The sequence below is a fragment of the Anthonomus grandis genome, chromosome 2, assembly GCF_022605725.1.
Source record: "Anthonomus grandis grandis chromosome 2, icAntGran1.3, whole genome shotgun sequence".
Lineage (NCBI taxonomy): Eukaryota > Metazoa > Arthropoda > Insecta > Coleoptera > Curculionidae > Anthonomus > Anthonomus grandis.
In genome coordinates this window covers 24,807,068-24,914,874 of record NC_065547.1, presented here as the reverse complement: position 1 = coordinate 24,914,874, position 107,807 = coordinate 24,807,068, and the positions used below count along the sequence as shown (strand labels likewise).

General features: G+C 33.6%; 2 protein-coding genes across 6 annotated transcripts; one reads left to right on the top strand and one right to left on the bottom strand.

Moving 5' to 3' along the window:
* Positions 1-18,270: 18,270 nt before the first annotated feature.
* LOC126750470 (uncharacterized) lies at positions 18,271-33,385 on the top strand. Its single transcript, XM_050460100.1, has 5 exons — positions 18,271-18,410; positions 21,634-21,661; positions 24,190-24,278; positions 24,339-24,495; positions 32,819-33,385. The coding sequence occupies exons 1-5, from the start codon at positions 18,375-18,377 to the stop codon at positions 33,289-33,291; spliced, it is 783 nt and encodes a 260-aa protein (XP_050316057.1). The 5' UTR covers positions 18,271-18,374; the 3' UTR covers positions 33,292-33,385.
* Positions 33,386-37,653: 4,268 nt separating this feature from the next.
* On the bottom strand, positions 37,654-86,823 carry LOC126750105 (glutathione synthetase-like). 5 transcript variants are annotated; one of them, XM_050459612.1, is made up of 11 exons: positions 86,371-86,822; positions 73,089-73,232; positions 72,898-73,005; positions 59,831-59,961; positions 59,727-59,769; positions 59,434-59,672; positions 58,295-58,393; positions 58,017-58,229; positions 57,710-57,829; positions 37,927-38,034; positions 37,654-37,877 (listed from the first exon to the last, which is right to left on the bottom strand). In XM_050459612.1, exons 1-11 carry the CDS (start codon positions 86,590-86,592, stop codon positions 37,748-37,750), a joined length of 1,557 nt encoding a protein of 518 aa, XP_050315569.1. In that variant the 5' UTR covers positions 86,593-86,822; the 3' UTR covers positions 37,654-37,747. The 5 variants fall into 5 exon arrangements, with proteins under 5 accessions (XP_050315569.1, XP_050315566.1, XP_050315567.1 ...); XM_050459609.1 differs by lacking the exon at positions 72,898-73,005 and having other exon boundaries at positions 86,371-86,599; positions 86,658-86,821; XM_050459610.1 differs by lacking the exon at positions 59,831-59,961 and having other exon boundaries at positions 72,878-73,005; positions 86,371-86,821.
* Between the last annotated feature and the right edge of the window lie 20,984 nt (positions 86,824-107,807).

Below are 107,807 nucleotides of genomic sequence, written 5' to 3'. Positions count from 1 at the left end.
TTTTGCAAAAAACCCGACCATTTTTCGTTATTTTTAACAAAAGCCGCTCTAAATTGCAGAATTACCAACCCAAAATTACAACATATTTGAAACATAGAATTCGGGACACAAATTATTCTATGTACGCCAGAAAAGAATATGTAATATTGGCAACAATAGGAGAAAAGTTTAGGGAAAAAATTAAATATTTTGAGTTTTCCATTGACTCCTTAAGAAGATGGATCAATAGTATAGGCTTCAAGTGGAAAAAATCAAATAACAGAAAATATTTGATAGACTTGCCAAATATTGTTCATAAAAGAATCAATTTTTTAAGGGAGTATATCAAAAATAGAAATGTAGGTCCGGAAGGTTTCACTCCAGTTTTCATTGACGAGACGTGAATTTTTAGCAAGGGATCATTTCGTTGTAGCTGGCAAGATGACACCAAGTACACGGATTTAAGGAAAAACAGTGAAGGTAAAAATTATCTGGTTATCTTTTTAGATTTTTTTTTGAATAAAAACTATTGCCCTTGTAAGGGCCCTCTAACTTCATAATTTCATCTGTTTCATAGTTTCATATAATTTCTCTCTAAGACAATATGGGGGAATTTAACTCCATACACTACTCGTATGTGCACAGAACATTACTTATTAATTATATTAAATGTATGTTCTGGAAGAATGATTTCTAAAAGAAGAGAATTGAATTATCTTTTATTTTTAAGGTCATCGTTATATCGTGGTCCACGCCGGAACCAAAGATGGCTTCATCAAGGGTGCAAATTTAATATTCAAGAGTGGATTAAAGACGGGAGATTATCATAACAATATGAACAGGAAAAACTTCGAAAACTGGTTTAAAACTCAGCTGGTTCCAAATCTTCCCCCAAAGTCATTTATAATCATGGACAACGCAAGTTACCATTCTGGTTTATTAGAAGAAATCCAGAAAAAATTTTGGACAGAGCAGAGACTGACCGAATGGTTGAAGAAAAAGAATATTGGCTTTCCAGAAAAAACTACCTCCAAATTGTTATCCCGAATGTGTGAAAGCATTTTAGGCAACAAATATTTTTCACTTTTTGCTTCTTCTTTTATTAGCTCCGCAAAATGCAAGCATTCCATTGAGAATGTGTCTTCCAGGTCATCCTTATAACATTGCTGTAGATACCTAGCACTTTCAATTAACTCTTCTTGGGTACTTTCTTCTAGACGAAAGAAAAAACGAAATTTTTTAAAAACACTTTCGTATGCTTCACACCTTTTTTTTAGTTCCATAGCAAGTCTGTCCAGAATAGGAAAATATGTTTCAATTTTTAAGTGATCTCTTGTCAAAACCGTGTCGGCCTCTCTTTTTTTATCTGGAAAAACTTTGCGTTTTCGATTTCTTTGAAGATCATCATCACATTTTTTGGCTTTATCAAGGTAAGTCACGAACATGGTGGTATTTAGCAAAGACCTAACAAAATTTATTAGGGACAGAAGCAGTTGATTTACGTCACCTGTATTGATGTTGACGCTTTGAAGGAGTTTGTTCATTTTATGAATACGTTCTAATACGAATTCCCAAAAAAAAAAGCCATGAAACCATTTTCAAAGCGACGTTTAATTCCAGCTGCCTCTGAACGAACCGTTAGTTTCTCGGCAGTGGCTTCTTCAATTGCTGTCAAAGCCTTAAGGTAATCGCTCCAATTTTCTTGCAAACTAATCAGAGCATCATGCTGAGCGGATCACCTTGTTACATCTACCCGTTAAGGTACTTTAGCTTCCAGCGACGTATAGTATAGTATTTCCCAGAGACGAATAGTATTTCCCAGCGACGAGTAGATGCCGAGAAAAAGGTATAGAGGTTCTGCAAAGTATCAAAAAATTTCATTCCTTCCCTAGTACATTCTGCCGAGCAGACACCAACCAAATTCAAAGAATGCGCAGCACATGGGACGATTTAGGATCCTAGCTTGTAAACCACTGTAGCAACCAGACATGTTACTGGCATTGTCGCAAGACTGACCTCTACAATGATTTAAATCTAAATGGTGTAATTCCAACTTGGAAATAATGGCGTTTTCTATATCTTCGGCCTTATGTCCCACATTTGGAAAGAATACAATAAAGCGCTCCACTGGATTTCCGTTCGTAACATATCTAATAATAATAGATAATTGATGAATATGTGACACATCAGGAGTTGAGTCAATTATAATTGAATAATATTTGGCTTTTTTTATTTCTGCCATAATATGATTAAGAACGTCACTGGCCATAAGTTCAATAAATTCTTCACATATTTGGGGTGACAGGTAAGACGTTCTGCCACTTCCAGGATTTCCATGTTGTGATATGTGCTTTGCTATGAACGGATCAAATTCCGCTATCAGCTCTAAACACACCATAAAATTGCCATTATGTCTATTACTAAATTTCTCAACTATTCCTCGAAATGGTAGTCCTCTAGAAGCCAATTTCTTCGTAACTGCCACGACCCGCTTTAATACATTCTTCCAGTAATCTTCTTCAGCTTTTATCTGCTGGAATAACAAAGAATTAACTTGATTTTTCTTCTGCTGACGCCGCAGTAAAGTTATTTAACATCTGCCGTGTTCTTTGGAGTTTTCCTGCAAATTTAAAATTTTATTTACATTACTCCAATCGTTATCATCCATCCAATACCATCAGTAGCCATTTTTGAAGTACCTCTGAAAAGCCGACATCGAATACAAAACAGACTTTTCTTGGAAACCGAATAAATTAAGTATTTTCATGGTTGGCTTCTCTTCATTCCCTCTCTCTTCATTTCTCTCCATTAGCAAGTTTTCGATTAAAAACGTTTTTTGTCAGGCACCTCGTTTTGTCGCCAGTAACACTTTTTGTGACTGAAAAATCTGCGTCATTATTTTGACAAGTTTCATTTGTTAAAGATAACAAATAGTCGATCGTGCACTCATTGATTTTCCAATCGGCAGGATCCTTACTTGAGCATCCTCATTTTCCGACGCCGATGATCCTGATGCTTCTAGTGGTTTAGATGTTGATTCTAAAATAAACAATATAGTTTTAGCATACCTAATAAATTAACAGTTCACATTAAATTTTAAAGCGGAGGAATATACTTACCCAACCTAGATATACTATAGTGATTTTTTAAAATTTACACTGACGTTTAAAAACAAAGATATATATTTTACGTATATTTTCATTAAATTTTATTTAAAACTACCAGCACCGGCATACACAGGTTTGCTATAAAATATAATAAATATTTTTACCAATACCAAATTTAGGTAGTTTCAGCACAATACATTTTAATTTTTTAATAATTGCTTTTGTTATAAAATATCCATATTCCATACTATTAGCTTATATTTACTATAAACTCATAATTAACACAAAATACATAAATGTTATTTTACAATAATTTTTATCCAATATCACATTTAAAGCGTTTTTTTTAACGAACTACATTTACCAATGTGTACGCACCTTTAATGCGGTCGTCTATTCAGTCATTCCTATTTATCACTCACTTCTTATCATAACCATGCAGAGCGTCTTGTGATGTGATTTTCAAGCCACGGAGCAAAAAGAGGCATACGAGAGACAGAAAGAGTTTTTTTGTTGTGTACTTTATTTTTACTGTTGTGTATATGTACTAAATATTAATTTAGAAATAATTTTTTTAGATTTTTACAATCCCACCACATCAATTAATAAATAAATAATTATATATTAATAATAAATTAATTCGTATAAATGCCACTGAATATTGAATATACCTATTTACCTAATATCATAAGTTTACCTGCATAAGTTTCGATCGTTTTATCGAATTATATCGGCACAATTGGCAGTTATCTCAGGAGAGCAAGCAACGGGGTTGGAATTATGCTCACTAAAGGTTGAAGGTTTATTTAAAAAAAGTCTTTAATGTTTCTTGTTTTGTCTAAAACAGCCTGAACCTTTCTTCGTTTTTCTTCAGCAATGGCTTTGTACTGCGCCCCACTGAATCGCTTTCATCCGTCACTCACGATAGTTAAATTTAGCTAACTAAATTTTTGCAAAACTCCACACAGCACAAAAATAGGAATTCAAAAACGATAAACCTACAGAAAATCGGGCAGACGGCGACGGCGCGGCATATAAAAAGGGCTCGCATCCAATATCGATATTTTATCGATCGATATTTCATTATGTTATTTTTAAAAGTTTTCTTATAACTAAAAATAATAAACCCATCAGTTATTCTTATGAAACGGTTTATTTATAACAAAATGAATATAAACAATACATTTTTCAATTAATTAAATTTAAGAAGATCAAATTTTGGATTCATCTGCATATCCGCCTCGATTTTTAATAACAGCTTCACAGAGTTTCGGTAGTCTTCTAATTAATTTGTCCACAGTTTCCTGAGGTATCTTGTGCCACAATTTCGACGTGTGCTTGGGGTCATTGTCATGTTGAAAGATGAAGTTTTCCCCAATTATTCGAGTACCAGAAGGAAGTACATTGTCACTTAAAATTGTTTTGTAACCCTCTTTTCGAAGAATTCCCTCTATTTCAATTAAATCGGCCACCGGAGATCCTCCGAAACAACCCCACATCATCACCGAACCACCACCGTGTTTAACTGAGGCTACCATACAGTTCTCAGCGACCCTTTCATTGGCATAACGGCGAACAAAAACTCGCCTCTTCGTTCCAAACACCTCGAATTTCGACTCGTCACTCCAGAGAACCTTCTTTCAGTCATGAATGGTCCATTCTTTGTGTGATTGTGCCCACTCAAGTCTTTTCTTCTTATTAACATCCTTCAGTAGCGGTTTTGAGACAGCTAAACGTCCTTTAAGACCAGCATTATAAAGTCGCCGTTTTACTGTTGAAACACTGACCGCTTTTTTATTTTACGTTCCTTGTTGATTTTTGCTGTGATTGCGCCTTACCGCCCCTGACGGTAAGGCGTCTATTGCGTTTGCTTATAATTATAATATTTAAATCCTCCTTTGAACTTGTTGCCTTTGGCTTTCCCGATCGAGGTTTGTTGCTAATAGTCCCTTCTCTGGTGAATTTCCTAACATTATAATCGACAGTCCGCCTTGGAATTCCCAAATCCGTCGAAATTTGACGGTTAGTCTTTCCAGCCTTATGAAGTCCAATGATAATACCTTTTGTTTCTACCGATAACTCTTTTGTTTTAGCCATTTTAAAGAATGTTGAAAAACCAGCAAAGAAACGGTGACAATCGTCAATAAGCATGCGAAATTATTTACCAATGTTACACAAAATCAATTCTTGAAGACTAAACACCTTTAAATGTTTCAAATTTCATCGGAAACGAGCTGTAAACAGGATAGTTTTTTAGAAGAAGTGCCTATTTTCACTACATTGTTTGTTATTTGCAAGACTATTTTTAAATACTCAGTATTTTTCAACGAACCATAGTTGATAGGTATGCTGTTTAAGCATATATGCAATTTACAAAAGAGATACAATCTAAATATAGGTATAAAGATAAGATTTTTGTATCTAATTTAAAATATGAAAAAGTATACATCGTGGGAAAAGTATACTTTTGAGCAGTAGTGTATATATATTATAATAAAAATAATAAAATAGATATTGTTTAAAATATGCCGCCTCTCAAGTTTTGCCGCCTTACGCCTGAGCGTAATTGGCGTAATGGGAAATACGGCACTGAGTCAACTGCTGCTAGATTATTGCTCTAGTAATTTAGAATAGATTTATCTACGTTGATTGCAATAACTTCTAACGATCTTTAAAGCCGCAAACACAGAATACAAATATATATATAATATAGGACCTAAAGCATTCAGTGGGAGCTTTCAAACGATGTATCGTATGATCCCCCTCTGTATTTAATTTTTGGCGGCGGGGAGTCATTTTGAAGTTTTGCAAAATGAGCTAGGGACCAAAAAGTAGTATTTAGGTTGCTAATGATGTATGCCAAATTTCAAATTTTTATATAAAAGCATTCAAAAGATAAGAGGGGGGGGGCAGCCGCACTGTTGGAGCTCTCTCCGCTAGGGGTCGATTAGAGTCTAAATACGGGCGCGATTTTTTAGACCCAATCATTAGTAGGATGTAAGTACAGTGTAAATAAATATTTCTAGTAGTTCTAAGTCATTGTGTTTAGTGTCTACGCGTGTAATAAATCCATTGACTATTTTTGTGTATCGAATGTTTCAATTTACGTCTTAATAAACCACAAAAACGCTACAAACTGTAAAGATGCTTTTTCCATATAAATTGATTTCTTCAGTATAAATTTCTCAAAACTAGTATAGATAAAAAAATTAAATATATATTTTTGAAACAATCTTGCAGGACCTTAAATCAGGCACTGGGAATGAAGTAGACAGATAAGAACGATAGACTCAGGGTTTACTATATTAAGCGACTTCAAAACAGAACAGGAACTTTAGATGATGATGTCTGTATAGCTAGAAAGATGCATAAGACCTAAGAGACTAAACTATTAGAGAATAGCTTAGGTTTCAGTGCTCGTCGTATCGATCAGTTCACATACTCTATAGCAACCCTAAACAAAAAACTGCAATGTGTTGCCTATTCGACATTTCAAGTCGAATACTTGGTATTTTTTAAGGCCAATGTCGTTGATAATAATCAATTCATATTTATCTAGAATGTTTCACATGCATCTTTGTACGTTTTCGTGTTATAGGTAGAAATAATTTTTTGACCCCTCACCTGATTTTTATTGGTTTATTTTGTATATTTTAGTCTTTTTCATAATTTTATGTTCAATATTTCTTTATTATTTAATTTTTAGTGCCCAGTTTCTTATTCTATAACTTCTATAAAACTGGTTGCAAACCATCCGCTTTTAAGTATTCAAGATCATTACATTTTACGAGCTGAAAGAGTGATCTTTATTTTTTAGTATTTATATAGAAAATATAAATTGAGTATTGATATGAAGGTAGTGTTTGGGCTAGTATTGATTCTTCAGCCCGTTTAATATGCTCTCCGAAATTCTCGGATTTTTCATCTAGAACTTTCGGCACAGATGTAAAAAACGGGAAATCAATTTTCATTTATTCCGATAATCTTATCATTTAAGTAATACTTATCTAAAGCAGACGCCTAATCAAAAAGGTTACTTATAGAGAAAGGGGCCTTTTTGATTGGTGTTAGCATCAGATATTGATCAGAATAAATATAACATTATTCAGCTTTATTTTACATAGGTATCTAAATGAGTTAATTTACTGCAATAATCAATTAACAATAGTGTACTACATAACACCAATTACAAAATGGAAATAAAACAATGTTTTGCTTTAATACATTAATTATTTAGTTTTCCTGAAAAAAATACTTAAAATGATATAAGTAATTTACAATCATTTATTATAACAAACTATATAAATTAGAATTAATAATGTTTAAAAGTATTTTGGTAGCACTGTTAGAACTGCTCTAATTTTTAAATAGATTAGAAAAGGCTGTGAAGATTTTTGTGCTATTTTCTTATCATACATCTAAAGAAATTACCATTAGGTTAATAATATCCCTATTTTACTAACACAAATATACAATTCAAAAGAGGATGAACTATCCTTGTTTCTGTTTCCTAAAGAAAAATTAACCAGATTTTAAAAACTAATTAAAAATGTTATAACAGTATTATCCAAAGAAACAATATATCTTTTCTCTCTACAAAACAAAATAAACTCTTTGAAAATTAAAACAACTTATTTTAGTATAAACATATATCCTATTTGTTGGTCTCTTATAATGCTAATATTTCATGGAACTATAATATTAATAAACTTAAATGAAAGACACATGTCTACATAAAATAAAAAGAAACTCTTAAAAAAACACAAGTTAAAAGAAAAACATTCATTCTGAAGTTATATGATAAAATTATTAAATAAAAAAAAAATAGGCAGTGCAAACCTTATAAATAAATTCACTTAATGATTCATATGAAAAAAAGGACAAAATAAATGTTTAAATAAATATGCATCGTAGTGTAAAACTAGCAGTATCAGCATTATTAAAATTTGTTGGAGAGAACTGATAGGAAAAAATTCTATAGCTGAAAGTCTGATTAAAATTTACATTGCATATCTCTCTCTCCAGGTTTTTTTCGTAATGGGGACTGAAGGAATTTTAAAAAACCTTTTCCTACTATGTTTATGCGAATCACTTAAAATATAACTATATAATAAATAAATATAAAATATACTTAAAATAATAAATATAATATACTTAAAATAACTATAAAATATAAAATATACTCTTACATGAAGATAAAATTTTACATGTATATATCTAATTTTACACGGTTGTAAACCTCTACAAACGCAAGTTTTTTGGCAAAAAATTATTGAATTGTTTGATAATTCGTTTTAATAGAGAAATTGTTTGTAGAGGTTTGCAACCATCTAAAATCGATTTAGATATTTATTATTAATTGTGTAATAAAGTTTCATTCGAATCCTTTGGGAGTTTTAAAAATTTATAGTCGTTTATATTCTATAAATAAAATCAGATTTTTTTACCAGAAACTTGGAATTGCTTCCTGCAAATCAATTACTCCCAATATTGAAAGGGAAACTTCTTCTTTCTTCGTGTCCCCTAAGTTCCCACAGAAGACGGTTAAGGTCTAAGCTGCGACGGCTATTCAAACCACTTTCTGTCGCCTCGTCTCTAATATATTTATACTGAGGGGTTCACACCACAGAACACAAATATAGAGAAATGTGTGTTGCCTAATGACAGAAATAATAACAGACAGAAATTCTGTTAACAGGCCTGGGATTCTAAAATCACGATTCGACACGATTACTCGATATGACTGATTCTAAATACAATTTTCAGTCGTGAGTGTCTTGCGGATTGCCTAGTTTTTAATGATTTGTCGACGACACGCTTGGGTATATCGTCTGCAACAGGCGATGTATCTTTCTCCTTATTTAATACGTGTATAATGTATCACCATCTTTATTTAAAGGTATTTGGTTCAGTTTCTCAAAACCGAATTATTTTGAATTGTCCGTCTGTGTTGTTTATAATAGAATAATATATTGAGTTGTTGACAGAATATTTTTTTTTTATATAAACCCTTTATAATTACAAACCCTCATAAAATTATCTATATTTTGATTCTTATATATGGTTGTACCTGTTAATGTGGAAACACTGTACATGGAAGGAAAGTAAAACTTGTAATAGTAAAAATAGAAAGAAAATAAGTGTTTTTATGGCGGCCCCACTAGCGGCCCCCTAGTAGTGGTCATTTACTTTTCTTTGAATTGGCAGTCCAGGTATATTTTTAAGTTCGTGGGTTCACAGTACACAGAGGAAAAATTTGTACACAGTACACAGAAGAAAAAAAAACAGGCAAAAATTTAAATGAATATCACGATTTTCATGGTATTAGGATTTATAAGATTCAAGATTATCAGAATAATAAAACAAATATTTTAAAGTGTATGCATCTATTCCAAGTTGATTGAAACTTTGTCTCAATTTACGTGAGGATTACTTTATTTTATAAATTTTAACGAAATTCCTCAAGAAGTACCAGAAAAATCACAGATCTAACGCAGCTATCTTAAATTCTAACCTATATGTAACTTTCTATTTTGTATTTTTGTAAACATAACCTCTCAAAAACTTTAATTGTTTTGTTTCCTTACAGTTGGCACAACTAAAATTTGTCAGAGTGACCAACATCGAAAGGACACAATCACGCACAATGGCGGCCCCCTAGTAGTGGTCATTTACTTTTCATTGAATTGGCAGTCCAGTATATTTATAAGTATAGTATATTTATAGGTATATTTATAAGTTCGTGCTGCCACCCAAGATGGCCGATTCATTCTGTCTAATTTTTGACGTACATCAAATATGATAATAGTGACGTTAATGACATTTTAACTATTGCATTTCACCATACCCTGCGCTGGGATTCTAAAATCACGACTCGATCTCGATACGATCACGACTTCGAATTCGATCGCGACTCAGTCGTGACGACAAGGATGATTCTAAATTTCAATCGTCGGCTAAACTCGTTTTATTCGATTTGATTTAGGTTTCTTGGTATATATTTGTTATTTTCCCTAATATTTGACAGATGGAAACGTCAATTGTCTTTTCTATTGATAAACAATAAACACCAAGAATTTTAATTTAAATTTTTTTCGCCTTCGTGTTTTTTTATTTAAATATATGCCTATATTATTTCTTTAAAATAAAAAAATGTCGTTTAAAACCACCACTATCCATTGGAAAATAATAATTCAATTCATGGAAAATCGCAAAAACTTGTTATGTTCATCCACTTTTGGTTTTAATATGGCAACATGAGTGCAATCAATAGGACCTATAACACCAGGGAAATTAGATCTCTCGAAAAATCATACACTTTTATAAAAGGTAAAAACACAAAATCTACAGCATCATAAATATATATAATTGTGTTTAAATACATAAAATATTCGTGATGCTGTAGATTTGTGTTTTTACCTTTTATACAAAAAAAATTGGATCTCTATAAATGTTAATTTATTAATTTCTCTCATGTCTTATATTTGAAAAATTAATCGGTCAGCAAGGTGATTATCAATAATTTCAGTAATTTTATGGATCCAATGACTTGTAGTAGTTTCGCTAATTTCAAATTTAAAATCTTGTCCAATGCTTCTTTGGTAACAATATGTGGCATAAAATTTTGATATATGTACTAAAACTGCCCATTCAATGGTAACTCTACTTCCTCTGCCTCTATTATTAACAGAAGGTTGTGAAAAATAGGGTCGATTTAAATCTATTAGTTGTTGTGTTTAAGAAAGCTTCTTGATATACTAATGAAAACCTGGTATCATAGATAATATATATAATAACTAAAAATGCCTGGTATGACTTTGGTTTGAATTGCTAAAAAATAAATGAAACAAATACGTTTAAAAAAGGATGCTGTTACATTATGCACGTATTAAAAAAGGAAGAAGCTATATCGTCTGGTGTATACGATATACCCAAGCGTGTCGTCGACAAATCGTTAAAAACTAGGCAATCCGCAAGACACTCACGACTGAAAATTTTATTTAGAATCAGTCATATCGAGTAATCGTGTCGAGTCGTGATTTTAGAATCCCTTAGAATAGAATATTCTAGAATTATTAGAATAGAATCCCTTAGAATTTTTAGAATAACTTTATATAATCCCTTATCTATGGTATTTGACGATCGTATTTTAGTTCTCTTTGGGTGGTAAACAAGCCAAGCCTCGTGATTATCTCCCAATTTAAAATTTTTAAGTAAATTTATAGCTTTTTGTAGGTTTTTTGAGTCCTGGGTTGATAAATTATTTTACAAACGTGCCAACATCGAATCATCGTGCAACTACATAGAGCAGGAGACAGGTAAGTTTCAATTATGACATACCTAAGTGTTTTCTAATAATGTTTAGGTGCATCTTGGATGTATTATCATTTTCCAGGATGATAATACAATAGATTTAATCCTATTTTGGACATATTTATGTCACTGTTCTCAATTTAGCTTTTGTTTTACAATTCAGTTTTAATTCTTGAACCTTCACTGGGAAAATATCAACTATTTCTTTTTCCTTATCTTCATCTAGATTAAGATATTAATGCAAATATCCTTTATGCACTAGTTTGTATATTAGGAATTGCCCAAACAGTCACAGAAATCATAGATTTTCTTAATTTCCATTGAATCCATCCTTACAAAAATCTTAGTCTGTCATGTAAGTCCGACTAAAAATGTCACCAATTATCGAGTTTGCTCCAAACACTTTTCTGGTTCTTGGGTAGAAATGATATTCACATGGAGTAGAAACACCTATTTGTTCAATTTAAAGAAAATAATGACACATCAAGATTGTCATATCCTTCTCAAAAACTGATTTCCCTAATCGACTTAATCCACCTTAAGCTATGCACATTTATGGATAGCCATGGTCATTTAGTCAATTTAGAGAAAAAGTTTTGGTTGGTTTATAAATATTTAAAGGATAAAATCAAAAGCCAACTTTAAAACCACAACGACAATCTTTAAGTGTTGGTCATTCTAGAAAATAGAAAGTTTTGGCAATCTAAAATGCCTTCAAAATTTGATCTTGAATATCCTCATTTAATACTCATGATATACAATCAGAATAATTTTATTTTTTAACTTTTTAGCTAATGATACTAAGATTTTAGTATGTAATATCTTATTTTTTAAAGTACCTAAATTACCTAAGATATTTTGATAGTAAATGCTATGCTGTTTACAGTCTTATTTTATTTACTGGCACATAATTAAAATCATGTTATAAAAATCCTATAAAGTATTATTAAAGTTTACAGAATAGAATACAATATAATAGTATTCTATTCTGTAAACTTTGGTATTATTTAGAACCTTAGGCCGTCGTCCCACCAAAGATACGCGACGGCGACGCGAAGGCGATACGATTTCGCCTGGACAGATTCAGACGACATGCAGTTGCTCCACCAAAGATACGCGTTTCGTGTTTTCTCCGTTTAGTTCAAAATGTCATCGAGTGAAGACGAGGATGTGGTTGCAATGTATTGGTATTTGCGGAATAGAAAAAAAAATAAAATGGCAAAAAAAAGAAAATGGTGTGTGCATCCTTTTATTGAGAAAAATTAAAAAAAAAATGTTTGTTGCTGCTAAGGAGCTGCACAGACATCCATTAAAATCCAGTTCAGCATTTTGTTGTGCCATAATAAACAAAAAACAGAACTTCGAAAAATTAAATAAAACGCCAACACACAGCTTGAATGTTGCTTCGCAACTGACACGTCCAGTCTCCCGGCAACACGAAGGCGACACGCTTTTGGATGTGTCTTCGGCGCAGCGTTGGTGGGGACAAAATGATTTTAAAACATGGGTTCGACACGAAAGATACACGCTGGCGACATCGCGGAGATGTGGCGTCGCTGTCGTGTATCTTTGGTGGGACGACGGCCTTAATTTGTAATCATAACTAATGTGATAATCAATACTTACTAATAATAAAGATTTATGTATTTGGGATCATTAGGATGAAATACTTATTAGGAGATTTAATTTTAACCCAATAAAAATAAAATATTTTATACAGTATACACAATACACTGTCTTAATATGTTTTCTTATGTTTTATGTTCCATACTTACTGGAGACAACAGCACTGACTTTTGACATCTTTACCCAATTGTGACTAATCAAAAATCAAAAGTCATATTTTGTTTTTATTTTCTTATACTAAAAAATTAAAATGGAAAAAAACATGCATATAAACTTGTACATGTGTATTTGTGTTATATCTAGTCATATTAATTAACTTATTTACAATGAAAAGCCAGATTTATTTCAAGAGATAAGTTCAGTTTCTGTCTTTATAAGAGTTATTTTGTTTTCCATAATATGTAGATATATATTATTTTGTTACTATTGTATAGATGGTTAAAAAATATATATGTTTAATTTTTTATTTAGGTATGTGTGTTACATGTTTCTTATAATGTTTTATACACTTATGGAAACAAAAAAAAGCAGATGATTTTTTTTGAAAATCCAGAAATTAGTATTTTCAGTTAAAATATGCTTTATACCTGCAACAATTCTATTTTTTACATAAAAAGCTCTTATTAATACCATACTTACAGTTTGCAGTATTTATTTTGAAAATATTGTAAATTTTTTTATGCATTTTAAAACCCTTTGTTAAATTTATTTTATTTCATCTTTTAAAGTGATGAGGTATGTCTGAGATGCAATATTTTTATTTTTTTCTCAGCAAAATTAACGATTTTAATTAAATGTGGGTATTTCTAAATTGATAAGCATATTGTTTTTTTGAAATGAAATTCTATTTAAATATATCTTATCACTCGTCAGTTAACGCGTCAACTTTTGTAATTCTGCAAATTACTTGAAATTTAAATATCAGGCTCAAATTTCCCGCCACATGCCACCCAAGATGGTTGCCCCCGTCTCTGTCAACAACGTCAATAAAGCTGTCAACAGAATTTCTGTCTGTTCATTAGGCAACACGCATTTCTCTATATTTGTGTTCTGTGCCCACACCCCAGTGTGTACTGGGTTAGGAGTTCTCAGTTTGAGGGCACAGTAGTCTGCTTCTCCCACGATGCATGCGGCTGATACCGGTTAGGGGTGGGAAGAGGTCTGGTAACCGTTTTAGAAGGAAAGGAATGCACAAAGAACAACCATGTGTTCACTAGATGAAAGATGACGTCCTACAGCAGGGCCTTGAAAACTTGGGCGATTTACGGAATACTGAAAAAGCTTTTACTCCTCGACATATAGATGGCGGTAAGAGAGGAAAATTAGCTCCTCGAGACTACACGAGTGTCAAGCATCTGATATGTCATATAAAATGCGGTTATTTTTCATACGATCATAGTCCTTTAGCTTGGAGACGCTTTCTTTTTACTTCTGCCGAAAAATTAAGTTTTAATAATCAGATTTTGCGAAATATCTTAACAAAACTGATCTGTTCTCATATTTGTGACAAAATTTAACAATAGGCGAATAAATCTTCGTAAGACTGCAATGTAAGTACACTCGAGTAGTTTCGAGCAACTGCAAGTACACTTTCCTGTATTTGCTCTAGAAGAATAACTGTATGTAAAAATATGTGTTGTAAAAACAATTATTCATATTCAAATAGCTTAACTTTAAACTCGCTAAGCCTGTTAAATATTGTAACATGGAGCCTCAGAAGTCGATATCAAGTTATTAAGATTGAAAATTGTATCGCAAAGATATTGGTTTCTTTATGGCGTGTTTAGAAAGCGTGAATAGATATCAATTTTTCTGTTGAAATTTAATTGCTGCAGAGGAGCGATTGTCAACGCGGCACTTGGCGAGTGTTTCAAAGAGTCTCTGTAAAATAGGAGAAACACTGCACAGATGAAATGTACAAATAATCACAATAAAAACCTAGAATATCTTGCAAATTCATTTTATTTGACAAACACAAATTGTTTAGAAGTGGAACAAAAAGTGGCTAAAGAAATCTCTAATCCACTAGCATACTTCAGATTTATATAATGCTCTAGATAAAAATAAACCTGGCCTCTACATTTTTGTAGACATATCGAAAGCATTTGGTACGGTATCAAATCCTATAACCATTAAATCCTATTAAATAAATTTTAGGCTTATAATATAAGAGGAAATTGTAAGAGATTGTTAGAAAATTACCTCACCACTCGGTATCAGTATGCAAAAGTAAACGGCAATAGTACAGGGCATTAGTCGTAAAGTAACTTGTGGACTCCCTCAGGGAACGGTGTCAGGTCCGCTACTCTTTATAATATACGTTACTTAATAGTCTTTTAAAAGTAAATTCCAATGGGGAGATTGTAAGTTATTGTGATGATACTGCAATTTTGTATACAGCAAGTACGTGGCAAGATTTAAAATACACTGCTGAAAGAGATTTTAGATATATTTCAAATTGGTTCCAGAATAATCGGCTTTCACTTAATGGAAAGAAAATAAAATATATTAATTTTACCTCTTATAATGATAAGCTTCCTAGAATGGAACCGTTAATGGGTAATCCAAAAATCTCGATTCCTGAAAAAGAAACCATTAAATATTTAGGAATTATTGTAGATCAAAATCTTAAATGGAATATTCACATTAAATACGTAATTCAAAAGCTCAAAGGTCTGGTATATCCAAAATGTACCTAAAGACTTATTTAGATATTAAACACCTCGTGATAATCTACTATTCGTTAATACAATCTCAACTTACTTACGGAATAATCAGCTGGGGAGGAGTTACATATTCTCATATTAAATACGTTTGGAACCAGTAACTCATCCCCATGCTACAAGAAATCGCGGAAAAAAGTTATAGTTCCAAAAAAGCAAAAAAATATTGGACAAAGATGTTCTACATTTATTGATCTTAAGGCGTTTAACATGATTCCATATGATCTTCAAAATGTAATAGGAGAAAAACGCTTTAAATCAAAACTGCAAAAATGGATGCAGTCAAGTCGCCAAATTTTACATGACTTAGTGAACAATAAATAAAATATACTAAATATTATTAAAACTAAATTTTTTTTTTTAAATCGAGTCTTATTAATAAAACCAAAGTTAGATTAAAATACACTAAACTTGACCTCGATGAACCTAATTGTGACTTTTTCCACAAATTGTGAAACTACATCCCAAATTTAGACGTTTTGTGTTTGTAATTTAGAACTTTTTATTGCAAGAATAATACCTGTCCGGAAAGATATTTTATGTAGTCTAATGTCCAAATGCCATTTATAATTAGTTAGCTTTAGTGTAGTAACAAGAAAAAAAACACACATCACTTCACTAACAAGTTTCCAATGAGAGCAACTTCTGTGATTTTTTTTGTTTATTTCTAAGTATATACTTATTTGTGATATATTGTAAAGTTTTGGCAAATAAACGTATTATTATTCTGTTGATTTTCGATAAGAACCTCAGCTGTTAGAAATTTCACTGCATGTTCTTTCAAAAAAAGAACTCTAGTTCCCATGTCAGACGGTTAGGATTTTTGCATATATTTTGTATGACTCAGAAAACTTATCGGTCTGTAATTTGCAAGGTGTGTGTTGTCACCTATTTTATGTAAAATGGTAATTACGGCATTTTGCCATTGTGAGGGAGTCATTGCTTTTAGGAGACATTGTTTAAAAATAATTATTAGGGCTTTTATGAGTCCTTGATCACCCTTTAAAAGTTTTTTCCACAATCTGTCTTCGCCAAGCGCTTTATTCAAATAAATAGTAGGAAATAAATACAGTGTTAATAATGTTACTATACTGTGAACAATATATCAATATATAATAAGTTAGTTGAGTTTTGTGTGCATCGAGTCTTCGACTTCACACCTGAATAAACGATAAAACCACTACAATATTATTCAAATAAATATTGACATTATAATTTAATTGTCTTTTAATTTGCCCTTAGACCATTTTGATGTATGTATTTCTATGAAAATTTGCAATATATCTTGTTTTTACTTCACTGGCATTTTCTTAAAACTCTACTGCACTACCTGTATTTTATAGTAATATATTTAATTAAATAATTTAATTTAAAAAGTCTTGAACCATCGATAACTCAGAAGCAGTTGAAGATAGACATACAACCTTGTTAAAAAACAGTTAAAATTATTATAAAATACAAAACTGTAATAATAACTCCTAGGATCCAAAAATGATACATATAGTCCTATAGTTGGAACCACGCATAGTTATGCGTTAGCTAGTTAAATCTGTGGTTGGAACCTTTGGTGTGGCACTTAAATTACAAGACAATTTTACCACTAACCAAAACTCTTTATCTTACTCTCGACAAGTTTTTCGCTAGCAAACGGCGGTAGCATCTTCGAGACAAGATTAAAACTAAACCAAAACTACTTACAAGTGGCCTTATATGCTAAGGATGTAGTAATGTATGCAATGAAGCATGTCCGAACAAATCTGTAACACTAATTAAACAATACAAGTGACTATAAGGGATTGGACCTTTATCTCTGTTAAGAATGTTTTTTTTTTATTTTGGACTATTTCTAAACTTTGGTATGCATCTAATTTTCTACATATTGTTAGTAACTGGTTTAAGTAATTTTAAGTTGTCTATCCCTACAAAGTGACTAATATTTAAAACATGTTCAGCCAAACTTTACTTTTCAATTCTTCCATAGTTCACATGAGTTAATTAAGTGTTCTTTAAATCTCACTTTAATTGATCTTCTGGTTTGTCCTATGTAATCTCATAGATCCCGGAGTTTTTATTGGTTTTGATTTTATTTTTTGAGTTTTATAATTACTCTTAGACCTAAAAAACACCTAAAATTGATATAGAATATAAAATATTTATAGTACTTTATATAAGAACTAATATAAAAAAACTGAACTTTATATTTTAGAAAGTATTGCATAACATACAGTATCCTTATATTTAATTGCATTTCATATTTACGATTTATGGCTACATTAAATAAAATAATTAGTATAGCCAGTAAACCTTTTTATACCAGTAAATCCCCATAAATCGTGTGGTATATGATGTATAATGAGATCATAATTAATTTGCATTTTAATAATAATAACATTGAATTTCGCATTTTAAAAGGATATGCCAAGGTTCTGCTTACCAATATGTAAGATTTTGTTAACCTACTCATAAATAATATCCCGTTAATGCCAACTATTATCTCATTGTGGGAATAAATTCATCTATCCGTGCTATTTTTTTCAGTTTAGCATTTGTTGCGCATTATTAATAACTGTGTGTGCATAGTATTTGTTTTTATTATACCGGCAAGTGAGCCTTGAACATTATTATAATGAGAGAAAAGTTGCTGATTTTGTTCGTTGCTTTGGTAAGATTTTTTTGTTTATGTTATGAATTATATGAAGTACTTGTTGAAAAATTACATTCAATGCACTTTAATAATAAATGTGGAAACTTCTATGTGAATTTAACAATATCAACTACTTAAATAATATTATGGTGGAAGGCGAATTAGGACACCATCTGCAATATTAACTAAGGATAATTAAATAATACCTGATATTAGCAATAACAAAATAAAAATACAATTTCTCATAACTAAAAGTAACATATACATGAAGTTGTGTCAGGATGCAGAATATATGGATAATTATCGGGATAGCATGGCTTTCTTAGATACAAATGGATATGGTTCACAAAAAAAGAAAGATACAAAGAACATGACTACTCTCGAAATCATATTTCTTAAAATAATGTGTATAAATAAAAAAATATTTTAAAATTCAAAAAACGAATTTATAAAACAAAAACGCGTCAAATGTTTTTGCCAAATAGAGCTTTCGATGTTTGGAATTCGTTACCCGTAGATGTCATACCTGCTCCGTCTGTAAACTGAATCATCTGGACAGATTGGACATGTTTAGTGTTTAAATTTGGAAGATTTATTAAAATATATTTGAATGCGTACTTAGTTAATAAAGCTATACAGAATGTTAATTCTTGGCTTTTATCTAATAAAATAATAACAATAATAAATTTACCAATTTTTATTAAGTTTTTTAGCAGTATTGAGGTAACAGAGACATTTTATGCAACCTCGACATGCCTCATACATAAAAAGTAACTTAATAATATAAGACCTTCATTATTAAAACATTTAACTCATAACCCTTCTCTTATAACATTTCATAAAAATGTAATTCAATTTTTAAACAGCATCACCAATATATCATAATATAGCTGCTAACCTATCCATTTTTAAAACGGTCATGACTATAAATTTAAATTCTTTATTAGTCTATAAAAAATAAATATTAAAATAATATCTTAATAAAAAAAACTAGAATTAATTCAGAGACATTAATCTATTAATTTAAAAGTCGCTAATTTATTTATTAATCTATAAAAATCACAATTGAAGATATTTTTTAAGACAAACGGTTTGTCACAAACCTTTGTATAAAAAAGTGTTTTAAAAACAGTCAGACACTAAATGACAATACACTAATTCAAAAATATATTCTGATTTGTAGTAAAATTTTGTTATTTGACCAACTAAGGGTGGCGCTGTAAAATTCTTCTAGAGAATAAAAACTTTGTTGATAAGAAAGTCTTGAATTTTTTCCTTAAAGAGTTTCTTAGGTTAATTACCTGTTCTCGTAGTTTAACGGGAGTAACAATAAGTAAAAATAATAATAGTAATGGTATTTACTTGTGAAAAGATCAGGTTAAATACGGTGCAGCACAAATTCTTACCATAATAAGAGTTCACAAAAACATGCGTAAACACTAGCCGTTTGACAACATAGATTATGATTAATACTTCTTAGATAGGAAACCCCCATAATAAGAACACTGAAGTGCCAATAGAACACTAAACGCCAATTGACTCCCGGTCAGTACCTCGTCCTCTGAAGGTCGAGTAGTACTGACCGGAAGTGATTTATAACATTAAAAGGCTAGAATTAGCATTGAAAATGAAGTAAATAAGGTCTTTGGTAAAATATATCCACCAGCTCAGCCTCATCAAAATGTATATTGTACTAAATGTATATCATCAGTAAACATGATTTTCGTATAACAAACTTTTTAAGTGCTGCAAAAACATGTAGTTTTATACATTGCCCAATTGAAAACTCAAACTGACATTGAACCAACAAAAAGACATTAACTTCATAATTTAATATCTCATATCTATCCAAGATCTTTTATGAATTAAAACAGTTATGAATTGTAATTTTCGACATGCAATGGCCCACCACCCTTAACCAGTGCTCCGTCAGGAGCAGAATATTTGGCCACTCAAGATCTTTTAATAATGCAGAAAGCTTATCAACCTTATTTCTAACAGACTGAATGCACGAGATAGAACTTTTACCTGAAAAAGTTCGGTGTTTCTTTTCCTCGGGTTGTATATTCGCCATCCCATTGCGTAGGGAGCTAATCGTACAGCCTTTCCGCTTGGCAAGAACTTTTTGGAGGCTAGCACAGTCTGAATGTCTGGAATGCTTTCCAGTTCTTCACAGAAGTTCCTTCAAGAGTCCCTTTTTGCCTGCATTAACTGCTTATTTTAGTCAGTAAAAGATGTCCTATATGTTTCCCATCTTCCTCTGTATTTTATTCTAACAGCCTTCATCTTGTCAAAGTCTTTACTCCACCCTTTTGATTTCCGGACTGTTATTTTCGTAGTAGAACTTTCAGTAGAATGTAGTCAGTTTCTCCACGTATTTATTTAGTTTGTTTCAGTTATTTATCTTTATACGAACTCGCATTATCTCGCGATCGGGTTGTTCTTTAAAGTTTTGAAATCGATTCTTTTTGGAATTCTATAAGTTGTTATTTCCCGGTCAATTCCCGTGATTTGAAAACAAATGTATCTATGGTCCGACCAACTCTCGTTCATAGATGTATGCCAGTTTTTAATAGAATTATTTATGTAATTATTACATATAGTTCAGTTTATAACCTCACTCGTTTGCATTGTTACAAAAATGGAGTTATTAACTTTGTTTACTTAACTTAAGTATATTATCCTAGGTATATAAAAAATCTATTATACCTCAAGTAAATTATTGTATTTAAAACTTATTGAACTTAAATTAAATTAAGTATATCAAACGGTATCATTACATATTTGAGTTCATATTTCTTTTAAATACGTGTTTTACTATTTTCTTCTTCTTTTCAATTTTTGAGCGTATGAGATAGTAATTTCTAAATTGATTTTTGCTATAAGTGACGTAATACCCAATAAAATAAGTAACTCTCTACATGTCATATTGTTATTCAGAAACGTGGTATTAATCACATCTTTATAAATTATGGCTTTTTGTTGTTATCTAAAGTCTTACATTACACTTAAATAATATTTTCGGGCTTAACTGTCCTCTTTGTATTATATGTATATTAATAAAGACTAAGATTTAGGATTAAAAAATTACGAGCACTTTAAATTTCAATGAATATAATATTCTTAAATAAATTTTAGACAATGAAACCGATTTTTTTTCCGAGAATTTTATATAAGAGCTATGCTAACCCTCAAAAACCTATTGTTAATAAATAACTATAATCTTATGTATTAATTTCAGACCTGCAGCAATGTGTCAGGCTGGTATGGTAAGTTATAAACCATCTTCAATGATGACAAAATGTTTAAGATGCGAAGGTCATTGAATAAGTCCTTAGAAAAGGTTGAAAAATTAAAAAAAACTTTCAACATAATCTGAACTCTCGCGTTTTCAGCCGTTTTTTTTTAATTTAAATACCTCCGAAAAATTTTTTTTGAAAGCCATTATTTCAAATTAGAAAAGTCACTGGAGGAGAAATCTGATAAATACGGTGGATATTGTAACTATTGGAACTTTTAACCTGTAATTTTGGCCATCGAAATTGCATAAGTGTGTATAAGATTATTGTCATGATGTAAGAGGATTTTTTTCTCTTCAAATGTAAATCTATTTTTTTACATTTCTTGCTCAATCGGTACAATAACGACGCATAATAGATTCCAAGAGACTGTGGCCATCACTTTGCCGGCCAATTTCTATCAAATACTGTCTCTTTGTCTCTAGGATGTAGCAGTGAATGCCTGTTTCATTCACAGTTATGTATCTTCAGAAAAACTGCGCAGGTATGTCACAGAACGGCGTCAAAATAACCTCAGAGACGACCATCCGATCGCGTTTATTCTCCTCTGTCAGTAAATGAGGCACCCATCTTGCTAAAACTTTTTTCATAGACAACTTTTTGTTCATAATTGAAGCCACTGTATCTTGCGATATGCTGGAGGTTTTAGCTAACTCTGTATCTGTAACTGCAGAGGGTGATATGAACACCACTGGACATAAGCCTCAGTAGGCTCATTGTGCACCTGTGTTAAAGGAGTAGAAGACGTCTCCTTCAGCTCATTATCCAGTCCCGCGAATTCGTCGCCGTCGCCAAGGAGCCTCTTAATATCTATATCCCACCCTAGAATTCTGCTATTTATATTCTATTGATGAGAGAGCAGGGCAATCGCAAATTATGTGCTCCATTGCCTCTTCTTCGTGGTTGCATGCTCCACAGCTAATTTCAATCTGAAAAGACGGCCATTTAATAAACAGTGACCAATTAGGAACCTTATAAGACGTAGTCACCCTTTAGTCAGGGATAATTAGCGGATTGCCTCCAGTTTGTCCGGGCAGTTGAGACACTCTTTGGACAAATCGTAGGCTTGAATATCATCCTATCGATTTTTAAAAAGCGTATGATTTTATTAGTCGTTTCATATTAACCATAGTCAGACTCACGAAGGCCTCGAGCCCTACTGGTTAAATAGCGACGATCCTGTTATCAAGGGAGTCGGCAGCCCGATTTCTCTTGTTGTCGTTGTGCTCCTTGATTCAGCTGACTTCCACCCTGTTTTTGGGAGAAAATTTCAATGCGTACTGCGCAATAACTGGTCGTCTGCAGTCTGTGTGGATAATAACGTTGTTGTTCTGCCGCCAGGGTTAAGCCATTTATTTCATAGTACCTCATGCTAGCATTGCACACACAATGCTAGGCATTGTGTTTAATTGGAGGTTTTTGGAAGTATACTCCACAGCCCGAACCTGCTTTAGTTTTGCAATCGTCCCAGTAGAGTGGTAGCACATTGTTTTGAATAGGACGACCTCCTTGATATATATGTCCAGGTGCCTCAGACATAGCATAACTTTCAAAGCCCTGGTTGGTACGGTTCTCATTAATTCGCTAGCTATTCGAGAGCCATTCTTTGAACATAGTCTAGTATGGGACGAATCTGATCCATTTTACGGCCACAGATAAAAGCATACGTTATCAAAGATCATAAAAGCGAAGCTCCAGGTCTTGCCTATTGTGAGGATACCCTGTTTGTAAGAGATATATGCTTTCTGCTATCTCTTTGTAATATAAAAGTTAAAAAGGTAGATTGCTATCTAGTGCCACAGCTAGATACTTTACTTCTGATGCATAATTTAGTGATATGCCTGATAGTTTGGGTGCCAAAAAGGATCCTATTTTTCTTTTTTAGTGAATGGCACCATTTCAGTGTTAGAATCGCCTTCATTCGTTTGCAAAGCGATTGCTCAAATTCTGCATAGGCTATTGTGTGGTGGATATCTCTAATGGATATCTCTAACTATTAAGCGTACTTTGGTTCGGCGATTACTTAAAATCATATCCATAATTTTGCCAATTTTTTCCAAAGTAGTAACTTCTAGTGAGCGTCGCGAACGATTTTTATCCTTTGTGGATGAACGGAAGCGTTTAAACTTATGTATCCATTGTAAACAGTTGCAAATACAAGAGCATAGATAGAGCGAAGATACAAGAGCAAATGTGCCGTGAACTGAATCCAAATCAGCTTTGATTTCTTTTGGTATAAAGCCGATATAAAAAAAGAGAAAGTAAATATGAAAATGTTAAATCAGCACTCAAAACCCATTTTTCTCCATTGGTTTAAACAAACAAAAGTTGTCATTTTAATAGACCTATGAAATAGCACATCGTAACGGATGAAGCTGAAACTTTAACAGCTTTCTAAATAATAGTGCTGCTAACTAAGAAACCTTATTCTTAGAAAAACCATCTCTTGGTTTTTGAAAGACTTATTGAGCGACCCTCGTATTGTATTTTTTTAATAGATTCTTCTGACGAGGAGGACCTGGCATCGTTAAGGGGCCTAGGCGACCGAATAAGAGCCGAAGTCGCGGAAAGTCTTCGACCAATGCACGTACGTTTCCTTAAGCATATTCCTCAATAATCAATTTATTTTTTTTCTTATTAATTTTAGATCCAACTAAGGCAACAACGGGAGGAATTGGCCGGATTGGGTGACAGAATATCGCAACAAGTTTATGATAGTTTAGAACCTGTTAGAGCATTAGAGCTTAATATGAAGATGAAAAATGGGGTGGGAGGTGTTACTGTTGCGACTGTTCAGCCCTCAGGTAAACTTATGAAAGCATTTCTATGCTTACAAATAATACTCTTAAGGTCTTAAATTCTGAAAGAGATTTAAGTGTTCCAGTACTGAGATCCCACAAAAAGTGTATTTTACTCGTCTATTTATACTTTTAAAATCACTGTTCATTCTTAACTAATAACATAGATAAGTCTATTTTTAGAAAAGGTTGCGACCTATACGTATTCACATATTTATTTAATACATTTGCGGAAATTTTAATTTTATTAAAGAAAATATACTTTTAAATATAATATTAAACATAAAAAAAAGAATAAATTATATGTGGTAGAAAAGGGTCTTTTCACCAAAGTTTTCTGGTTCCTTTTTCTCAAATTCACTCTAGGTTGGGGAATATCCCCAAAATTCCTTCTGCAGTGACTTAGTATATAAATAAAATTTGCTAAACAAAATTCACATTCTGTTGTTATTATTCGGTAATAAATCAGCAGAAGGGTAATGAGATAATATCGATGATAACGATCCAGAGAAAAGTTCTTGTACTTTTTGAATATGTAATGGCTGCTGTTCTTTTTATATTCCATGGTCTATATCCTTAGATCCCCTACATCTAAATTAAACGTTTAAGGGTATTATTTGTAAATAAAGGTAAAAAACAGAGTCCGATAACATGGAAAGGACTCCATAAGAGCTTCATCCTCCTGATATCTGGAATAAGTGAATGATCCTCCCGTTCCCAGGGGGAAGTGTGATTGCCTTTTGGCATGAAATATATAATATTAAGGAAAAAGTCGATTCTGAAGTGGAGCCAATATAATTAAAAAGTTAGTAGTGGAAGTCTTTTCTCCACAGATATAATGCTAATCCTCTAATTTCAGGAGTGATTTCGGCACTCAGTTACTTAGCACACACACAAATTCTAAACAACAAGGGGGTTGATTGTTATTAAATGTTACTAGTATTTACGAAAGAATTACGAAAGAATTTGAATAACATTTTCCATAATCTTTGATGAAGAAGGTAAAATAAAAATATAGCGAAGATCATTGAATTCTCTCGGGTGCCTAAATTGAGGGATTATATTTGCTCGTTTCCAATTTTCTGGAAACACACCAGAACCTTACAACAATACACACTAAGATTTAAATTTAACTTATATACGCCGATTGCATTCGATTTAATATTTTGAAATATCTTTACAAAATCCCTTTGGTTTTTTTGTTTTGTTTTAGAAGAAAAATATTTATTTAGTTCATCTACGTCAGAGGTGTTTAGGAATATGTTATATTTATTTTTAATTATATTTAGTTTTTTTTAATAAATGGGAGTATTGTAAGTGATCCAGCCAGGGTGGGTAAGGCTTAGTTTTGTCTTTTACAGTAGCTTACGGAACATGCTTGTCAAAAAGACAAATTCAATTTGAACTTAGAAACTCTACCTTATCAGGAAATATTTTCGATCTTACTTTGAATAAGAAGTACGCTATCAATAGATAGCAGCTAAGACGCCTAAATTTAAAATTATATGATGGTTTGTCACTTTTATTTTTGGTTTGAATATTGCATCAATTTATGATCAGAAATTTGTATAGCACTAGTTCCAATATCTGTAATTATTTATCAAAGTTTAAGAATAATTTTTGTGGTTAGACATAAGTATATTTTATAGACGTAACCCTAGATTTTAGTTTTATATTCCTTTCTTGTGTTATTGTAATAATAAATAAGGTATTGTTTAATAAATTAATATTTCTTATTTTACAGTGTCTTGCAGGTACTTAGTAAACTTAGTTACAAATAATGGCACTACTTTAAGCACATTTATTGGGGAATTAGAAGTTGAAGAGAATAGACGTGCACAAGGACTAAATCTCGAATAATAATTTTTATAATGTTGACATTTACAATCGCTAAACTACAATCAGACAACTGATAATTAATAAAAAATATAAACCTGTAGTAATAAATTATTATTAAGTATGTTTTACATCTTTATTAAGCAAAATGTGATTACATTTTTTAAAACAAGTCATCAAATAGTATATTACTCTGTGCATAACGCTCGCCTTTTATATAAAATTCTGGCAAAAAATCCAAATAAAACACAGTACAACTTGACCTATACAAATGAAAAAGTGTAGCCAATATACATGGCATGTCAACATTATCCACTGAATATCCCTAGGCGTAACTAAAATCGAAATGATTGAGAATCGCTAACAAACGCGACTGTTATGACAGAGTCGCTTTGAAATGAAACAGAATCAGTCCTCAGATAACGTATATTAGAGAAAAAGGCAACAACATCACAACGCCGCTAAATCGCGTTAATTGATACCGTTGATTGACGCGCCAGTGACGTCGTCAAAGAATTTTCACATGATAAATATTTAACAATAGATTATGCTTTAAATTATAAATCATATTACCGTTTATGAGCTCTTTATGCGTTTTTTTAACGTACTTCATTAAAGGTACCTATATAATTTATATAGATATTTATATATTCTCCAAATCTGTGTATCCTCTCAGAACAAATCATTAAACAAGGAACAAACAAGGCAAGAAGTCTAAGGAGCAGTTAGATGTGCTATACACCGATTGTGAGAAGGCATTTGACAAGGTAGATCACTGTGTGCTTTCAAATAAATTGGTTGGCTTTGCTTTTTCTAAAAAAGCTTGTAATTTCATGAAATCTTATTTATCTGGGAGAAATAACGTGGTTAAGATTGGTAATTCTCTATCAGATCAATATATGTCAACCTCAGGTGTTCCCCAGGGTAGCAAGCTTGGTCCCCTGCTTTTTGTTCTTTTTATTAATGACCTGCCTGATTGTGTCTCCTCATCTGTAAGTCTGATGTATGCTGATGATTTTAAACTATTTAAAACTATTGCTGTCAAGGAAGATGCTGTAAAATTAAAAAATGACCTATGTTCTGTGGTTGATTAGTTCAAGGTTAATAAGATGTCCCTTAATGTTCAAAAATGTGCTGTGGTCACTTTCACTCGTAAAGTAAATATCTTGAAGACTGCTATATTGATAGTACCAACATTCTTAGAAAAAACGTTATTAGAGATTTGGGAGTAACTTTTCAGACCAATATGAAATTTAATTGTCAATATAGTGAAATAGTTAACAAGGCTTATCGTTCTTTGAGTTTTGTAACAAGAAACAGTAGACATTTTAAAGTCAGCACTATCATTAGACTTTATAATGCCCTTGTTAGGCCACATATGGAGTATGCCTCTACTATCTGGTCACCTGAAGCATCATCACATTCAGACATGATTGAGAAGGTACAGAAAAGATTTTTAAGATTTCTGTATGTCAGAAAGAATAAAGAATACCCATATATGGTGTCATACAGGGCAATGTTAAAAACGTTTGACTTCCAGATGCTCTGTAGCAGAAGGCACAATCAGGCAGTCATTTTTATATATTTCATTATAAATAATGTTAAATACTTGAGCTGTGATCTAATTGAATACATTTCTTTTAAGATATCAGAAACTAGATTAAGAATGAGAAAATACATCCTATGATTGGCGGCTGGATAACCCAAATGCTAAATCATAGGAAAGTAGCAGCAAATCTCAACAGCACAACGGTTAAGGCCAAGGTGTGCAGGGGAACACCGCAAAGGAGCGTACTGTCACCGCTGCTGTGGAACCAAGGTTATATACAATATATATACAAGTATCGGACAGCTTGCTGACATGACTGGAGAGGCAGCTTATCCTCGCTATAGGATATGCTGACGATATAGTCATCCTTACACGAGGGGGTAGTCAGGCTCATGTATTCGAAAAAATGCAAAGAGCCCTGACTACTGTCGAGCACTGGTGTGAGGAAGAACAACTAAGGGTAAATCCCACAAAAACTACTCTGGTTTCCTTTACCAAAAGAAGGAAACTAGAGCCCATTAGAAACATAAAATTTTATGGAGAAAATCTGCGACTTGAAGACGAGGTCAAATATCTAGGTATAACCCTGGATAAAAAACTCAGCTTCAAGAAACATGTAATCCAGGCTACAAATAAAGCCACAAAAACTCTTATGTACTGTAAGAGAATGTTCGGTAGATCATGGGGACTGTCACCAAAAATGGTACATTGGATGTACACGACAATGGTTAGACCCATCATTACATACGCAGCACCTATATGGTGACATGCGGCAGAAAAGAGGACTGTAATACAGATACTCAACAAAACACAACGAATAGCATGTCTGGGCATAACAGGAGCGATGTCAACAACGCCGACTGCTGCCCTAGAGAACCTGATAGGACTAAGCCCGAAAAGACTGCTGTCAAATGGCGCAACAATCCTATCGAAAGATGGGCACAATGCCTTATTTGAAAAGATACAGGACCTTGGGCGCCTGGCCCTAAGAACAGACAGAACCAAGGTCACATACCTAGACAAACCTTTTGTCATCAAAGAGAAAAGGGGACCACTGGACGCAGAAGCGGACAGGCTCAGGCAAAGAGGTTACTCAGCACACGGCAACCAAACGATCCAAGATCGGGGTAGCTGTGGGCATGGTGGAGGACGAACAACAGGGCAGACAACTTATGCTAAACCTGGGCCTCGAAACAACAAATTTACAGGCAAGCATAATAGGAATACAAACCTGTGTCCAACTGATGAGAGAAGGGCTGCCAAGAGGCAAAACCTTCGCAATTTTCACAGGAGACCAGGCTGCAACACTTGCACTACAACAGTTCGAGACTAAGTCAAGGACTGTGCAAAGCTGCTGGGAGGATCTCAGGAACCTCGCCGAAGCGCAAAATAGGCCAGAGATAATCCTAGCAGAGAATATGGGCAACAAAAAGGCTGCAAGAAGGGCTATCCAACTTGCAACCCAGCGAGCCAGCAACAGCCTGGTAGGCCCTGAACTAACATGTTGTGTCAGCGATAAGACCTGGAAGAGGGAACTCGGCAACTGGCTAACAAACCAGAACAAATTCTACTGGGAGCAGCTGCCAAAGATGGAACAATCCAAACAACTTATAGGCAGCCCACCCTTCAAGAAGGGTGAGAACATACTGGGCCTCTCCAGACAACAACTGCGAAGGGTCGCAGGGCTATTTACAGGCCATGCACCCAGCAGGAAACACCTGCATACGCTAGGGAAATCAGTTACCTCGCTATGTAGGGGATGCAATGAGGAGGACGAAACAACTCTTCACATACTGTGCTTCTGTGAAGCATTTAATCAAACCAGGGCAACATTCCTGGGGGAAGAGAAACCCTCACCAGAGGGTATAAGAAATCTACCACTGGGCACAATCCTGGACTTCCTTGAAGCTACAGAATTGAAACTGTGGGACTAAACATATGGGACACAATAGGACTGCTTCAAGCCACAAGGCACCACCCAGCGGTGGAGTTTTAGTGGGTATAGGACGAAACAGACTCGACACTGAGTCCCACACTACTGGGGGCGGCGCCGCGTAACCAGTGTTTATAAAGAATTTCTCCACCGACCCCAAAAAAAAAAAAAAAGAATAACTAATAAAGAGCTTTTTTATATAAATAATTTTAATACTACATCTCCAATCAATAATATGTTAAGGATTTGTAACAATGTCTTAAATGGCTTTGAAGATGTAGATATATTTAATATCAGGGTTAAGGAAATTAGGAGGTTGCTTGAGCATCGGGACATCATGTTTTACTTTTTCTTCTTATCTTTTTTTCTCTTAGGTTTAGTGTTATTGTTGTGAAATTATTTTAATATGTTTTTTGTTTATTTTTTTTCTCCTGTTATAGGCTTTACATGTAATTACTATTACTACAAAAACACTCAAATGCGACCTTTTTCCTTTTTCAACCAAAAATTAAAGAAAAAACACAGAACTTCACAAATGCCGAATGTAAACACAAAGCCGTTTGACAAGATGACATTTCGCAAGAAGACATCAGCTTTTGCTTGCGGTGTTGCCATTCCAATTTTTTTCAGAAGCGATTTTACGAATAAGATGTTAATAATTTTTTTTTGCATGGAAGATGTTATTTTTGCGCTTAGAATAAGATATATCTATTTCTACATTTTATTTTTAATCCAAAATCTAACAGCAATAAGCTGAATTACCATTATTATATATGTTAATATATAGCTGAAAATTTTCTCTTTTGAGAATGTGTGTAAGCTTGACAACAGAGAATCAGTGAATATGTTTGCAAACAAAACACCCCCATTGCCCCTGAGCATATGTTGAGCTTAAACAAAGTTGTTGTTTATTAATTCTAGTCTTTCAATGTTCTAGAAAAATTACACTGGCGAAAAAACGTAAATTAAGAACTCTTACAATATGTTCCACTATATTTTACATCTTTACCCATATTTTATACTATATCCATTACATTACTAAATAAAACTGAGCACATTTCGAAAAAAAAATTCTCAGTACGTAGCTTATAGAATATTTCCGTAGCCTAGCCACTACATTTTTAATTTGCCAAAAATATTATACACGCATATCGTATGTCGGGTAAATTTTATTTTATTATTGAGCACATCTCATTAGAAAAATAAACAAAAATAAAAAACACGATTTCTTTCAAAAATAAATTAGAACTCATCAAATACATGTTAGACTGTAATTCGGTTGAGTTGATTTAGATTGTCCACTCTGTGTATATGACCATTTCCACTTTTCACGTAAATAGAACCGTTTAGACACCACGCACTTTTTCTACCAAGGAAACCATTTGTTTACTTATAGATGCGCGAACCTCGTTACTTACTATGCGCTTGATTTCGTCCAAGTCAGTTCTCGTCAAAACCATTTTACTTTCTTCTGGCAACTGAAGCCGTGTGTTGTTTTTCCAGGAAAATGAAGCCATTGCTTACTTCTATTTTAGACAATCCAAGCTTTTTTTTACTTTCAAAGAGTCGAAGTCGTTACTTCAAGGCAACTAGAGCAATTATTTATGTTTTTTTGCAAGCTATAGAATTGCATCTCTGGACGAAAAAACAAAAAATATGAAGGCATTAGCTAATCAAGGCCATTTTTTGCTTTTTTCCGGCAATTGCTGCTAGATTATGCTCTAGAGAACCTTCGTTATTTCTGCTTCTTCTAAAAAATAAAGCCGTTTTTCAATTATATTCCAGACAATCAAAATCATTTTTTTTCCATTGAAGAACACAAAGCCATTTTTTAATACAACAAGTTAACTAGTGCAATGTTTTTGGTATTTTTTCTCAACCAACCCAATTTTTTTTGTTAATTAAAGCCATATTTTCTTTCTTTTAGTGAGGCAAAGGCATTTTTTGGTTCTTTCAGGTAATTGAAGCATTTTCGTTTTTTTTTAAGCTGTTTTTTATTCTTTTCCGCAATCAGAGCAATTTTATGCTTTTCCATAGCATGATGCCATTTTTTTTTAACCAATTTTTTTCTTTCTTTCGATGATTTTAAGTAATTTTTTTCTTGTTTAATGAAAAGTGAATCGATGCCGTTTTTGGCTTCTTCTAAGAATTTTCTTGTTTCTTCCAGGCAATCAAAACAATTTGCTTCCTTTTGAGGCAGTTTTTTGCTTGTTACAGACAGAAAAAAAAATTTTGTTTGTGTCAAAGAAATAACGGATCGTTTGATTACCCGGAAAGAACAAATTTATTACCTGTAAGAGGTAACAAATTACTTTGATGACCGGAAAGAGTTAACAATTGCTTCGAAGGATGTGAAGAAAACAAAATTGGCTTGTATTTATCTGGAAGATAAATACAAGCCAAAAGATGACCTCGAATATGCAAAAGAAATAAAAAATAGCCGCGACAACTGGAAAAAAACAAATATAATTTCTCTGACGATCTAGAAGCTTCGATTGCCTAGAAAGAACGAAAATATAGGCTCCAATTTTTTGGGTAAAAGCAAAAAAAGTTCAAAGTAAATGCTTTCGAGTTTCTGTGTAAAACAAAAAAAATTTGTTTGGTTCTTCCAGGCATATAAAGTAATTTCATTTCCTTAAGAAAGTCGTAGTAAATCGGAAGTATTTTTTGCTTCGTCGGGACAATTGGAACATTTATTTTTCTTTCTTCAGGCGAAAAACTATTTTTTGTGTGTTCCAGCCAGTTGAAACAATTTTGTACTTGTTCGATGCGGTTATACCTATTTTTTGTTTTATTCAGGGATTTGAAAACATTTTTTTGTTACTTTTAGGTAATAGAATTTTAAGCTTTATCGAAACTTTTTGAAATTAAAAAAGTTTTTTGCCGTTTTAAATATGCTAACTTCAAATATTAAAAACCTTTCCAAACATAAATTCCTAATATTTAACTCCACTTCTTAGTGGAGTTAAATATTATATATAATTAATCTTAAAATCTTATATAATTTTCAGGACGGGAATTCCTTATAAAGAACTATCGCCGTTACACCTGCAGCACCAAACTGGATCAAACAAGAGGCACTTGTTCAGGCCAGCTCACCCAATTTACAATCACCAAATCTAGCCCGAAAACTGAGTGGTGCTATGTGAACAACTACAGCCAAGTGAATAATCGCGTTTGTCTCAGCTACAACGGCGCAGTATCAATCGAAGCATTCAATAATCAAGTCAATTGTTTTACGAACGACGGCAGTCCGGTGCTAAACATTGCGATCGAGGATTATAAAAAATTATGTTCGGAGGTGAGGAAAAGCACTGAGTACCGATATGTTCCGGATCTGAATGATAAGAATCACGTGGAAATTCCGAACGAGAACAAACATGTTAAATGTGAAAATCAGGATAAGGATTTGTGTATTTTCCGGGAGGATAATAGCGTATTGAGCTTTTATGGGGGTTCGGTGATAATTAATAATGTAGCATAATAACATCCTAAAACTAAATAACCTTTATATTATATTTTTTAAGGCAAGAATAAGTTAAATATATTAACTTTATTAAAAAATTATTTTTTTATTCATTTGTGCTATGAGTTTTTATGCCAAGTTTTTATTCTAAGTTTGCCTCTTCTAGGCAGTTAGAAAACTTATTTTTTGACATTTGATATTTAAACATTGGAAACTAAGTTTGAAAAGCGAATAGTGACACCTGAAAGTAAAATTAGTAATTTATAAAGTCAAAATCAAGTCCTACTCAAACAAATACACAGAAACAGCATCTGCGTTGAAACCACATTTGCATCTTTGGTATTAAGCAAAATGAAAATACGACAGTGATAGAAAAGGTGGTCGATTTATTTCCACGTAAACTATACTTTAAATAAAAACCAAATAATATTCTACTATCGCATTAATTCAAAAAACCCGACATCCATCGGCAGTACATACACTAGTGCTGAGCTAAAATCGAGAAAAATGCTTCGTTATGGTCATGTCTATTCAAACCACTTTCTGTGTCCTTGTCCACAATACAGGGTGCCTCCGATTAAGTCGGCACTATTGGTATCTTTGTTAATATTTAAGATACAGGGTCGGTTAAATTAGCAAACTAGTAGGATTTTTTCTGTTGATTAAAATGGTGAAAACAGAAAAAAAATTGAACATCGCGTTTTCGAGAAAATGTGAAAAATGTACTTTTGTTAAATGGAATCCCCTGTATATTTTTACATAAATTAAAAGATAATAATTTTCTTAATAAAAAAGTTTATTTACACTAATAGCCTAAACCTAAAAATAACAAAGTTATAGCGATATTAATTATTTTGTCAAATTTAGGTAAGTTGGCTTTGAAATAAATAACATTAAGTAAAACTACTAATTTACAATAAATGAGCAAAAACATCGCTATCTTGTTCAATACATTTCTGAGCACACTTAAGCACACGTCTTGTCGCTTTTAAGATTGATCTTCTATCTATTGATCCAATTATTTGCCTAATATATGTTTGAAGTTCATCAACGGTTCTGTATTTTTTTTTATACACTTCATTTTTTATGTAACCCCAAAAATAAAAATCTAGAGGGGTTAGGTCTGGTGACCTAGGTGGCCAACGAATCGGGCCATGTGTCGCAATCCATTTATCGTCAAACAGTCTATTAAGTAATATTCTTACATCATTTAGTTGATGGGGAGGTGCTCCATCCTGTTGAAAATAGATTTGTTGCCGTCTCTCCAAGTTAACATTATCCAAATAATCTTCCAGCGCTCCAGATAATATGAGATCAACAGATCTCCTTCCAGTCAAAGTACCATCATAAAACACAGGTCCTATTACTTGGCTTCCTATTAAGCCGCACCAAACGTTTATACTAAATTGATTTTGAGGATTTCTGGGATCAGTAAGGAAAAGATTTTCTTGGGACCAATAGTGTACATTTTTACGGTTAAACATACCTTTGTTTGAAAAATTAGCTTCGTCGCTCCAAATTATACGGTTTAAAATATTATCATTAGCTTCATATGCATTACGTAACCAGTTGCAAAAAGCAAGTCTTCTTTCGTTATCGCCAGGCAACAATGTTTGTACTGGTCGATACTTATATGGCACAAATTTGTGTTTCTTTAAGACCCGCCAAATTGTTACTAAGCTCACACCGTAAGCTCTTGCTAAATCTCTAGTTGAGTTTTCCATATGAGCTTCAAAATATGCCAAAATGGAAATTTCAACATACTCGCTTACTATAAATTGGTTCCTTCTTCTAGTTCTTTTAAACACGTTTTCGTTACTTCTAAATTTTCTGTAGAGAATTAAAAAGTATCTACGGTTTGGCAAGTTACGAGTCTGGAATCTCTGGCGGTACTCTTCTAGCGCTCTGTCACTATTTTTTCGACATACAAGGTAACATTCTAACATATCACATTTTTCAATATGCGTAAAAGGAATTTTACTAATTTAGATTTTACGAAAATCACAAACTTTGCTAACATGTAACTGTCAGTATTTCTTTATTTAATAAAATCTCTATGGCTACTGTCATTTTATTATTCAAACAATGATTTATTTGTTTTGCTTTCAAAAAGTTCAAGGCCAACTTGCCTAAATTTGACAAAATTATTAATATCGCTATAACTTTGTTATTTTTAGGTTTAGGCTATTAGTGTAAATAAATTTTTTTATTAAGAAAATTATTCTACCGAAAGATAAAAAATTAAAATAGCGCTTTAAGACATAACAGTGCTGTATGCAACCGCACAGCAAAATGAGGTATACTGATTGTGCTGTGCCGAAAATAGCAAATCAGGGATCCGCCGCGCCGCCTCTCAACCAGAAATTAAGCGAGAAGCGGTGTTGCCATTTATAATAAAAAATCAAAAAAAAGTAGGTAAGAGTCGAATAAGCATGCTATTTACCACGCCAGCCCAGACTTTTGATAAAAATCTATGTTGAAAGTTAGATCTTTTTACAAAATCCGGATTTTCTATTGCCCTGTCATAGACTTGTTGTGGAAATTTTGCACTTCATTTCGTACAAATGTCGCCTTGTCTGTACACAAAACTAATTTCGTACAATTTTCACTTCTGCCGAACTGTTTTAAAAGCCACTGTCAAATTCGCTTTTATTGGCTAAGGCATATTATAACCTGGATGACTTTTTTAATGATAGGTTTTAACCTTGGACATGTTGGAAAGTTTTCTTTTTTTCCTTTTTTCTTCTCTAGTTTTGTCAACAAGTTTACCTTTATTTAGTAATTGATTGTTTTATTTAGTTATTTTTAATTTAAGTATGTTCAAAAAGTTTTGTCTTCTTGTGTTTAATTTTGTTCATTGTTTTGTCAATTTTTGAAATTGTATTTGTGTTTTGTTTTTTTAGCTTGTAGGATGCTTGTACACAAGATTATTCTTACGTAATATAGCACATTTTCTTTCTTTCTTTCAAATTACAACTCGTCTAGGATGATATTCAGGCTGGTACGTTCGCACCTGTTGATAATCAGAAGATAATACTGTTCTTGTCATATTGTCTTCCACCCTTTACGACGAAAAATTTCAACTGGAGCTGCTCTAGTACTCATTGTTGGGTCTTTTTCGAAATTGATTTCTAAAATTGTCTTCCTCAATTTGTAACATTTCAGGTTGAGCAGCTCTTCCAGCGTCGCCTCCTAGTTGCCCTTTCAAATGTCCTATATCCCGAAGACTAATAACTGTAATATATTTTATAAACATACGTAGGATCAGATGATTTCTTAAAGGAAACCTTTCCGCATACAACCTGCATGCTGCGGCTGCATTTTGTTCACACTCTCTATGGAGAGTGGGACATAATACTTACTTATGAATAAGCATTATGTCCATTGTTTTCGTAAACATGGGCCATTTTTCGGTACAAAATAATCAGACAAATAAAACACGCACTATGAAAAGACTGATACAACTGATCCAACAAAATATTCCTACTAAAATCCATACAATAGCACAACTTTTGATAAGAGCATTAAACAAAAAACGGTAAGAATTTATATGACATTAACATTTATATTTTTTTCAAATTATAAATATTAATGTTTTACTATCTCTTTTATTATGCATATTATAATTTTGGTATAACTCCTTATCCTGAGTCCTACAAGCAGTTTAAATAAATGCCTCAACTTTGAAAACACCCTGTATAAGGCTCCTCCGCCGGTATTAGGACAGTTCGACGTTCGACAGTTCGTGAATATTGGCCCGACTTTAAAATCGAAATAAATATATATAGTGTAAATAAATAATGCTAGTAATCCTAAGTCACTGTATTTAATGAGTATAAGTATATTAAATTAATTAATTATTTTTGTTTATCGAGTGTCAAAACTTCCGAGTTATATCGCTTTTTAAATTTGATTGATTTTCCAGAACCTGATTATTATTTAAAAAATGTGGCCTATTTTTTAGCCGCTTCAACAGCAGTTGTACTATATTTTGCTCCCTGAAAAGAAGTTTGTGTCTCCAGGATTTATTTTATTTGAAACTGACAACGCAAAGGAAGCTAGCCTCCTTTGGAGCTTTTAATTGCCTCAGGAAGTTGCAAGTGCAAATTTTCTTGTAACGAAATTGAGTTGTAGATATTCACAATCCGATGGCAGTTAAATTATTAGGCATTATTAAATCCAATCTTGAACTTCTCCCTGTAAATCTAAATAAACGTGTTTTTTAATAAAAAAGTTATTAGGTGTGATTTGTTTTGAAATAAAAGCACATGCTTAACCTTCCTGTACCAACACCTAACGGTGGATTTCGAGACATCTGGGAATCCTTAGCCTATCTGCATCAGAATGCATTAATTGTAATTCTATAAAAATAAAAAGGAGTTTTTATATTGTATAAAAATATATTGCAAAATGTAACGTTAATTAGTTAAAATTAATAACAAAACACAATTGTATTAAAAGGTAATATAATTTCTCATATATCAATCAAATAAGGACTGTCTAGGGCGCCATAGCCTGCCGCAACGCCTCCCTCGTCCGCCGTCGCCACTTTGGTCCTAAGCATGTGCCCCACTTGCCTATTTACCATGATTTTTTGAGAGTCACTAAAATATTTGTTTATTATTATGAAAAACTATGAATCAAAATAGTTACCCAATAATGACTCCGAAAATACCCAGTTCCGAAACCATTTCCGCTAAATCTGGAGGATTCTTGCCACCCGGTCGTACCATGTACCCAGTTGTTATTGGCGGTCTTATGCTATATGAACGAAAATTACAATTATTAAGCTGTTATAATTAAATGGAACTGAAGCAATACGTTTACCCTGAATTTCTTTTTTAATTTTAGTCGGCTCTCAATAGCGATTAAAGCCACAGATACTACATTGTTTCAAAAATTTTTAAAAAAGATATGGAATTACATACTTCAAAAAGTAAAATTAAATCTACTACATAGAATAGGAGATACATTGATGGTTTTATGTACAGGGTGTCCCATTTTGGGTACTTTTGCGGGGTATCTCCGTTATTTTTAATGTTAGCGTGATGCGGTTTTCGCGACAGTGTGCTACTTTTTCGTGAAAATAACGATGCCGTTAACAAAAATTCCAAAGCCCTCTTAGTTTTTAAGATATAGGCCATTTTTGAAAATTCGACATTTTGGGACTTCCCTTGTATTTCGGTTATTCTATAACTTATCGAATATGTAAAAAAAACAGTTTTATAGATTTTTTTCCGTAGAATGCAGTGGCGTAGGTTTTTTTTTTTTTAATATTTACTGTTTTTGAGTTATAAGCCAAATTTATGTTTTTTTTAATGGAACACCCTGTATATATATGCACTAATAAATTTGTCTTCTTTTTACCTTTTCAAAAAAAAATAATGGTATGCACTTTTTTTAAAGAAACATACTAATAAATAACAATTTTCTAAAATTAAGGACATAAATTTATTAGTAGGCCATGACTCTTGTTGATAACAAAACAAAAGTCAACTAAATGTCAAATATTTGTATTGTAAGTATTTGTTTTTTTCTTTATTTAATAAATTTTTTGAAAAATGGCAGCGTATGAAAATTACGAAAAATATGATATGTTGGTATGTTTTAAATGGTAAATTACGATTATAAGTTTGTGTTTGTTAGATATCTAGAGAGGCGACAACCCTTTATTGAGATATTTGCTCGCTTAAAAGCAAATTTAGTTGAACACGGAACCTTTGTTCGTCCGCGTCCGAAAACCTATAACAAGGAGAATAGGGAAAGAAAAGAAATAGATGTTTTGGGATATATTGAAGCAACACCTTCGTCCTCATGTAGAAAAATTGAGAAAGATATTGGTGTGTCAAAAACTAATGCTCAAAGGATCCTAAAAAAATACAAGTATCATCCGTATAAATTTAGTATTGTGCAACAGTTGCATCCTGGCGATGCAGAGCGCCGAGCACTGTTTTGCCGGTGGTATCTACAACAAATCGAAGCTAATGATTTGTTCGGCAGACTTGTTATTTGGTCAGATGAATGTTTTTTTTTCAAGTGCGGGCATTTTGAATCGTCACAATACCAGGAATTGGAAAACAGAAAATCAGTATTTATTGTTCGAAAGGGCACAACAGGGACGTTTTGAAGTTGGAGTGTCTTGTTTTATTTTGGGCAGAAAAATAGTTTATCGGATTTTTGAAGGAGGTCTTACAGCACGTAGATACCTAGAGATCCTTAAGGAAGTTATTCCTGAACTGCTAGAAAATATTCCGCTAGCACAATATAATGCAATTTACTTAAAACAAGATGGTGCTCCTAGTCATAATTCTAGGCTAGTAAGGGAATTTCTTGAGAATAATTTTCCGCAAAGATGGATAGGTACCAATGGACCTGTAAGATGGCCCCCACGATCTCCAGATCTTTCAATTTTGGATTTTTTTTATGGGGGTATCTACAAAATGAAGTGTATAAAACACGTTATGATGGAATTGCCGAACTTCGAGAGGCAATTAATTTAGCCTTTCAAAATCTGCGAAGGAGACCAATGGTTCTATTTAATGTCATTGAAAGAATCACAAAAATGTGCCAATTTTGCATTCGAGAGAATGGTCATCATTTTGAACATTACCTTTAATTTTTTTTTTCTTTTTGTTAAATACAGTTGAGTTTTTTGTTTTGTATGTTTTGTTGCTTTATGCTACAAAACAAGCTTATGTTGTAAAAATTGGAGCTATAGTGTTGTAGTGTATTTTTTTTAATAATATGCTTTTGTCTCAATAGGTATATTTTGATTGCATCCAATGTATTTGCAATGAATCCAATTCTTTGTTAGTGATTTGTGTAAGTTTTATCTTTGTTATTGTTATTCATGGCCTAATAATAGATTTATGTCCTTAATTTTAGAAAATTGCATACTATTATTGTGGTGCTACCTTTATGTAAACTATTTAGTATCAACAAATATAACCCAACGTCAAATCTAGGTCGCAACACTGATGTAGGTTAATAGACCAAGACCAATTAATATTATTGTTAACGAAATGTATATGTATTTTCTATCTGATCAATATAGTCGATTCTAAACCTGAGACGAGTCTACTTTCTTACATGGCGATCCTGCCAGTCCCGTAAAATGAAAAATTTTTTTTTTTTTTTCTTTACCTAAAAGTAACGCGCTATTTCGGTAGAAAAGTGAGAATCCCTATTTTTAAACTTCGTAAATATGGGAAAATCCGTTTCGAAGGAAAGTGACGTTACAAGTACGGGAGTGGTTAACTCAAACTTTATCGTTGAGGAAGATAAAATGAGCGTCCCTAATGACATCCGCATCGTACTGTACATCATAGCCGTGTGCGTAATAATACTGACTGTCCTCAATGTGCGAAAAATGTACCGAAGGAGTCTGAAACGAGATATAGGCAGAAGCATATATCTGAGGGCACCACAGGGACAAAGGACGTCTACGGAGGACGCCTAAAGCTTACAGCCAGATGTGTAAGAACGAGAATTTAAAAAAATATAAGCAGGCGATATCTGGTATGTACCAATATTTGTTTTGTCAACCTTTTGGATCTCGGTTTCTGGGCACAAACTGTTATGGCAGTTTCCACGCAGTTTCCCATTTACTTCCGAGGAATAATAAACGGTAGTATTTTACCAAGTCGCTGACACAAGGACAATTTAATAGTTTCAAAAAAGGTGTAAACGTTAGATTCTATGAGGACATTCACTTAAATGACATTGCAAAGCATTTTAAAGTATACTATTTAGTTTAGCAGAGGTCAGTTTTTTTTTTCTTAGACAGGCACATATTCGATTAGAGTAGTATTTCGTTACAGGCGTCAAACGACCATATTTTATATGCATTTTTTTTTAATTAACATCAAAGAGATAATATACTATTTATTTTATGGGATAGGATCTTATTACTACCGAGTAGTGTTAGTGATATGGTAAATAATAGGTAGCTATTTATTTTCGTATAGAGTAACTAATTAAATTAACATATTTTAGGCTAATGTTAACGAAACAATATAGTTATTTATTTAATTTAAATTAAACATATGGGTTAATTCGAATGAATGAATTTTTAATATAAGACAGAGCAGAATTATTTAAGATTAAATTTTGTCTATGTCAACCGTAAAATCAAGTTTTGAGGACGTTTATGCCAAGCTATCAAACTTGAAAGATGATATTATAAAGGAATCAAAGATATTATAAAGGAATCAGGAATCAAAAAGAGTATTAAAGTCACAGGTGCCCAAATCAGAAAGTGTCAGAAACCAGGTCAGGGATAGTTTATTAACATTATATAACGAATTTGTACAAACAGTAGCAGGAATTTATCCAAATTTAAACGAAAATCAATATAACTCTATTAAACCTATTTTTAACACTTCCCGAGATAGAGTTGTTAGATCGTACCAAGTTCTCGCTGTTGATTACAAGGTCCCTATATCGATAGTAAAGGTAATAGACCCCCAAATAAAGGACGAGCTAGTTGAAATAGATCTAACAGACGAAATTACTGACATTAACAATCAACAAACAGATACAGTGACGAACAAGACACAAAATTTGATCACTAAAATGCCTATGAACACGATGGAGTTTTTTAATCTCGCTAGCAAAATCTTGCCTGGCGAATTTGACGGTTCGGGAGATAAGCTAACCTCATTTCTTGATGCGTTAACACTGCTTAAAGCAAATGTTGAAACGCATGAGGTAAATGCTGTGGCTTATGTCAAAACCAAACTGATTGGTAAGGCAAGAGATTTGGTAGGGGACAGCGGCACATTGGATCTAATTCATGCGAAAATAAAAAATTCTATAAAACTGGAAAGTTCGCAGTCCGTGTCATCAAAACTTTTAGGGTTAAAGCAACGCCATAACGATGAGAAATACCTCTCTGAAATAGAGGGACTGGCTCAAAAGCTTAAAAGGGCGTATATAGGCGAAGGAGTTCCGGAGCAAGTCGCAGAGACTTATACAACCAATACAACGGTCAAAGCTCTAAGCACCAATGCAGCGTCGGAAAAAGTAAAAATTATCATGGAAGCCGGAAACTTCCAAACCACGCAAGAAGCTCTGGCGAAATTTGTGAATTGCAGCGCTGATAACCCGGCATCCCCCGGCGCATCAGTATTTTACACAAACAGACAAAACTTTAGGGGTAGATCAAGGAATAATTTTCCTAGAAGAGGCCACTACGATCAAAGACCCCCACACAGGCCGAATACCATGCGAAACGACCCCAATACATACCAACACAGTCAGTATGAGAGACATTACAACCAACGAAGGGGTAATAGCGGCTACAATAGTCGACCCAGCTACTTTAGACGGCCAAATAGGTATATTAGAGCGATGGATACGGGGAGTGACCATCAGGAAAACTCACAGGAACCCCAACAAGGTCCTTTGGGGCACTCCTAAAAATGTATAGTATGGACCTAGCACTATCAAATTTTGTAGCAGTCCAAACAGCAATGACAGGATATCAAACAGTTACCTTGCTGGTTGATACTGGAGCGGACGTTTCTATTTTCAAAAGAACGAAAATAGACCCTGAATAAATCGTTGATAGGTCTAACATTTGCAAAATAAAAGGCGTGACTGAAGGCTACACAAACTCTATTGGAACTACAAAAACAAATATTTTTATACAAGACTGTACTTTTACCAGCATGTTTCATATTGTAAGCCACGATTTTCCAATTCCAGCCGACGGAATTTTAGGGCGAGATTTTATCACAAAATACCAATGTCTACTGGACTATAGTAATTGGACCATGATGGTAAAAAGCAGAAGAGGCGATATTTTCATACCAATTTTAAATAGTCCGGAGGAAGATGTTTTAATAATACCACCTAGGTGCGAAGTGGTAAGAAAACTAAACTCGCTAAAAAATCTTAAAACCGACGCAGTAATTGTAAATAAAGAGATCGCTTCAGGAGTTTTTGTCGCCGGATCTATAGTGTCCAGTCAGAGCCCATTTATAAGGATTTTAAATACAAATTTTGATAGTGTAACCTTAAAAAACCCCAAAATAAGTCATTCAGATTTAACCAACTACAACATTCTTTGTGTTCAAAACAAAAATATTACAACTCAGCAAAACAGAAACGATCTATTATTAAGAGAATTAAATACACAAGGTATAGCGGAATATTTACAAAATGATGTGATTAATTTATGCCAAGAGTACTGTGATATTTTTGCACTAGAATCAGATTTACTGACAACTAATAATTTTTACGAACAAAAACTAAGACTTACTGATGACTCCCCAGTTTACATAAAAAATTACAGGACACCGTACTCACAGACAGACGAAGTTAATGCGCAGGTAAATAAAATGCTTAAAGACAATATTATTGAGCCATCGTATGCTGAATATAATAGCCCAATATTATTGGTTCCTAAAAATCCAAAGACGGTGAGAAAAAATGGCGTCTGGTAGTAACTTTGTGCTGATAAATTTCCGATTAAGTCAATTTCTGAAATTTTAGATCAATTGGGAAGAGCCAAATATTTTTCTACATTAGATCTTAAATCGGGATTTCATCAAATACCCTTGGAAGAAAATTCCAGAGATATAACAACTTTTAGCACAAATCAAGGTTCTTATAGATTTACTAGGCTGCCATTCGGTTTGAAAGTTAGTCCAAATAGTTTTCAGCGAATGATGAGTATCGCTTTTGCGGGAATAACCCCCGAAAAGGCATTTTTATATATGGATGACCTAATTGTTATTGGATGCTCAGTAGGTCACCACCTTGAAAATCTAAAAAGTGTGTTTAGTACCTGTCGTAAATTTAATCTAAAATTAAACCCAAACAAATGTGCATTTTTCCAAAACAATTGTTGTTACGTTGGTCATCAAATACGCGCGGATGGTATTTTACCTGACGAATCGAAATATGAGGCAATTCGTAAATATCCAATTCCAACAAACGGCGATGACGTTAGGCGGTTTACTAGTTTCTGTAATTATTATAGAAGGTTTATACGAAACTTCGCAGAAATTGCTAAACCACTAACTAAGCTAACAAAAAAAAATGCACCATTTGTATGGACCAAAGAATGCCAAGATTCGTTTAACAGGCTGAAGCATATGCTTATTGATCCGCAAATATTACAACACCCAGATTTTTCAAAGCCTTTTATCTTGACAACCGACGCGTCAAAAGAGGCTTGCGGTGCAGTTCTATCTCAAAAATCAAATGGTCAAGATCTGCCTATAGCATATGCGTCAAGAAGTTTCACAAAAGGAGAAACTAATAAATCTGTCATAGAAAAGGAATTGGCAGCCATACATTGGGGCATTAATCACTTTAGACCTTATTTATATGGCACACATTTTTTAGTTAAATCAGATCATAGACCCCTAGTTTATCTCTTTGCAATGAAAAATCCTTCTTCAAAGCTAATGCGCATGAGATTAGATTTAGAGGAATATGATTTTGAAATCGAATACATAAAAGGTAAGGATAACGTCGTAGCTGACGCGTTATCTAGAATTAATATGCAAGATCTTAAGAATATGACGTCAGAGTCTAAGCAAATTTTTGGCAATAACTAGGTCTATGTCTAGAAAACAACAGGAAACATTCGTGTCCCAAAATAATTCAAAAACGCGTTCTCTCGAATCAGGTAAAGACTTAAAAATAATACAAACAAATGATAACTACGATTTAATTAAAATTCCTAGTATAAAATTTATTATTAAGCCAGATTATTTACGAATAATTTTGGAAAATCACGGTAAAAATAAAATCAACGCTGAAAGCAAAATGAATTTCACTAATGGCAATTTTTCTTTAGGGAAAATATTGTCTCAGCTTCGAATAATGGCTAGTGAAAACAATTTGCAAAAATTAAAATTAAGATTAAATGATGAAATATTTAGTACGTGCACGTTTGAAGATTTTAAATTACTAGGACAAGACTATTTACACAATTTAAAAATATTTTTATACCACGACCCAAAACTTATAATAGACAAGGATGAAAAACAAAAACTTATTCAGAAGTATCATGATGACCCAATTTGCGGCGGTCACTGCGGTCAAAAGAGACTTTTGAAAAAACTAAAAACCAAATTTCGTTGGAAAAAGATGTCACGTGATGTTGCAAACTATGTAAAAACTTGTAAAAAATGCCAGGTAAACAAAAGCAAAATTAATCATCAGGAACCCATGGTCATTACGCCAACACCGCAACGAGCTTTCGATATTGTATGCATAGACACTATTGGCCCGTTTACAAAAAGCGATAACAATAATGTTTATGCCGTAACCATGCAATGCGAATTAACGAAATATCTTATCATCGCGCCTATACAAAATAAAGAAGCATTAACAGTAGCCAAGGCAATAGTAGATAACTTTATTTTGGTATATGGACCGATGAAAGAGATTCGTACTGACCTAGGGACTGAATTTAAGAATGAGGTTTTAGAAAAAGTGACCAATCTACTACAAATAAATCACAAATTTTCGACAGCCTACCACCACCAAAGCATCGGAGGTTGTGAGCGAAATCATAGAATTTTAAATGACTATTTAAGGTCGTACATTAATGATTCTTGGACAGATTGGGACAAGTATATTAAATATTTTTCATTTTGCTTTAATACAACCCCAGGAGTTTTGCATGATTATACGCCTTTTGAGCTAGTTTTTGGAAGAAATCCTGAGTTTACTTCTGACTTGACAAACAATATTGACCCAATTTAAAATATTGATGCCTTTTATCAAGAAGTTCGTCATAAACTTCAAATTTCTTTACAGCGAGCGAGAGATTTTGTAATCAGAGCGAAAGATAAGCGCAAGTAAGAGTACGATAGAACTTCTCAAAGCCTTAGTCTGCACCCAGGTGACTTTGTAGTCATTAAAAAAGAAAATCGGACGAAGTTTGATCCTTGGTTTAACGGCCCTTTTGTAGTTATAAGTACAAGTGGGGTAAATTGTACAGTGAAAAGTGAAAAAGGGAAAGTAATTACTGTGCATAAAAACAGAGTACACAAATACTGTGCTAGTGAAAATTGACGTATTATGTATGTATATAAATCTAATGTCGCGACAAATTAAACAGAATTAGTATAGTAATATTATATGTTGACATATACTCACACATTGTAAATAACTTATTCGCAAACATTATTTTATAAAAGTATTTATCGTAGTAGTGTGACGTATAAGTGTAAGGATAATTATGGTAATAGTGATAATAATTTGTAAATATTTTAAGAGTAAGTCTTTGTAGTAAAAAAAAAAAAAAAAAAAAAAGGGGTAGGATAGACTAATAATTACGGTATTTCACAAAGCAACACAGCTTTCCCAAAATACGGGCAAATATTTTATTTAAAACGAATGTCTTTTATCTTTGCCCAAAATAAAAGCCATTCTTTTAAAAGGGGAAAGATGTGGTGCTACCTTTATGTAAACTATTTAGTATCTACAAATATAACCCAACGTCAAATCTAGGTCGCAACACTGATGTAGGTTAATAGATCAAGACCAATTAATATTATTGTTAACGAAATGTATATGTATTTTCTATCTGATCAATATAGTCGATTCTAAACCTGAGACGAGTCTACTTTCTTACATTATATATTTTTGAAAAGGTAAAAAGAAGACAAATTTATTAGTGCATATATATACAGGGTGTTCCATTAAAAAAAACATAAATTTGGCTTATAACTCAAAAACAGTAAATTAAAAAAAAATAATCTACGCCACTGCATTCTACGGAAAAAAATCTATAAAACTGTTTTTTTACATATTCGATAAGTTAAAGAATAACCGAAATACAAGGGGGGTCCCAAAATGTCGAATTTTCAAAAATGGCCTATTTCTTAAAAACTAAGAGGGCTTTGGAATTTTTGTTAACGGCATCGTTATTTTCACGGAGAAGTAGCACACTGTCGCGAAAACCGCATCACGCTAACGTTAAAAATAACGGAGATACCCCACAAAAGTACCCAAAATGGGACACCCTGTACATGAGGAAACTTGGATAACCAGAATGCTTTTTGTATGTATAGTACAGAAATCTCGAAAACTAAAGGTTTTACAAAGGAGGTTAAATGACAACATCTAATTATGAAGATACGGCCTCTTAAAGATTTCGCTCCAAATCGGTTTTTCTTGAATAACTTTTGAAGTATAATTTAATAAAAATTTTACGCGATCAACACTACTAAAGACCTCTTAAAACGGAGTCCTTAAAACACATTTTACCAGGAGCGGACTAGGTTGTACATTATAATGCTTAAATTTTAAGCACCCTGTATAATAAAGATTCTAAAATAATATATATGGATAGCTTTAACCCTAAACTAAAGAAAAAGCATTCTTGTTCATTATTGATAAGATGAACCTCTTTTTTTGGAGAAAAAAAATAACTAAGGAATCACTGTTTTATTTTAATTAAAAAGAACATGATATGTTCTTTTTTCAGTTGAAAAAGTACATGTTTTTAAAAATGCAGTGTGGTTCTTAAAAAAACAACCTGAAAAAAAATGTAAACGAAAATGTTTCTCTCAAACGTTTCTGATTCATGATACATAATAAAGAAGTACCCATCTTTTAAGATTTCTTGGTTAATTTAATTTGAATTAAATCGAATTATGGAATTCCTGTTTATTGAGTATGCAGATATCCATCTTGTGTATAGTCTCCGAAACTCCGATTGCGTTTCAGGCAATATCTTTTTTAACATGTTTATATTTATTTTAACATGTTTATTAAGTTGGATATTAATAGCATTCAATGATCTTTTATATTCATTCAAGGATCTTTGACGAACAAGGTAAGGTACTAATTGGACGACTTTGACTAAATCGACCAAATACTGCGATATTTCTTTTTATTTTGTGGATCCTTGTTTGGTAAAGAAATGTTTTTACCTCATCAAAAGTAGTTATTTATACAGGATTTATTAATATCTATGCAAGGATTATCACACTGTTTTGCACATGCCGCCTAAGAGTTGGCAGAGTACATTTTTTCAGCAATACCACTAAAACTTAATTTTTAAAGATTAACCGTGTTGTCAAGCTAAGAATATTGTTGACTACTAGGAATTCTCGCAATAAGTGCTAAAGTTGCTTATTTAAGCTTATCAATATATTGCTTTGTGGCTTTTTTGAAGATTTCAAGCTTCTCAATACAATTGCGGGCAATCGGGTTATTTTGATGGATGTTATCACTGCGAAGTTTTTCTAGTCCATTAATAGATTAAATAAATCGCAATTTCCTTCATTAAAGTGACTAGATCGCTTCGGATTTGCGTATCGGTCGATGTGGACGCTGAAGCATCTTTTCCTCTTAATATTTAATAATTCTTAATTCCTCTCATACTTTCCAAATTTGTTCAACAGTAAACTTAATTAATATATGCAGAACACTCACTGACATACAACAACAAGATTCATTGTGCATCTTTGTTAAAGGAGTAGAGAATTTTCCCCTCAGCTGGTTGAAAAGCGGCGGCCCGATTTTCCTTTATGTGGTTGTGCCTCTTAATCCACTCTGTTTTTGAAGGAACTTTGGAACCACCCAAATTGATATTAGTAATACCCGCCTTACGATTGACTCCAATGCCCCTATGTTAATTGTACAGGATATCTAAAAACATAAATTGTGAGTAGGACGATCTCCTTGATATCTATGTCTAGGAGCGTCACACAGCATGACATCCAAAGCCCCCGTTGGTACGTTTCTCATTGTTTCCGTTGTGTTGAGGCAGACATTATTTGAGCATGGTCTAGTATTCGACGAATTGTGACTTTATCCACATAGAAGCCCCAGGTCTTGCCAATTGTGCGCCTACAATGCTCGAGTGTCTCACCTAGGTACTTTACATCCGAAGCATAACTGAGTGAGGTGCCTGATATTTTGGGTGCTAGAAGGCATGTTATTTTCAACTTTTTGGTGAATAGCACTGTCTCAGTCTTTTTGGGATTAATGGATAGGGAATATTCCGCACACCATTTAACTATCATTTGAAGAGCAGCTTGGATTCATTCGCATTTTTGAATTGATAATGGTTTTGGGAATAACTTAAACCTATAAGGCTGAATAGCTACTGAGTTATTTAATTCGGACAATTAGTGTATATAATTTTGGATTTCTACGATGAATTGGTTTTTCTATATTTAAAAGTGACTTATCTTAAAAAAAAAAAGATTTCTTTTAAGCTTTTCACTGTTTGCTGGACATACTGTGCGACTATTAATTGCAAAAGTATTGAGAGAGGGAGAGGGAGAAAATAGTTTCAAATAATGCTTGCACATTACATTCCCTAGACAACTCCATAATTGTAGTCAACTGTAATAAATTCCTTTCAGATGTAGTAATATTTGGCATGTGTAATTCAATTTTTCTATCAGATTTAACTTATATTAATACATATTTATTATGGAGCTTTCAAACCAAGTAATTTGGATACTAGTACAGAGAATTTTTTTTTTAAATTGCAGTTTATTTTTAATTTTTTTTACTTTTGCAAATTGAAAATTACTGCACTGCTTGGGTGTACAACATTACGTTGAGTTCATGTAATTCAAACCCTTTTAATAATATAGAATAACTGAGCTACCTAAGATTTATTTATTTTTATTGAAACTAATTTTTATTAATACTTTTCAGATTTTCAGAAGTTTTAACTAAAAGTAACATTATTGAGGAAGTTACATGTCGAGTAAAACGATTTTTTTAGAAATTTTTGTGCAATCAGATTTGTTACTGATTTTGACCATCTTTATTATATTTTTTGAGATTGTTATAGTTAAATTTTAAAAGAATTTAAGAGTATTTGTGGTCACTTAATTAATACCATAGATTTTGTACTCTTTAAAATCAGAGCTATTTTTATTTACAAAGATAATTTATATTATATTCCTGGGACACATTATATTATTTTACTAAAATTACCAGTCCATGGTATTTTTTTTAATTGTTGCTGCTGATCTGGAACTGTTTCACTCTTTTTAATTTTTATATTTAAGTATTGTTTTAACTTGGCTTTTTAAAATATCTTTACTTTTGGCCTCCTTTAATTTAAAGGATTAAATCTAAAGCTTCTGTAGCGAATCTTGACTTCTTAGAGAAAAGTTAGATAGCTCATAACATTCTTATTAAAGGTTTTAATTTTTCCTTACATTTTTGGTAAATTTATTTCTGATATATTTGATCATATCTATAAACCCTTACACCTTACTGTAGACGTCATACAATTCTACATCACTTGTACGACCATTTGTACCAAATTTCAAAGTTCAGGAGGTACTTTTCCCCAGTTAGCTTAACATAACAATTGGCAAGAGAGCATAAGAATTGGCAAGAGGCCGATTCAAGAAGGCTGGGAATTCCGCCAACACCTGGCAATATCTCTCGCTTGCAAACCATTCCAGACATTCGTTGACAGATACCAAGGAGACCCTTTGATCGTCTGAAGTTTGGATAGATTTTCGGATTAATCTGGTTCCATGAAAGGCTTTTAACAGCAAATGAGTATTGGGATCAATTTCTCGGACCCATTGTTCATCCACGGGATGCAGGTTTTTGTGAAAATTGTGTACTTATACACGACAATGCACGCCAGCATGTGGCAAGAGCCGCTGGTAAATTTTTGGAGTAGCACAATATTCAGGTAAAGCATCTATGGCTATGGCAGCTATGATCTGGGCAATGCTTTGACTTACATGCTATTGAGCACGTTTGGGGTCTATTGAAAAGGCGTATTTTAAATCAATAATAAATAGTGTTCCAGAGCAGGAAAGAGTTGCCGAATTGTATGCAAGAGCACAAGAGCAGTGGCTGCAAATTGAGCAAAACGATAAAACGATATTGACAATTTATATAGGAGCATGTCGAGCTGTTATTAACAACAGGGGTGGTTATACATTCTATTAATAAAGACTTTTTCTATAAACTTTTCTTTAAATTGTCATACATTATTAATGTTCGAATTATTGACTCAATTATTTATCGGCGTAATTTCAAGAGACCAGAAGAAATGCAAGCTAAGAAATCGAAAGGTCCGCGGCGAGACACTCGGTTTATTTTTCTTTCTTTTTCTAAGAACTGTTTGTGTAGGCAAAGGGGGATCGCGGTCGTTGTCACGTAGAACCGTTTTTTGTCGTTGTGTTTTAATATTTTTATGTAGTCAGTATAAATTAGACCTTAAGACTAAACGGAGCGCTGGGTTCTTCTTAATTAAATGACGTAAAATTGGTCAGAACTTTTTTGATTTAACACACCTAACGCAATACTACAAGTGGCACACAAGTGGTTGCGTAAAAGTGCGTTTACGCGCAAAACATGGTCCTTCGAGCCGGATAAAACCTGGATAAACTGGATAACCTCAAAAAACCCATCAGAGGAACCAGCCGAAGACTATTAAGGTCAGTTTAGTCCATACTATACTCTACTATACTCCTGTGAAGCAAGCCATTTGAACCAAGAAGCCTATTTACCCTATAAGCCGAACTTTTAATCTATAATTAAACTCCTCAAACTTAAACTTGGTTTAAAACGGTTTCTCATAATAACCCTTATCAATCATATTTTATTTTATAACCTACATTCATGTTATTTTTAAATCCTACATTTATTTTTGAACCTATATTTTGCTTAGCCATTTTATGGTATACACTATCCACTATTCTGTAACCCAAGAAAGCAAATATTTTTATTTGTTTTTTGAAAACCTACTCTGATATTTTTATTTTTTAAGCCAAGCCACACAAAATCAACCACCCCCACAAATTCCTGTAATCCTTAACGAACCTCGAGCCCAAAACTTAACCAATAATTTTCCAGCAAAATTGCCTCCTATTACTATACCAGAATTTTCTGGCACCTATGACAAGTGGATGCAATTTTACGAAACATTCGAATCACTTATTGATAAAAATACTACCCTATCCAATGAACAAAAATTCTGCTATCTACAAACAGCCTTAAAAGGTGACGCATTCCAAACTATAAACTCTCTTAATGCGTCCAATAGCAATTATACTATAGCCTGGGATCTTTTAAAATAAAGATATGAGAATAAAAAAGCCATAGTGCATGCGCACGTCAAGGCAATTTTTAATCTTTATCCTGTGAAGGATGATTCTCACACAAGCCTTCGCAAGTTTTTGGACACCTTTCAGAAGCATTTTCGTTCCCTAGAAAAATTAGATAAACGTGTTTTCCATTGGGATACGTTACTCATATTTTTATTAACATCCAAATTAAATTCCATTACTCGCAAAGAGTGGGAAATATTCTCAAAAAATAAAGATAAACCATCAATAACTGATTTTATTCAGTTCTTAACAGAAAGATGCCAATTACTTGAATCCATTGATATAAAATCTAATATGAAACAAGAGCGGCATTATGATCGAACTGTTCAAAATAAAACCTATTCGCATGTATCTACTTCACTTAATCAGTGTCCTATGTGTAAGGAAAATAATTTAATTTGCTTATGCAAAAAATTCATAGACTTACCCACCAGTTCTCGCTTTAATGAAGCTAAACGCTTTAATCTGTGTATAAACTGTCTTCGTCCTAGACATGCTACAGCTGAGTGCAGGTCTCTTCACTCCTGTAGGTATTGTCAAAAAAGACATCATTCCTTACTTCACAGTAACAATGGCAATTCGAATTTTCATTATCAAACCCAAAACAAACAACAAGATACTCTCAACCCTCAAACACATAATCGACAGCCTCAAACTAACCGTAACCATTATTCCTCTCATCAAACTAATAAACAACCTAATACCGTGACACAGTTCACGACATATGAAACCAATAACCTCCAAAATCATCCTTATTCTCCAGAAGCGAGCGGAAGTTACCATTCACATTCCTTACCCCAATTACACCACCAAGTTTCTAATACTAATGTTTATAAAACAAATCAATCAAACTAATCAATCTCGCCTAAAAATTCCCAAATTATGGGTCAAAAGGTGATTCCTGCTATAAATGAAGCAGGCAGCAGTCAGTATAATATATCCATGCCAAACTATACATTATCATGTGCTACCGCAAAACCAAATAAATCGGTTTTGTTAGCCACTGCCCAAGTATATATTTTTGACAAAAATAATTCACCTATCCTTTGCAAGGCACTTTTAGATGGGGGATCCCAATCCAACTTTATAACCAAAAATCTATGTAACAACCTAAATCTTGCATCTGAAAAGGTCAATATTCCAATTTCTGGAATAAATCCCGGTATAACTTTTATAAGTCAGCGCATAAACATAAATGCCTTATCAATCCACAAAAAATACAAATTTAAAATGTCAACCCTAGTAAAAGAAAAAATAACAGAAACGCTGCCTCAGCAATCCATTGACCCAGCATTATTAGATATTCCTGATGATTTGCAATTGGCTGATCCATACTTTTATGAGTCATCCGATATTGATCTGCTCATTGGAGCAGAGCTTTTCTATGATTTATTAATGTCCGGGCAAATCAAAACAGATAAAAACAATCCAATTCTCCAACAAACTAAACTAGGCTGGATCATTTCGGGACCTCTTTCCCTGATTACTTTAAAACAAACCCATAAGCAATGTTTTCTTAATACTGTTAGCAATAATGACCTATACCAAGCTCTTGAAAGGTTCTGGAAAATTGAGGAACTTCCAGCTAACTATGCAACAAAATATTCTTTGGAAGAGCTGGAATGTGAAACACATTTTACCCGTACCCATTCTCGTACTCATTCCGGCAGATTTCAAGTCAATCTTCCATTAAAAACCAATGTAAACAATTTAGGAGACTCTAGGGACTCGGTAATAAAAAGATTTCTTGCCCTAGAGCGAAAGCTTGATAAAAACCACGAACACAAAAAATCCTATACTAACTTTATGCAAGAATATCAAGACCTTGAGCACATGACCAAGGTCGATCCTAATAAAGTTGAAGCATATCTTATTTACTACCTCCCTCATCACGCCGTAGAAAAATCTGACAGTTTAACAACAAAACTTAGTAGTTTTCGACGGCTCAGCAAAAACCTCATCTGATATTTCTCTAAACCATACACTCAAGGTCGGCCCTACCATTCAAAATGATCTATTTTCCATTATTATTTGTTTTAAGCAGCATAATTTTGTTATCACAGGTGACATTGCTAAGTTGTACCGCCAGGTACTCATAGATCCATCACAAAGGTGTCTTCAGCGAATAGTTTGGCGAGACAATATGGAGGATGAACTTAATCATTTTTAACATAACACGATAACCTATGGTACATCCAGTGCCTCATTTTTATCCACTAGATGTCTTCAACAAATCTCTATTGAATGTAAGCCAACTTTTCCCAAAGAAAGTCATGTATTGGCAAACGACTGTTACGTAGATGTTATCACGGGCGCTTAAATAATCAAAACCCAAAGGATTTTTTATTAAATGACCCCCAAGGTTCTAAAACTCTAGGAATCTTATGGGAGCCCGAATCGGATAACTTCATATACAATTCACACGCAATAACCTTAAAAAATTATATAACAAAACGCTCTATTCTTTCCATAATATCCCAAATCTTCGACCCTTTAGGTTTATTAGGGCCCATAATAGTGCAAGCTAAAATACTGCTACAAAAATTGTGGCTACTAAAAATCTCTTGGGACGACCCTGTTCCCAATGATTTATCTCGAATCTGGATTAACTTTACTAAACAACTATTTAAAGCTATTTCATTAAAAATTCCCAGACAAGTAAAAGTAACCCAAAAAACATTCAATTACATGGATTTTGTGACTCATCTATCAATGCCTACGGTGCCTGTATTTACGTTAGGTGTGAAGATCTTAATGGTAAAATAATCATAAATTTATTATGCGCCAAGTCTCGAGTGGCTTAGTACTCTTAGTTTAGAGCCCCGTAACCTGAAGATCTTCGTAGGGAATAGAATTTCCGAAATTCAACAAACATATGATACAAATAATTGGTATCACATAAAGTCCTCACAAAATCCAGCTGATCTTATCTCTCGAGGCGTTGTCTCCAATGAATTAAAAATTAATCCATTGTGGTGGCACGGTCCAAATTTTCTCTCGGGGGTTACAAAAGATTGGCCATCTAACAATCACATATCCAATTTTGCACATCAAGATATAAAAAAATTACCCGAACCATCCGAAATTAATCCAAAATCTGTAGTTTTTATTGTACAAACTTCCTCAGTAAACTTTAAAACCCTTATTAACAGAGCATCTAGTTATACGCGATTGCTACATACCGCAGCCTACGTATTAAGATTTTGTAAAAATTGCAGTCCCAAAACCTCAAAGGGAATATGGACCCTTAAAACAATCTGAAATCTTCGACGGGTTAAAGTGTATCGTAAGAATCGTACAAAACGAAACATTATCTGAGGACATAAATAATCTAAAAAAGTATAAATCTGTTAAACTCAATAGTAACTTAAGCTCTTTAAATCCCTTTATCGATGAGAATGGCATACTCCGTGTAGGAGGGCGATTAAAAAACGCAAATTTAAATTTTATGCAAAAACATCCGATACTCCTTCCAAGTAAACATAAATTTACTGAACTTATTGTGCTCCATGAGCATATTAGAAATCTCCATGCTGGATGCCAAGCTACTTTGTCATCCGTACGTCAACAATTCTGGCCCCTAAAGGGAAAAAGCCTAGTTAAATCCATTATAAGAAAATGCATTCCTTGTTTCCGATCCAATCCAAAACCCCCTTACTGCACAAATGGGAGATTTGCCAACCGCGCGAGTCGTACCTTCATATCCATTTTGCCATACCGGCGTAGATTATGCCGGCCCTTTTATATTAAAGGACTCGAAATTTAGAAACAAAAAACTGTTAAAATGCTACATATGTGTCTTTGTTTGTTTATCAACCAAGGCGATTCATTTTAAAGCACATTCTTAACGATGTAAAATATAATTATGAGGAATTCTATACATTCCTTGTGCAAGTAGAGGGGGTTTTAAATTCTCGGCCCTTGATACCTCTTACGGACGATCCTAATGATCTTGAGGTATTGACACCTGGTCATTTTCTAATTGGTCGAGCGCTTAATGCCGTACCAGAGCCCGATGTATCTAAGATACCAAGCAACCGACTTAAGAATTATTCCCAACTCCAGAGGCTACTACAGCAATTCTGGGGCCGATGGTCACGTGATTACCTTCACACCCTACATCAGCGACAGAAGTGGAAATTCCAGATCCAAATGGAAGACCTTCTAGGTTCGTTAGTAATAATCAAGGAGGACGGACTACCACCTCTACAATGGCGACTTGGACGAATAATTGCCGTACATCCAGGTGGTGATGGAGTGGTTCATGTGGTCAGTTTGAAAACCAAATGCGGAATCATAAAGCGAAGCATCGTAAAAATTTGTCCACTTCCAACAACCACAACAGAACATTGTGTTGAGTGGCAAAATAAGTGATCGTTGTTACAGTGTGCGGTAATTCTTTGTACTTTGTTTAATAAAAGGCAATGCATGGACTGTCAATTTTAATGAGTGAATAACTGTATACCTACTTGTATTTCACATAATCTATACACTATTTTTATTCTACATAAGTTTTTTTTGTTCTTAATCCTAATATTTAGGTAAGGTTCGGAACTAATATTTTTTAGTTAAGTGGATTAATATATTTGTGTTCTTTAACCCAGGCTCTAAAATTTGTATTAGGTTATTTTAGATCTATTTTTTATTTACTAACAACAATTTCAACTTTAAATTTTTGCTATTCTACTGTTTTTATTAATCTTGTTGAAAGTATTCAATTTTACATTATATTATCTGGATACTTTCAAGGGCGGCGGCATGTTCAAATTATTGACTCAATTATTTATCGGCGTAATTTCAAGAGACCAGAAGAAATGCAAGCTAAGCAATCGAAAGGTCCGTGGCGAGACACTCGGTTTTCATTCTGTTTGTGTAGGCATAGGGGGATCGCGGTCGTTGTCACGTAGAACCGTTTTTTGTCGTTGTGTTTTAATATTTTTATGTAGTCAGTATAAATTAGACCTTAAGACTAAACGGAGCGCTGGGTTCTTCTTAATTAAATGACGTAAAATTGGTTAGAACTTTTTTGATTTAACACACCTAACGCAATACTACAAGTGGCACACAAGTGGTTGCGCAAAAGTGCGTTTACGCGCAAAACAATTAATATTCCGATATACTAAGTTTTTGATAAATTATTCTTCGGCAGTGTTTCCAAAATTAATTCATATGCATTTAATTTCAATATTTTTCAAATAAATTTCCAAATTTTTATTTAATTGCCTTTTAATACCTTTGTCTCCTAGACAATTTTGATCTATGCATATAGATTAATAAAAAGATAATCTTGAGTCATGACTTATAGAAAAATAAAAAAAACCATGAGTATAACACTGATAATGAGTATAACACTGACTTACCGCTCCATAAGAATCCAAGCAGTGCGCTCTTTTGTATCCTTCATTGCTAAAATGGCATCCCTGATTTCCATGCCGTAAACGTTATTTCCGCCACCCTCACGTTGAGGCTTTAAAACGAACCTGAAAATATTTAAAAAAATTGAATCTTATATTTTTTAAACACTCCATTATAATAAATAAAAACTTTTGGTGAAAAGGACGAAAATGTATATTACTGAAACATATTTAATTTTTAAAGAGTTTTCATTATTCTTTATTTTATGACGTCCGTCCAATAACAATTTTAATATGTTCAACTATTTCTTACCGGTCCGGATCATCAAGAGCCATTTGTATTGCCTGATCACCGGCTTCATCAAAATCAAGTCCGTAGAGTCCGGTAAAAATCTCTCGTACGGCTGCGATTTTTTTCGGTTCGCTGAGAAACATCTCCAAGACTCCCGGTTTTGCCAGAGCTTGTTGAACTTTCTTCGTTCCGGCCAGATGAAACTGGATGGAGGGACATTTTATTGCCTGAGACCTACAAATAACAGTATTTTCTATAAATTATGTCTAAAATATTGGTGTAAATTTAATATTATTAACCTTTCAATCATGAGTCTTGCGTCCCATTCCTTTTTGGTTGGTATTTGTTCTGGGGTGTAAGCGGAACGGTAATAAATGACACTTACAATAACACCATTGCTATAAGAAAAAACATGTTATTAACATTTTTATCGACAATTAACGAACAAAAGCATAAAACATTTAATATTGTTAATTCTATAGTTGGATTAGTTTCTTATACTTCTTGGATCAGTATTTTATATTATCCATTTTTTTTTTCTAATTTAACCGACTTTGAAGCAACTACCATTTCGAAAATAGTGCAAACTAGGGCCGTCAATTCTGACTGCCTGTATATAAAAGTTTATAAGCTTCTAGTTTTTCTAGCTTAAGTATAATTTTTGCATATCCTAGATTGCAATACCAATTATAAATTAACTGCTTATAAGAAAAAAGAGTAGAAAAATTTGAAACTGTTGTAGCACAAAAGAGAAATATATTATATGGCGTTCCTGTTAGCGCACCGCTAAATCATAATTGTTATAATCTATTAATCGCGCATGTCCTGCACACATTTGGTAGATTCTGGACACTTTACCGGCAAGGTGAAGCGATTGACTAGCAATCAGGTTGAGAAGGACGTGAGTGCCGGGTCCAACAATTTTACGAAACCTAAAATAAGGACTTTTTAATTTGTATTTGGTTGTGAGAGCAAGGCTTATGAAGTTGGTAGTTATATAAAGGGACGTCCCTATCTACAGTGAAGACAGAAGACCATTGGTAAGTGCCCTTTACTTCAAACATTTAAAACCATGTGTGTATGTAACGTACAATTCCTTTGAACCATATCATTTACTAGAAATACAGTCCACTATTACATTTTATTATTATACCTTCATGGTTGTGCGTTAACAGTTCCTCAGGAATTTGTTTTTGCTTTAATATTAGTAAAGCAAAGTAATTTGCTGATTGACATTATGTTGTTATTATAAAATGATATGACGATTTGAGCTGTATTTATATATAACCTAGAAAGTGTTATATTAAATTATTTAGGACGTTAAAATTCTGCTTAAAAAAGAGCTTATATTGGAGAGCAACATTTAAATTTAATTTAATCGAAAAACCTTCATGTAATTTATGGCTAAATCATAAAATAATTAATTGCCTAAACTTACACAACAAGCTCATTATCGTCCGTCAAACAGCCTTCCTGATAAATTTGAGTCAAGGTTCTCCGCATTATTTTTACTCTAGGGTTTAACCTTCTTAGCTCAAACTCATGAAATCTTTGGTCACAAATATTATAAGTAACATCTTCTACTATAACCATAATGGCTGCCTTTGGATCTCCATAAATTTTCCATGCTTCTAACAGGCCCATAGTCATGCCAGTCAAAGCATTATTTTCAGGCAACTAGGAAAGGTTTATTTAATAAATTTAAGACCAGCGAAGCTTTAATTGTCTTACATTATGCAGTAAATCAAAATGTCCCAGCTCCTCCATTACAAACCTAAAAATAAATTAACATATTAATAATGTGTAGTGAAATGAAGGTTTGGCGGATCCTGTACCTATTGCACAGGGATATCCCATTACCAATGCCCGACATACTAACTGATATAGTATTGTATTCCACTTGCTTAATTTTATTAGATATTCCGTGTAGCATATAATCGGATCGCACTAGACCCAAACTTAACCTCTAAAAATTTAATAATTTTTAAATGGTAGGTAACATGGACCTAAACCTTCATTTTTATAACAAATAACTAACATATATTTCATCTTAGTATGGTCCTGTTTAAAGAATATCATCGGAAGAATTGAGGCAAGATTTTTAACTGACAAGGTTAGCTCGCGCTGTCTCATCCCCGCAGATAGTCAATGATACCGGCTCTCATTGGCTACGGTGATTGGCCATAATATGTCGTATGTTTTCATTCTCGTCTTCGTCATTCTCGGTATTCTTTTTATGTTGAGTGATTGAACGTTTATCATTAGAAAGATAGAGGCCAACTGTTTAAAAATGTATAAATCGTTAAGAGATCTATGTAGAACAGACTACTATATTTTTTGATTAATAAGCCCATAGCGTAGTTTTTTGATAAGTCGTTTCATAATAGTTATTTTAACCACATGTCCATAGTAAACTCACTAAACTCTGAATATGCTTTGAACTTAATAAGGCTTTTAACCTGATAAACCATACAAAACTTGATCAAATAGGTGTTAAGGGGGTATATATGCTTGAAATAAGTTTTTTTGACAGTTTAAATTAGAGAAAAGAAAGTTCCTTGTTGTCACATTGTCAACTTCCAAAAAAAGAAGGAAGAAGGTTTCCAAAGAAAGAAGGTTTCAATAATGGGTGAAGCCAAAACTGTTACACATTTGAAAGTAATAAATTTTAATGTGTTATAAGGCATAAACATCTTAATTGGAATGTTATTTCTTACAAAAATTCTCAATTATTTACGAATCTGTTATGTCTTATATTATGGGAAGTATAATCTCAAATAGTCCACCGCGTTTTCACGTCAGAGTCAATTTGTGGGGTTACATATTTGGAGTAGTGTGCGTCTCGTTTTTCGCAGATTGAAAGTGATGCCTGTCTTTTCTTGCTCTTTGATCTCTATAATCTTTGTTATTTAGTGAATAAAAACCGTGCTCTTTCTCAACGTAATAACTCAGCGCAACTAATATAACAACACAACAATTTGACAAGACGAGGTGGTAAGAATTTGTCCATTCGGTCCTAGACACTCAACTCACTCCTCATTCATTTCTAGGCCCAATACTCTGTTTGAAAGAGGTCCTCACGTTATTACCGTTAAAGGGTCACTACCTCTGGACCTTAAAGAGTCACATCCATATAGAATATTTAATTCAACACTTAAATGCCTTTTCCCACAGTCATCCGTTTTATTTACCTCAGGTTTAGTTCGCGCATGAGAAGATCGGTAATAGTAATGTTTGTGTTCACTGTGAGAGGGTTACTTAATGAATTACACATTGACCCATAGAATCAAAAGAAATCTGCCGAGTTTAAGTTTGTGAAGAATTTTATTTTTTACTTTTATAATGTTTATAATTTAGCATTTTGGCCTTATTTTTTTTTCTTAAATTAAGGCATGCTTGTTTTGAATTTACACCATACTATACAATTTTATATTTACCGTCGAACTATAGTCATTTTATGATCTTATGGTAATATAAGGATTTGACTTGATAAATCAGCTATTATATTACAGATTTTGACAAACCACACATATCTGAAACATTCACTTATATAGGATAAATGTGTATTTGCAATCGCCGCTTAAATGCAAACCTGTGTATTTTCAATCTAATAAGAGTGCGAGAATCAGCTGTATCAGCTACACACTACATTATTTGAAACAGTCATTAATTGAAATAGAAATAATGGAATTTCAGGTAAAAGCAAGGTTTAATTTTTCAAAGAATTATAAATAAATATATAAATAAGCAAGAAAAATTTAATTTAACAAATTATTGTTATCTTCGTTTGTTTTATTTTACACATAAAGCACATGATTTGCCTCAATATTCGAATTGTGTTTACAGTGAAGAACCAGCTTTCAAATGATGCTATATTCAAATGTTCATATGGTAAAAAAGACACTTTTAGACAATTTTGTGAGAGTTCAAAACCTAGAAAACCATTAAGAAATCATATTCATGGATTTTGCATAAAGTATTATATTCCAACAATAATTAAGGAAAAACTTGTACTTGCAAAAAAATCTTTTCTTGAAATCACCCGTCTTAGTGGTGATTGAAAAGAAATATAAGAAATTGCTTTCTAATGAGTTGCCAAAAGAGCCACGACGTGATGATAGGGTTAAATACAGAAATTACCGTTTTAAAGATTTAATTCATTGAAAATTTGGAATGCAAAATAAGTCACTATCAAAGAAATCGAACTACTCGTCCGTTTATGCATTGAGAATTAAATTCTCAATTGCATACTTTTAATTTATTGTAACCTAATTTGTCGAATTTTGTTTTTTTTAGAAAATATGTAAATAAAAATCCTAATCTAAGCTTTGCTACTCCCATGACTAATTTATGTTTCACTTGTTTTCAGTTGAGGAGAAGTTGAAAGCGAATACTAATGACAAATCTCAGATAATTTACGAACAACGTGCACAAAAGCACATAAAGCATTTCAAGCACAAGTTTAAAATTGGACATCGAGGAGTTTTGCCTAAATTGTCAGATCAAAGCGCAGACCTTTCGCAACAAATAAACTCTTATAATTTTTCGGTGGCACCTCTACAACAAACTTTCTCAAAATACAGTTGTCCCTATACTTTTGAATCCTATATATGCCTAAAAATTGAATATTGTAAAAATTTTCCTTTTGCTGATAGATGTGACGGAGGGGGCAAAATAAAAACATCACAAAATCGCGTGCGCACTCGTGAGGATGCTGGTATACTGGTTCTGTTAAGGGGACTAAAAACCATTGAAACCTGGGCCATTCATTCATTCCCCCAGATAGGATTTGTGAGTTAATTGAACGTAAAATTAAAAAGAAAGTGATAATAATCAATGGCCAATAGGGGCAGATTAATCACAATCAAGGGTTCTTGAGCAAAGTCTAGACTGGACCCTTCTTTGCTTGCAAAATTCAGTCCTAGGTAATGAAAAACCCCAATGCACTTCAAATTTAAAGAAAGTAAATGCTTTGTGCTTACACGAGAAGGCAGTAGCACTCTATAAAACAGAAGTCTTCTATAAATCTGATTTAGAGTTTCTTCGTTTAGAGTCTAAACAAATTCCTACTAGTGCTCCTCTATTTTTAATTTTTTAAAAAATCATTTTGGAGTGGACTGGGCTAGCATTTAGAAATAGAATATAACAAGAACTTCAGAATATTGGGTAATTTCTTGCATCTTTTTCAAAGGCATTTGAAATGTTCATTTTTGTTCTTAAAAACAATTTAAAATGTGTTACTTTTTTTTATAAACTTTTTCACAAAAAATAGTTTTTGTATTATAAGTCCACAAATGTCCTAATTCCACAAGCCCATTCCCTCTTGGACGTCCTGCAGGAAAGTTATTAATTGACGGGAGTTTCGAAACGTAATCGTATGTTCTTGACGGATGTGAAATTTAAAATACAAGAATTAGAACATTCTTATATATAAAAAAAGAGTTTTGCATTTAGTATACTCAAATAAACTTAGTGTTTATATTGTTCATTAATTTCTTTGTTGCCATAATATCAACAGTATTAAGTTACTTGTTGATGGGCGTGTAGTGTGGTTTAAAATCTGATAGTATCTTTTATGATAGGTGGTCACAGCAACTGTAAGAAATAATGACTGTATGATTATAATCAGCTTCTGGGCGCAGATTCTCGTACTGTCAACAAAGGCATTACTTTCAGGTTTAGGAATTAGGTCACTCGTCAAATAACCCAATCCCTCCCAGCCCCAGATTCTTCACAAACTGGGCAGCTTACAGGAATCACCTCCAATCTTGCCCCCCGGTCCCCCCTATTAACGACCCCCCTTCTCTCGAAGGCGCCATAAACAGGTTAACACAAAACATCTCTGATGCTTTATCATCAGCATGAGAGAGCTCCCAAGGAATTTCAATAAAACACACATCCCAGACGATATAAGAGAGGAAATAAGACGTCGAAACCGTCTTAGAAAACTCGCTATAAGATCTGGCGATCCGTTCGTAAAACAACAGTACTACCACGCAAATCGACGAGTACAATCACTTCTGGAAGACTTTAACTCTGAGAGATGGGATCAAAAACTCGACGATATTGAAAAAAATATTGAATATCCTTCGGAGCTTTTCCGCCTCGCAAAAAATCTGGTTAAAAGGGGGAGGAAACCCCTCCCGTTTATTAACCACAATAACACCAAAATATCCGACCCGCAACAAAAGGTTGAGGTCTTCGCAAATTCACTTGAAGGGCAATTTTCCCCCAACCCCCCAAAAAACCCTGCAATGGCTCTCAGCATCTCAAATGCTGTCCAAACAGCCCTTCAAGCCCCTACCACAGCCCCGGTACCTCAAGTCGAAATCAGTGGAATAATTAAAGCCACTAAAAATAAAAAAGCACCCGGCGCGAATCGCATCAGCAATCCAGCTTTAAAACATCTTGTCGACACTCAGGTTAACGACCTTACCAGAATCATCAATGGTATATTTCGATTCTCTTTTTTCCCCTCGCAATGGAAATCCGCTGATGTCATCCTTCTCCCCAAAAAGGGAGAATCAGCAACAAACCCCTCGAGCTACAGGCCAATAAGTCTTCTCTCAGCAATGGGAAAAATTGCCGAAAGAGCTATTCTTAACCAGCTCACCACATTCTGCAACAGGCACGAAATAATCCCGGATGGTCAATTTGGCTTCAGATCAAAGCACTCCACCACCCATCAAACGACCCGGCTTGCCTTCCACATTCTCTCAGGAGCAAATCGTGGATTGCACACCGGGGCTGTTTTCCTGGACATAAGCAAGGCTTTCGACAAGATGTGGCACGACGGTTTATTGCATAAACTAGTCGATGCCCGTTTTCCCGACTGCCTTGTAAAACTTGTCCACTCCTTCCTGACCAACCGATCCTTTCGTGTTTGTGCTGACGGTTTTGTATCCACTCCCCATCCAATAAGAGCAGGTGTTCCCCAAGGTTCCCCCTGTCCCCCCTGCTATTTAATGTTTTTATGCGCGATCTACCCCCGTCCCCACACAATACAATACTCCAATACGCGGACGACACCGCAATACTCACCACCTCTCCCAAAAAAGAGCATATTAAAATCAGGATCCAGAGACACCTTAACTCACTCCACTCCTGGATGGACCGCTGGAGATTGGAGGTCAACCCCAGGAAGACCCAGCTGGTGTTCTTTTCCAAAAGGAAAAGAGCACCCGCTGGCCATCTGAAATGGGGAACCACTAATCTCGGCTGGTCCGTCCAGGCCCGTTATCTAGGTATAATCTTCGATCGGAAGCTGACCTGGGAAAAACACGCCAAGGCCCAAGCTGGCAAGGCCAAAGGCCAGCTGTCGACCCTCTACTCCCTCCTGCATCCCAGAAATAAATTGTCACTTAAGACCAAGATCCGGATCTACCAAACATACGTCCGTCCAATCATAACCTACGCCTTCCCCACCTGGGCAGACATCCAGCCCCGCCACATGCAGAGGCTCCAAGCAGTGGAAAACAGGGCTTTCCGGATTATGTCAGGCGCACCATGGTACGTGCGTAACACCACTATACTGCGAGATCTCCAAGCTCAACCCTTGGCAGACCACCTGACGAAACTAAAGGACAAGTACCTGACCACTGCTCTGGAGCATCGCAACCCCCTGATCCGGATCACTCATTCCACCCGAGTTCCCCCCAACGCCCCGTACCAGCTCCCCGGCGACACACTAAGACGTGGTTGATCTCCTGCCCCGACCAACCCTCCGCCCCCGTCCAGGTCAGCAAACCCCCCCTCCCCACACCAGGTCCGCCAGCCCAGGACCCACGAAATGCGGCAGCCAATATTAATATTAGTATTGTGTTTTGTACATATTATTAGTATTAGTTTTAATCCGCCTAGCTTTTAAGATCTATGTTATATAGAATAAGATACACTTAGCTAATTAGATATAAAAATGTATATTTTAATCTAGTAAAATAAACGTGAGTTTCAAAGTAAACTTTCAGGTTGGAGTTTTAAGAGCGTATTGTTGTTGGTGATTTTCGTAACTATGTTTCTGGTATGACATTTCATAGTTAGTGGGAAAAGGTCAGTAACGTCTTTTAGCTACAGATTTTGGTTAATTTCTTGGTTGTTTATGTAAATACAACGCAATCCTTTGCAAGTACTACAAAAGTCTGTAATATCCTGTGTAGATGAATTAGTTCTCCGGTTGTCTTCACAGATTGCGTCGGTGACTATTAGATAAGGAAGGATATTGAAACAAATTTTGTTCATCCTCCAAGAGATTTTCCGGCTTCTAGGTTCTAGATTCTTACATACAACAGTGAATCATGCCTTTCAAGGGTTCAAACATAATAGATTAGGCCTGAGTTTAGAAGTACTACTATAACAGCTTACTGCGACTAAAATTACTACTACTGTAACTAGTGTTACTATTACTACTAAATATTTGCTCAGGAATAGTTAGTTATTCTTCAAAAGCTTTTTTTACGTTAAAAAAAATGTGATTTTTATTTATTTTAAATAGAGGTTTTTCAAATTTTCTGTTTTTTTTAAAAATTAGCTAAGTTCTATTTTAATTTTTTACCGAAAAACGATTTTAATATAAAAGTTTTTACATGTCTGTATTTTGTAAATTTTCTGTAAGTCTGTGGCAGTCTTTTGGTTTTGGGTATGTTAGGCTACTTCTTGAGGCAGCGCCAGGTTTATACAGTGTAAGTACCAAGGATTGCTTCGAGTTAAATTAAGGATAATTTAAGCGTAGCATTATTTTTAAGATTTTCTTGAAGAAGTTCTTTGAAGTTAAGATCAGATTCTTATTTCTTAAATGGTTCTAATAAATTTATAGTATATTCTATAAGGAGATGACTATAATTTTAGTAAGAGGCTCAAGGGTAAATAAACAGCTTCTAACCTAGAACTTAAGAAAGAGTTAGATTGGTAATTGGCACTATCTTTTATATAGGAATAGCCAGTTTTAAAACATGGTGAAATTAAATACTTTATCTATATTATATTATACGATATCTATATTATACGTCATCTATAATGGCTGAAAGTAATCATGATAAGTAATTAATGTAGTCTTTTCAAGATTATATAGCAATAGCTGGATTTATTATGGATGGCTTGATTGATGGATCACTTTATCAAGAATATCTACAGAATGCTTCTCTTTATAGCACCTATTTAATAAAACATAAGGCGTGTTAGGTTTCCTGATCACAGAAAAATAGCATATATAAGATAGCACAAACTCCTGTACATGCTATTCAGAATTGAAAATGGTATTGTAAATGATTGCTAGTGCTATTATAAAACAAAAAGAAATGGATGTGCCTTAAAATAGTTTCTCGAAGGTGAATTATGCAAGGGTAGTTTTGAAAATAATTTCATTCAGATTATGTCCCAAGAAAAATGCAGAATGATAAATTTCTACGCTGTTAAGCACTGTGTTACATTTTGGGACATCTTGTTTAGCTGTAATCTGAAAATTGTCTAATCCCTCGTAACTAAACGACTTTCATCCAATCAGTATCCTTCCAGTACTTTCCAAAATTCTTCACTATATCTAAATAATACTCTCCGACGTGGCAATCTGGTTTTCGAAGGTACCCCTGACGCAGATTTTAATAAGGCTTTTGAGATATACTAACTTATCAATTTTCCTATATCTGTATATCCAACTTATGATGTGGACATTAAGAAATTATTGGAAATTTAGAAAGTCTACCATACATTCTGGTTAGCAAATGTTTCTACTAATTGTCCGTAAAGTACCAGCGTTCCAGCTTTTCTTCAGGTCTCCCGTCACTGGTAGGTCTGTGCAGGACACCTACAAAAGCGAGAAGTTTGTGTCTATAGACACTATCTTTCAGTGCCGCTTATATTTCATCGCGAACAATTTGTCACATCCTTTATTTTAAGTCTCTTAGGTGTTTCATACCCTTGCTTCCTTTTTCCTTTGGTAAATATAGTTCGTTTACATCTGCGCTAGAATCCATTTCCAAGATGTAGACTACTCAACGTTGCCTAGATCTCAAGAACTCCACTTCCAAAACTTAACGTCATCATCATTAGTTCACATAAGTTAATTGATCTCAGGTTTGCCAGTGATTTCACATATAAACTTCATGTTAGGTTAGCAGCAATTGGTTTTTAACTGATTTTTCTGCTTCTTGCTTGGTCGGTTAATTGTTTTGTTGCAATCTTAAATATTCATATTTATATTCATAAATAGGAAGAGGTGAATACTTTAGATACAGGGTCGGCCAAATTAGCAAACCAGTAGGATTGATTGTGCTGGTTAAAATGCGTGATGATGATGAACAAAAAAAGAACTGAACATCGTTTTCGAGAAAATGTGCTTTTATTAAATGGAATCCTCTGTATGTTTTTACATAAATTAAAAGAAAATCATTTTCTTAATAAAAAAGTTTATTTACACTAATAGCTTAAACCTAAAAATAACAAAGTTATAGCGATATTAATTAATTTGCCAAATTTAGGTAAGTTAGCTTGATAAATCCTTGTTCGAATAATAAAATGATGTTAGTCATAGAGATTTAATAAAATAAATAAATACTGGCAGTTAAACGTTAGCAAAAGTAAAGCTTGTGCTTTTGTAAAATCTCAATGAGTAAAATGCCTTTTACGCATATTGTAAAATGTAATTAAGTAGAATGTTACCTTGTGCTGAAAAAATAGTGACATGGCGCTAGAAGACTACCGTCAGAGATTCCAGACAACTTACCAAGCCGAACAAACTTTTTAATTCTCTACAGCAAACTTAAAAGTAACGAAAATGTGTGTAAAAGAACTAAAAGAAGGAATTATTTTTTCAAACAAAGAAACATTTTACCTAATGTAGTCTATTGGCCCCAGAAAATCTTTTCCTTGGACTACGACACGTGGCCCGATTCGTTGGCCACCTAGGTCACCAGGGCTAACCCCCCCTCGACTTTTATTTTTTGAGGTTGCATAAAGAATTAAGTCTATAAAAAAATACAGAAACGTTGATGAACATCAAACACATATTCGGCAAATTATTGGGCCAATAGAGTAAAGATCAATCTTAAAAGCTACAAGACGCGTGCTTAAGTGTGGTCCGAAATGTATTGAACAAGATAGCAATGTTTCTGCTAATTTATTGTAAATTAGGTAGGTTTACTTAATGTTATTTTCATATTTCAAAGCCAATTTTCCTAAATTTGGTAAAATTGGTAATGGTAATTACCAATAATAGGTATAATTGGTAAATGGATTTATTATCGCCATAACTTTGATATTTTTATGTTTAGACTATTAGTATAAATACACTTTTATTTTATTTTTTAAATTTATGTAAAAGATGCCATTTAACAAAAGTACATTTTTCACATTTTCTCAAAAACGTGATGATTTTTTTTCTGGTTTCACCATTTTAATCAAGAAAAAAACCTATCCTACTAGTTTGCTAATTTAACCGACCCTGTATCTTAAATATTAAGAAATAGACCAATAGACTAACCCCGTCTACCTGTTTGCCTGTAAGCTTTATTTCAGCACTTAAATGATTGATGGATATCAAGCATTTTTAGATACCGAGAGTTACCAGAGACCAATAGCTTGGATAAACCAATGAGGTTTGAAAGATTTAATGTCGCAGGGTAAACTGTAGGTGTTACTTGGATGTTTAACCCTAGCCCGCGTGAGTGCTGGGAGCTCTTCAATAACGTGACCTGCAGTTTCATCCTCCTCCCCACAACTTAAATGTCTCGTCTTTTTAAGCGCAGTAGTTGTCTAGTGAAAGAGAGGGTTCATCGATGTGTGCTTTAGCCTGTCTCATGCCGAGTGCTACCGTCCATCTCCGAAGGGTTCACTTGTTCAGCAGACTCTTCATTGATGCAACAGCTACTCATTTGGCTATACCAATTATAGATTCGGGGCCTACCGGCCGTTTTCCAGATACCAATCTTGCAAGGCTTGAGTCCGCTTCCTCGCTTCCAGCATTGTCTGAGTGACCAGCCATTTAGACAAGCTGAACCCTGCAGCCAATCATTGCCAGTTCTTCCTGGACCTTGATGAACTCCAGTACGAGTTTGTAGCTCACCTTTTTAGTCGTAACAGCAACCCTGCTGCCCAAAAAAATTGATACCCTGTCCGCAAGTAAAGATTTTCTGTCTGCATTTCAATAGAGTGAGGACTTCAGCCTAGAAGACAGTAGCGTGCTCAGAACCCTGCACTAGCAGTTCATTCTGGAGCCATCTGTATACCAGATGGTTCCCCTGCAATATGGATGACAAAACCCTTGCAATCAACTGTCTCAGGTGCCATCACTGTCCATCAGAAGGACAAGACATTACGGTACGACCTGTGACTAGATTTTTGCATGACCACTCACACCAGCGCGTAGTTCATCAAGGTCATGTAGCTTATGTGCAGTCCTCACTGCCTCCAATTGCATGCGTTCGCATGAAACCCATTACGCTTAGGTGTATGCACGTATCCCTTTAATTTTTGCTTTATCTGTGTAAGGCCACCAAACGATAGACTCGTATGTGGGAAGAGGTTTGACAATAGATGAGTAGATACAGTGAAGGATTTTACGGGACAGACCCAGGTGATACTGAGTCTTCCTGCAGACCTAAAGCGCGCAGGTCTACTCATTTTGATGTCTGCGTGATCTTACTAACAGACTTTAGAATCTAATGTGATTCCCAGAAATCGAACTGTCTTGGAGTATTCCAACTGCATGCCTCCCAAAAAACATGTGTTTATTTAGTGGGTGTTGCAATCTCCATGAGTTGTCATCCTCACGACAATAAATTAATTGTCCACATTTAATGAACAAAAAAAACAATGAAAGGAATATGCGATATTAATGTTATTATGTAATCTATTAATGCATTGTTATTAGCTTCGAAGATCAAGAACATTTTAACAATAATCTTCTTAGGCTTAACTGCTGCAACATTGCATATTCTTTTGAATGTATATTGTTATTTAGCTTTTTTCTCTCACACAAACAGCTAGTTCATATAGTGTTGATAGTTTTTAAGGTTTGATAAAGATTTCAACTTTTCAGTGAGAATAGAGCTCAGTTTAATAAATACAAAGACACTTATGTTATGAGTAAAATAGTAGTCTAATTTTCGAACTTCTGTTGTCTTTTTTATTTTAATTTAGCACGATGTTTCGGTTGGGAAGTATCTCTAACCGTTATCAAGTGTGAATTTTTCTACATGCGTGAAGTGTATTAGATCTTGCAGTGCCATGAATTTAAAATAAAAATAATGAAAATCTATTATACCTCAAGTAAAATGCTGTTTTGCATATAAAGTAGGTGGTTAATCTTTATGTAGGGACTCAATAGTGTATATCAGAAATTGAAATTGAAAATACATTGAATTGAACTCGAAGTGAAAATCCGCTGATGATTTTTAGACCAGTGGACAAATATGAAATCAAAATGGTTATTAGTGCAATAAAAAAATAATAAAACGGAAGTTGTATTTGGTGTTAGGGCCTTCGCTTTGAAGAGTGACAGTCTAAATATGAGATCTATTGTTGGATATTATAAATACTTGTTTTGTGAATGGATCTCCTCAACCTTTACAACTGGCAAAAATATGGCAACAATATTCAAAAAAAAAGGTAACAGGGACAGGACCTGATAGTTCTCGTCCTGTCATTCTGCATTTTTTTGAAAATAATAAAGACTGTAATGTATAATCAATTAGCTACCTTTTCTGGTGAACAAAACATATAATAGTGGCCAGTCAATATGGGTTTAGAAGAAACCTTTCCACAACTGATGGAATATAAAAACTCACATATTTTACTTGTTATGGTATTAAAGACAACGCCTGGGAACTGTAACACTCAGATTTGTTACAATATTTCCAGCTAGTATGTTGTGTTGATACTCTGAATGGTCTAATGAGGATTCCAATAGGCGTGCCTCAGAGAGACAATTCTGGGTTCTTCTCTCTTTCTGATCCACATTAATGATGAGCCAGAAGCAAGACACACAAAAGTAGTCAAGTCATCTCTAGTGTACCATAAGCCGATGATGCAACATTTGGGGCTAGAATTGGAAGAGCAGAGGATACCGGACAGATTCTTGAGAATATTCTCTTAATGGCCAAGAACTGGATTGTGCCAAATAGGCTGGTGTTTAATGAACGTAAAATGAAAATTAAGATTTTTCAAACTAGGAATGAAGACGGCTGATTCTTAGGTCAAGTTCTTGAGTTCATATGGATGCTACTCTCTTGTGGAGTGAAAATATTAATGAATTGTGCTATAGTTTACGTCAAAATATATATGCCATAAAGAAAATTAGATTAACTATTAATGAAGGTGCTGTTGTCAACAGATTATGGTTTATTTAAATAAGCAATGCGATATGGTTTGTTAGTATGGTATAGAGCAGCAAATACAAATATTGAAAAAGTTTTTCAGAAAGAGTTCAATTAATGTTAAACCTAATATCTCTTGTAAAACTTATTTTAAATAACTTAAAATGAACATTGTTAATAACATTAAACTGTATCTAAAATTAATACATGTTAAGCAAAATATCTTATTACAAGAATGTACTCTCTGTGTTCTACTCTGTTTCCTCATATTAAAGCGTTTTTATTCACATTTTAAAATTATTATTTCAACAAATCTAATACTTGATAAGTTGAAAGAAAGGTATCCAAAAACTAGTTAATCTTAACATAGATCTATTTTAAAATAATGAAAAATCAATAAACACTCATAGAAATGTTAAAAAACAATAACAGCACATAGTATATAAAGCATAAATCTAAATTTAGGCGATATTTAGAGTCATGGATATTTACAGAAGCATACTAAGATGAAATTTTCATGGTTGCATAATTTTGGTTGACCATTTTTCAAATTTTTTTGTGTGTGTTGAGGGTTACCTATGGATACTTAAAGAGGCGGGACCGAGCCAACCAAAACCAGCAGCAATAGTATTACATTCCACTTGTTTCCAACTGTTCAATGAGTCCAACATTAAGTCGTTGCGTACTAACCCTAAGCTAAGTGGCTAAATAAATGAAATGAAACATAAATAATGTATGGGATGCAACAACAAAGCAAAATTACTGTCAGGCAATGATTTGCCTTTACCTGGTTAACTCCTTCTTCCATAACAGTTTCCCATATTTTATATAAATTTCCTGTAAATTCATCTACCTGTATTGTGCCCTGTAATGTTTCCTTAAGGAATTCTTGATTATGAGCCACTCTATGCATTAGCTCATTCAGTGTAGTCTGAAAAGATAAAGAATGAGGTTGGGATAAGACAAATTAGGATATGTTTTTAGATTTACAGTCAATTAATTATTATAGTGTATAGTATGCCATTTTATTATCATAGTCGTAGAAGATTCCGTCCAATAAGTTAAAAATAAGATTTAAATAAGATAATTAATGCAAGCAATATAAAATATAAATCATCTTCTCATATTTTCAGTCGTATTATACCCAATAAAAATCTAGATATTAATGGCCAATATAGATTATTTGCTGATGATTGAACATCAAATATAGTAATATTATTATTATATATGCTTCCCTACACACTGTTACCAGCATGACACAAGTCAGAAGTACAATCTGATAATTGAAGTCTTCTCTGTGCTTTTTAACCTGCGTCCAAAGCTCCCATTCCGGCCAGATGGGATTCCACCATTCCTACTAAAATATTGTTGCTGTACTTTGTCTCATCCTATTTACAGTTAATTTAATATGCCTTTGAACTGACGTTTTTCCTTATATCGAAAAAACAGTTAATATATATAATGCAAGAACTTAAACATTGTAAATGTCCACGTGTACAAATTTCCTTGAACACCAAAATTACTTGATATGAATAAGCTGGCTGTCAGCTGGACATATTTATATTGAGTACTCAAAAACATTTTTTCAAAGTCAACCTTCAGGGCAGACTGGAATAATAAGGTATTAGAGGACCTGCTCTGGACTCCCTGTACAGTTTATTAATTGTTAGATGTCAATGTATCAAAAATTGGTAACTTTTTGTCTGGTGAGTTTAGAATTCTATCAGAAGCACCCAAGGATCACACTGGTTCTCTACAAGATTTTAACTAATGATTTTGCTGGAACTTATCATACAGGTATTTAATATTTTCAGACGATGAATTAAATGCAATACTGGTGCTGTCCAACTTTAGAATGATCTGGACCAAATTGCAAAATGGTCTTGAATCCTTTCTATCCTTTCCAATCTTGAGCTTGGCAAGTAGGCCTAAGGAGTCCCTTTTCGCCAACCCGAGAATCACCCACCCCTACACCTCCACTCCCAATGCGCGGTCTTCACTGAGTCAGCTCGTCTTTTTAATAAAGGCTTGCACGTTGTCCCAGTCCAGATCTTTAAGATCTTCCCATTGGAGTGTCGTTGCTCCGAAAGTTTTCCTTCTCAGGCGACTCCACCTATCACAGATACCTAGTATGTGGTATGAAATTCCCCTGTCTCGCAATTCGGACGGGACAAAAGAGCGGGCTTTATCTTATACCAAGAAGGTGTAGATGCCTGTTTAGACAGTTGTGCCCAGTCAGGTTTCCCAACAAGTCTTTGATACTCTGTCGGGTCTTTGCTAGCAGTCGCCTTGCTTTAGAGCCGTCATGGTCTCGTATCATTTCCTTGGCCTGTCTACTTTTTTCTGTCCTTCTCCAATTGTTCCTTGTTTTTTTCCAGACCCAATTATTAAGTTCCCGGGAGATTTGTTTTTTACTGAGACCGAGACAAGGTTCGGGACCTACGAAGGGGCTAACAGAACCTTCTCTAGCCAGTTCGTCGGCCCGCTCATTGCCCTCGACACCCTAATGTCCTGGGACCCATCTAAGTCTCACTTCCCTGTGTGCTGCAAGTCTTTCCAATGCGTCTCTGCATTGCTTGACTAGCGCTGACCCTAGGTTTCTGGATCGCCTTAAGAGCAGATTGAATATCAGAGTAGATGCAAATCCCTCCGTTATCTTCCAATGCTTGTCTGTTGTTTGCTACTTCAAGTATAGCAAACACTTCCGCTTGGAAAACTGTGGTGTGTTTCCCTAGCGGAAAGGATTCCCCTGTGTTCGTTTCCACCCTGTACATTCCGGTTCCAGCCAAATTGGTTTTTATAGATGTAATAATAAGTCCTACTAATGTGTGTGTGTGTAAAAGGTGTCTTGTTTGATCAGGAGATGAATTTCAAAAACTGTATTAAGGTAACTTCTGTCAAAGCTCTTAAGCAGCAATTAGGTTTTATACAGTGCAATAGTAGGGATTTTTCTCCTGAAATTATAAAGCTTTTGTACTTTACTTATGTCCCCCCTTGTATAGAGTATTATTCTATAATGTGGCCTCCTAATTATAAGGTTCATATTGACACAATAGTCAAAACAATTTTTAGGAATGATAATTGATTGCAACTTAAGTTTGAGGTAGACAGTAGAGTGTCATCAGGTTCTTCTACTTTCATATGGCAAAAAATGCCAAAACTTTGGGGTTTATATCTTAAATATTGTATTTGTGTTGCAGAAGAGAGCCATTTGTAGAGTGGGGAGCAATGAATCTGTATAACATATTTTTCTACAAAATAAGATTTTGAATCTTTGTTGCCTATATACATATACTTGAAACCATGGGTTCAGTGACCATCTGCAGACACAGTGACCATCGGCAAGGATAGAACCCCTAGTAGCTATCAACAAACAATTGGTACTCTTCTTACTAAGTAGATGGTCAAAATTTATCATGAAAGATCTCTAAAAAGAACAAACTGACGAAGGCAATGTAAGAAATAATCGTCAGTAACGGGCCTAATAATCCCTTATGCTCTGATGCACCAATTACTCTGTCGGCGGCCCAACTGAACGATTTTATTTCTTAACAGCAGTGAGGATTAACACCAGGTGTGATTTGTTCTCTTCCGACAGCATCTGGATGTTTCTTCGATTATCTGGCACAGCCCTTTTGGAAAGATCTATATTTTACTTCTGGAACAATAAGCTTTAATAATTTGAGATGTATTAATGATACTACAAAGAATACCAAAAGCAGTTTTGACTTGAATATAAAGTTTTAAAAACAATCGAAAATATAATTTGTCCACTAACCAATATTATTAACTCATGCATTACAGTAAGTTTATGTTTGTTATGTTTACGTTTTTCCAAGTGTTTCTGAGGTTGGCAAGGTAAGTTCTGCGTACAAGTACAATGGATCGAGGAATGAACCAACATAGTACAGGCCTATATCAATACTTCCTATTTTCCCCAAATTTTATGAAAAAACACTACACAAACAAATCAAGAAGTACTTTGAATCAAATAGGCTATTTATTCAAAATCAGTTTGGTTTTCACAATTGTGGATTTACCATTACTGCCCAAGTATACTAGCAACTCTTATTCTTGGAGTGTTTCAGCATAATTCAGATACTTTTGCCTCATTTTTTGATCTGACAAAGGCATTTTACTGATCTCCCAGCATATTCCAGATAACATAAAATATTATATGGAGGGCTGATTTATTTAATTTTGGAGTTTATGTGTGTATCTTGGTGGATATATGCTTTTGCTCCTTGCAAAATATATAGCCTTTTGTATAGATAGATATGCTTTTGTTAGAGATTATTTAATGTAGCTCCAGCTCTATAGGTTTATATGAGAAATAATAACCATAAATCTGGGAAAATTAATTACTTTTATAATGAAAGCTATAATAAACTGCTAGACTATACACAGTAATAAAAATATATGCCAAATATATTTTATGGTTAATCAAATTTTAAAATGAAATTGTAAAACAGACATAAAATTCATATTTAAATATTGATGATAACTTTCAATATGTCTTATTTTTAAAAATGCACTAACATCAGCTATTCTTAGGATTTTCTGTTCAGAAACTTTTGCCTCATTTTTTAACCTGACAAAGGCATGATTTCATCTAGTTCATCTAGAATATGATTTAGTGGATGCAATACATTATGTAGAATTAGATACTTGTGAGAAGCTGGAGTCTTAGTTTGTTGGTAACAAGTTGTCCCTGAATTCTTCATAAATAAAAGACTCAAATAATGAGTTTTACTCAAGCACACAGAGCTGATGTTACTGATGCAATGCCTGTAAACTTCTTTGGAGTATACTAGGATCCAGTATGACTTGGTCAGGGCATGTGGATAATTTGTGTAAAAAACTGTTCAGTATCTTATGCTCATATTATCTTATAAGGAATATATAATATCATTCTCTCCATGACTTGGAAGATTATCCAACTTTTAGGAAGCATCTGAAAATCTTTTTCCTTGTTCAGGCCTTTTATTCCTTTGAGGAGTACTTTACCTGTAATTTTGATTTATTATAATAGATCTGTGTGTAGTGTCTAGTGTAGTATAAAAAAAAATTGTATTTATTATTTAATCATCAATGTAACAGAGAATTTTATTAGAGAGTTTATTATGTATGTACCATTTATATCGACTTATGTAATATTATTATCTAACATTTGCATAAGGAGATTTTTTTTTATATAAGAATAGGTGGATGACTGATTCAAGATTAAAGTTCTTGACACACATCACTGAGATAGGAAAACGGGTGGCTTGTGGTTGCTATGCTGTGAGGTTGGTAGCTTGTGAATTGTATACCAGGATTGCTAGAAACATTTATTATGCCCTAGTTGAGTCTCATCTATGATATGGCATTTGCTTCTGGGGCTCCTGTGGCAAGGCCTTTTTTTAAACAATTTTTATTTTCCAAAAACGAGCGGTTAGATTTATATGTGGCTTAAATCGTTTTCAATCTTGCAAACCAGTTTTTCAGTCTCAAAAAATATTAACACTGCTATGCTTGTTGATTCTAGAAACCTGTTGTTTGACCCACACTAAATTTAATTCAATCATAGCTGCTAATAACCCTAATTTTACAAGAAGTTCTCATATTGTACCCTTGCCTGTACCTCACTCAACATTAACAAAGAATTCCTTAATTTATTCCAATTTAAAATTTTTTAACCATCTTCCTTTTTTGATTCAAAAAATTAAAGGCAAGAATAAATTTGCAGGGGAATTAAAGCACTTGGTGCTGGTGAAGGCTTACTACAGATTGTCAGAGTATTTAGAGGATAATTTTGATTTAAATTTTTAATATTTTATTATATATTTTTTTTAATCTTGTATTTTTTGTAAAAATTTGTGCATTTGTTTTATTTAGTGTAGTTTTTATTCAGCTTGTGCTTTGTTCATAACAATGTTATTTGTTGAAACAATAAAGCTTTCTTCATGCATTCATATGTGTTTAAAAAACACATTATCCCCTAAAACACAAAGTGACATAACTGCAATTTCCAAAACATGTTAGTTATGTCACTTCATGTTTTGGGGGACAACATGTTCAAAAAACAGAAGACATTGTAAGATTTCATTCATTTGGAGTTTATCTTCCATAGGCACACCCTTCAGAAGTTGTTTTGTATGTACCGTTATAAGTAAGATGCTTAATTGCATTCCATTTATAGTTTGCAAATTGACTGTATTATTAGATTTAAGAAACATTTAAAAAGAATATTGCTCACTAAAGCTTATTATTTTCTAGGCAAGCTTTTTAGTGATGATCTATTTTGGTTATCAAATATGTGTGTCTTTAACTTTTTTAATTTTATTGTAAGCATATTTTGCTTTATTTGTATTTAGTGAAAGCTCGACTTAGTGGTTTTAAGTTTTGCTGGCTGAGTTTAAGATAATAAAGCTTTTTGAATTTGAATATTAAAATTATCCAAAAAAAAAACAATTCTAAAAATAAAATGCTAATGTTAAAATCTAGCAATTTCATTAAAAAAATCCTTGTAAATCCAATTTGTGACTGTAATAATTTAGTCAAAATAAAAGCAAAATAAACCACAAATTTTGCAGATATAACTACTTCTTAAACATCAGCCAATAGGGCAGACAGTTTTGCATTAAATGCATTAAAATTTCAATAAAGTGCTCACTAGTGTATGGTGCATTTTTATGAACTAGTGTAATGACCCTATACCATTTAACTTTAAGTTAATTTTCTTTATTTTCATGTGATTGATTTGGCTTCAAATTATACATATTAAGAAACAGTCAAAAAGCCTTCTTGTATAGTCATGAAAACGATTTATCTAAATTACTTGTGCAGATATAAAACCTACAACCTTGTAGTCTGTTTTTTGAGTTAAAACGAGGGGTAAATATCTGGGGATTTATGGTGTACACTCTAAAGGATTTACGGGATTTATTAAGGAATTATAAAAATGTTTGGGGATTTATCGCGATTTTTGAGGATTTACGGGGATTTATGGGGATTTATAAAGAATTATTAAGGATTTACAAAGGATTTAAATCATCTGTTTATGTTTGACGCATGCACATAACATATTTAACATGTGGCAACAAGTCTGAAACAGCAGGCGCCGGCGCCGCTAGCTGTCGAGTTACACCGAGAGTTACACGTGAAAACGCATAGCATTATTAAATACACCTTCGCATCAAGACTATTAATATTTTCTGCTGGTGTTTTAGGATTTTTGTTTTTCTTTATATTTGGCAAGTTTTTATGGAATAACAGAGAATTGAAGAAAAGTGGTAGATTATTATTTATGTAAAGTGTAAAGAAAATTATCATCTCAGGTAAGTGATGTTTTCTCGGATGTTTTGGTTTTTGAATATTTATATTCTGTGTGGGGTATTTTACTAAACTAATTATGACAATTATCTTCTTATTTTAAGATCTTGCTTTGTATAATCCGGTATAATCTGTATAAATACGCTACACTAAAAAAAAAGATATTGCTGTAGAAATTTTAAAATTTATACCGTATTTTCATTTCAAATAGTACCTATCGGTTCTAAATCTAAGTATCTGCTGCCAAAAGTAAAGTTATTTTCATATGCAAGTTGTTGTTGAAAGCAGCTTATTGGTCCAAAAAGGATCCTCTCTTTTTACAGTCAAATTTCGAATCCATTTATCCTACGTTCTATAATAAATGTTTATGTTTTGTAAATTATTTTAATCACTTATTCGATGATCTTGAAGGTATATACCTAATACAGTATATCAGTCGAACAAAATACTTAGGCTATCAGCGTTTATTTAACTTTTCTTCGAAGTTTTTAGTTATATTTAAGATGGTTTCTTAATTAATTGGTTTTTCGTATTTAGGTTTCAAGATTAAATCATTTGCCCAGTTGGCTGTAAAATAAAATACTCAATGGCAGAAATAGGGGAGGAAACTAGAGGGGAAATCGGGGAGCAAGACATTTTTGTTGAGGCGGCAAATGACTTAAATATTGCTATTTCACCTGTGATTAGAAATGTTTTACGGATTAGTGGTTTTAATAATCCATTGTTACTTGGAAATATTTGTGATCAAGATGTGCTTGATATGAAACACTTCATGCGTGAAACAGCGCCGCTGGTGATTACCGAAAATGAATATAAATCCTACTATGGGTTATTTCATGAAAAAAAAGAATGCTTTAAGGTTGTACCAGGGCAAAGATCATTTTTCTTATAGCTGAATACTTTAAAAACAAAAAACAAATATAAGTATTTCCATGAAAAAATTGCGTTATCATCCACAAATAACAGCTTAACCGAAAACCAAACATTGAGCAATAAAGAAGTTCTCTCGAAAGTTCTTGAAGACCAAGACTGGAAAGGTAATAAATTTATTCTAGATTATTTGTAGCCAATTATGATTTTTTTTTCTTATTTTTAGGTAGTTCTAGTAGTAGTTCTCAAAATAAGGCTCAAGAGAAGATAGTCGACTTCACGAATGAGACTCGCCATATTTTAATCACAGTAAAAAAGTAGTTAAAGGGAAAGTCTGCAAGTGTTGAAGCCTGGAACAATTTAAAAGAGAAGTTTTCGCGAATTTTCTTTGAAACAAAGTATGGTAAGCGAGACGAGTTATGTTGTGTAATGCGGTGTTTTTGTGAAACATCACACAAAATTTTGAGTCCCCAAGAAGAAAAATCTTGCTCCGAGATGGGTGTTTGGTAATTTCTACAAACATTTAATGGCACATCTGATACTGCAACCAAGAGCACATCACGATCGACGTCGTACTGCAAGAATAAATTAACGCAACAAAATCTTCTGACTAATTTTTTCCGAAAAGAAAACATTTCACCTTCAACGAAACATATTAGCGAAGTCGTAGATGTTCACACTTCTGCGGATGATGGAAATTCGAGAGAAAAGCCAAATAATTCAGATATTGACATTCTAAAGCCTCTGGAAAATAAATCAACCAAATCTTCCGAGAGTGCTTCTTTTAAAGATAAAGCGACAAATGCACCCCACATAAATATTATATCCAACCAAGTTATTCGAGAAAGTTATAAGAATTCCTTATCCTTGCATACATCTGGAGATAGTTGTGATGATAGCTCTAAAGGTAAAAACTTTAACCAAAGTGTTAAAAGTTCCCTCACAGAGTCCCCTTTAATGTCGTGCAATAACTTGGTTCAATCGAAAGTTCACTCTTCCTCGCCGACTTTGTCTAAATAGTCATCTCCTAAGTATCAAAGGTTAGAAAGTGCTAAACGCAAACGACTAAGTGAAATTCTTAGTCCTAGCCTCGGTCCTAGCAGTACTCAAACTTGCATCACTTCATATTTTTCTGTCATCAATGAAGTTAGCAATTATACTAAGAATATTATCGAACGAAAAGATGACATAGGATTGCAACTACAAACTGTTCTGGACAATTTTGAGGCAAATTTAAGCAATAAAGAACCCAGATGTCCAGATCATATCAACTCACCAAGCCAACTGTTTGACTTATCTGTAAGAAATTCAAGCCAGTCAAAATATCGGAATGCATATAATGACCCAATAAAGTACTTCTCGTTATATTTATTTTATGTAGGTAGACGGTTGCTTTATGAAACGCTTTACGAAAATATGAGAGGCAGTTTACCATCCATAACCTGTTTAAATAAATTTATTGCCAAAAATTCTTTAAACATAGAGGAAGGATTTTTTGACTATGATGGCATTTGTACGTTTATGAAGCAAAGAAATTTACCTAACGTTTTATGGATCAGCGAGGATGCAACTAGAGTAACCAGCAAAATTGAATATGATTCGAGGACTAATAAGTTGGTTGGTTTTACTATGCCATTGGTAAATGGAATACCTGCAAGAGACTCGTTTTTAGCAACATCTGCAAAAGCAATACAGGACCACTTTAAAAACGCTACCAGGTCAAATTATGCATATGTAATTATGGCCCAACCCACATCACAGAACGCGCCAGGATACTGTCTTGCAGTGTTTGGCACAGATAATAGATTTACAGCAGCCAATGTTACAAAAAGATGGCAGAATATAAAATTAAATTTTAAAGAGCGAGGTGTTATTGTATTGGGTTTTGGCTCAGATGGGGATACACGTCTTTTAAAGGCAATGAGACAAGGCGCTAAATTGTGCTGTACCGAAGTCCTGCTACGATCCAAATGGAGGTGGTTTCAAGCAAATTATAGTACAGAAGATGGTACTTCTTATATTCAAGACACGGTACATATAGCAACCAAGTTACGGACTAGACTGCTTAACCCTAAAATCAAGTTAAAGTTCGGTAATGTTTATGCAAGTTCTAAACAATTGGAGCAATTAATTGCAGAGCACTCCAAAGACAAGCACCTGTTGACATATTCTGATTTAAAATTAGAAGATAAAATGAATTTTAAAGCAGCAGAGAAAATATGTTCAAATAACGTTATTAGCTTATTAGAGCAAGATTCAGAGAATTCAGGTACTGTTGCCTATTTGAAATTGATGCGCTTAGCTACTAGTTCGTTTTTAGATTACAAAATGGATGTCAGAAGTAGAATCTATTCAATTTGGTACTGCGTTTTCTTTCTTAGAATTGGGCGTCAGTGGCTTGTAAAAAACAAATACAAAATTGGAGAACATTTTATCTCATCAAACTGCTATGCTTGTATAGAATTAAATGCCCACTCACTAATTAATATTATAATAAACATCCGTGAAAATCCACTTTTGTCAAGTGACATGTTCCTAACAGTACTTTTTGGAAGCCAGAATTGTGAACAAACTTTCAGGACTACACGGTCTATGACCTCCACATATTCTACAGTGGTTAATTTCAGTGTTAAAGATATTTTGGGGCGTTTAGATAGAATCAAGACAGTAAATTATATTATACATGATCTCAAAGATGTCATTGTATTTCCAAGGGAAAAGAAACATCAAGAGAAAATTAATATTGTCACCGAGAGTGAAACAAATTTGCTAGGAGTTACAAATCTAAAAAACTTTACAGATACTATGATAGCTGATGCAGTAGTTCGTGCAATGCAAGACGCTCTAATATGTGCGCAAGAACTGGGCATTTCTGCCTAAGAAAATAATTTGTATTATTCCGCAATTCCACCAATAACAGACCAGATGATGAGGAGGATATGCAGATAGATGATAATATAATTGACATTAAAGATGATAATTAATGCAATGTTTTACTCGAAATTTCACCTAATGAGCTTCAACACTACAATTTTACTTCTCTACCAGTAGAAACTGAAGATTTTAATGGCGATGACTTAAACAATCCAAATAGCCAGTTATTTAAGGATTTATGCGATATATCTCGTATTGGAGTTATGGATAACCTTATTTTGAGAAATTATGATCAAAAATTAATGGATGAAAAGATTGAAGAGGGTCCATATATCAGAGTCACTATTGCTGATAAATCAAAAATTATCAGAAAGTCATCGCTCGTTGGTTGCTGGAGGAAACTAAAAATAGGGTTAGTACAGACAGACTTAATCGTTTTGTCGTAAGAACTACAGGAAGACATGAAAGGACTAAAAAAGAAGAAAGGAAAAAAATATTTTATCAAAATCTCCATCAAAATATAAAGAAAAATACAGAAAGAGAAGTGAGACAGATAGCTCAGATAGTTCGGAAGATACCTCGATCATAAAATACGATGACAGTCCTGATACAGAAACATTTTCTGAAGATGATATCGATATGGAAACTAATGTAAATGAAAAGAAAAACCTAAAAGAAAACGCACAAAAAGATTTCCCCTACAAAAATTCTAGTTTATCCCTCGGTTCATCCGTAATTTTAACTTCAGTAGAGATTGATACATTTTATGCAGTATATTATGACGAAGGTTGGTATGTTGGAAAAATATTAAGAAATATTGATGGCAATGCCGATAATTCCATGGTAGAAATGACATTTTTAAGACAAATGAAAAGAAAACGATATGAGTTTATATAGCCTGGGAAACAAGACATATCAAATGTAGAAGTACAATATATTTTTTTTGAACCTATATTCATAGAGGAAAATGAACTGAATATTTTCCACATTGGTGAAGATGTCTTAAAGCAGATTAATATTAGTTACAAAAAGAAACAGCAAAACTGTTTTGCAACATAATTGCATTTTATCTGCAAATCAGTTTGGATTTCAAACGGGAAAAGGGACTCATGACGCTGTTTTCGGCTTTTTGGAGAGTGTCTATGTGTCCTTAAATTCTGGAGAGTCCGCGGCGGCAGTGTTTTGCGATTTATCCAAGGCATTTGATTGTGTAGATCATGGAATACTGCTGTCTAAGCTCAATAATTATGGCTTTAGAGGTGTGGCATTGCAATGGCTGGAATCCTATCTGTCTAATCGTACCCAAAGAGTTACAGTATCTGGATGTTTATCCGATTCCAGATCCCTTAAAACTGGAGTACCTCAGGGTTCAGTGTTAGGACCACTATTATTTTTGCTCTATGTAAATGATTTGGGTTCATTAAAACTGCAGGGCAAAGTGGTTCAGTTTGCTGATGATACCACCATTTTATGGAATCATAGAGATTCTGATAATGTTAGAGCCCAGGTTTTTAAGGATCTTAAGATTTTATCGGAGTGGTGTGCTGCAAACAGGCTTGTATTTAATGTGGGCAAAACCTTTATTATGGGATTTAAGTGTGACATTCAGGGCCTTATGTTTAGTGAAAACTCCCCCTTGCAAAACAAAGAAAGCTGTAAGTTCCTTGGTATTACCATTGATAGTCGCCTTCGCTTCGAAGATCATATCCTAAATCTTGCATCAAAATTATCCTCTGGATGCTTTGCAGTAAGAATGGCGGGGCATGAGCTGGGAGGGGTAGTTGCACGTTCAGTATACTTTTCTTTTATTGAGTCCCACCTTCGTTATGGCTTGCCTTTTTGGGGTTTAAGCAACAAGGGATTATTAAACATAATTTTTGTGATTCAAAAAAAGGCAGTTAGATACCTATGTTCCGCTGGGTTAAGAGATTCTTGTAAACCTCTCTTTATATCCCAAAAAATCCTAACTCTTTTTTCTCTTTTTATCTTAGAAACAGCTACTCTTATTCATAAATGTCCTAAACCTCCCTCTAACACTGGTCATATGACTCGCCAGGTTAACGATTTTCCCTTACCAATCCCTACATCCTCCCTCACCAAGAACTCACTTATATACCTGAGCAAAAAAATTTACAACCATGTTCCTCTATGTATCAGACAAATTTTAGAAGAGATTCAAAAAGGAATTAAAATCACTTTTATTATCCAGGGCATATTATAGCCTTGACGATTTTTTCAATGATACCTTTTAACCTGTGCTCTGACATCATTTTAGTGTTTTAGTTATGTTTCCTGTTAAATAATTTAATTTACTTCTTCTAAATTCTGTTTTATTGACAGCTTTACTTATTTTTTAATGAAATTTATCAAAAAGATGCTTTTTTTTTTCTCAATCTGTTTTGTTATGATTAATTTTGGTAATGTGTGTAAATGTTATGGTAAAGTGTTTTAGATGTTATGTTTGTTTGAAATTTGAAATTTAAAGTAAATTTGGAATTTTTTAGTTTTTAGGATGCTTGTACACAAGATTTTGTTGTCTTACGTAATATAGCACTTTTTCTTTCTTCTTCTTTCTTTCTTCTGTTTAGATATTAGTTAGTTTTAAATGTTTGTTAACCTGTTATATCTTACCTTGTAAGGGCACTATTTAAAAATAAAAAAATTTAGTTTTTCGAATGCATCTTATTTTATGAAAATCCATCCCAAATCATAAAGGTATTGCTAAATAATTAGTGTTTATGCTAAATATCTAGTTAAAAACTAAATAAAAAAACAGACTATATTAAACAAAATTATCAATTGCTAAGGTTTTATTTTGGATTTATGGGGATGTATGGGGATTTATAGAAAGTTAAGGAGATTTATGGGGCTTTATGGGGATTTATGGAATTTATAGAGGGATTTACAAGAATCTATGGTGATTTAATGGGATTTAATAGCCAAAAAGGAATTATGGTGTACAACATTCTACACAGATATTTACCCCTTGAGTTACAATCAATTGTCCTTACCTGTATTTCAACAGCTTTTTCAAATTCCCTTCTTGGAAAAGTTGAAGGTAACAACAAAAATGGGGCGAAGTCAATAGAGTCCTCACTAAAGTTGGTCCTGGATCTAATTCCAATTCCATGCATTACAGCCCAGTCTTTGGTCTTTTCTATCACTTCTTTCAACTGGTTTTCCTCAATTGGAATTGGAATGCAGCTTGGGAGTGTCATTATTGATGTTGACATGGTTTGTCTTGTGGTATTTATGGAGCCCAAAGCTTAGAGGCAAATATATAACTCAGTTACCTTACCAATAATGTAATGCAAATAGTGATACATGAAACAATGCGGCAATTTCTTATCAGTTTAGGTGAGTAAACAAAAATTTAGAAGTAGATATTTCAAGAGTTTCAACAAAAAATGCAAGGTAATGAGAACAAATAATTGTTTACATTACATTATGTTTTGAGACGTTTATGTTTTTGACGCCAGAAGTTAGGTTAGAGTGTAAAGTTTTAATATAAATGGGTCCAATTATTGCGAATTATAGATATTTTAAGATTTTGAAAGCATAAATATTAAATTCAATTAACCATAGAGATTACTTAAATGTTAATTTAATATTAATATTTATGCAGCTTTTGAAATTGGCGCCATAAAAATATAATAATATATTTGACAGGTCTGCACGTTTCATCAAATTGCACATTGCCCTCTTGTTACTACTTGCATAACTATCCTAGGGCCGTCTATGAATTGGGACTAATTAGTTTTCTGCACTGTAGAATTGAGCGAATACTGGTCTACTTAGGTAGGTTTTCTCTAGATGGCGACGCTAGTATTGTACTGTTACGATTCCTCTCAAATTCATTAATTGTGAATGTTCTAATTTGTTAACTACTATGAGAACCTATTATATTATTGTATTGTAAAACTAATACCATTTTATTAATCTGCAGATATAAATTTAAATCGTTTGGATGCCCAACATAACGTGAGAAGCTAAGGCGGTAGGTTTCACTTGTATAACTTTTGATACCGGGTGGCCACTTAAGCGAGGTAAGCGACTGTATCTCAGAAACTAATAATCGAAGAACCTTCAAACAAAAAATGTTGTTAGAAAAGCGGGCTAAAAAAATGCTGGAAAATATTTTTAAGTTCATTGGTCGGCCGATAGGCGGCGTTACAGCTAGTTAAAAAATTAAAATTCAATTTTTTGCAAAAAACATACAATAACGGGCATTCTAAAATATTATTGTCATAATCTTCAAACATTTCCACACAAAAAAGTTTAAACAAAAATTTCCGTCACTTGTCAAATAAAGTAGTGGGGAAGTTTTTAGCTTGAGTGAGGCTGAAAGTTGGCTCTGGGGGGGCCGATTCTTTTGTAACAGTGTTGCCGCACCGACTTTTTGAAATGTACTTACCAAAAGCAATTAAATGTACTAAAATTTACGATAAGGTGAAATGGTATTCGTTTCTCGTAGAAAATCCCTTTTTTGCACTGATAGAATTAAACAGCTATGTTTTTTAAAGTATTTTTATTTCTTTTTATTATAAAAAAAAAACAAAAATAAAAATATAAAATTAAATCTCTAATTCATTTATAATTATTTAATAACTGCCAAAAACTAAATCTAGTATGTACTGAGGGCCAATTTTACAAGTTCGAGTAAACACCAAACTGAAGATTAGTTTGACATTACTGACGTATATCTAATGATGTAAATGTCAACAACGTCAATCTAATCTTCAGTTTGGCGTTTACTGGAACTTGTAAAATTGGCCTTTACTAATTTATACTTAGAATAATATTATATATGTATAATTAAGTAATTATAAATAATTATTTATAATTCCTTAATTCGGCAGGAGGTTGCCACTGCCAACAAGTTGTGTTTCTAATAACCTCTTTGGTTAAAAGTAGATTGTGGCATGTTGCTGTTTCTAACAAATTTCTATATTTTCTTTTAATTAGGTTAAGACTTGAAAATATTCTTTCAGCCGCAGCGCTCCCATGTGGTAAACACAATATATTTAAAAAAAAAAGAATTCAGAGAAGGAAACATAGGTTCATTTAGAGAGTTTTTTATTAGGCCCAATTCAATTACAAAGTTCTCTATATCCATGTTTTTTAATCTTTCCAGCGACACATCAGAAAGTGAAAGCACCCGCCACTCTAAATTAATGTCTTCATATTTGTCTGTATGAACCATATTAGGGAAATATTTTACAAGGGGAATAATGGAAAGGGCTTTTTTATCGGAAAAAATATTTTTTGAAAAGCTAATTCTATGTAAAAATTTAGGCAGTTTAAGCGAAAGAGTTGTGTAATTCGTTTTTATCTATTGGGTTATTTTCAATAATTTCCTGTACCTTTACCCCAAAATATACCCCCTCTAACGGCAATAAAATAGCAGGATCTTTGATATGAATTTTGTCAATAGGCGTACTGTTAACATAATTTGAATTTAAAAAATTTGTTAGAATTTGTTTATAAACAGAAGAAATTCGGAGCAACAATTAATGTAAACGGGGCTTTTCTGATTGGAACTCGATATTAATTGCGTTAATTATTTTGAGGCTATAAGATAGAAATGATAAATACATTTTCGTAATTTTATTATTAAGTGCTGATAATATGTTGTTAATTTTTGGGGAGGATTCTTCACAAGCAGTTTCGGTAAAATATAATATGAGAGCATTATACTGCTCTAAGACTCTGTCCACAACTTGTTGTAGCAACAACCACACCTTGTCTCAGAAAGTCGTAAAATTTTATGTGGTTTCAGCTCACAAAAAGCTGGAAATTCTTTTAAAGCATTCATTCTTTTTGAACTGTGAGAAAAGTGAGCATAAATATCTTTTATTAATTCGTCTAGTTTTTTTGGTATTTTAGCACAAGCATAAGATGAACATAAATTAAAAGAATGCGAACTACATCCTACTACGACTAAGTTTGGTAATCTTTTTTTTAAAAGAGCATGAACGCCATTAAATTGTCCCATCATTGTAGCACAATTATCGGCTGCAAAACCTGCCATATTTTCTATGTTAACTCCTGATGATATAAGGTAATTTGTAAAACATTCGTAGATTGAGACAGCTGTAGAATTATCCTCAAGCTCAAGGAGTCCTAAGAAGGCATCTACAGTCTTGTTTTTAAAATACCTTACCAGAATAGCTAAACATTCTTTTGTGGATACATCAGTGGTTTCGTCGATGATAATTGAACAAAAATTTTTATTTAAATCAGCAACAACTTGTTTTTTAGCGTACGAACCAATGCATTCATTAACTAATTTGGTAGTTTTAGTTCTGCTGCAAGAAATTCCAGCGGCAATTTCCGAATCTGGACAAATAGTTTTTATTAACCTGGGTAAATGTTCCATGGTTTTAATACGTTCGTGTCTGTTACTGTATACACGCGTCACTTACTGCCTTAGTTTAACCATCTTTTTTTCACTGCTTCAATACAAAAACATAGTCGTGTTGCATATTAAACTCTTTGTTAAATTATAATCTACAAGTTAGTAGAGTCTACATGACAGAATTTCAATTCGTTTTCACGTAATAGAGATGAGAAGAAATAACAATAGTGACCGTCGTAAATTATCAATAGTAAGAATTTAAGTTCAATTGTGTTATCAGCAGGTGAACTTTTTTTTTTTGTTCGTGGTTCCTCCGTATGGTTAGCGTGTTTTGTCGCATTCCCGTGGATTTTAAACTGTAGAGAGCTCCTGAAATTTAGCGTTAGCGATAGCGTAAGACGTCCACCATGGTTTTTTATCTGTGTTGCTGTTTGGTGAATTAGTTTCTTTGATAATGATGATTGATAATCTTGTAATGGATCCCAAAAGTAAATTTCGATGCTGTGCAAATAAAACCTTCAATAATTACTTATGCATTCAGTGCTTGGGTTTTTTTCACCCCAGCTGCCTGGAAAGAGATTTTCGAACCCATGAAAAACTCGAACAAGCAAAGATATACTGCTCTGACACATGTAAGGCATCAGCTTCCACATCCAGCTGGATATCTACAACAGAACATGATAGGACCCTTAAACAGGTTGCTAGGCTGCAAACCATAGTAAATGACAAGAGTATTCTTATTGAGCAGCTAGAAACTTCACACAACCAAGAAATTTTGTCTCTGGAAAAAAAAATGGATAATCTTTATACTGAATTGAAATCTAAGGAAAATGTCTTCAAAAAGCAGCGCAAAAAAACTCAAGAATTTGAGGAAGACATATTGGACATGGAAAGAAAAATGGTTGTGGAATTAAACTGCAAGAGAGAAGAAGTTTTAAAGTTGAGATCTGATATCGACAGGATGTCCCAGACTGAGAAGGATTTTGACAGGCTCATTTCAGAACCGAAGGAAAAAATAAATCAACTTCAAAAAGACCTGGAGGAAACCCATGCTCTTAGCAGAAATATGATCACTTCTATTAGACTTCTTGAGGCTGAAAATCACTCTTACTCTTGTGAAATAGCTTCCCTTAGAAATGATTTACTGTCTTTTAAAATCTCAAAGACTCCAATGGTAATCCAAGAGTCTGATGACGTTGAACCACATACCAACTCTATGTATATGGTGGAACCAACAAATAATTCTGTCAAGTCAAAAGAACCATCTTCATATAAACATAGCTACTCCTATACAAATAAAACACGCCTCTCTTTACCTAAGAAATCCAGAGTTTTTATTTATGGAGACTCTAGTGCCAGACGTCTATCATCTATTCTCAGGGAATTGTCAGGTGCTTGCTATGATATATCAGGAAAAGTAATGACTGGCGCCCCTTTTCACAGACTAAGTAAGGACCTTTTTGGCAATGTCATTAATTATAATAGTAAAGATAATGTAGTTGTATGTCTTAACTTAAGTTTTACGCAGGTCACACTGTCTAGTCTAAGTAATCTGTTGTTTATAGGAAAGAGTACTAATCTTATCTTGTGTATTACATATAATTTCAGTCACAGTCGCTTCTACTTTAAGACTCTTAAATACATCAATTCATTCATAAGAAATAAAAACCTATCTGTGAGAGTTATCACTAATGCTTTTGAAGGGCCATCACATCGGCTATCACCGAAATCACTTTGTGATATTTTATCATTATATATATCTACCACTCACTCTGCCTTAAAAATAGTATCAAAAACTATACCTTGTATGGATATAACATGGAATAGTGGACCTCTGGAACACAACAAAACTTTTTTAGGCCAAACTCAGTCGGAGTCCATTTTGCTTTAGCCCTTTTAAATATTCAGTCAGTCAGAAATAAATCTGATGAACTCTCTTTATTTTTAGCATATGAAGATAACCCTGTCATTGTTGTTTTGACTGAACATTGGCTCAAACAGGGTGAACCTTTTTTCATAGAAAGTTATGCTCTTGCATCCATCTATTCCCGTACTCAGTATAATCATGGTGGAACTTTGATATTAATAGAGAATAAGTTTTTAGAAAGATATAACTTTGTTGATATAACCAAGTTTGAGTATCTCCTGGAAGAAAAAACTTTTGAATTTTGCATTGTTTATTCTAAAGAATTAAATTTGTACATTTTAGGCCTTTACAGGTCACCCTCGAGTAATTTTAGTAGTTTTATTGATAAATTATATAACATTTTAAGCCAAATATCGGTAAATGCATCACTAATATTGACAGGTGACATTAATGTAAATTTTTTAGACTGCAATAACTCTAACAATCATTTGTCAATACATAGAGTGCTGAAATCTTTTAATTTAAGTTTGCATGTTGACCAACCTACTCGCATCACTGCTAATTCAGCATCACTTTTAGATTATGTTTGCTCTACTCTCTGTGAAACGCAGGTTGCATGTAGAATTGTAAATGCCGGGTTGTCTGATCATGAGGCCGTATTATGTTCCTTTCTTCTAAGTGAAAAAAAGTGTACCTCAAGAAAAAAAAAGTGCGGAAGGTTGTTCACTAGAAAAAATTTCTGTAAGTTTAAAGAATGTTGTAATTCAATAGACTGGAATGGTATCATACTTAACAACGGTGATCCTTTTGAGAGTTTCCATTCAACTTTAGTGGATGTTTTTGAGGCAACTTTTCCCATGGTGACAATTAGGGAAAAAAGGAGAAGACCCTGGTATAGCAGGGGTCTATTAGTTTCTGGTAAAAATCTTCGGTGTTTGCACTCCATAAGAAAGTTTGCCTTGGACAACTCCAAATTCATATCCTACTTTAATAGATATCGCAAAATTTACCGTGATACAGTGAAATTGGCAAAAAACTTATACTACTCAAGTAAAATAAACCAATCAAGAAATAAGTCTAGAGAGTCTTGGAAAATTGTTAATGACTTACGAGGCGAACGTGGGAACCCTTCTGTTTCTAATAGCACGGTGTCGGCCGAAACACTCAATCATTTTTTTCAGGGTGTTGCTTTGGGTCTATCAATATTATTGCCTCAGTCTGTTAGAGATCCGCGCTCATACTTACACAACATTAAGGTGCCTGAAACATTTTTCTTTAGCCCAACAGATTCTAGTGAAATAATGGAAGCTCTATCCTCAATGAAAAATAAGAACTCCTCTGGATGGGATGGGCTGTCACTAAAGGTCCTAACAGCGCTACCGCTACCAACCCTTGATTCTTTGGCTGAGGTGTTAAATGTTTCACTTTCAAGTGGGTCCTTTCCACATTTACTCAAGGATGCCTTGATTATACCATTATTTAAGGGTGGAAACTATGATGACCCATCAAATTTCAGACCCATAGCCCTGCTTCCCACGCTTGGCAAGCTTGTAGAAAGATTGGTAAAAACTAGGATGATGGAATTTCTGAAACGGCATAATGTTCTTAACCATCAGCAATTTGGATTCCGGACGAAACTGGGTACATCTGATGCTATTTTCAATTTTTTGGAGAGTCTGTACATGGGGTTGAACGCTGGGGAGAGTGCGGCGGCGGTGTTCTGTGACTTATCTAAGGCGTTTGACTGTGTAAGTCACAGAATACTGCTACAGAAGCTAGAAACCTATGGATTCAGAGGAGTTGCTCTCGACTGGTTTCGTTCTTACCTATCTGGAAGAACACAAAGGGTATTCTTTGACAATGATATGTCATCCCGTCTGAATATGGACGCTGGTGTACCCCAGGGTTCTGTTCTTGGACCAATATTGTTCCTGCTATATGTCAATGATATCTCTCAAATTCCAATTAGGGGCAAATTTACTATCTTTGCGGATGATACAACATTACTTTGGCATGACACTGACACCAAGAGATTAAGGAATATTGTTGATGAAGATTTAATTCTTGTAAAGTCATGGTGTGAATCTAATAGATTAACTTTTAATATTTCTAAAACTAATATTTTAACTTTTAAATGTAACCTTGGAACTGTCACTTTGCAAAATGAAACAATAAGTCCTTCTGAAACATGCAAATTTTTGGGCCTGACGATTGATAAGCAATTAAAATTTGAAAATCATATCTCCTCTTTATTAGGGAAGTTATCATCCAACTGTTATGCTATTAGAGTAATAACACATTCTCTGGGACGTGATGTGGCCAAAATTGCCTACCATGCTCTTATAGAGTCTTATCTGAGATACGGTATTGTGTTTTGGGGTGTGTGCTCTCAGTATTTGTTCAGTTCTCTATTTATTTTGCAAAAAAGAGCCATACGCTATATGTGTGCAGCTCCCTTTCGTAGCCCCTGTAGGCCATTGTTTTTAAAACACTCTGTCCTGACATTGCCATGCCTTTTTATTTTAGAGACTGTTTGTCTTATCCACAAAAAATATCGCCATCAACTTGGCCCCCCCTCCTCGGGTTACAATCTCCGAACAACCTTCTCTTTACCTCTACCTATCCCAAAAAGTGAGCAGATTAAGTCCTCTTTTGTATATGGGGGCAGAAGGCTTTTTAACCACCTACCCCTTTATATAAGGCTAATAAATTGTGAAAAACGTTTTAGGAAAAATATAAAGAAACTCTTGCTTGCTAAAGCATTTTATTCTGTAGACGAGTTTTTAAATACAATCTTTTGACAGTGAAGAATTTTGCGCAGCGTAATGTGAATTCTTACTACCCTTTCTTTGGGTGTGTTCTATATTCTATGTATGTAAGAATTGTTAAAATTTTTATATTTTTGTAAAAGATTATGTTGTCAACTATCTTTAAGATTTTATATAATGCTTTGTTAACAACAGATGATGTTATGTAACAATAAAGCTATTTTTGACTTTGACTTTGACTATCATGTTCGGCTATAAAAGCTGCTAGTTTCAGTTCTCCTTCTTTAATTGGTTTGTCATTCTTGCACAGAGTTTTTTTTAAAGCAACGTCTATACTAGGTTGTTCAGTTGTTACCGCTATTTTCATATTTTTCATATGTAGGTCATTTTTGTCATGTCTCTTCAAATGGGAACGATTTCCTTTTATTTGCTTATTGCAAATTTTGCAATAACGATAATTACTATTGGGACATTTTATACACCATTCAAATTCTGACTCCCAGCTAGAACAATTTTTTGCACATACCTATATAGGCTTCTTTCGGCGTTTTTCTGTCAATTGTTCATTTGATGAAGAGTAATCATCACTTGATGTTTTGTTACCCTGGTCTTCCTTATCCGTCGAAGTTGATGGCTGATTCTGCTGATCATCGTCAGTAGATTTTTTTAACCTCTTGACAAACCTGAGAATTAAAGAAATATTAGATTCTAGAAAAAAAACAGCTATATGACAATTTAAAAACACCTTAAGTATACTATATTTGTTATAAATGAAAAGACATTACAGAGTAGTGTAGTATGCTAAATAAATTTATTTTTATGATTATAAATCAAAATATTTAAAAACGAGTACTTACTTATCCATGTTTCTCGTTGGCTAAAATATTATTCTTGTTTTAAAACAAAAGTACACACGCACAACCAGCAGGCATAAGTGGCAGCAATTGTCGAATATAAGCCAGGGGAAAAAAAAAACAAAACCTAAATCGATAAAAAAGAAGAACGGGGAGTCCCAGACATCAGCGAGTTCACGTTATTGGCGGAGTAAAGTTGAGGAACAACGCGCGATGCCCGGGATGCGTATTACCATTCTTTACTAATATACAGAGCAACTGTGCTCTGAAACGCAGTGAAGAATGGCTTAGCAAATACGCGTATGCTTGAATGCCATTGTTTACTGCGATTCAGCACATCGCCCAAATCGTAATACTCTGAATCGATCCACTAATTTTGGAGGACGTGACGAGCTAAGTGTGTTAAACGTTTTACAAAAGAAGTCTATCCAATATAGGGAAAGTGGAATGGCTAAAATAGCAATTAGAGAAAATCCACTTATTGTTGTCATTTTAACTCCAATAATGCTACGTGCGCATAAAGAATGGTTTTCCAGTGAAGTAGTATTCGTAGACTCTAGTGGTTCCTGCGACCAAACTATACGTGCGTTACATTTAACTCTTCCAGAAGACTCTTTTGGTAATTCCCCTTATCCACAAGTATTTATGACAGACGATAGCGCAGCGGAAAGAAATGCTCTATTATCTGTATTTTCTACGTCGGAAAATGAAGGACCTATTCTATATCTTTGCATTTTTCATGTTTGCCAGGCTTTCTGGCGTTGGTTGTGGAATAGCCACAATAACATTCTGAAAAAAAACCGAACATATGTAATGAAGTATGTTTCAACATATCATGTACGCTTTAACAGTTGAAGAGGCCAATGACTATTTTAATGAATTTATGAATGACAGTATCGTTCAGAAATATGACCTAAAAACTTATGTAAACAAATTTTGGCTACGAAAGGAAGAATGGTGTTTGTGTTTTAGAAAAAATGTGATGACGAGGGGGAACAACACTAACAATTTCGTAGAATCTTCAATACGCAGATTCAAAGACATCGTTTTACAACGATGCAAAGCATTTAATATGTGTGCTTTAGTTGATTTTATAGTCAATGTTTTTGAGTCATACCATAAAATACACATCTTATTATTTGCCAATAATCGATCAACGAAAAATAATTTTCTGTACATGAAATTTTATGGCAAAATTCAAAATATGAATGTAGAAAAAATTAATGAATACATGTATTCAGTAAGTAGTAATGCAGACCAATCTTTAATATACACAGTGGATATCGATTTAGCAATGTGCGACTGTCCTTATGGCTCTAGCGGTAAGTTTTGTAAACAACTTTGTGCTGTTCAAGAAAAATGTAGTATAGTTTTTAAAAATGCTCCGTTATTAACTACAAATGATAAAAAAACACTTGCTAAGCTAAGTCTCGGATATGACGTTTCTGAAGATTTCTTTGAAAATATGGATGCTAGCTCTAAGGAATGTGATATCAAAAATAATAACAGCAATAAAGAAGAAAGTCATCATGAGATATCTTCAATAACCATTACGCAAACGGAAGATGGCGAAGTTATTGAAAAGAAACATTTGTCCGCTATTGAAGAGCTAAATTTAAATTTCATAAGGCTTACAAAAATGGCTACAGAAAATAGATCTGTTGATTTAACAAATTCAATTATAAAATTGAATGGGGGTTAGAAAAACGCGATATTCCGCAAATATAGGAGTGCAACCTGGATCTGGATACTTCTGGAGCCAAGAGAGTTCAGTCGGGAAGACCGTCAACTCAGAAAGGGGCAATTACTAAAAAACGTAAACGAAAGTCTCGTATATTCTCGTATTACTCTTTATCACAGAAAATATCCCAAATGCCAAATCACACGGTAGACATTAACCTTTAAATTTTAAATGACATTTATAGATTTTTAAACGTAACAAGATAATATACAGACTATCCTCGGCGGATAGGGTTAAAAGAGCACAAATGAACCAAAAATTTCATTTCTCGGCAAGAAGTCGTTCTTGATAAAAAAATTTTGCTTGTAAAATAAATACGATTCACAAAGAAAAAATTTTGATTTTTTTGTACAGGGTTTACAAAAACAACAAAAACATGATTTTCAGAAATATTAATTTTTAATTTTACAAATAAAATAATATTACTGAAGCTTGAAATAGCAACAAATAAGAATAAAATCTAATAATTTACTCTTCAAACGCTCCCTCTCCATATTCAATATTTCTTGTTTTCCCAAAATGTTGACTGCCTTTAAAATTTTAAAATAACATTATTTTAGTGAAAGTGTTATTCTAAATACATTTTTCTATGACATTTTGCTTTAAAACAAAAAAATAATGGTACTTATTAGTATTCGGGAAAACAATCACGTTTTTGAAGTTTTTGCGAGCCCTGTACAAATAAACCAAATTTTCTTTTTGTGAATCATATTTGTTTTGCAAGCAAACATTTTTATAAAATATGACTTTTTGCCGAAAAATTAAATTTTTGGTCCATTTGTCCTCTTGTAAATCTTATCTGTGACAGTCTGTATACTATATATATAAGCGTGTTGTTTTAAAAAGTTGATTTTCTCACGATCGATAACTGTGACATATACTTAAACCAAAGGACCCCACGAGAAAACAGCTCTAAACTTATAAAAAATATGTTAAAATTATTTTTATTTAGACTTTTAGTGTTTATTTAATATTTTTTTTATAATAACGATGTATCAAATATACGCATTTCTTAAAAAAAATATTTTGTGTTTATTTAATATTTTGTTTATAATTAACGATATTTCAAATATGTACGTATTTCTTTGAAAAATAAATTTTCTTATTTTGGTAGTCTCATTATTATTTACAAAAAATAGATATTATATTTCATTATAAAATGTTTACTGTTGTATGTGCTATTTTATTTTGGATTATCATGCATCATTTTTCTTTAATGACGATTGCAGAAAGCAAATTGAAATATCCGTTCGTTAAAGTGATACAGTAAAAATATTCTAACTTATAAAATTTAATTAAGTGGCTGGGGTGCGGTAAAAATTGGTATTTAAATACCGCGACTATATTACTTCCAAATTTTACTGCGATTCAGAGTATTACGATTTGGAAGATGTGCTGAATCGCAGTAAATAATGGCATTTAGGCATACGCGTATTTGCTAAGCCCTACTCCACTGCGTTTCGGAGCACAGTTGCTCTGTATAATAGTAAAGAATGGTAATACGCGCCCGGGAACAGCGTATAGCAGGCTAGAGATGGGCGACTGGACATCGACCGATGTCCAGTCACATTGGTGTGTATGACCAAAGATTATAAGACTTATTAGGAGTATTATAACTTTTAGCGAAAGACATACCTTTCGCCCTTGGTCCTATTTAAAATTAAAAAATGTACTAGAATTAGGTCTATATAGGTACTTTGTTGTCGAAAATGTATTAGAAATAGTACAAATGTACTCAAACGGCAACTCTGTTTTGTAATATGTTTTGGTTAAAAGTCTCGTTAGTGCTTTATTTTTATGTAAAAAAGATATTACTGTTAGCTTTTGCGAAAACCCGATAGAGGGCGTTGACTTGGGATTTACTCTATTCGTCAAATATTTTCGAAAAATTCAAATGGAACGGTATATATATATTTTTATGCTGTTAAGAGCAAAGAACAAAGCTGAACAGATTGGTAGAAACCGCATTCAGATATCACTACTCAAACCAAAGTTATTAAAAAAAATATATCCAATAAAAAATTGAAATTTGAAAAAACAAAAATTGTGAATTCCCATTGCCTTAGTCGAGTTGAGAAAACTTGTGTGAATATTTCTTTAAAGAAAGAGACTAAAAATACTAGTTTTTCGAAAATCCGCGAGACGGCGCTCTTTCATACATTTATTAACCCTTATGTGACTAGGAAAAAAAACACCTTCTAAGGACGGCGTGGGTACCCCGGTACCTACTATGTATTTTATATAGAGCCGTGGCTTTTTCTGTGAATTTCTACCCTTAACTATAAACATGTACATCTGTGTGGGTTTTTTCCTATCTCTAGCGCCTCGGACTGTTTATGTTTTTGCACAAGATCAGTTCATATTCGTCAGTAACGCGTTGTACCACAGATGTAAATAGCTCCGCACGGAGCGGAGCTATTTACATCATTGCATTTTATGCAGCAATGTAAAATGCTCATTGCATCAGAGCATTTTACATTATACCTACTTGAGAGTTTGAATTACGTTAAATCTAAAGTATTTTTTATACGTTAAAATGTCGGATAGTGACGCCGGTCCTAGTCGAAGCGATAGTGCAAGAGGAAGATGGTGGAAGACAAGGTAAAACAAATATATTTATTATTCTTACATAATAGGTAAAATGTCAAAGTTAATATCGAGTACAAAAGGAGGTAAATTAAATAATAATAGGAGTATTATAATAGGTTGACCTATTCGGAATTAGCAGAAGCCTTAGAACACCTAAGTGATGAAGAAGAAGAGCCATTTATTGCTTCTGATGAAGAGGAATATATTCCACAACTGTCACATGGAGAGGGCGAGGATTCTGATGTTAAAAACGATCCTGTTGTAGAGCTAGAAGATTCGGAGTCTGATGATGATGATGATGACGTTCATCCAGATTTAGCTTCACAATTCCATTGGACTAGTAAAGATGGCACTCAGTGGAATGACTCACCTACACCACAACGACAAACGGTAGGTCGAAATATTTTGCGTGAAAAAAGTGGTGTACTTAAGGCTGGTTTAAGTCGTTTATATACGCCCAAAGACATTTTGAAAACTATTATATCCCCAGAAATGAGTACCCTGATTCTAAAATATAGCAATAAAAAAGGGAATAGAGTTACGGAGGAATATAACCAAAGGTTATTGGCAATAACTAAGCCGCCGAAAACATTTTTTCCAAAAGTATTTATTCCATTTACTGATATAGAACTATAGATGCATTTCTCGGAATTCTAATTACTGCTGGTTTACATAGGTTTAATAAAGAACATATTTCTGAAATGTGGAAGATGGATTCGCTCCCTTTGTTTCGAGCAGCTATGCCTCGTGATCGCTTCAAAATTTTTCTTAGATTTATTCGGTTTTATGATCAGAATACGCGTATAGAACGTGCAAAGAAAGATAAAGCAGCTCCAATTCGAGATATCTGGATTATGCTGAATTCAAATTTGGCAAAAAATTATCGGCCAACAGAGTGTATTACAGTAGATGAACAATTATTTCCATATAGAGGACACACTAAGTTTACCCAGGACATTCCCTCGAAACCAGCGAAATATGGAATAAAGGTTTTTTGGGCTTGTGATGTGATAAATTCCTATCCTCTAAAAGGTCAGCTATATACCGGAAAACAACCAGGTGGTGAACGTAAGGCAAATATTGGTGAGAGAACAGTATTGGACTTAGTTTCACATTATAAGGGATCAGGAAGAAATATCACAACAGACAATTTTTTTACAAGTTTGCAACTTGCTCGTACTTTAAATTCATGGAATATGACTTTAGTAGGAACAGTTAGCAAAAATAAAACGTTTTTACCTTCTAATATGCAAGCACAAAAAGATAGAGCCATAAATTCAACCATTTTTGCATTCAACAAAGATGCTACATTGTGCTCTTATGTTCCAAACAAAAACAAGGCAGTATTTTTTTTATCAACTATGCACACAACAGGCGAAGTAGATAATACTTCTGTTGCAAAGCCTGAAATTAACAGATATTATAACAAAACTAAAGGCGGTGTTGACACTATGGACCAAATGCTATGTGAATATACTGTCAAAAAAAAAATAATTTCAAATTTTAACAATAACTTAAAAAAATTAAATTAAGGAATGTCACAAAAGTACAAGCTTCATCGAAGGTGAGTTAAAAAGATATTCATATCTGAAAACTGAAAAGGTACCCGGGTACCTTTCCAGTCACATAAGGGTTAAAGACACGACCCCTTTTTTCCCCTTTAATCACCAGATCGATCTAATATGGGAGAAACTATGCCCAAGAAATTTGTAAATATTTGGAGTATTTTGATAACTGAAACACTTTCAGTCAAACGGGATGTGGATATCAACTTGTGTTTGGAAAAAATTGAATTTTAAAAATTGTGAAGAATCTGTAGCGCCCTCTAGCGGCCAACCAATGAACTTAATATTTTTAAATATTTTCCAGCATTTTTTTGCCAGCTTTATTATAACAACATGTTTTATTTGAAGGTTCTACGATTATTATTTTCTGAGATACAGCCGCTTACCTCGCTTAAGTGGCCACCTTGTACAACAAATCAAAATTATCTACGTAACATAATAATCGACAAGTATATAAAGGGTGAAAGGAAGATCTTCTGTGCACTATTACTGAAAATTTTCTTTGAAATTCAAATATATTACGGAAAAGAGGTATATTAGCAAATTACACAAATAATAGTTGTACACTGAGATAAACGACTGGAATTTTTATTTGAAACATTAGATTTATTATAAAGAAAGAAATACATACATACGTGTTTTTGTATAATATAAGAATATTTTACATGAGATAAAAAACATTAGAACAACATATTTTTCAATCCTTTTTAAGAATAAATATACTTTTTTTACAACTTAGTATTGTTATTGCTATTATACACATTTAAAAAATTAACTATAACTTACTTTAAATACTAAAATTAATAACTAATATTAGATAAAAACCAATAAAATTCCACTAGTTTTAATAAATATTACATAATTGTGATAATATGACCTCCCAAATTTTATGCGAAATCATTAATTTTCATTGAAAATGAGACACGAACCTTTTCCACATCATTGACGTAACTGTAATCTCCTGAAATGTGATTTTTCATATTTGTACTTCGGGTAGGAGTCGTTTAATACCTATACTTTTTCCTTCATATATCTGCAGAAGAAAAAATACGGTTTGTTGAAATGGGAAGACTTTACTGACGAAGGTATCGGATCCTCTCTACCTATCCATTTTTAGAACATTAAAATTAAATACACTAGAATAAACATTGACTGTTTTGGATCGAGCGCAACATCTACACGGGGTCAGAGGAAATATTTTGTTGATAAGCATGCTTAGTATTCCATGTTGTAAGCGGTTACTCAAGAAAAAAAGTGACTAAATTGCATTTTTTATTGTAAAGCAAAAGAAAGAGTAAAATTCACTTAAAAATCAAAACTGTTTTGTATTATGTTTATACCAATAACTAATAATAATAAATATTTTTGTATTCTACGGCAGAAGACGTTGTGAAACAGAGAAAATGAAATTAGTTTATTTTTTGAGTATTTTTCACTATAACTATAAGAAATTTGGTCAATAAATAATGCATAGATTTACTAGTTAGTACATTTGTGTGATTTGTTTTTATTTAAATTGGCTTTCACAGTTTGTAAGAATAATTGCTTTGCACGAGGTCGTATGGGGTAACAGCCCGCAGCAATGAGGAGGCAAAGCCTCGCATGCGGGGTTTTGCCCCATGGTTTGAAGAAAGAAAAAATGCGTTGAAGAAAATGTGACCAAGCAACCTTTCCCTCATACCAATGCAACGAAAAAAAAGAAAAAAAGCAACGAACAATTCTCTTCAGAATCCGACGCTGAGTATTCTGTTCATGATAGCTCTGACGAAAAGTGATATTTCATCTGAAGATGAGATTTAAGAAAAAGAGAAAGAAAACTTACTGCAAAATTTTGTATCAATCATTTCAAACGGTGGTTAAAATTCGGGGAAAAACAAAGACTTCTTTTAGGCACTAACGTGGCTAAGATTATTGCTATTTATCAAGGAGGTTACAAAGCATTATTTAACAAGCGACTACCACAGACGTACAAGTTTTCAGAAGAAAATAAACGTTCATTGTTGCCGAGGATATAGTATTAAAACTCTCGAAACCTACTGAGATGATCTCTAAGATTTTACAACTAATTCTTAATTTTTTGCGATTGTTTTCAATGTGGACTTGACTATTTTCAATCTGTACTAAATAATTCTTTGATTAGAGTATTATTTTTTGTTTTAGAATATTAGAATAATATTATATGTTTAGTAAACTATTAACATAAAAAAATCTTTTTCTTCACTTCCTTTATCAAAAAAAAAACCAGAACGCTGCGGGGATTTTCCCTATTTAAAGGGGCAAACCCCCGCAATATTTCTATTTCTAAAATAATTAATTCCTCAGTAAATTATGTGAGATGTCACATATTTTATACAAAGGTTTTAGAACACAAGCAAGCTTAATATGTTTGCCTAAATTGTTTGTATGTATGTTTACATAAAAGTGCTGCCTCTACTTCCTGTCACGTTATAAAAAGCAGAGATCTGTTTCATATCGAGTCCTTTAATTGACATCTTTCTCTGATGATTTCATAATATTGTACAAGGCAAATAGTTGAACTGCATTGAAAGAAAAGGTCAAACAAGATTAAAATCTTTAAATGTTTCAATAATTTTGTAATCCATTTAATAAACCTTTTGATTTAATTTTTAGAAAAATTATTTTAGACCTTATGGCCTTACACAGACTCCCTTCTTGATTATCATCTGAAATCAAATTAAAGATTTAGGTGTAATACTGGATTCAAATCTAAAGTAGAATGACTAACAAATTGATGTGTTTTATGCGAAGGTTTAAAGAGTTAACATCATAGCGAATCATCTTACTTAATGACCTTATTTATATTCGGCTCCAGTTCAATCTCATTTAACATAAAGTTTAATAGTATGAGGTGGAGCACTAAATGTTTATCTTTAAGATTTGAAAAACATTCAAAAATTGATAATAAAAATAATTTATATAAAGTCAAAACTATATCCTAGGCATCTTGTTTAGAATACTCAGACTCAAAAAAAAACTCAGGAATCTTCAAAACACCTTTGTTTAATTTCTCAAGACACACAGCTCTCGCCCCACATCATGGCCGCCTGTGGATTGTCATACCACACGGTAAAATAAATATTAGCCATCTAGCGGCGCAGCGCCAAGGCATGATTCACCAAACTATGTACAAAGGTGGTAAATACAACATATTAATGAAATATGGATTTATATAGATTATAAATCTTTAAATCTAAGAAGACAAAAGGAATGTAAACATGCCCCCCACCTTGAAGGGCTTAACCTTCAAAAGAAAAGTTAAACATTGACTTAAATCAACATAGTATCCTTAGTTAGTATAGACCTAGCACACTAATTAAATAAAGCATACTTAAAACTAAGAACTCTTAATAAGTAAGTTAGGTTTAGTTTAGTTCAGTTTATCAACCACCAAATCTAGTCTATAGCACAAGTACAAATCTGGTCTATAGTTTAACTCGTATCACTTGGTTTTGGAGTCTCACATGATTCCATTGGTAGAGGGCAAATTTTGGAAAACGAACGTTTCACAATTCCCTTAGAGGTCTGGATGGAGGCTACTCTTGCTACCCTATCTTGGCCTGGTTGAACAGAGAGAATTCTTCCCATACTCCATTGTAAGGGTGGTCGGTTATCATCTTTTAAGACAACCAGGGCTCCAGGTTGAAGAACATTGTTATGAATTTGCCACTTAGTTCGAACCTGAAGTTCACTCACGTACTCTAGGGACCATCTCGACCAAAAATGCTGCTTTAGCTGCTGCAAACGTTGAAAGTGGGAAAGTCTGGACTCCTTAACATCCTCTAGGTCTGGCTCTGATAGGGAAGTAAGGGGTCGCCCAATTAGGAAGTGTGAGGGGGTCAATGCGGTATAATCATTAGGATCTGGAGAGACTGGGGTAAGAGGACGAGAGTTTAAGATAGCTTCTATTTCTGTCAAAACTGTAACTAACTCCTCATAAGTTAATAAAGCATTTCCTAGAACCCTCTTTAAATGTGTTTTGCATGACTTTACGCCGGCCTCCCAAATACCCCCGAAATGAGGTGACATACTAGGAATAAAATGCCAAGTTATCCCCTGATTTGCAACTGACTCGGATAAATTCACTTCATCCCTCCTTAAAAACTTACCAAACTCTTCAAGCTCATTTCGAGCTCCCACAAAATTGGTTCCGTTATCGGAATAAACATTCAATGGTTTACCTCTTCATGCAATAAATCTTCTAAATGAGGCTAGAAAGGCCTCTGTTGTCAATTCAGTAACTACCTCTATATGTAGTGCCTTTGTGGAGAAACAAACAAAAATACAAATATAACACTTAACTCTTTTGCATCCCCTTCCCTTTTTATCCTTCATAAATAAAGGTCCTGCATAATCTACACCGACATTATAAAAGGGAGGAGCAGGGGTTACCCTAGTTTGAGGCAAAACACCCATAACAGGATTTTTTGAAGTCGGGTTGGTTCTGAAACACCTTATACATTTGTGTACAGTATTACGAACTAAATTTCTTCCCCGAAGTGGCCAATACATTTCTTTAATTGAAGAAAGAAGAAGTTGAGCGCCCGCATGATGTAATCTAATATGTTCATGCTGGAAAATAAGATTAGTAAAGGGATGTTCACCAGGAAGAATTGCTGGATATTTCTTTTCAAATTGAAATTCTGAAAGTTGTAACCTTCCCCCCACCCTCAAAATACCCTCGCAATCCAGAAAGGGGTTAAGTTTTAACAAAGTTCCTTTACTCGCTAAAAATTTGGACTTATTTAACTCACTTATTTCAGCAGCAAAGGCTTCCTGTTGTGTTAGCTTTACCAGCACAGTTAAAGCATAGTTTAACTCAGGAACAGTAAGAGAACCAGCAATCTTTGACCTCTGACGACACTTTGCAATAAATCGCAGGCAGTAAGCCATTACCCTTTTTATCTTAGATAACCGCGAAAATCTTGCAAATGGAAATAGGGCCCCAAACTCGATCTTAAAGACACTAATTTGTTTTTTCAAATCTGGTAAATTAATTTGAGGTTGAAAATCAGATTTGGGCCACGAACACTGAGGGAAAGAGAGCCATGGCGGACTATTCCACCACAGATCTGAACTCTGAATTTGACTAGGATAAACACCTCTGGACAATAGGTCTGCTGGAATGCTCGCACTACGGATATGACGCCAATCAGATGATGAAGTAAGTGCCTGGATTTGAGTCACTCTGTTGCCAACAAAGGTTTGTAATGTATTAGGAGGAGTATGAATCCAACTTAGAGCTACAGTTGAGTCGCTCCACAGAAAACATGAGTTGACAGTGACTGTAAGAGTGGAACGCACCTTTTCCACTAACTTCGCTAGAAGGAGCGCGGCACAAAGTTCCAATCTTGGAATTGTAACAACCTTGAGTGGTGCCACCTTAGTCTTACCACAAACCAAATGCACACTTTGAAATGTTCTCTTGGTTACATGTTTTGATACATCACTGACATCAATTTGATACATTAAAAAATCTTGTTCACATGACCAATACAATCCAAGAGTTTTTGTTTGACCTCTTTCACCAAATAACACTGTAGATGTAGATGAGCTTGTCTTCACATGATTTAAGATCTCTTGACTATTAGAAGCCCACTTTTGAAGTTCAAAACCTGCAGATATACTCATTGCACAAATGTATGCCTTCTTTTACACTCTCAACACCTGTTAACATGTCATCCACGTAAAAATCCTTTTCGATGACTTTAGATGCCCTTGGAAAAGATTCTGAACTCTCAATAGCAAGTTGCTTCAAACACCGTACAGCTAAAAAGGGAGCGGAAGATGTTCCATAAGAGACTGTTTTTAATTCAAAGGTTTTCAATTCCTCCGATGGTTCACCTCTCCAAAGTATACGCTGAAGACACCACTGATCCTTATGAATCAAAATCTGGCGGTACATCTTGACCACATCTGCTCCAATCACCACCTTATATTGCCGAAATCTCAAAATAACTGACAACAAATCGTCCTGAATAACAGGGCCCACGCATTGAATGTCATTTAAGGACACCTCGGTATCGGATGGAGCTGAACCATCAAACACCACTCTTAGTTTGGTGGTTTGACTCTTCTCATTTAAGACTCCGTGATGAGGGAAATAGTAAGCAACTTTGGATTCGTCTGGCTTTGCACATTCGGTCATATGAGACAAAGAGTGATATTCACTAATAAACTCAACATATTTTGACTTAAATACAGAATTTTTATTAAGCTTAGATTCCAGAGAATGAAACCTTTTAATAGCATTTTGTTTTGAATCTCCAAGGCACTCAGGCGATTTTTTAAAAGGAATATGTACAACAAATCTGCCTTCCTCATTACGAGTTGTAGTTTGACTAAATATTTCCTCACATAATTTTTCTTCTTCAGAAAGAAGGGGTTTTGAACTTAAACCCTCTTCAATCTCCCAAAACTTGCAAATCTGCTCTTGAAGGTCCAAGTTGGTCGTCAAATTACACTGATACCTTGGCACAGAGAGATTAGATTGAAATTCACCCCCTACAATCCAACCTAGTTGGGTTTTCTGCAATGTTGGCATGTTTTTACCTAAATGTACTTGGCCTATGCATAATAGATTCAGATAAATACTCGCACCGATTAGAAGATCAATTTCACCTGGCCTGTTGAACTCTGGATCTGCTAGACATAAATTTTGTGGTATATTCCAAGAAGATGTATTAAT

Bases quoted from the DNA above. Each gene is read 5' to 3' on its own strand.
- LOC126750105 (XM_050459612.1), bottom strand. From the start codon at position 86,592: ATGTCAACATCAATAATGACACTCCCAAGCTGCATTCCAATTCCAATT. The intron at 58,394-59,433 runs GTAAGTTTAGGC...TTTTTCTTATAG, and splicing joins GACGATAATGAGCTTGTTGT to CAATGGTGTTATTGTAAGTG. The intron at 58,230-58,294 runs GTTAATAATATT...TGTTATTTGTAG, and splicing joins GCAAGACTCATGATTGAAAG to GTCTCAGGCAATAAAATGTC.
- LOC126750470 (XM_050460100.1), top strand. From the start codon at position 18,375: ATGAGAGAAAAGTTGCTGATTTTGTTCGTTGCTTTG. The intron at 18,411-21,633 runs GTAAGATTTTTT...TATTAATTTCAG, and splicing joins TGATTTTGTTCGTTGCTTTG to ACCTGCAGCAATGTGTCAGG. The intron at 24,279-24,338 runs GTACGTTTCCTT...TATTAATTTTAG, and splicing joins AAAGTCTTCGACCAATGCAC to ATCCAACTAAGGCAACAACG.